Here is a 143,230-nt window from a genome sequence, read left to right as displayed (position 1 = left end):
AAATCAGAAATATTGACATACATATAAGTAGAGGGTGCACTTTACTGTCTGCACACACCCTTTCTGCAGTCTCATTGGTTTACATTTTGTTCTATGTAGCACAAAAAAAGTGGGACAATCGTACTCTGGGACACAATTTAATATATTAACGTTTGTGCGCATGAGCACAAAATCGTGTGATACCGGGTTGGCTAATCCTGAGTCTCTGCTATTCTTCAAACAATGGTAGCCAGGAATTTATTTGGGAAGAGCGGAGCAATATTGGTTGCTTTCATCGTTTTGCTTTGGGACGACGTTGGCAACTCAACAATTTATTTGCATAGCATTATAAGGAAATAAGCTATGACATGGGCTATTCAAAGTAGTTGGTCCCTTTCTGCACTGTTGAAACTGTTGAAATGTGCTTGTGATCTGCTTGCATCAAAACAACATCTGTCCTGGCGCCGTGTTTGGTGCTTTCTGAGGAATTGCACAGCCAGGAATCCATTTGTATACAAATTAGGCATCAATCCCTTTCAAGTGTTAGGACATGATACTTGTCTGAGGTTGTTCAATTGGACTTTGTATTTGAAATGATCATGCGTTTCTTCTTTGAAAGATGTAGCCTATGAGGAAGTGAAACATGGAAAATGTTCACTTTCAACTTTTGCATTCAACTTCCTCTTGCAGTTTGATGCACCAGTTGGATTTGTTTAACACACATCGGTGGCTCATGGTGTTTGGATGTAGAAAGACGGCCACTATTGTCAATAAAATGTGATTAATTCTCGTAATACAGGGCAAATAAAATAATTTTTCAATTGGTTCGGATCTCAGATCTCTGGCGAGGTCATCTCCATATTATTTATTTTGAAAGGTCCCAGTGGTTGTTTATCTTTTTTTTCCAAGTTATCAAGGATTTAGTGTTAATGAGTTTAACCAATTACCACCATCTTTTTTTGTAAACCAATGAGTTATGTAACAGATGCTAATTCCTAAGTATGCTGTTTTTTTCCATAGAAATCTATGGGCTCTATATTGCATCAAGGATTTCTTGTGAAATGCTACACTCCTTCTTAATAACAATGGAGCCAGTTCTCCAGCATAGGAATGTAAGCATTTAGTCAACGCCATTGGAGATTACATTCCCAGAGTGTTTTTTCTCCTGGGCCACAAAGCTAAATAGAATTTGTTGACATGCCAAAACAGAGACTCAAAAATGCCAAAGGCAATTTGCATATTAGTTGTAAAGATCATTGAATAAACAAGCTAGTAGTGGTGCGTTCGAGAAGCATCGTACATGACCTGCACAAGTTGCTCTTGTGACGTTATTACCTGGCTTTTAGCACGTGTCGCACGTTAAATGTCGCAGGAAAGCTGGGAGATTTCCCACTTTGCAACTGGTGCGGGTGGTGTATGATGCATATCAAACGCACCATAACTAGTTTCACTGGGGTGAGATGACACGTTAACAGTACAGAGGACTTTTGGTTTGCGCCCGTTGATAACACCTGTAATGGAAATTTTTATAAGAAATGTTCATACGACAATTTTTCCCCTTAGTTATATCTATATTAACCCCATTCCTGTTTATACTATTATCACCCTTGATGGGAACTGAATAAGCATGAATGTCTCAGACGCAGCAATTCCCCCAAGCTACTTCCTGAGATGGCCCAAAGGAGAAGTGGCATGGCTATCGCAATCCCTATGTGCCCTCAAGGACGTTTCCCAACACTGGAGTGTGCCTACTGTTCGGGGAACACTACAGTGCTTCAACCTTTATATGCTTGTGATGTTGCCTGGCCTCTCTGCTGAGACACCTTTTTTCTTATACTTGTTGAGCTATTATTACAGTTTAAAGAAATTCCACAACAAACTTGGTGTTAGGGGAGCGATAGCTGCTGGACCCAAGAGCAGAACACGGAGATAGAACAGGAGTTGGAGTGACGGTGAACAGGTTTATTGAGAAAAACCAGGAGTGAGGCAGGAGGTAGGTTGGAGAGTGAGGCGTATCAGGCTGGAGGGAGTGAAGACTGCAGGCTGGAGGTGACGATCCAAAAACAATAGGCAAGAGAAAACAAAGGTGAGGCACGAGAACTCAACAAGAGAAAACACTAGAGAGAGTATACACTGGAGCCAGGAACGAGTAACTACCACAGTATCTCGAAGTACGATCTGGCGATGGCTGCAGGGAAACCAGGTGTATTTGAAGGGGAGTTGATGAGTTGATGCAGGCCAGGTGTGAGCAGTTGAGAGGCAGGCAAAGCACAGAGACAGAAAGGGGGTGTGGCCAACACAGGGGGAGAATACACAGCACCACAACAGTGGCCATGACAGGACCTCCCCCTCAACGGACGCCTCTTGGCGGCCTAGGCTTCTCAGGGTGAGCCTGATGAAAATCCCGAATGAGACAGGGGTCGGGGTTTCCAATCCGCGAGGTATTGAAAACCCCTACCTCGACGACGTATGTCCAGTAACCGCTGGACGGTGAAAGCCAGGTGGTCGTCAATCAAACGGGGAGGAGGGGGGGAGCGGCTGGGGGGCAGAGAGGGCTGGTGGAGACTGGTTTTACCAGAGATTCGTGAAACGTGGGGTGAACACGCATTGCCCGAGGCAGCTTGAGCTTCACGGCAGACGGATTGATGATGGCATCAATAGGGAAGGGACGCACAAAGTGATGGCTTCGTTTTTTAGAGCCAGTCAGAAGAGGGAGGTCCCTTGAGGAAAGGCACACCTGCTGACCCACTCGATAAGCGGGAGCGGGAGCTCTGCGACGGTCAGCGACACGCCGGTTTTGCTCAGCGGAGCGGCGCACGCAAACCTGCGGCAACGGCGGAGATGGTGCTGAATCGAGGGAACAGAGATGTCTTCCTCCTCAGCGGGGAACAAGGACGGCAGATAACCCAGGGAGCACTCGGAAGGGGACAGGCCAGTAGCTGCACTGGGCAATGAGTTGTGCGCATACTTAATCCATGAGAGATGTTCGCTCCAAGCAGAGGGGTTGCGCGCAACCACACAGCGCAGCGCAGTTCCCAGGTCCTGGTTCGCTCTCTCTGCCTGCCCATTTGTCTGTGGGTGGAAACCAGACGACAGGCTGACCGAGGCCCCAAACACCCGACAGAAAGCCTTCCAGACCTGTGAAATAAATTGGGGACCACGGACAGAGACGAGGTCGGCAGGAATCCCGTGGAGACGAACAACATGCTGTACAAGCAGCTGGGTGGTTTCAGAGGCAGTGGGGAGCTTGGGGAGGGCAATGAAGTGAGCAGCCTTGGAAAACCTGTCCACGACAGTGAGAATGACAGTGTGGCCATTAGAGGGGGGAAGACCGGTTACAAAATCAAGGCCAATGTGAGACCAGGGCCGACCAGGGATTGGGAGGGGACGTAGCAGGCCAGCAGGGGGTTGGTGGGAGGACTTGGCCCGAGCACACACCGTGCAGGCTTGGACAAACGACCGTGTGTCGGCGTCCCCTCCATTCAGGAGGGACAGGGTGCGATTCACGCCAGGGTGACAGGCAAAGCGAGACGTATGGCACCACAGCAGAACTGGGGAACGAGCAGAGCTAGGGACAAAAAGGCGATTTGGGGGACCGTTATCCGGATCGGGTTCAGAAGCTTGGGCCCTCCAGACAAGGGACTCAATCTCCCAGGTGACAGCCGCCACCTTGAGGCAGGAAGAAGAGAGGATGGTGTCCGGTGGAGCCGGCGAGATCTCAGAGAAAAACTGACGAGAGAGGGCATCTGGCTTGATGTTCCGGGATCCAGGACGGTAGGTGAGGAAGTAGTTGAACCGCCCAAAAAACAGGGACCACCGGGCCTGGCGGGAGTTAAGGCGTTTTGCTGTCTGTAAGTAGGACCGATTCTTGTGGTCGGTCCAAACCACAAACGGCTGTTCCAGCCCCTCCAGCCAGTGCCGCCACTCCTCCAACTCCAGCTTCAAAACAAGCAGCTCTCTGTTGCCAACGTAGTTGCCAACGTAGTTGCGCTTAGCAGGTGATAGCCTGCTGGTCCAGTCTGCCACCGCCCTGATCTTCTCTTGGCAGGTCCTTACCTGCCCGCTCTCAATGATGTAACCGAGGAAGGAAACAGAGGTTGCACTGAACTCGCATTTCTCAGCCTTTACATAGAGTTTATTCTCCAGCAGTTGCTGGAGAACTTGCCGCACATGCTGGACGTGTTCCTCCTTGTTGCGGGAAAAAATGAGGATGTCGTCTAAATAGATAAAGACAGAGTGGTTGAGGAAGTCCCGGAGGACGTCGTTGACCAGGTTCGGGAACACAGCGGGGGCAGTTGTTAGACTGAAGGGCATTACTAGGTACTCGAAGTGGCCAAGGGGGATGTTAAAGGCAGTCTTCCACTCATCCCCCTCACGGATACGAACCAGGTGGTATGCATTGCGTAGGTCGAGTTTAGAAAAGATAGTGGCGCCCTGCAGAGGCTCGAACGTGGAACTGATGAGGGGCAAAGCATACTTGTTTCTATTATTGAGACCACGGAAATCAATACAGAGGCGAAGAGACTTATCCTTCTTGGTAACAAAAAAAAAACCCTGCACCAACGGGAGAAGAGGATGGCCTAATGAGGCCAGAAGAGAGCGAATCCTGAATATACCCCTCCATGGCCTCCCTTTCAGGGCGGGACAAGTTGTACAGGCGACTGTTGGGCAAAGGGGCACCGGGGAGGAGCTCAATGGTGCAGTCATAGGGACGATGGGGAGGCAAGGAAAGTGCACAACATTTGCTGAACACCTCTCCAATGTCGTGATATTCAGGGGGTACTAAGGACAGGTCGGGGGTTTCCTTGGGTGAGGGGACACCCCCCTCTGCTGGGGACAGGGCAGATTGTAAACAGGTCGAATGACAAAATGTGCTCCAACTCACCACCTTGCCAGCAGACCAGTCGAACTGGGGATTGTGCCACTTGAGCCAGGGGTGACCAAGGACCAGGGGAGTCTGAGGGGACAGGATGACAAAAAACTGAAGAGTCTCATGGTGGTTTCCCGAAACAATTAATTCCAGGGGCTTCGTTCGGTGAGTAATGCGGGCAAGGTGTTGGCCGTCCAAGGCGTTTGCGTCTAAGGGAGAGGGGAGCTGTTCCAATGCAATGCCAACTTCGGAAGCAAACCCAGAATCAATAAAGCTCTCATCAGCTCCAGAATCCACCATGGTGGACACCGAAAGGGGGTGGCCGAGGGACAAGAGAGTGGCATCCAGCAGAGTGAGTGAACCGTTGGGGACTGGAAAGGACGAGGTGTGACTCAACAGGGCCCCAACGTTCACTGCTGAGCCTCGTCTTTTGGCAGCGACGGGCAGGCGGAGATGAGATGTCCGGGCAGTGCACAATATAGACAAACTCCGGTCCTTATCCGTTGGAGGCGCTGTGCCTGAGTAAGTCGGGTGCGCCCCAGCTGCATGGGCTCCTCTTCAGATACTGCTCGTGGCACAGGTTGGGGGAGGGCAGCTCTCGGTAGGTGTGGAAGTTCTCGGTAGGTGTGGAGAGGGGCCAGAGAATGCTGGAGACATGGGACAGTTAGCCCTTTCCCTATGCCGCTCACGGAGGCGGTTATCCAGCCGGATGGAGAGGGAGATTACTTCCTCAAGGCTGTCTGCCTCATTCCTAGTAGCCAGCTCATCCATTAAGGCAGGTAAGAAAAAGTCCTCGTAGTGACTGGTCGTTCCAGGCCGAGTGGACTGCTACAGTCCTAAACTCTACAGAAAATTCGGCTACACTGCGGGAGCCCTGTCGTAGGGACATAAGCCGCTTGGCGGCGTCCCCTCCCTCGACTGGGTGGTCAAAAACCCTCCTCATCTCAGTAACAAAGAAATCAAAGTTATCACATGCTGGGGATCTACTGTCCCACAATGCAGACGCCCACGTAGTGCATTACCCTTAAGTAAACCCAAAACAAAAAGCAATTCTTGACCTATCGGATGGGTAGGTAAGAGGTTGCTGATCAAAAACGCCCTACATGTACCCATGTCCCCAGCATAGCACTCCGGAGCAGGAATGAAAGGCTCTCGGGCCTGTGACGGCTGAGCCGGGGGAGTAGGAACAGGGGGTGGTACCGTTGCCGGCGGGGAAGCCGTAGTGTGGTAGACCAGTAAGTCCAGTTGGGCGCCAATCTGCGTGACCCGGGTAGAGAGGTCCCTAAAACCCTCCATCATTTCCCGGAGAGCTTGGCTGTGTTCCCCGACCAGGGCGCCTTGAGTGGAGAGAGCTTGGCAGAAGGAGTCCATGTCCGCTGGGTCCATTGCAGGCCAGATCGTTCTGTTAGGGGAGCGATAGCTGCTGGACCCAAGAGCAGAACACGGAGACAGGACAGGAGTTGGAGTGACGGTGAACAGGTTTATTGAGTAAAACCAGGAGTGAGGCAGGAGGTAGGTTGGAGAGTGAGGCGTATCAGGCTGGAGGGAGTGAAGACTGCAGGCTGGAGGTGACGATCCAAAAACTATAGGCAAGAGAAAACAAAGGTGAGGCACGAGAACTCAACAAGAGAAAACACTAGAGAGAGTATACACTGGAGCAGGAACGAGTAACTACCACAGGAAGGGGAGTTGACAAGTTGATGCAAGGCAGGTGTGAGCAGTTGAGTGGCAGGCAAATCACAGAGACAGACAGGGGGTGTGGCCAACACAGGGGGAGAATACACAGCACCACAACAGTGGCCATGACACTTGGCATCACAAACGCCAGTGTAACCCGCCTTAGCTCTAATTGTTGCTTTTTAAAACTAAGAGATACAGATATTTTATCAGTGCATTAATTAACTCGTGGACTAGTAAAACAGAAGTCTAGATCGCTCTAGGAGAAAGGGGTACTGGCAAATGCATTGAGTGACAGAGTAAGGAATTGACACGACAAACAGGTAAGTTTTAAGTGTGTTATATTGTTTTGAATAAAGAAATAAAATAAAAATAAAATGTTTACAGTGTCAACACACACATGAGATATCGACCACAGTTTTCAATAAATTCAGTCTCTGAATTTATCACAGTCTCTGTTTTGGGTAGCTCGCCACGACCACTGAGGTCCCTTCTACCTTACAGAACAGGAGGAAATCCTCAGCAGAAGAAGTAGTCTTTGTGTAGATCTCAAACCCAGGAATCCATACCAAAGAAAAAAAAACCCGGCCTATAAAGGCCAAAAGAAGGGGTTACTATATCATTAATGTAAATAAAATATAGGGGAGACCAGGTATGGTTGTAACACAGGGTGGGTTGTAACACGACCAATTCCACCAATCAGGGATAAGATACGAGCCATCGGACAGCTTCAGTCTCCTCCTCTGCCCATTTTGATCACTCGCTGAAATATTCAAATAGTTGGCGCCATTTTTCCAGGAGTTACGAGAGAAATCCAAATTTTGAGGTAAGAAAGTAATTTTTTATTTTATTTATTTTTGTTTTCTAGTACTTTTACCGTTGTAGATAAAGTTGTATGAGTCATATCAGGTCAAACTATAGTTTCTCTAGCAAAGAATGGTGTATCTCTCCCTTGCTAATGTCAAAGCACCATGCTAATACAGCTAGCTTAGTAATGGATGACAGGGTGGGGTAGGTTGTAACGCATGTTTTGAAAGTGTTACAACCATCCCCTTACATACAAAGTCAATTTTTTTTTGATTTTAATAATTCTACAGAATGCCTAGAACATGGGTGAGGAAGACTGATCGTGGAGTGGATGCCCAGATATTGAAAAGAGCAGCAGAGGAAGTTAACAATGGAACATCTGTCAGGGCAGTGGCAAAAAAGCATGGCATCTGCCATGTTACGCTTAATAGATATTGGAAGAAGTTTAAACTTCTTAAAGGTCAGGGATCCCAGGACCTTCCTCGGGTTGGATACAACAGTCCAAACAAAGTCTTCAGCAGGGAGCAGGAGGATCTATTGACAGAGTACATTAGCCAGGCAGCTGATATATACTTTGGGCTAACTCCACGCGAGGTAAGCATGATAGCTGAGAACAGTGTAGAATAGGCAATTTTTCAATGTTTGTGAATGATAAATAAATAACATAAAAGCAGGTAAAATAAAAAAATGAATAAATACCAACATATGAATTTAGACAATCAACAGAAATGTGTGTCCTAACTCAGACTTCCTTTTATGCTTTTGCATAGGTCAGAAAGTTTGCATATTAGTTAGCCGTGAGTTTTGATATAAATCATCCTGAAACCTGGGACAATAAGCTGATGGCGGGGCCTGACTGGTTCAACAGTTTTCTGAAACGACATCCCAGACTATCTATTCGGTGTCCACAGGCAACAAGCCTTTCAAGGGCCACCTCCTTCAACAAGACAAATGTTGAGCGCTTCTTCAGTCGCCTGTCGGAGGCAATAGAAAAGAACCGCTTCGATGGTTCTGACATCTGGAACATGGACGAGACAGGCGTCACAACTGTGCAACTGTTTTGCTCGTTGATTTTTGCAAAGGTCAGGGCATTGTTCTTCTGACCTTTCCACCACACTGCAGCCATAAGCTCCAGCCACTTGATCGCAGTGTCTTTGGTCCATTTAAGAAAATGGTGAATGCGGCCAGTGATGACTGGATGAGGATGAATCCAGGCAAACCAATGACAATTTACAACATTCCAGGGATCGTGAGGAACGCCCTACCCACGGCCGCAACGCAAAGGAACATTCAGGCAGGCTTCCAGTGCACAGGCATATGGCCTTACCATCCGAACATCTTTCAGGACAGTGACTTTGCGCCCTCCCAGGTCACCGATCGTCCTGACCCAGCTGAGGCTCTCCTGCCGCCAGGCTCCTCACCTGCCCACCTGCCGCCAGGCTCCTCACCTGCCCACCTGCCGCCAGGCTCCTCACCTGCCCACCTGCCGCCAGGCTCCTCACCTGCCGCCAGGCTCCTCACCTGCCCACCTGCCGCCAGGCTCCTCACCTGCTCACCTGCCGCCAGGCTCCTCACCTGCTCACCTGCCGCCAGGCTCCTCACCTGCTCACCTGCCGCCAGGCTCTGCTCCTCCTCCAGAGATGCCGAGCACCTCTGGGTCCATCTTAGGACCGTTCAGTCCAATAATAATTCAGCCATTTCCGAAAGCATGCCCAAGAAAAGTAACAGGCAAGGGTAGGAGGAAGAGGCGCTCCGAAATCTTGACTGATACACCAGTTAAGCTGGCGTTGGAAGAGGAGGACCGGCGAAAAGGAAAAAACATCAAAATTAAACTCTTTGGGGGTGATAAAGGAAAGAAGAGGAAGGTCAACAAAACTGCCAAGAAAATGGTGAAAGCTCAGAACTCCTCGTCAGAGGAGGAAGAAGATTTTTGTGTGGTCTGCATGGAAATCTTTCGAAATTCCAAATCCAAAGAGGTGTGGGTAAAGTGTGTCCTATGCAGCTTTTGGGCCCACCAGGCATGCACTCCAGGTCTGCCCCATTTTATTTGTCACCATTGTGATTCAGATTAAGGATTTATTTAATTTGTTTGTTAGAGAACATGTTGCCCTGTTCTAAAAAAAAACAACTGTTCAGCTCTCGCTCTCAAGAGACACAAATACACACACACAACGTATAAACGTTATGCTTTTTATATTTTGTTCATAACATTAACATAGCCTACGCTACGATTATATTTTTTCTGTACACACACACACACACACACACACACACACACACACACACACACACACACACACACACAATGCATATGTCACTCTTCACTTCCAATACAGTTTAAGAATATTTTGTTTGGTGAATCTATTTTCAAACCCTGTTGTTTATGGTTATAATTAAATCGGCATATCAAATGGAGTAACATTGTTTTTTTGCATTTTGTCTACCTGTTACAACTTACCCCAGTAGGTGTTACAACCTACCCCGGTAGTGGGGTAGGTTATAACAGAGGTATACATTGTATTTGTCATAATCTCACAAATTCCGTGATATAGTTGAGGAGATTTAAATGGTTGCCACTTGTAGTAGACAAATGTGGGTACATTGCCTAAAAGCTTCAGAACTGTAGCTTTTAAAAAAATGGTAGATTTAGGTGCTGAAGAAAAAAGTGTTACAACCATACCCGGTCTCCCCTACTTCTAAATGTAAATAAATGCATATAAACACATATTTATACATGTATATTATAACATTGTTTCTTAATAATTGTTTTAACCACTTTTTACTGTGCTTTTTAAATGAACTGAACACAATATAAACATCAACATGAGCCAAAATGGCGGAATATTTCTTTACATTCATCCCCTCTCTTTTCCTGTTTTTTTCTCTACCGCCGCTCACTCTCAGAGAAAATACAGAGCGGGGAATAATGTACATAAACACCGTAATATAAAACGATTTTTTTAAACACTATACACATGAATTTAATGCCTCACTAATCCATATTAACATTAGCAGATGCACATTTCAGCTCCGTTCATCGGACTTTTATCAATTAAGTTCAGGCTACTCACCAGAGGCTCAACTTCACATACACACACACACTCCGGGTACAAGGAAGAATACACGGCTCGTCTGTCCAGATTCCGCTTTTTTAAGAGACAGGGACATGGGAGTTTAGTAATGTATAACCTCAAAAATATAATTTAGCGAAGTACATGTGGCTAATGGTCGGAGCTAGCGCCGTAGCGGCTAATAAGCACTCACGTTCTCCTCCGTCTCCGTCACAAACACACGGTCCGCTTCCAACCACGGCAAAAGAAAAAGACTTCGCTCTCTGCGCCGACGATATAAAGTTAATTCAGACTTTGGAATATCTGTCTTTCTTTCACAAAAAACGGTAATATCTGCAGCCGAAGCTTAGCATGCAGCCACCTCGACGACGGTCCGGCAGAGAGGGAGAAAAAAAAAACAACACGCCTGCACGTACACCCTGACGGCGTCTGATTGGTTACTCCGCTTCACATCGCGCGAACTCCTCATGTCACCTGAATCTTTTACACTTCCAGAAAGGCACATTCGCCACACTTGAAATAAACAAAACATTATTTTTAAAACAGATGTAAATAAACTTGCGTATATTAATCTTTTAAATCTATTTATTGACATATTTATGATTTTATCATAAATCCTATTTATTCATTTTATGTAAGATTATTTTAAATCAAACTATTTATTTATTTCTGTCACATTTATTTATTTATCATTTATTAATTTATTGATCTAATCAATTAACTGATAGCTGGACTAGGATAAGGGCCTAGTAACCTGGGTTACACCAGGATCCATCTAAAATGAACGGTGAGTTAATTCTGAATGTGTTTTGACATTAACGGTATTAAATAATATGGTTAAGAAAATTCTACTCTATTTCTATTTCTATTCTTGGACGTCTAAATCTTAGGTACGAGTCGTGCAATCAATTTTTACAAACCAAGTGCAATGTCAGAGCACTTCACTTTTGACACCGAAGAAAATCTAGCTAGGAATACGGTCCTGATTAATTTAATTAAAAATAAATAATTTAATAGATAATCATCATCATAATCATAGAATAATCATGGACAATAACGAATCAAAAAAAGAGAAGACGATGGAGCTGTCTCCAAACATGATAAATATGACAACAAATGATGGAGAAAGAAGTTTAGGACAAATGGAATGTGTCTGGGATTTTGGATTCCCGAACATTTTTATTTAAGCACAATTAGCTAAACTGAAGTAAAGGTTGCATAAGACTTAACAAAAAAAGAGATAGAGAATCTTTGAGAGGAAGGGTAACTGCCGATTCTGTTCTCTCCGTGGTAACGCTTTATATTAAGGTCCCTCTAACAAGCCATAGTTAATAAGACCCTTATTATATGCTTATTAAAATTAATTGGTGTTAAGACTATCTATGTAATCTATGTATTAAGTGTTAATAATAACACATTAAACATTTTTATTTTGAGATTATAAGACTTTCATAAGCACTTATAAGAAACTTGTTAACCATTTAGCTTAATAACATTAATAATAGTCTTATGAGTTTTTAATAGTTACCCATTTATTGAGTCAGCAACGGTGAGGATAAGGGAGGTTCACACCAAACACACTCTCACAAATAATTACAAAAATAATTGTAGAAATAGAAAACGTGCTTAAACCACTGACAGGCACATATGCAAAGTTTGACATTATTGCATGGCGTAAAATGCCTTCGTTTTCTCTGATCATTGACAAACAGTATGCAGAATTTTTTGTTGACTCCGGGGCCACTGAGTCACTAATAATGTCTGTCATGCTACCAACCAAGGCTAAAATGAGTGGTCGCAGCACTGTCGTAATTTCTGCGTCGGGTAACATTATCAAATAATGTTAAACGTCACCATTGGCATGTGAGGATGATGACAGTGGATCTCTTAAACACAGTTTCCTGTATTCACTTCACTGCCAGGTCAATTGACGATTGAATGTGTAAATTGTGCATCTGTCTGGTATGAACTCCAGATTAACTAATCATCCAAAGGTACTCTGATTGCCAAAAACACCATACTATGGTGAAACAAGGCCCTGGGACACCATTGTATATTAATCAATGGAACCTTGTCCCAACCGCCCTGCCCCCCCATTAACAAAACTCTAGTTGAACGTGTTTAGGCACTAACTACATGCTAGAAACAGATGCACAGCACACTACAGCACTTCAACCTTTCTATGCTTGTAGTGTTGCATGGCCTCTCTGCAGGGACTACTTTTTTCTGATACTATCTTTACCCTTTTTTATAATAAACTCTTTATGTTTCATGACGTTGTCATTACAGATTAAAGAAATTCCTCCGCACACCCCTTGGAAAATGCTTCCTCAAATGGCTCTGCGGAGCGCGTAGTCCAGACATTCGAGCCAATGATGAAGAAGGCAGGTGACAGGAACCTCAACACTAAGGTGTCAAGAGTGCTGTTTAGCTATTGCATTACACCACAGTCCACCACAGGGTTGTCACCTGCTGAAAGGTTGCAAGGCATGAGGTTATGATCAACACTGGACCAAATTCATCCAGACCGCCGAACATGGGTGGAACGAAAACAAAGCATCCAAAAGAAAGATCATGACAAGAAAGTTTCAGAGAGGAGTTTCCAGGACGGAGACGCAGTGATCAGAAAAAAATCCAGTCATGGACCTAGGTGGATTCCCCGGGTCATAACCAAAATCACAGGTCCTGTGTCCTATAAGGTCTTGCTAGGAGATAGCAGCTTTGGAAATGTCGTTGGGGAGTTGCTGTGCCGGGGGATTTTTAAGGAGGCCCACCACTCTGGATGCTGTTGAATTTCCGAGAGCAGAAACAACGTAGTAGTACTTTGATCGAAATCTTAGAATCAGATCATTCCATTTCAGTCTCAAATACTACACAGCAAAGGTTCTTTGGAGTTGAATGAGCCTTACACAAAATATATCTTTTTAACCAAACGTCCGCCTGTCCACAATCTTTCTGCTAATGGTTAAGTCCATTAACATTTGACACTTGCTGAGGTATTAAGCTTGGCGACTAATTTGATATTGGTTCTGAAGTGCAGGAATAAGGAGCTGTAGGGGTTAAGGATCCCTGTTCCAGCATATCTATCTCAGCCAGCAAGCCAGAACTCTTTGTCCTACTCACACACGCGCACAAACACACTCACACAATCACACGCACGCGCTGGCATGCACGCACACACAGACTCACACACAGTCGCGCAGTTATGTGATAGGATTTGTTTGAGCAAATAAATCAACAATAACAGAGTAATACTCTTACTCCCAAAAATACTCTGATACCCGTTACCCTTTCCAAAGAAAAACAATTTAATAGTTGCAAGAGGTCATTAGAGGTCGAGTCATGGATGCGGTTGTTCTTGCTTGCTCTGGGCCTACCTGAAAACAGTCTCGCTATTGAATCTTCATGGAGGCCTAAACATGACATAAATTCCTATTGCAACACTCTCTAATCTATATTTTAATTTATTTTGAGATGCTAACAATTAAAGTTGCAATGTGTAAGATTGAGCCTCTCTCAGTTTGTAGGCGGGAGATTTCGAATTGATAAAATTCAATAACTGTGTTGTGTCTCCTCTAACTGGTTGTGTAACTGGGACAGGAATAGTTCCTGTCCCAGTTACACAACCAGTTTCATCTTGCTGGGTGGGTGGGTGAGTTGGAGGGCTTTTGGGAGTGTCGATAGTAAGATTCTTGTCGACAAAGTGAGGTACAGGCTGGCCAGCATTTTTTTTGTAATTGTAAGATCTGATGTTATTGATACGATTCTTAAAATCAATATCAATCAGCATCTAAACTTCCCTTTCCCGGGCCAAATTGATCAGCTCTGACGGGGGAATCCCAAGGCGTTCCGAGGCCAGTGTTGAGATATAATCTCTCCACCTAGTCCTGGCTCTTCCCCGAGGTCCCCTCCAAGTGGGCATCCCTACGAGATGCCCAAACCACCTCAACTGACTCCTTTCAAAGCAGAGGTGCAGCGGCTCTACTCTGAGTTCCTCACGGATGGCTGAGCTTCTCACCCTATCCCTAAGGGAGACGCCAGCCACCCTCCTGAGAAAACCCATCTCGGCCCGCTTGTATCCGCAATCTCGTCCTTTGGGTCATCACCCATCCTTCATGACCTTAGATGAGGATAGGAACGAAGATCAACCGCTAGATCGAGAGCTTTGCCGCTAGGCAAAGCTCTCTTTTCGTCAGTGCGGTAAAGTGAACGCAATACAGCCCGCGCTGCTTAGATTCTCCGGGGGATCTCACGCTCCATCGTACCCTCACTCACTAACAAGACCCCGAGGTACTTGAATTCCTTTATTTGGGCTAAGGACTCATTTCCTACCCGGAGTAGGCAATCCACTGGTTTCCTGCTGAGTCATGGCCTCAGATTTAGCGGTGCTGATCCTCATCCCAGCAGCTTCACACTCGGCTGCGAGCCGATCCAGTTAGTGCTGAAGGTCACAGGCCGATGATGCCATCAGGACCACATCATCTGCAAAAGGCAGTGATCTTTTGACCACCGAACTGCAACCCCTTCCCACCACGACTATGCCTCGATATCCTGTCCATGGAAATCTGTCACGCCGCGTCCTGCTACGCGGTCCAACACCCCCATCTAGTGGCCACTTGACGCCACTGTACCTCATTCTTCCGTCACACCTGTCTTCAATCATCAATCTCCACTTACTACTTCAGCCGGGGATCTACATCCAGCCAGCGCCAGTTTGTCGTTTACAACTACCCAGTTTGTATCGGTCCTACCAGCATTCTCTAGACCCAGTTCGGTGGTCCTGTTCTCTTGCTAACCCTCTCCCCTCTTCCCTAGTTCTCCTTCCGTCACTCTGTCTACCTGTCGCCGAAACCCTGCCTGCCTATCGTCGAGTCCTTGCCTGTCTGACTGCCTGCCTGACGCTGAACCCCCGCCTGCCTGACTACCCGCCTGTCGCCAAGTCCTTGCCTGCCTGACTGACTCCCTGTTGCCGAACCCTCGCCTGCCTGACTACCGCTTGCTTCACCCCAGATTGTCATCTACCCCGTGTCCCAATAAAACCTGTTTCCTTTTACCCCGTCTCTGCCTCCCTGTGTCCAGTGCTTGGGTCCCCTCGCCCCACTCCGTATCAGTACAAACTGGCCTAACATGGACCCAGCTGACACAGAGGCTTTCCGGCAGATGATCTCCCGCCAGGGGACTCTCCTGGGTCAACAGGACCAGATCCTGTAGGAGATCACCTCCAACCTCCGTGAGTTGTCCATAACGGTACATTCCCAGCACCCCGTCACCCCGGAACTACCGGTCCCAGTCCCAGGTCTATCGGCTTCTTCCTGGGAGCCGTTCATTCCAGCTCCTGAACGGTACGAAGGGGACCTGGGTCTGTTGGTCCTTTCTTCTTCAGTGCTCTCTGGTGTTCGAGCTGCAGCCCCAGACCTACCCTACCGACAAGTCATGGTTTGCTTACCTGATCGACTCCTTGCTTAGTGAGGCTCTCGCATGGGCAGCGGCCGTGTGGGAACGTGGTTCCGCGGTCTGCTTTGATTACTCCGCCTTCACCGAGGAAATGCGGAAGGTCTTCGAACACCCGGTCCGGGGCAGAGAGGCCTCTGAACGTCTTCTGCGTCTTCGCCAGGGATCCCGTAGCGTGGCCTCCTTCGCGGTTGAGTTCCGCACCCTTGCGGCTGAGAGCAGCTGGAACGAGGAGGCTCTGCAGGGGTTTTTTCTGAGCGTGCTCAGCGGTGACATCAAGGACCAGTTGACCTCCCGGGAGGAATCCGTGGACCTGGATCAGCTGATCTCTCTCGCCATAAGGGTGGACAATCGCTTACGTGAACGCCGCAGAGAGAGGGGTCCACGCCCTCTTTCGAGCTTCCTGCAACACCTCGGCCCCCCACTTCGTTTTCCGCTCCACCCCGCCGCGAGCGGGGACTCTCTCCCGAGCCCATGCAGATCAGACGCACATATCTCTCCTCCGAGGAGAGAGAATGCCGTATGCGCTCCAGTGCCTGCCTCTACTGTGGTCTATCAGGCCATCCCCGGTCAGGATGTCCCTCTCTCTCGGGAAAAGAACAGGCTTGCCAGTAACCCGAGGGATCCTGGTGAGCCGCTCCTGTAATCCCTCGGTCTCCCGTCCCCTCCTTGAGGCGGTCCTTCTGTGGCAGGATCAGACCCTCCCGCTCTCTATCCTCCTGGACTCCGGAGAACTTCATTGATCGGGAGTTGGTTCATCGATTGAAGATCGATACCGTTCATGTTGACCTCCCAATCGAGACCCAGGCGCTAGACGGGAGACTCACGCGGGTGGAGAGCCGTACTGTTCCGGTCCACCTGCTCGTTTCGGGGAATCTTCACGAGTCCATCTCTCTTCTGGTGATTACCAGCCCCTTCTCCCCGGTCGTTCTGGGTTATCCCTGGTTGAAGACACCCAACCCCCAGATCGATTGGGGAACAGGTCGAGTCATGTCCTGGAGTACACACTGTCTGTCCCAGTGTTTGCGGTCCGCCCAGTCTCCTTGGGCGCCAGAGCTCGAATCTGCTGCCGCACCTCCTAACCTGTCCTCCGTTCTGGAGGAGAACCACGACCTTGGGCTGGTGTTCAGCAAATCCCACGCCTTGTCCTTGCCCCCCCACCATCCTTATGACTGCGCCATTGACCTCCTTTCCGGGGCCCCCCCTCCCTGGTAGCCGCCAGTTCAATCTCTCTCGTCTCGTCTCTCGAGGAGTACATCGGGGAATCCCTCACTGCTGGAATCATCCGCCCATCCTCTTCTCCTGTAGGAGCGGGATTTTTCTTTGTCAGGAAGAAGGATGGCTCACTTCGTCCCTGTATTGACTACGGCGGTCTGAACGATATCACGGTAAAAAACAAGTATCCCTTGCCCCTCATTAGTTCCGCCTTCGTTCCCCTCCACGGAGCCGTGGTTTTCACCAAGTTAGACCTGCGCAACGCATATCACTTGGTCCGCATCCGGAAGGGAGACGAGTGGAAGACCACGTTCAACACCCCATTTGGCAAATTTGAGTACTTGGTTATGCCCTTCGGACTCACCAACGCCCCCGCTGTCTTCCAGTCCCTGGTCAACGATGTCCTCCGGGACATGTTGAACCGCTCTGTTTTCGTGTACAAGTCTCGGCACCTCTCACGGCCCTGACCTCCACCAAGAGTTCCTTCTCATGGACGCCGGAGGCTGAGACCACCTTTCTGGGCCTCAAGAAGCACTTCGTATCCGCGCCCATCCTCGTTCAACCTGATCCCTCTCTCCAGTTCTTGGTGGAGGCCGACGCTTCTGACACTGGAGTGGGCGTGGTCCTCTCCCAGCGCTCCCCGTCCGACCACAAGCTGACTGTCCCCGCCGGAGAGAAATTATGATGTCGGCAACCGCGAGCTCTTGGCCGTCAAGCTCGCCTTGGAGGAGTGGAGACATTGGCTGGAGGGCGCCAGTTAAACTCTCAAGTGTGGCGTTCTGCGCGGCTCTAGGGGCCACACCCAGCCTTTCCTCCGGGTTCCCCAGTCCAATGGACAATCGGAGCGGGCCAACCAGGAGATGGAGGCAGCGCTCCACTGTATCTCCCATGCCAGTCCCTCCTCCTGGAGCTCTCAGCTTCCCTGGGTCGAGTATGCCCACAACATGCTAGTCAACGCATCCTCCAGCTTATCCCCGTTCATGGCCTCGCTGGGCTACCAACCACCCCTGTTCCCCGAATTGGAGGACCAGATCTCAGTCCCGTCGGTCCAGGTCCACATGCGCAGGTGCCAGCGCACTTGGAAGCGCACACGCGCTGCGCTTCTCCACGCATCCTCCCGCTCCCAATTGCAGGCCAATAAGCGTTGTCTACCTGCCCCCCAGTACGCTCTGTATCAAAATCACAAACAGGATTGGTGACAAAGAGCAGCCCTGGTGGAGGCCAACACCCACTGGGAACGAAACTGACTTGCTGCCAAGAACACGGACACAGCTCTCTCTTTGGGAGGACAGAGATTGGATGGCCCTGAGGAGTGACCCCCTCAGCCCATACTCCCCCAGCACCTGCCAGTTTCTCCCGGAGGACCCGGTCCTACGCCTTCTCCAGATCCACAAAGCACATGTAGTCCAGATGGGCATACTTCCAGGCCCCCTCCAGGATCCTTGCGAGAGTGAAGAGCTGGTCCGTAGTTCCACGTCTGTGGCAGAAACCGCATTGTACCTCTTCAATATGAGGTTTGACGATCGGCCGAACCCTCCTTCCCTGCACCTTGGAGTAGACTTTACCAGTGAGGCTGAGTACTGTGTTACCCCGGTAATTAGCACACACTTTCTGGTCCCCCTTTTTGAACAGGGGAACCACCACCCCGGTTTGCCACTCCTTTGCAATGTTGAATAGTCGTGTCAACCAAGAGAGCCCCTCAACACCCAGAGCTTTCAGCATTACTGGCTGGATCTCATCAATCCCCAGGGGTTTTTGCCACTGCGGAAATGTTTGACTACCTCAGTGACTTCCACCAGGGAAATTGACGATGAACCCCCATCAGCCTCAAGCTCTGCCTTCATCATAGAGGGTGTGTTAGTCAGATTCAGGAGTTTCTCAAAGTGTTCCTTCCAGCGTTTGACTACCTCCTCGGTTGAGGTCAACAGAGTCCCCTCCTTACTGTACACGGCTTGGATGTTCCCCGTTTCCTCCTCCTGAAGCGCCGGATGGTCTTCCAGAAACACTTTGGTGCCGACTAAAACTCTTTCTCCATGGCCTATCCGAACCTCTCCCACACCCACTGCTTAGCCGACACGGCAGCACCTGCAGCCCTTCAAGCCTGTCTGTCGGTACCCTACAACTGCCTCAGGAGTCCTCCGGGATAACATATGCCGGAAGGCCTCCTTCTTCAGTTGGACGGCTTCCGACCACCGGTGTACACCACGGTGTCCGAGGGTTACCGCCCCTTGAGGAACTTAAGACCTTGAGGCCACAGTTCACCGCCACAGCTTCAGCAATGGAGGTTTTGAACACTTATCCACCTTTAGAGAGGGGCTTGTGCATCCGTTGAATGGAGCCATCCAATTGGAAGCCTCTGAGCCATTGAGTCTTAACTCGGGCCAAGGTCTGTGTGTCATCATAGACCTCCATGCACCCCATTTGTCACTTATACGTGAAAGATAGACTTCCATTCATCTCTATTGTTTTTGTGGTTACAAGCCACCATGGATCTTAATATGGAGAGACAGACAGAGAAGAGAGAGGCTGTGTTTCATTTGGGAACACGGTAGGATGACCACGGGTGTGGGAGTACCAGACATCCAAGTGTCCAGCAGACTTATGACTCCCCTAGAGCCTCTGACAAAGGTGGACCCCACTAGATTGCGTTTCGTCAGCGCTAACGTCAATGCTAGCTTCACCACTGCCTGAACGTCGTAAAAAGTAGTCCAATTCAGCGGGTAAAAACACCCATTCTGGCAACACTGCCTGCACGTCCTCCACTCTAACCTCAGCGTAAATCAATGAGACCAACTGAAAAATAAGCCGATATGGAACTTAAACTGTGATTCGAAAAAAAGTATAAAAGTAATCGAAATTCAGTTTCAGATTATTGAAGACACAAGTGTGTTGATTTGTTAAAAGGTTTGAACGAAGGTTAACTTTGAAAATCGACCAAGTTACGATGTCTGAAGTAGTTGAAGTGTCGGAGAAGGACTTCCGGTTTAGGCGCCTGCTAAGCCCTCCACTCCAGAGAAAACCGCCGCTGTTTCGAACATGACCTCCTCTGACTTTAAGGCTGAACTCCTCGCTGCTGACGAATAATTTCGCTCAGATAAAGTCCAAACTACAGAGTGTGAAGGTGGAGCTAAATGCTAACATGGCGGCCATCCAGTCGGAGGTGGATGTGCTAAAGGTAACTGTGACGGACATGGAGGGCTCGCTGTCGACATGCACTGACGATGTGCTTTCACTTCAAAGTAAAGTGGTCAAACTTTCGGCCCAACTTGTTACTTTGGACAGCAAATGTGAAGATCTGGAGGCGAGATCTCGCCGTAACAACATCAGGATAATAGGTCTACCCGAGGAGATCGGCGCGGTTGACGCGACTACAGTTTCCGCCCTGCTGAAAGACGCCCTCGCCTTAGGTAAAGAGCCGGTGGTGGACCGGGCGCATCGATCCCTACAGCCCAAGCCAAAACCCGGTGAGCGCCCTCGTCCCATAATAGCACGTCTACACTATTATGCAGACTGTGCCGACATCCTACAACGTGCTAGAACCCAACGGCAGATCAAGGTGAAGGATTTAACTATCTCCATTTTCCCGGACTTCACTGCACGCACAGCCAAAGCCTGTGCAGCCTTCACTGACATTCGGCGCCAGCTCAGGGACATTCCCGACATAAGATTTGGGCTGCTACACCCAGCGCGTCTCCGCATCACCAGAGGGGATGTCACAAGGGAATTTACATCACCGAAGGATGCCGCTGCCTTTGTGGAAGCACTCAAGTAAACATGGGTCTGCTACAGCATAGTTATTAAAACATAAGTAGGTGCCATTACAGTTATGCCATTATTATTACAATCGTAATTATTGTTATTGAAGATTCTTTTCTATATAATAATAATAACTATATTATTATTATCATTATTATTTATTTTTAAATATATATATTATTGAAGCTGAAACGGTTCTTGATCTACAGCATGTTCTACAAAATAACTGAGTAATATACCATTACTGTAGACATGTTAAGTAAATTTTGTCATTAATCAAATTGGCAAATAGTTGGCACCATAACTACTGTTGTTCTAATAAGCAGTATTAGTACAAATACTAAGTCACTACACCTAGGCGCTTGCAGATTTCTGATGGTTCGGATGGTTCTGAGCCTTGTGTTGTTTATTATGCACGCCCTGTCTTTTGCTTTTTTTTTATCTTCCCATTGTTTCCGGGAGCTCCAGTTAAGTTGGAGCGAGGGTAAGATGACTGTTTGGTCCAAAGCCTGGAGTTTTTTTGTTTGGATTATGACTCCTTGTGGAGTTAGCACTGGTATCCTATCGATTGGGGACGGGATAGTGGTAGGTGCACTGGGGGGAGGGTGTGGGTTCTGGGGCGAGTTCGATAAGTTAGCCCTGTGTGTGTGTGGTTTTTTTTGTTTGTTTTTTGTCTTGTTTTTTTTTCTCTCTTCCTTTCTTTCCCCTTTCCTACCTTTCCCTCTCCTTCCCCCCTTGCCCCTGAAGTGTGGGACGGGAACCTGGTTGCCTCTTATTTTCATCCACTTTCCACATGGCTAATGTTTCGGGCCCAAATGTGAGCTTCATCAGTTGGAATATTAAAGGCCTAGGAAGTGCTGTCAAGCGATGTAGAGTGCTCTCCCATCTGAAGCGGCTGAAACCTGACTTTGTGTTCTTGCAGGAAACCCACATGAGGAAGAAAGATCAAGTCAGACTGAAATGTCCCTGGGTTGCTGAGGTGTTCCATTCTAGTTTAAACTCAAAGGCCAGAGGGGTGGCTATCTTGATAGGTAAATCGGTCTCATTTACTCTGACTAATATCATTTCGGACAGTGATGGCAGATATCTGATAGTTTTAGGTAACCCTAACCCTCTATTTCGAGTGCCTGTCCTGTTAGTCAATGTTTACGCACCAAATTTTGATTATCCTGGTTTTATGAACAAGCTGTTTGAAAATCTGCCCTCTCTGAGTGACTTGATTTTTGGAGGGGACTTGAACTGTGCTATTGATCCTCAACTAGTCCGTTCCAAACCCGGCTCATCCCAATCACTAATGGCTAAGGCTCTTTGCAGTTTCGTGTCTAGCAATGGCTATGTAGACCCCTGGAGATTTCGGAATCTGAGCAGTAGGCAATACTCTTTTTATTCGCATGTGCACCAGACCTTCTCTCGAATAGATTATTTCTTTGTAGACGCTAAACTTATGCCAAAGGTGACAAATGCCTCGTATCACCCAATCATTGTTTCAGATCATTCACCGGTGTCCATAGACGTTCAGATTTCCTCCGGACCTCGCTATCCCACCCAGTGGCGATTCAATACCTCACTTCTATAGTATGACAAATTTCATAAATTCATTGCAAGCGCAATAGATGATTATATTGCTCTTCACCAATCTGATTCAGAACCTATCTCCAATGCACTACTATCGGAGTCCTTAAAATCATATTTGCGAGGTTGGATAATTTCATACTCTGCACACATAAGGGAATTAAGGATGTTAAATATTCATAAGCTCTCATCTGATTTAGAATCAGTAGACCGGCAACTCGCAACCTCCCCTTCTGACGATCTTTCAAGGAGGCGCGTGGTCTTACAAACTGAACTAGATCTCATCACAACTACCGAGGCTGAGCGCCTGTTGCTTCATTCTCTTTCCAGATACTACGAACATGGCGACAGGTCTGGTAGGTTACTAGCTCACCAATTGCGCCGCCAAGCTGCCTCGCGTTTAATACCTCGCATTAAAGACGGATCGGGAGCGTTGCAGGAGGACCCAGTTGTTATTAACTCTGTTTTTCATCTTTTTATGAGTCCTTGTACGAGTCTGAATTCTCATCAGATCCGACTGATATGCACAGGTTTTTAGACGAACTTCAGTTTCCTTCCATAAACCCAGAAATGGTTGGTCAATTAGACTCTGCTCTGACCATTCAAGAATTAAACTCAGCCTTACAAAGTATGCAAAATAATAAAGCCCCGGGACCTGATGGGTTTCCGGTCTAATTTTTCAAAGCTTTTCAGGCCAAACTTACTCCATTACTCCACTATGTCTATCTTGAATCTCTGTCACATGGCTTACGCCCTCCTACATTGAGACAGGCCTCTATTAGTGTTCTTTTAAAAAGGACAAAGATGCGGATTTATGTACCTCCTATAGGCCAATTTCTTTAATGAACGTCGATACAAAGGTTCTTGCTAAGGCCTTGGCCCGCAGACTCGAAAAGGTCCTTCCGACAATCATTTGTAAGGAACAGACAGGTTTTAAAAAGGGGCGCCATCTCTATTATAATGTTCGCACTTTGTTAAACACAATTTACTCTAAGGAAACAAGGGCCACTCCTGAAGTAGTGATTGCGATTGACGCAGAGAAGGCGTTCGATCGTGTTGAATGGAACTATCGGATTCGGTGAAAGCTTTATATCATGGTTACGCCTTCTCTATACGCTTCCCTGTGCTAGTATTACCACTAATAACGCCCATTCCGGCTACTTTTTTCTAAATAGAGGTTGCAGACAGGGCTGTCCTCTATCCCCTCTCCTGTTTGCACTTGCAATAGAGCCCTTGTCTATAAGTTTGAAGACCTCTCTTACTTTTAATGGCATCACCAGGTCTCACACAGAGTTGAAATTATCATTATACGCCGACGACCTGTTACTATATGTCACAGATCCAGTAAGAGCCTGCCCTTCTATTGTTTCTTTTCTGCATGGATTCGGCCGGTTTTCAGGGTATAAAGTTAATGTCGCCAAGAGTGAATGTTATCCAGTCAATAAACCAGCTATGCAGCTCTCCCAGTCAGACATTCCTTTCAAATTGAGTCCTTCGGGATTTAGGTACCTTGGGGTTAGCATAGCCAGGTCCTTCAAATCTCTTTACTCTGAAAAATTTTCTCCCCATTTAGCCCAGATTAAGACAGACTTTCAAAGATGGGGTTCCCTCCCTCTCTCCTTGATTGGGAGAATAAATACTGTCAAGATGAGTGTCCTCCCAAAATTTCTATTTCTTTTTCAATGCTTGCCTATATTTTTGCCCAAAAGTTTTTTTAAAACGGTAGATTCGATCATTATATTATATTCGATCATTATACATATGGCGGTCTCTCTTTGCCAAATTTTCAATTCTACTACTGGGCCGTGAACATAACTAGAATTATACTCTGGTCTAAGTCAACTGATGTACCTTGGTACCAGTTGGAAGCACGGTCATGCTCCCCAGTCTCTCTCTATGCTTTATTGACCGGCCCGGTGGCAACCAACCCCTCCGGCCTTACCTGCAACCCGGTGGTTAACAACACGCTCAAGATATGGTTTCAGTTTAGGAAACAGTTTGAATTTACCGCCCCCACAGCTTTAACCCCATTGTTAAAAAACCCTGTGTTTAAACCCACATTTACTGATCCCACTTTCTCCTTATGGCATGATAAGGGATTGAAATGTTTTGGGGATCTTTATAGGGGAGGAATTTTTTGTTCTTTCGCGGACCTAGCTACTGAATTCAACCTTCCACCCTTCCATCTCTTTAGATATTTCCAGGTGAGGAACTGTGCAAAATCCTTATTTACAAACTTCCCCCACCTCCCGCCCAAGCAGCCATGGGGTGAACTTTTAATATTTAATCCCTTGCAAAGGTCTTTGATGACGAACATTTACCTACCAAAACAAAGGAGACTTGGGAGCGTGAGTTGGGGTTGATCTTTGAGGAGGACTGGTGGGAGTCTGCGCTAAGGGTCATTCACAAAACCTCTATTTGTGCCTGCCTGACCTTGATACAGTTTAAAGTTGTATTTAGATGCCATTATTCGAAGACAAAGTTGGCGCAGATTTTCTCAGATATGGTAGATGTCTGTGATAGATGCGGAGACTCGTCCTGCAATCTCATGCATATGTTTTTCTCTTGCCCAGCTCTGTCGAACTTATGGCAAATTTACTTCAACACCATGTCTAAATTACTCTCAAGAACAATTCCCATTTCACCACACATAGGCATTTTCGTTCTTCCGGAAGACTATACTCTATATTCTACTAAAGAATTGGAAATAATAGCTTTTACCTCACTAATTGCTAGACGCCACCTCCTTCTGAATTGGAAATCTACAATGGCTCCCTCCAGTACACAATGGATTAAAGAGGCTATGTCCATTTTGAAAGTCGAGAAAATTAGATATTCAAGAAGGGGGAATGTGAGCAAATTCTTCAACAAGTGGCAACCGTTTATGGACTTCTTTGCAACGATGTAACGCCCCCCCCTCACTCACACTCCCTCTTATTAGTTATTTTTTTGTTGTTTTTTCGTTTTTTTTCTCTCTTTTATTATTATTTATGTATTTCATTTGTTATGTCAGGTCGATTGTTATATATAGACTATACTAAAGTATCAAACACTGTATAGTCTATTTGGTTGTAAAACTGTTAAAGCTGTATGCAAACATGTTTGATGCTGATGCCAACATACCATGTAAGTGCCTTTGCTACTTTTGTATACACTTTAATAAAAAGAAATATGAAACAGAAGTGTCAGAGAAGGCTCCGCCGTCCGCCCATTGCCATACATTGTCAAAAAAAAAGCTGAACATTTTAAAAGCTTAAAAAGTTGAAAGAGTTGAAAAACGCATAGATAGCCATCTTGTCGTTAAATAGCTGGACGTTTTGATAGTTGAACGGAAGGGAATTAAGACAACTTAATAAGACATGTAGATAAAACATAGGTAACAACCACACTAATTAGTAGGCTGGCGAGGGAGTGTGTGTGTGTATGTTCGTGAACGTCCTTGTGTGGATGGAGACGGAGGTTGCAATGTAGAATGATATCAGAGAGAGAGAGAGAGAGAGAGAGAGAGAGAGAGAGAGAGAGAGAGAGAGAGAGAGAGAGAGAGAGAGAGAGGGTGAAGGACACAGTATGAAGGAGAGTGATTGGGAAGCTGAAAGAGGGTATAATATCCTGTTATCCTGTCACTGAAGACATATACTGATAGATAGTTGAGTTTAAAGATGTGAAATAGCAGAGTGAAGATGATTTCAATATAACTTGACATGCACATATAATTGTATGTTTTATTTTGACAATGTAAATATGTTTTGAATTATGTTTCACCTTAGATGTCCTTGTTTGACACTTTTATTGAACCAAAGAAATATATAGAAAGGGAAATAATAGTTAATCACAGACCATTGGTATTTCGTACTGGATTTACTAATCCTATTTTAGAAGATCTATTCCTTCTGATCCCTATAATGAAACATAAAAAGGATTAAGGAAGGCATAATTACTTAGGGTGGCAACAAGTGTCTTAGCTTTGGAACATTTACATTTATTATTTTTTGTCGTTGGATAGGTCATGGTCGTCATAATGCTGACAAACTTGTGGACCTCATTCTCAAACCCTTAATGCCTCCTGCCCCGACGTTTCCCGTACCTCTATAAATTCATGGACAATCTTAATCTTTCTTTTCCAATATTGCAATGTGATGGACAGATTGATAGTTTTTATGGACAGTTTGTTTAAACAAGACTATGACTATAGTGATAACTCAGAGTTGAAGATTGTGCTGGTATGTGTGTTTTGGCTCTGATGGCGTGCAGCCACGTATGTGGTACAAAGGGGAAGATGTTTCCTGACAAATATGACACAGCTATGTTTGACGGGAAGCTGTGACATTAAGCTATAAATAACACTCTTACTCTCATTTTTGGTGGAAAGTTAGCTGTTCCGCAGGTGATTGTACCATCACAACACATGAGTTTAAGGGACACAATGAGGTACAGTGGGGCAAAAAAGTTAGTCAGTCACCAATTGTGCAAGTTCTCCCACTTAAAAAGACGAGAGAGGCCTGTAATTTTCATCATAGGTAAACCTCAGCTATGAGAGACAAAATGAAAAAAAAAAAATCCAGAAAATCACATTGTCTGATTTTTTAAGAATTTATTTGCAAATTATGGTGGAAAATAAGTATTTGGTCACCTACAAACCAGCAAGATTTCTGGCTGGCACAGACCTGTAACTTCTTCTTTAAGAGGCTCCTCTATCCTCCACTTGTTACCTGTATTAATGGCACCTGTTTGAACTCCTTATCAGTATAAAAGACACCTGTCCACAACCTCAAACAGTCACACTCCAAACTCCACTATGACCAAGACCAAAGAGCTGTCAAAGGACACCAGAAACACAATTGTAGACCTGCACCAGGCTGGGAAGTCTGAATCTGCAATAGGCAAGCAGCTTGGTGTGAAGAAATCAACTGTGGGAGCAATTATTAGGAAATGGAATACATACAAGACCACTGATAATCTCCCTCGATCTGGGGCTCCATGCAAGATCTCACCCTGTGGGGTCAAAATGATCACAAGAACGATGAACAAAAATCCCAGAACCACACGGGGGGACCTAGTGAATGACCTCCAGAGAGCTGGGACCAAAGTAACAAAGGCTACCATCACTAACACACTACGCCGCCAGGGACTCAAATCCTGCAGTGCCAGACGTGTCCCCCTGCTAAAGCCAGTGCATGTCCGGGCCCGTTTGAAGTTTGCTAGAGAGCATTTGGATGATCCAGAACAGGATTGGGAGAATGTCATATGGTCAGATGAAACCAAAATAGAACTTTTTGGTAAAAACTCAACTCGTCGTGTTTGGAGGAGAAAGAATGCTGAGTTGCATCCAAAGAACACCATGCCTACAGTGAAGCATGGGGGTGGAAACATCATGCTTTGGGGTTCTTTTTCTGCCAAGGGACCAGGACGTCTGATCCGTATGACGGAAAGAATGAATGGGGCCATGTATCGTGAGATTTTGAGTGAAAACCTCCTTACATCAGCAAGGGCACTGAAGATGAAACGTGGCTGGGTCTTTCAGCATGACAATGACCCCAAACACACCGCCCGGGCAACGAAGGAGTGGCTTCGTAAGAAGCATTTCAAGGTCCTGGAGTGGCCTAGCCAGTCTCCAGATCTCAACCCCATAGAAAATCTTTGGAGGGAGTTGAAAGTCCGTGTGGCCCAAAAACATCACTGCTCTAGAGGAGATCTGCATGGAGGAATGGGCCAAAATACCAGCAGCAGTGTGTGAAAACCTTGTAAAGACTTACAGAAAACGTTTGACCTCTGTCATTGCCAACAAAGGGCATGTAACAAAGTATTGAGATGACCTTTTGTTATTGACCAAATACTTATTTTCAACCAAAATTTGCAAATAAATTCTTTAAAAATCAGACAGTGATTTTCTAGATTTTTTTTTTTCATTTTGTCTCCCATAGCTGAGGTATACCTATGATGAAAATTACAGGCCTCTCTCATCTTTTTAAGTGGGAGAACTTGCACAATTGGAGGCTGACTAAATACTTTTTTGCCCCACTGTATTTCATCCGGGTATGGAGCAGATATAAACAAATGGCCCAGCCCTAGGGTCCCCACCATGACTGTGGTGGTCGTGGTGTACTTTGTTGTACACTCACCAAGGGTTCTGAACACTGGCGCCCCACAAGGGTGTGTCTTGTCACCTCTAATATTTTCTCTTTACACTAACAATTGTACATCAAATTCTGCATCTGTCAAAATGCTAAAGTTTGCAGATAACACCACTGTCATAGGCCTCATATCTTATGGGGAGGAATCTACCTACCGGAGTGAGGTTGAACAGCTGATGCAGTGGTGTGAGGACAATAACCTAATCCTAAATACAACCAAAACCAAAGAACTCGTAGTTGACTATAGGAAAAAGGCAGGCCAGCACCTTCCCATCTCTATTAATGACCAAGTTGTGGAGTGGGTCTCCTCCTTCCGTTTCTTAGGCACCACTATCCACCAGTCCCTATCATGGAACCCGAACATCAGTCTTATTATTTCCAAAGCCCATCAGAGATTATACTTCCTCCGTCAGCTGAGGAAATTTGGGGTTAGTCAGGCAGGCATGACCCATTTTTATCGTGCAGCCGTTGAAAGTGTGCTCACCTTCTCCATCCTGGTCTGGTATGGTAGTGCTACCAGCCAGGACAAACAACAGCTTGAGAGGGTAGTACGCAGGGCCTCTAAAATCATTGGCTGTAGTCTGCCTACCATAGACACCAGAATTTCCAGGAAAGCTAGAAAGATCATCTCTGACCCCTCTCATCCAGCACACCACTTATTCACACTCTTACCATCAGGGAAGAGGTACAGAAGCATCACAAGTAAAACATCGCGCTTTAGGGTGTGGTAACCGCTCCTCGATGTCTCTGGGTTCAAGGTACTTATCACGCTTCGTAGTCGGGGTTAAGCCACACTCGGCATTTATTACAAGGATCTGCAACAAAAGGGAACACATGCACTCTACATAGGGTCTCCGTGAGCCTCTATTCGGTTGTGGTCTCAAGCGCTCCCCCCGTGCCACTTGTTTTCCTTCTCCCGTTCTGGTGCTCCTTTTAAGATGGCTCCTGGTCCTTTTCCTCCCTCCGGCCAGGTGTCCCCTATCTCGCTGATTGGGGGGAGAGAAGTGATGCTCTCTGTCGCCGGTTAGTGGCTGGTGGCGGTATATGCCGTCCACCACTGATCCTCGGACCCGCCCGGGCCGAGGTTTAAGGGGCGGGATGCCACAAGGGATGGTACCTATCTACAAGCTATACGCAGCTTGAGCAAGCACTAAGCACTTTACGGTCTTTATGGTCGACCTCACTTTGCAGTTTTTGCACTACTGTTCAGTACTTGCTGCAAGTCTCTGCGAACCATGCATTGTGTGTTTTTTTTTATGTGTGTTAAGTGTTGTACTTGTTATTTATGTGCCATTTTTGTCTTGTTATGTTGTGTTGTAATTGTTGCTGTGTGATACATGTGAGCATACCAAAACACATTCCTATCAACTGTATTTTCTATATTGTTGAAATGGCTATAATAAACTTGATTGATACTTGATTGATACTCCGCACTGTACTTTGTACTTTGTAGAAAATATTATATTTTCAACAAAGTATATATTTTAATAGTTTCTACTCTTCACAATCGCCAATCCAGCTTCACACCAATCTTTTTGGATGAAAGCTGTGACCATTGTTACCAAACATAGAAGCAATACATACACACGTGGACAAAATTGTTGGTACCCCTCTGTTAATGAAAAAAAAAAAACACAATGGTCACTGAAATAACTTGAAACTGACAAAAGTAATAATAAATAAAAATTTACTGAAAATTAACCAATGAAAATCAGACATTGCTTTTGAATTGTGGTTCAACAGAATCCTTTTAAAAAACAAACTAATGAAACAGGCCTGGACAAAAATGTTGGTACCCCTAGAAAAGATTGAAAATAATTTGACCATAGGGAAATGTTAAACTAAGGTGTGTCCTCTAATTAGCATCACAGGTGTCTTCAAACTTGTAATCAGTCAGTCTGCCTATTTAAAGGGTGAAAAGTAGTCACTGTTTGGTGACATGGTGTGTACCACACTGAACATGGACCACAGGAAGAGAAGGAGAGAGTTGTCTCAGGAGATTAGAAAGAAAATTATAGACAAGCATGTAAAAGGTAAAGGCTATAAGACCATCTCCAAGCAGCTTGATGTTCCTGTGACTACAGTTGCACATATTATTCAAAAGTTGAAGGTCCATGGGACTGTAGCCAACCTCCCTGGACGTGGCCGCAGGAGGAAAATTGATGACAAAATGAAGACGGATAATAAGAATGGTAACCAAAGAGCCCAGAACAACCTCCAAAGAAATTAAACGTGAACTTCAAGGTACATCAGTGTCAGATCGCACCATCCGTCGTTGTTTGAGCCAAAGTGGACTTCATGGGAGACGACCAAGGAGGACACCACTGTTGAAAGCAAATCATAAAGCGAGACTAGAATTTGCCAAAATGCATATTGACAAGCCACAAAGCTTCTGGGAGAATGTCCTATGGACAGATGAGACAAAACTGGAGCTTTTTGGCAAGGCACATCAGATCTATGTTCACAGACGCAAAAATGAAGCATACCAAGAAAAGAACACTGTCCCTACTGTGAAACATGGAGGAGGCTCAGTTATGTTCTGGGGCTGCTTTGCTGCATCTGGCACAGGGTGTCTTGAATCTGTGCAGGGTACAATGAAATCTCAAGACAATCAAGGCATTCTGGAGAGAAATGTGCTGCCTAGTGTCAGAAAGCTTGGTCTCAGTCGCAGGTCATGGGTCCTCCAACAAGATAATGACCCAAAACACACAGCTAAAAACACCCAAGAATGGCTAAGAGCAAGACATTGGTCTATTTTGAAGTGGCCTTCTATGAGCCCTGATCTAAATCCTATTGAACATCTGTGGAAGGAGCTGAAACAGGCCATCTGGAGAAGGCCCCCTTCAAACCTGAGACAACTGGAGCAGTTTGCTAATGAAGAGTGGGCCAAAATACCTGTTGAGAGGTTCAAAAGTCTCATTGACAGTTACAAAAATCGTTTGATTGCAGTGATTGCCTCAAAAGGTTGTGCAACAAAATATTAAGTTAAGGGTACCATCATTTTTGTCCAGGCCTGTTTAATTAGTTTGTTTTTTTAAATGATTCTGTTGAACCACAATTCAAAAGCAATGTCTCATTTTCATTGGTTAATTTTCAGTACATTTTTATTTATTATTACTTTTGTCAGTTTCAAGTTATTTCAGTGACCATTGTGGGTTTTTCTTTCATTAACAGAGGGGTACCAACAATTTTGTCCACGTGTGTAAATGTATTTCTGTACAGCACACTCACTGACTTCTGTTCAACCAGTTTACTGTGCTTTAGTTAGACCTCAAGTTTTATTACATGTTGCTTTGTACTTTTGTCTTTCACTATCACACATCCTTTGTTTGAATGATATCTAATGAGGTTCTCTTAAGAGCAAGAGCACATGTGTGACAAACATTAGGCATGTTATCTGAAAATTAAATCAAATTTCAGTTCATATCAGTTTAACAAACATTAAAACAGCCACTACACCATCTGGTGTTTCCATTTGTTTCTACAACAATCTGGAGCAAAACATTAAGATTTTAGTGTGTGTTTAGAATTCACAAGTCACTGGCCGCATAGGAACGTGAACTTTGAATAGCCATACATCCTGCATGTTTCATGGTGTCATCGCCATTAATAATATTGTGAATCTACCAAATGGCAAAACTCTTCAGAGCAGAGGCGTGAAACAGGTTTGGATTTTGATTAGAATGAGGCAAAATAGTTTCCCTCCTCATCATTTGGTAACCTAGTATAAACACAACTTAATTTATATTCATACTCAATAACTACTTTATTAAAAAATAACATTTAAAACACAATGATACAACACTGTATACAGTAATGTGTGTGTGTGGGTACGAAGTGTCTCCCCCAGGTGGACTTAAAAAAAGATTGCTGGTCGGCTCGGAAGTTTTGCAGCTCAATCGTGCTGCAGTCAGGAAACAGAGGGGCATTAAAAACCGGACATTGTATTTAAAAAGCTATTCGGTACTCCTCTCAGAAACTACTTGGTTGAAATGTTACTTTAAAATGTTTTGACATGCATTGTTTATTTAATATGCATTCTGAAATTTACAAGAACATACCTTTAGTTTATTTTTGCTGTAGTTGAAATTGAAACTAGCAAATAAACTAGTTATTCAGATTCATTCATTCAAATGTGTGGAGAAATCAGCTATTCCGGTCAAATGTGTTTCACAAATTTCCCCCGACCTGACATGAATGCAGCATTAGACCTGAGAGAAGTGAATTCCGTTGTTGAAAGTCGAGTGACGAGTAGACCAGGTACTAGACTTCCTCAAAACCCACCGAATCATTTGGATTGGCCATAAGAAAAATTATGTTTTGAAAGAAAGGTTGTAGAAACATTGGTGAATACATAATCAGCACAGACTGAGCCTCTAGAAAAACGACCCCACACAGGTAACACTGGATGGTCTGGTTTGAGTAAAATTCCTTCATTTTGGAGAAATGCTATTATATAGTGCAGGTTATAAAAACTAGTGGTATTTGACAAGATACAAATATCTTACAAAACGGTATAGATTTTCCATGAATGAGGTGGTAAATATAAAGTGATAATGAGATATTGGGAGCGCTGCAACAATGCAAAATAAAATACAAAGTTTAAAGTTACTAGGGGCTCATGGTTAGCATTGACATGAGTCTCCCATCACAACCAAAACTAAACAGAAAACTGTTCAATTACACATTCAAGACTCTCTCTTCCAAACAGACCATTGACATTGTAACCAGGTCTGAGAAAGAACAACTAAATGTTGTTTTTATTTAACCCAATGAATCCAGTCTTACAAACCAACCAACGATGACATCAAAAGCAAACCAGACCAATACAATAACTTGTCAACGAATGGATCATCAAGACGTTTGATTAGTAGTCAATTCTGTCACTTTGACTTCGGCAACCTTAAGGATGCAACCAAAAAAATAGTCTGGGGAAATGGATGAACAAATTATTGAATTAATTTCAGGTTCAAGGCATGTGTGGAAGACTTTATCATGCTAATCATATTACTAATGAAAGACTAAATAATTCAGAAGCCTAGCTAATTACTCAGAATCGAGACTTAGAAGAGTTTATATGTGTGAGAAGTTAAAATGAAAGAGACGTCTTAAACAGACTAATACACATCCTACAGCAGGGACTATGGCATAGATACCACCGTTAGGTCAAAAAAACAAAACAAGAAAACACTAATGTTTGTACGTTTCTAGTTCTTCGAAAGTATGAAAAACGTCTCATCCGGCAGCAACTTCAGCTTTTTCTCTTAAAAAGTGTTCAGTTTCAATGTGATTCACAAATTTCAGTTGGTTCCGAGAAAAACCACCATCACCCTGAAAGGGCTCTCATTGTCCTGAGAAGTAGGTCCCCTCACGGCTGTGGGTCTGCAGGTGCCGCTTGATTTTGTCAGAGCGGCTGAAGCACTTGCCGCACACAGGACAGCTGTAGGGCTTCTCCCCCGTGTGGATCCTCATGTGCACCTTGAGGTGGGCCATCTGGGTGAAGCCCTTCCCGCAGATCTGGCAGCGGAAGGGCTTCTCCCCCGTGTGGCTACGCTGGTGCTCCTGCAGACGGCCAGACGAGCTGCAGCACTTGCCGCACACGCCGCAGCGGTACGGCTTCTCCCGCGTGTGCACCTGCACGTGGACGTGCAGGTGACCCACATGGCTGAACGCCTCGCCGCACACCTTGCAGCTGAAGGACGACAGGTGGCCCTGGAGCGGGGACTTCTGGAGGGAACAGTCGGCGTTGGCGCTCGCGCCGCCTTGGTTGCGCGTGTGGGAGCCCTGACCCCGGCTCCCCGCGGCGCCTCCCTTGGAGCCCGCCATCTGTCCGCCGTTCTCCGCCCCTTGGATCTCTATGTTGTTCTCATTCGAGCAGTTGGGGTTGACCGGGGCCAGGGGCTGGGGAGCGCCGCTGGAGGAGCTGGCTCCTCGGTGGCCTCCTCCTCCGCCACCAGCACCGCCAGCAACGCCCTCTGCCTTCACGTGTCGCGACGAGGCCCTCGGCGCTGGCTCCCTCTCACGGTTCTCCACCCCTTGGCTCTGGGGGATGCTGGATGTGTGAGGGCCCTCCTGGGGGTACTCGTTGCAGACGCGAGGCGGTGTGAACATGGACTCCGGGGTGCTGCACGACCCGTGTGGGCGGAGCTGTTGTTCGTCTCCCTGGTTGGACCGGAGGTCTCTCTTCTCCTTGATCTGGAGGGGAAGGCGTTCCTCATGCCCCATGCTGGGACTCCACTCCCGCCTCGGGTGCTCACCCTCCTCCTCATCCAACAGGGCCATAGACGGACGGTCTGGGTGCATAACAGCACAGGGGAGTTTGTTAGTTATCATAGGAGTCATCATTTAGACACGTCATATTTCTCTCTAAACAAGACTCAAATTTGGGTTAATAAGAATGCGTTCCGTAAAATTTTACGAATGTAAGTTGTTGTAAAACAGCAAAGCTGAACACAAGCGCTGATTCACATGCTGAACATGGCCTGCATGGGGCAAATAACAGCACAATATATATTTAACATAATAATCACGATATCGTTGCTAACGGTCGCTAGCTAACGAACAAAGGTTGCTACCTAACTAGCTAAGACGTTAGCGGAGGCTCCACAACAGCTGAAGTTAATTGCTAAAGTGAGCCATCTGTACGTGGAGGCGTGCTAGGAAATGCTAAACGTGAAAGCAGCTCTCCAAAGCTAAACATTGGCACAACGGTTCACACATTGAATTTGAGCGCCACGTTTCCAATTTAAGCATGGTTTTCATACAGCACGCATGTTACGCTAGCTCTGGGCAGTGAGCTAGCAGCTAACAGTAGAAGCTAACCTGGCGTTAGCTCTGGGCAGTAAGCTAACGGCTAAGCTAACCTGGCCATATCTCGATCCCTGCGTCCCGCAGCCGCCGCCTCAGATGGTCATTCTCCCGCTCTCTCAGCGCGATCTCCTCTTGATACTCCAGGATGGTGTCCTCGACAGATTTGTAGATCTCCTGCGCGGCGAGCATGAGCCGCTCAGTCAAAAACACGTTTAAAAACTGTAATTTGGTCATTTTCAAAGGTTGCAAGGTTCACTTTGTATCATCCAAAATGGACCAAAAAGATGCTTTACGGAGTCACGTGACGCGGAGTGCCTGCTGCTTACCGTAATGATGGGAAACGAAAGGAAATGGCCCTTAAAAAATAGGACTACCGTAATTATGGTAAAGGTAAAATCCCTTAGAAAATAGGACTACCGTAATTATAGTAGAAAAAAGGGCCCTTAGAAAATAGGACTGCCGTAATTATGGTAAAGGAGATGTCCCTTAGAAAAATAGGACCGGTGGGAGATTTAAGTTTTCACCAGCAATGGAACAAAAATAAGCTAGAGTGTATGCAATATATTTGCTGTTTAATTTTTTTTTTTTTGCTGTTTTTTACAAATGACGAATTCCGGAAGAATACCAGGAATCGGAACCAATAACTTTCCATTAAAATAATTGTCAATAAAAAATGGTCACAGGTAACATTACTGTGTGACAATATATATATATATATATATATACAGGGTGCGATTTGCCGGTGGGGATGGTGGGGATTATCCCCCCCTCTGGTTTACACGTCCTACCCTCTGCTGAATTATTTTTATCCTCGGTGGGCATAAAAATTATCCCCCCCACCCAAAGTATTTTCACCATTACATCGTAATAATTAACAACCAAAATACACAGGGTCCGTCTTCATTTTGAAACATTTTAAAATGTTTCTCAAAATTATCCCCCCCTCTGGTTTTTTCACAAATCGCACCCTGCATATATATATATTATATCTACATAGACTATATTGGCTGATTTAAAAGACAGAAAATAAAACTACAGAACAAATCAGAACGATGGAAAATAAGAAAAAATGTTGTCTTAGCATCATTGAGCGTCTGCAATTCCGGGCTGTATGAATACTAACTCTGAACACTTGTACTAATGTAAAATGGGTGATATCATGCTTTTTCCCTTTGCTTTAGACTGTGAAATGATGTATGTATACATGTTTTATGTCTGCTGAAATTGACAAATCTAAGTCCAAGCAAGGGGAAGTATTCGCTCCCTCCGAGAACGCCCCTCAATGCCTGAAACAGCTGTTAGGTTCAAACTTTACTTCTTTAATAGTGTGACGACAAGTGCCAGCTACCCGCAATGTTTACAACTTCTCTGGGTTGGGAATTTGCTGAAGCACGCGCAAAACGTTCGATCAATCGCAAAAGACTGGGCTACTCGTGAGGGGGGCCTTAAAGCGACATGATACAAATCAGAACCTTTCTGAAATTGTTTTTGAGGAATGAACAGTGTAAGAATAATAAGGAGTATTTCTAAAATACAGGCATGTAACCCTATTCTAGTAGTACCCCCAAATGAAATTATTAAGACTAAAGAAGCATGATATGGGATCTTTAAGTTAATGAACTTTGTACAATTCAAACGTTGAAGCATCCAGAGCATCGTTTTCCCTTAGGGACCGGGACTCCCCCGGTCCAATAGGGGGCGCCCCACAGACGGTGTTGCCCACTGACTGAATGAAAGAGAGAACGGAAGCGGATATGAGGACCGATATGGCGTAGACCTCATTCTACCACGTGCAGAGGTACAGTCAACATGAAGCGTCCCAGTGAGTACAGATAACAGACAATTGTTGTAGATCGGGGTTGTTTACGGCACATTTAACGTTTAGAAATGAATGCAGCCTAAGTCATCAGTTGTTATTTGGTAAACGTGTGGTTTTAACTTGTATTCAGTAACTGCACATGGTGTAGAGGCGTCCATGTGTCGGTCGGTACATTACTGACACCAGGCATACTGTTCTGTTTAATCTAGAGCTGAAGAAGGCGAGTAAGAGGGTCTCCTGTTCCCAACGATACAAGATCCAGAAGAAGGTGAGACACTAATAGAATAGCTGCGTAAAGATGATTGTGTCAGGTTTAAATAGCGTGCTTGTAGTTTGGTGTCGTGTGAGTACAGGCCCACGGTCCGGTTGTGAATGTTCATCCCCCCCCCCCCCCCCTCATAACCCTTCTTATTGTGGCGGTGCGGATACACATTGTATGCGCATTTAGAGACAGACAGGTGTACTTTAACATCAATTTTAAGAATATGTGTTGAATGCACATTGTCAAATGTAGACTATATTAATCTAACCCTATGAAACCAATACGTTTTACTTTGGTTATAAGTTGATTATTATTATTTTTTTTAAACTCAACATTTGATTCATCTTCAAGGTCCGAGAACACAACAGAAAACTCAAAAAAGAGGCGGGCAAGAAAGGAGTGGGGAAAAGAGCGAAGAAGGATCTTGGAGTCCCCAATATTGCACCTTTCAAAGAGGAGGTTCTCAGAGAAGCAGAACAGAGGAAGCTGAAGGTAATGTCTCAATCATCATTAATGATAAAATCGAAATATATTTAATAATCTAAATGTGTCAGATGTTGGCTTTTTGACGGTCACATCACACAAGTTGTATTTCTCAGACCGTCAAGTTACAATAGAACATTGGATAAAGTTTACGACCAACTCACTCGCGTTTTGATGATGGATACGTTGTTGCTTTTACAGATTGAAGAAGAAAAACAGAAAAGGAAGCAAGAAAAAATAGACGAGCGAGCCAAGAGGAAAAAGGAGAGGGATGCGCCGCGTTCAGAAAGCGAGAATCCAAAGGCCAAGAAGGCTCGAGTGGTAAGGGACCAGGTATTGATCAGTAAACTAGCGGAGGACTGAGAAGGTTACGCAGCCTGTGCCGTGCTGTAATAACTGGTTTATACCTCCAAGAGAAACTAACGGAACGCAACACGGTGGCTCTGGACACAAAACAGTGCTGCTTGATGCTTCTGTTTTACATTGAGTTTTGGGAGCTCTATTCGTCAACTTGCATCTTAAAATTGTAGTCACCAGAAAATAGTGAATCTTGACTTCACTGGTAGGAGCACATGTCACCCAATGATGTCTGTTCAAAGTGTGCCAGGTTGCCACTCTGATGCTGAAAAGAAAGGGCTTTCATTTAGATATTGACCCTATTTTTCTTCAGAGAAATAATTCAAGTTTTTCCTCATGAAAGGATATATTGTCCCCTCATATGAGGGGGGGAGCCCTAACTGATCATGTCCCCATCAAGCTTTGGTTGACCTGTTAAAAAATAAAACTACACTAACTCAAAGCCTTTGAAAAATATATTGAGCTAATTCTACCCTTTTAATTCTTAGGACACAGATGAAAAGGAAGTGTCCAAAAAGAATGCCATCAACAAATATACAAAGCAGTTTCTTTGTAGTGAAATAAACACGGTAAGTCTGACCTGCTTGTTTTTCCACTCGCTGTGATAAGGCAAAATCAAGAATACTGCAGATATAATTAGCAGAGGGGGTAACGATACACGTATTTGTACCGAACCGTCACGGTACAGGCACTTCTGGATGGGTACTAGGGATGTGCATTTCTGGCAAAAATGCTATTCGTTATTCGCTGAGAAGTATTTGAATAATATTCGAAAATCGGTATATCAAGAACCCCCCACACACGCACCTCGTATACACGCACCCAGAATGACATTGGGGGAGGCTTTTATGATTTGTATGAATTAAATCTTTTTATTTCAACAACTGCGCCGTCAACTTTCAACATCAAAATTATTTCAACGGGGGCTTAGGCAGATAGACCTACATGCGCCGAAAACAGATCGCTATTTATTTTACTGAACACAACCTGCATGACCGTGAACTAGACACGTCTTTAGCATATGGAAACTATGGCCCAAAAAAAAACAATATGTCCTTAATGTGCAAAGTAAACAATGTACCAAGTAAATAGGATGCAAAGTCAAACCAGAGAAGTGATTCCGCGAATGATTTTGCACAGCCCTTGCTGTCTCCGTTGCATCCAGATAGTTAACAAAAATATTGGATGCGCACGTAAGCTACGGAGAGGGCCTCCGACACGCTCTCCGGCTGAACAGAGGGCTCCGTGTCCACGTATAGCACGTACACACCCATGCACACATTTGAAAAGGCACCATCCACGTGTTACTATCACTGTTGCTTTGAAAAGAAACTCGCTGTGCAAACCCAGCTCTACTGTGAACCATACCGTCCCATGACTTTTGTGTACCGTTACACCCCTAATAGTAAGAAAACGTGTTTTTTTTTTACATTGACTTATCATTTTCTGCCTTGAAGTCTGGGATTGATTAACTTTCTTTGAAAGGCTACTGGTTAAGATTATTATTGTTTTTTTCCCCATTTCAGGTAATTGATCAATCTGATGTCATATTAGAAGTGTTGGATGCCAGAGATCCACTGGGCTACCGGTGTCCACAGCTGGAGGAAGCGGTTCTGACGAGGCCGGGCAACAAGAAGCTGCTGCTTGTCCTGACCAAAATAGGTTAATATGTAGAAACGTGGCACAATCTTCAGATGCATTAAAAACTGAGGGCCTTTTCGTTCTAACTTGGGTAAAAAACAATTTCTATCAAGATTTGGTGCCTCAGGAAAATGTTGAGAAGTGGATCCAGTGTCTTGAGCAGGAGTTTCCAGTTGTGGCGTTCAAGGCATCTACACAGCTCGTGGACAAAACCGTGGTAAGGAATTTCATACCTGAAGTCGAAGATGACAAGGCTGTCTTCATAACACCCTAACTACCAAAACGAGCTATATTTGAAGGAGGACTGAGAAGGTTACGCAGCTTGTGCTGTAATAACTGGTTTATACCTCCAAGAGAAACTAACGGAACGCAACATGGGGGCTCTGGACTTCCACAGTGCTGCTTGATGCTTCGGTTTGACATTGGGTTTTGGAATTCCTAGTACTCCACTTGCATCTTAAAATTGTATCCACAAGAAAATCAAGAATTTTGAACCATTTGTTAAAGACACTGGGAGGTCAGATTGTTTAAATGAACATGCCACTCTGAATTGCTTTTGTCAAACCCTTCCTTTATCATAAAGCTGAAGAAAAGGCTTTATTTTTTTATATTGACCTTCTTTTTCAGCAAGAGAAGAAGCGGAGATTTCCTGATTCGCTTCTGGACAAATCCCGAGCCTCACTGTCTTTCGGTAACGCTTGTCTCCTCGGCCTGCTGGAGAGCTTCCAGGCCACCTCCAAACCCGAAGGGACACTCAAAGTAGGCGTCGTCGGTGAGTGTCATGGCTCTTTCTTTTGAAACCCATGTGGCAGGTTATTCCCGAATATAACTAAATGGTTGGGTGCATGTTCAGCTGTGATACTCACTTTAAATGCTTTTCACCAGGCTTCCCTAACGTTGGAAAGAGCAGTCTCATCAACACGATGAAGGGGCTCCGGGCATGTAACGCTGGGGTCAAGAGGGGCATCACAAAGTGAGTGGATCTTATCTTTGGTATGTGTCTGTAAGATGGGGTATTTAACGAGACTAACTTTCCACATGTGGAAGATTTCTATAGTATAGCCTTAAACCAGCACTTGACGGTGCCCCATGCAATATATGTAGGCCTTATAAATAATCGGGATTCCAGCAAGGAAATGAGGAAACAAATGCAAGTCTCGATTTCCCCTGAAGACTACTAATCCAACTCTGATCCTGCTGACATCCCACATCAATGTGACCAAGTCAACCTCGGAATAGAATCAACGTTTTGTAAATCCAACCCAATGACCTAAGTACTCTATATTACATGTCTAGATCTCACTCCACTCGTTACATCCCACCAGGTCTATGCAGGATGTGTTTATACAGAAGAATCTAAAGTTGTACGACAGCCCGGGCATCGTGGCGTCTCCGTCCAACCCACCTGCCTCCTTGGCCCTGCGGAGCCTTCAGGTGGAGGAGGGAGAGGAGAAGGCTCTGGAGGCGGTGAGGACGCTGCTGAAGCAGTGCGACAAGGTCCAGGTAAGCAGGTCAGCAGAAGGAGAGAATTGGGCACATTAAAAGTCGATTTGCATATTGACCTTATCTTTTTTTTTTTCAGGTAATGCTCCAGTACAACATACCGGACTACAGAAACTCTTTGGAATTTATAACGTTATTGGCAAAGAAACGTGGCTATCTGATGAAGGGTGGAGTTGCTAACATGGAGCAATCGGCGACCACTTTCCTGGATGATTGGACAGGGTGAGGGCTTGTGTTTTATTAGCAAGTCTAAATGAGTGCGAGGAAATGAGGACAATAACGCAATGTCTTGACTAAATTATGAAGACTTCTAATCCAACTCTGATCCTCAATGACATTTGTTCATGTGATGAGGAAAAAAGGAAGCACACCTTTTTTAACATTGAATCATTGTTCCAATACTCCACAGGGCCAAGCTGAGTTATCACAGTAAGGTAGAGAGCCTCAGCATGCCTCCCTACCTCTCTGACACCGTGGTTACCGAGAACAAGAAGGGCTTGAATCTCCTCAAACTCCAAACAGGAAACGAGGCAACTCTTCAAGGTATGTGTCCAACAGATAATTTGAACTGTTGAAATGATAAATTCAGGGTTATTAAGCCTATAAGGTCTTTTTAGAACTGCCTTCAAGCGTATGTTTTATTGTACATTTAGGCTGGAGTCATTGCCTCTTTTAAAACCAACTAAAGGAGCTCAAAGAGGTGTTCATGGGGTTCATTCTTTATGAAAGAAATTTAAACCACATGTTATTCGTATTGATGACCTTTTCTCACCATCAGGTGTTAAATATCCCAACAAGGCCAGCAGCATAAGCCTGATTTCTAAAGGCCCCACAGCCGGTCTGTTGAATCCCACAAACATCGTTCAGAAGCCTGTGCCAATACCGAGGGAAGAAGGGAAAGAGGTAACTTTTATCGCACTGCATCCAGTCATTGTTCTGTTTAAAACAGTCTATAAAATCTTAAAACAATCTATAATAACGGTGTTTATATGTTAGACTCGAGTAGCCACATACTTGATGTCTGTAATGGGGCTGCAACAGACCATATTGACCCTCACAATTTAGATGTATGCCTCTTTTTAATGTCTGGATCCCAAAAAGGAAATGAGGACACTAACGCAAGTCTGACTATAATGAAGACTTCTAATCCAACTCTGATCCTGCTGGCCAGACACCCTGTGTCAAAGTCATCTGAATCCACCGTGGTTCATGAAACCTAAGTCCTTCTACTCTTTACAGCTGGAGGAGCCCAACAGAGAATCTGGACCAGGGGAAGATACCAAGGATGTAAAGAAAATAACTGATAACAAAAGTAAGTAAATATCCTACAAAACTGTAAATTACTATCCTACAATACAGTCAATTAAATGGACGATTCCTTAAATTATAATTTTGTGGCATTTATTTTACAGATAAAAGCAACAAAGTCCAATTCCAGTCAGTTCCAGTTGATATCAGCCCCAACAACGACACCTATGACTTTAACACAGATTTCAAATGATCACCAGCATTGTTTTCCTCTGAACCCAAGATCGCCCACCTCTTCACTTGCATACTAGGTTATTTCAGGTCACTGAAATACAAGAATCAAACGGATACTGGCCATGGAGTATGTCCTTTGATGTTAAATGTTTTTGAGTTGATTTATAAACTTCCTTCAGATTGTGTATATAGCCTACATTTAATAAACACTTAATGGATCTCATGTCTACAAAAAGCCCGAAGCTCCTCCATCTTTCGGATGTGTAGGTGGGAGAAAGGATCTATGAAAAAAAATATCTAGAAATTGTCACTTTATTGAAGCAAGTAAACAAAATAATGGGTACAACAGCTTTTGATAAATGCTATAAGACCAGAAATAATAGCAATTGTAAACAAGTTCTGTGCACGTTTCCTGTTTCGGCTGGTCTTGTTAGTGGTTTGCCATTTAAAATCCATGAAATGACCACCTGTTTTTTTTTTTTTTTCAAAGAAAAGTTCATAAAGGCAGTAAAAAGTTCAAGATACAATTTTCCATTTTGTCAGTACAGCCAAATACAAAAGGTCTCACTGTTATATGTAACGTACCAAAAGATAAGTGGCATGAGGCTGTATGAAAACAAATGTCAGTTGATACAAGATATTGTGGATAAATACAAGATGGGTAACAAAGCTGCAAGGACACCCACTACTGCAATTCCTTAGTGAAATTGATCCCAATAGATTTAATGGCAATCTGATCATTTGGCTTCTTAAAAATATAGTGGCATTACTGCTGGATAAGGACTGGTTGCTGATTGGTCAGTTATTACATCAACACTCATCCCTTGGTGTCATTCTACAAAAGCATAGGATTGATATAGCATGATAAAAATATATATCACCTTGGCTTCACGTATATACAAATATTTTGAGACCCATTAAGAGAACAAGGAGATAAACATTGTCCACTATGAAGTGCTCAAAACAACAGCACTCATTTAAAAACTTGGTGCTGAGTGAAGAAAGGGAATGAATCTGTAACGGGCCTTGTGTAGAAGTCGGACATACGGGCAATACCTCAGGTCTATGACACTAAATGATTGGCTAACTGTAACCATGTGACCGCAGGTTTGTGATGTAGTGTGCTGGCGGTTTCTAGTATGTCCAGTAACACTGATCCAGATATATGAACATTCTGGATGAGTTGACCATTTACGGTCGTTATGGGCGTCCACATGTGGCAACTCTCAATTGGTTGATTATGATTCATCAATGCATGTCTATGGTTTTTCTAAATGAGGTCCTTGGCATGTATGAGGGGCAACTAACCCACTAATTAACGTTATTCCTGAGATTTCCTCAGCCATGGTCACTTTGCTAGAGCAAATCATTCATCATGCGTAGCCCTAGGCGTTACTCTCCCGAGTGTCTGCGAAGAGGACTGAACTTCCCTGTGGGGTCCGGGATGTACCACCTCTCCCAGACGTCAGAGTAGGCTGACTTCACCCCCCAGGGTTTGTAATGTCCGTTCCAGTGGAGGAGCTTTGCTGCCTTCACAAACTGGGCTGAGTATCGCTGGCCACCCCCTGTGGAGCCTTAAATATGCAGTATATTAAATACACGCTATAGAGCAGCACAGTCTTATAGTGTATAAATATAAGGTGTACTTTAACTAGGATTGCATGTAAAAGAAGTGGGGTGGAGTGTAATCTTTTATCACAATATGGGCCTGTGGCAGAGAGCCTCTCATCTTTAATGAAAGGCTCTCTAGACTAGTGATGGACAGCAACATTTGTCTAGGTCAATCTGAATGTTCTGAAAATAAAGTACAGTTTGATTCAATAGAAAAGCCAGTGCAGTTGAACACAGATTGTTTCTCGTCAGTGGCTGAAGTACTTACCAAGGTGCCTGACGTGCCACATGGGGTCGATGGCGGAGTGATGTTTATAGAACACGATAAGAAGTGGAGGGGTGGTGATGCTGTCTGCCAATGTGTTGCTGTAAAGATCCTGCCTGGAAAATCAATTGGCATTTGATTCATTCATTAGATTGACTCCTGGGAATACTTCAGAATTCAACCTTAAGCAATTACGGTTGCACAATTGCGCAGTAATGCAAAGCTTGCCACACAAAGCAGAAGTTTTGCGTTGCATTTTTGTGTGCATAGCCAAATAAAATAAAAATGTGTTGCAATGACACAATCAGTGCAAGTTTCACACATTTTTTTCCCAAACCACTTGAAGAAGAGGTAAATGCAATCCCCATCGAGGTATTTGATGGACAACCCTACCCAAAGCGTCACTATAAGCACGCTTCAACAATCTGCAAATGAAAAATGACCCCAAAACGAACGCCATCTTGTCCCAACCAAGCCAGACAGGAGCACCTGCTAGACTCACTGTGCATTGAGCTCCATCCAGTGCTCCAGCTGGCTGGAGATGTTCTGGTTCCTCCACTCGGTGAGGTTCGCTATGATGACCCCGGGGTTGAAGGAGCACGTCTTGGCCCTCATCGCCAGCTTCTTGATGGCTTCCTTCTTGAAGTCCAGGAAGCCGATGTAGTAATTCTGATGGACACACTCAGTTCAGTGAGGGGTGGGTTAAAGAGTGCCGGAGCGGTTTACCAGCCGTCTGGCGTGTCCTCACCAACCTGGTTCCCAGCCCCGTGTACGATGCCCTTGATGGAGGCTGAATCACAGTCATCTGAAAAGGCCGCTGCGTGTCCCTGTTTCAAGCTGGTTTCATAAAGGTCTTTAATATCTCCTAAAGACAAAGATCATATGTAAGATGCAGTTATTATGAAGTAGAGCAACAGCTCTTGAACAGGATTTCTATTTTGGACTAATGATATTTCTGGAAATTGATAACTGTAGCGGATTTTAGCGGATAATTTGTGACATAAGAAACGGCAGTTCTAATATGAACCCTTGAGTACGAAAGCAAGATAACAGGAGAATTAAGGCATAAATAAGGAATCATTCACTGTCTTTTACCTTGCACAATGACATCATCGTCTAGATAGATGGCTTTCTCAGCTTCAGGTAAGTAGAAGGACAGATAAAACCTAGCAAACGTTAACTGGGACAACATAAAATTTGTTTTAAAAGAAAAAGTGGATTCAATCAGTTCCCATTGTCTTTAGTAAGAGTGAATGTGTTACCGGTTTCACGGTTTCCAGTCTCTTGGGATCTTTTGATATCTTGCCATTTAGGACATCAGGTTTGAAAACAGTTATCTTGTACTTGACCTTGTTGAGCCTGGTCCTACTCAACCACTCCCTGAAGACAGATACAAAGGATTAATGCCAAGCCAAAGATGCAAGCTATTTATGCCAATTTAAGTCGTTTTTAGAAAAACAATCGTTCGGTTGACCTAGATAGTTTAGTCATGACAGTAGGCCTACTGCACGTTTGTGTTTTGTCTCACTGTAGATGATCCACTGTGTCGTTGAGGGCCACTATGTGGAACACCACGTTGGCTTTGGTGTTCTGATAGATGCTGTTTATTGCCGCCACCACAGCACCCAGTCTCTCCTCAGAGGCAGTGATGACAACAGGGATCTCATCCCCTGTCCTTATTGAGTCTGCTCTGACACTAGGGGACACGTCCGATTCAAAGGGAAGGATCACCCCAGAAACTGAATCTAGAAAATATGGAATGGTAACAGAGTTGAATTTGATCATCGTCATGGACATGAGAGTACCGCATAGAAAACACAAAACAACTTAGAAGACAGAATCAGCACATTGAACACACAAGTTCTAATTGGCACACATAAAACATACCTGGAGTTTTTTTCTTTAAAAAGTCATTAAGATTTAAGAGATTTCGTTGAATTACAATCAAGAAGGCGACTACCAGCAGCACCAGAATCACCACATTCACTGAAAGACAAAACCACTTGTTACCTGAAGAAAACACAGCCGTAAATTATGTTACATTGTGTTGGGGAGTAAAGACATTTTGAATGAACCCATGTGTTTAATCTGACATAATCCTTACTAAGAAATTAAAATTGCTCCAATACATTGATTTTAAACGTGGAAACAAAAACTAAAAGTAAAAAAAGCACTATTCGGACTTAACTTACCTCTCCTCAATGTCATGATGTAAACTGTTCATTACCCCTTAATCGTGATCAGTAGGATGAAACACTAGTGCAGTTATATTATATTATATTATATTTCACCAAACAGTGGATCGCCTGTTGTGAAGCTTAGTCTGGTATCTGCATCGCGCACAGAATTTAGCCAATAAAAGATGGCTAAATTAAATTAAAACTGGCCCAACTAAATGTATGATGGGTATGGTTTACATGCTCCCGTTTTACTAAATATAAACAGACGCACAAAGCAAACACTGCCAATTGCCAACTCAACCTCAGGCTTATTCCAAAACTGCAGTAATAGATGGCTATATCCGTGCCTGCTATACATATTATTGAATACAGCTGTTGTATGTAATACGAACATGATTTAATTCTAAATAAGGTAGATGCTGTATATTTAAATATTTTAATATTGCTTAGAATCGGGTCAAAATGTATATATTTTTTGTGTTAAGTTGTGCTAATGTTAGGCAGCCTATCGGACGACCCGAGGACCCGGACCAGCCATCCCAGACCTCTAGCTAAACGGAGGGGCTTCAGCCCATGAAGCTATGCTTCAGCCCTGGTTTTTGTCATGGTTTGTACACATCCTCAGCCAATCCGAATAGTTAAACGATCTGCGAACCTGCGCAGTTCGGTTTTTTCGTCGGTCCTGCACAAAGTTATACGTAGCGTTTGGACACCGGAAGTAAAATCTATTTTTGCGAGAACTGTTGTTATAATTCATCGCTATGTTTTCAAAATTCAACTCCATTCCAACACATATGGTACGTTTTGAAGTGCTACTGAAGGTTATGTCTGCTCAAATATCTAGATCCATATTATTTTTGCTCTAAAGAGTATAGTACTTGCCATGCTTTTTTGTATCTCATTTTTGTTGAGCCAAAGCAGACTCTACTATTATATATATACTATTTAGATGATCAAATGCATTCATTATGAATACATTCATAAAGCATAGCTAAGTACACTTTACTAATGTTGAATACATTCCTATCTTTCTTTGGTTGCTTGTTCTGCAACGTGCAAACATCATTCTGCTCCATGTGCAGATAGTTATACATCTATATATCTATAAACCATATATATCTGACCATATTTTAATGTTTCTGGGATGTATGGCACTTTTGTATGATTCCCATGTTCATACAAATCTAGCAACGAGCCAAAACTATTTTACAAGGCTATATCAATGTATTTGTGAGCTACGATTACTGCTGTGCTTGTTTCATGTCGAAAAATATGTTTTAACTTCCAGGACTATAAAGGCCAGAAGTTGGCTGAGCAGATCTTCCAGGGAATAGTACTTGTATCTGCGGTAAGAAACCTATATTAACACCTGCATTCATGATGTGTGCATGCATTGAATGATTAATCCTTATGCTTATGTGTTGTCCTCCAGGTGATCGGGTTTATCTATGGTCTCGTTATTGAACAGTTTGGCTGGACAGTTTATATAGTACTGGCTGGTTTTGCTATATCTTGTGTGGTAAGTTATTTTCCTTTGTCTATTTAAATGTAGTCTCTTCAACCCCAAACTTATTTGAAGATGCAACATTTCGAGCCACATATTACAAAGTATTTTACAATACTTAATCCAACCAATAATTTAAATGAAGAAGAACCTCATTCTACATATAAAATGTACCTCTGTTATCCTTTCAGCTGACCCTGCCTCCATGGCCGATGTACAGGAGGAGCCCTCTGGCCTGGCAGCCGGCGCTACCAGAGAGCCCCGTGGAAACCGCTCTGAAACCAGAAACCCTCAAGAAGAAGAAACACAAATAATACCTCCCCACCTGGTGATCCCCGATACATTGGTTTGGTGTGATTTTGTAAGGGATGATATTTTGATTCACATTTGAAGGTGGACTTTGTTACAATGCTAGTCACTTGTTGATGAACTGTCTGTCAAAATTAATAAATACATAAGTGAAAATATTTGAGTAAAGTATCCCTATTCAATTATATTGTTTTTAATAATATACAGATCTTAAAGGAGCTCTAGATATGATTTGAATAGCTATAATTGTCGTTTAATTTGGTCAAAATGCCATATCTACCACCAGCTTTAGTATTAGTGAGTGAAATGAGCTGAGGCAAATTTCTGACAGAGCAGAGCTCTTCCCTGACTTGCTCAGGGAGTCAATCTTGGCTCATCCTCATCTTCCAAACCGCTTATCTATTCCCGGGCCACATTGACCAGCTCTGACAGTCCATCACATTCACACATACAGCATCATCATAGCTCCACCACAGGTGGAAGAAAAGAGTTCTCAATTGACAACAGAAAAGCTCAGAATAACCCTCTAGTGGGCACCCCACATTTCTTGGCTAACTGTCTCTGATGGCTATCAGATCAGTGATTGCTGGCAGGTGAGTTTTGTCTATCCATCCAACCAACACCTTGTGCTTGTTTAGTCGTTTTGGCCCACTACTGCTTGGATGATGGAGAAATGCATATAAAAGGGAATACCCCAAGGTGTTATTGCTGCAAAGTTTTCAGCATGTAAATGTGTTAAGTTGCATTCTTAATATGAAAAAGGTAACAAATTCCTAAAGTTTATTTGAGACTCTTATAGACTTGTAGATAATCACAGAAAACCTACATAACTTGAAAAGCAGCACAACCGTGATCTATGCCCTTCATTAAAAGGTAAAGCATTCAGATAATAGCTTGCATTCCAGCCTTAATTATAAAATTCTAAACTTTATAGTAACACATACTGCTGAAGTTGACACTACCAAAAAAAACTAAAGATTCATAATCGTTGCATAGTTATAATACTAAACATATCTCAGAGGTTGTGCAAAAAATGGGACACAATTAAAAAAATATTAGATAACAGTAACACATCTTGAACATAGGAACAACTACACAACATCATCTTAGGTTAGACATGGATAGATTTTGTTTTTCATCCCTTGAAGGAAATGTCTTCAAAGAACTTCAGCTGCCTCACCATCACAGCATAGGCCAGGTACTTCTCTTCTCCCATTTGTTCACGAAGGCACACCTGTGAGAAAATTGTTCAAATATTTTTTATACAATGTGAATTGTCATCGGGGTATATAAAATAATTGAGAGGACTACATTCTCTATTATGTTTTTAAACTACACGCAAAAGTCAACCAATTGAACCCCATCAGAACACCCCGTTATTTAATACAAAGGCAAACTTCAAGGGATTTAAATTAAAACATGAATTTAGGGATGCTACTTATATGCAATGCTTTGTATAGGTGTAGGTGGTCCTGAAGGTTTGTCGGCGGCGTGTCATATGAGCTGCTTGGTTCCAGTCCCTACTTGTCGTTTGTGGTCATCCTCCTCCTCCATGAGCTCCAGGACTTTGTCCAGCAGCTTGACCCCCAGGCCTTTCACAACATCCGTCCTCAGGTACTCGATGGCCCTCCGAATCTTTGCCGGCCCTGAGGTGGTGCCTACAACAGGTACATGTTAACTTTACTTTGAGGTTCAAGCCCCAATGCACCTGCTCATTTAACCAAAAAACAAGCAGTTAGTTATAGTTGACATGTCTCAAAAAAACGGATCCCTATAATAATATCACAAAATGAGATAACCTTTTTTACTTTACTTCTAGTTAGAAGGCATCTGCAAAAGGCACCTATTCTTGCACTTAGAGATAGCTCTCTTCTTCTGTACAATTGAAATCGCCGGACTTCTCTATCTCTACTCTTGCAGACATGTCCACTCCACGATAGTGTATTGCAAATACACTTGGCCTCTCCTGTCAGCCACAACCAATCCATGACTCATGACGTTTCTGTCGACTCACCTGTGTTTTGTTAATATCAGACCTGGAATCCTTTCTTGTTCCCGCCCAGGATGTGAGCATTTCCCTTCATGTAATCATGTAAGCCCATTGTCTCTATGAAGACTATTTTGAATTGCTGCCTGTGTGCCTTCCCATTACCATGCTCCATTAAATACTTTGCTGTCTACAACACAACACATGTGAGGGCATGAGAATAATGAAAGCATCCAGCTTACCCAATGGTAAATCATTGAGTGGAAAGTCGGTTTGCTCCCAAGCCTTCCCGTGAAGCACCAGCGTGTCCCTGTACTTCCTGTTGAGTTTAAACTCTGGCAAGGCAGTGCTTTCGCACATGATGTCGTTAACACGTTCTCGGCCATCCATTCGTAATGTCTGGGTCATCATCTGAACCAGATCATGCATGTCGGTAGATTCAGTCTTCCTGCTTAGAAGGAATGAAGGAGGAAAAATATTGTAAATGACTGATTCAAAAAATCCTAGCTGAGTGGTGGTTCCAACCTTTTAGGGCCTGTGAGCCAAAATGAACCCATATTAACCCACATTAAGGGCCCCAACTCCTTAGAGTTACCGACCAACATTTGCCTGCAATATCAATGTAACATAGAGTTTAGATTCTCTGCCCGAGCCCGAGCCCGAGCCCAACCCAACCCAACCCGGCCCGGATATTTCTCACCACTATCCTCGGGCCGGGTCGGGCCGCCATATACATTGATGGAGCTGATTTAGAGAGAGTCTCTTGCTCCAAGTTCCTCGATGTGTTAATCAAAGATGACCTCACCTGGTCCAGGCAGACTCAGCGGTGAAAAATGCTCAGAAGCACCTATGTTTCCTGAGGAGACTCAATACGTTTGGCATGTCTGGAAAAACTCTCACAAACTTTTACAGGTGCACCATTGAGAGCATCCTCTCTGGCACATAACTGCCTGGTAAAGCAGCTGCTCTGCTGCTGATCGCAAGGTCCTCCAGAGGGTGGGGAAGACAACAAAACACATCATCGGTGGCCAGCTTCCTTCCGTGCAAAGCATCAACCGAAAAACGCTGCCTCAGAAAAGCACAGAACTTATCAAAGACCACCCAGGCTATGGACTATTCACACTGCTGCCGTCTGGTAGAAGCTACCGAAGCATACAGGCACGGGGTACCAGACTCACGCAACAGTTTTTACCCCCCGGCGATCAGGCTTCTTAACCAGCAACCTTAAACACAACAATGAAAACAACACAGATCAAGCAGTCTTGATCTGACAAGGGCTGTAGATCTAATTGGTGCCCTTAAAGACACATTGAAAAGCTACAGAAGTGAAGCTTACTTTAGTGAGCTATGGAAAGAAATCAAAGAACTTTAAGAGCACTGCAAAATCAGCACCGAGAGTATAAGTAAGAGACAGCCTAAAGCCAGTTCTGGATTTGTTGACTATCTAATAATGAGCTCTGTCGGACAGAGGTACAGTGACCAACAGAGTAATGAGGGCTTCAATATAGCTTTCTTTTACCAGGTACTCGACTGTCTCACAGCTGAGCTGCATCGGCGTTTTTCAAAGAACTGTGAGATAATGCAAGGGGTCCAGTCTCTTGACCCAAACAGTTCAACATTCTTGAAAGAGGAGCCTCTGTTTGCATTTGAACAGACATTTGAGTCAGATTTAGAAGACCTCAAACTTGAGGTTCACCAGGGCAGACGGCTTCTCCAGAGGAGAGACAAAAGTGGAGTAGACAGGCCATCTATTCTACTTGATTTTGTTGTGTTTCTCGAACCTTATAAAGATGTCTTCCACAAGTTATTCAGACTTTGTAAAATTTCAGTTGTTATTCCAGTCAGTACTGCGTCCTTTGAGAGAAGTTTCTCTGCTTTTGAAACTGATTAAAAACCACCTCAGGACAACATGGCTGATGATAGGTTAAGTCACCTTGGCATACTTAGTATTGAATCAAGGAGGGCACATACCGTCAACATGAATGATTTTGTAAAACATTTTGCCAGTTCTCACAAGAACAGAAGACTTCTAAAGCTTTCCGGAGATAGTTAAGCACTTTGCTGTACATATCTTGGTGCCTATGGTCATGTTCAATGTATACCTAGATGGTGGTCATGTTTGAAACCTACCTGTTATGTAAAATTGAAAAGATTTTTGTAATTGATTATGTTTTATGATTATCTGGTTTGTATAGGCCTTTTGCGTGCACATTTTTGCAAATTTTAGTATGCAACATTTCATAGATTTGATGTCAAATAAACTGCAACGTATTTCATCCACTAATCTCCTGTATGCTTGTGCTTTACTTGGTGATCCAAAATCAGAATGTTAATGTAGAGAGGGGGACCCATGTCTTGCTGATAACTGCTTTTGTGATCACGATAGTGAGTGAGTGAGTGAGTGAGTAAGAGAGAGAGACATCTGGGTTATGAAAAAATAATAATAATAAAAAGAAAATAATAGTATTATAATACATTTGATGTGTAAATCACTTTTCGTTTGTACAATCTCAGAGCGCATACAACGTGAGTGCATTAACATTTAAAACAACAATACACAAAACAACAAGAAGACTACCGGAAGGACTGTGAAGGGGTGAGTTTCAAAGCTGATTGGTTTGGTTGCTCAATGGCCGACAGGGCCGGGGGTTGAGTGGCCTATTGTTTTCTTTTTTTTAAGTGGCCCACTATGAAAAGTAATTGAGGACCCCTGCTCCACAGCTTTTAAGTCAGCCAGTTGCCAACCTCCCATTTGGCATACCAGGTGACCCCAAGTGAAGTCTTGACCAAATCCAGAATATTAGCCTGAGATGAAAGCTATGAGATAAAAAACACTGAGGCAAGACACTGCAGTCATTCCCACTGCGTTAACCGCCCTTACCCTTCTCTGCCATCGCCCTCCGAGCGCTCTGTGGAGCTTGTGGACGAGCTGCAGTCCTCCTCCTCTGACCGCTGGTCATGTAGACGCTCGTTCTGGAGGCAAACACAACTGGTTACTTATTAAGGACTAAGAAAGCCTTGTTATCCGATATCATGTCAATCAAAGTCTTCATCCACACATGGAAAGCTCTGTGGACGTCTACCTGACTGAGCGGGTCGCCAGAATCGGAGACCGATCTGCAGGCACGGCCATCCTGCTGCCTGCTCTGATAGGTTGTGACGTCGTACGACGCCCGTCTCACAGAATGGACAACTGCGGAAGACAGACATCGGCGTGAGCGGAAAAATGTACACCTCTGGATAAGTTATTGGATGGGGTTCATTGTTCTAACTATCCATAGCAAAAGATTAGGACGATCAATGCATTTTTGGAAACTAGTTGAATCAATTATTGATTCTTAACCTCACATTGCTTAGGTTTGATTTTCACTTCTCCAGGTTATATTTCCAACGGGGTTTTCCACCATTGACCTCCTGCCAAACGCCCTCCTGCTTTCTACCAGGCCGCCACGCTCTACTGGACCGGCTGTTTTAGGCTTTCTTTCTATTCTTCCACATGGATTAAAGGTGATTCACCTGGCTGGATGGCCTGTTCCTGGGACTGCCTCAGCCTTCTTCTCTCTCTAGCCGACAGAGGGCGCGCCTAAACAAAAACAAAACAGTTATAATAGCCAACACCCAGCGGCCCCAGACCGGGTTCGGCTTAAGGCCCTTCTTACCTGTGGAGGTGCCAGTAGTCCACCACTGGAGGGACTAGTGGATGACGATGACGAGGTGGCCGTGGTGGTCTTCTTCTTCTCTGTGTTCACCCTGCTTCTCTTCCTCCGGTCCGCAGCTGGGGTCTGGGCCGGAGGGGGGGGCAGCGGCCTGGCAGAGAGCGACCTGGACTAATGATGGAGGTATTATAGGTTAATATGCTAATATATATGGCCATGAAATATACTGCCAAAAAGTATTTGAAGCTATTGAAGATTATGATGCTTAATGGTGTTTGATGATTTGATCAATACCTTTAATATAATGCCACCTAATCTAAGAATGCATGATTATGCATCCGTAGATGCTGTCTTCTGTGGCATTTGACAGAATCTGAGACGTTTTCATTTGAAATGCATTGCATTGACGGTGCAAGAGCTTATTGCTTGACACGCGTCCATGCTGGTGGATAGCTTTGGAGGACTTTTCAGCGCTCACTTGTAGGAAACTTCTTATTCGATTAAAACAGTTTGAAAGACATTTTTCCTTTTTTAGTTCAAAGCTCATATCCAGGCAAAGTGTACCAGGGCAGATATGTTGTGAAACCCCGGGCTGAGGCCTCGTACCTTGAGCTGATCCACGAGCGTGCGCCCGTCCTCCTTCTGTCCGTGCTGCTGGGACATGGAGGGCTCCCCGGAGGAGTGAGGGCCCGTGAGTACCGGAGCACAGCGTCCGCCCCACCCAGATACTGGATGTGAGGGTGGGCTTGTGTCTTCATGTTGTTCCTAAAGAAACACAAATACCTGGATTGTTTGTTTTCCTTACATTGGTAAAGACTACCTGTGTATGGAACTTGACTTTATCAATCTTAACCTCAATCTCAATATACAAATATTGGGATTAAGATTCCTTAATCCTTAACACTCACCATAGCTGCAGTGGCTGGAAATGGCTCCAGTAGCTTTTCCGTTGATTCTAGGATCTCCTAAAGAGGCAGAGGTGGCGTTTAGGTGAGTCTCAGTTCTGAATAACCACGGTCAAACAAACCGCCAACACTCACTTGGCCGTTGGAGGGGTTCTCCGCAGCTCCCTTCTCATCGTCTGCAGAGCTGTGGACCCCCGCACTGCTCAGAGTCGCGCCGAGACACAGCTGGGGGTTCCCAAGCGCCGACTCTTTCAGCAGCTCCATGGTGTCGTCCTTGTCATCTGCACCCGAGGGTGACGGCTTATCGCTTTGGGCTTCCGCCGCGAGCGAGCGGCCGGGCGACCCCCTGCCCCTTCCCTCCTCCTCCTCCTCCCCTCCTCCTCCTCCTCCCCCCCAGCACCCGTCCCCCGCCACGTCGTGGGGGGAGAGGCGCCGGGTGGGAGGCCGCCGGGACGGCTCCGGTTTCCTCTTGTGCTTGCGGTCCCTGGGGGCATCGCCGGGGGCGGGCACTGCCGAAGGGGGCCGCCGGTCTGGGCTCTCCGCTGGCCCCTCCCCTCCGCCGGGCTGCTGCTGCTGCTGCTGGACTGGTTCAATATCAATAGCGATGCTGCTGACGGTCGCCAGGCGGCTGGAGAAGGAGCCGGCTCTGGGGGCGGGGTCAGGTGAAGGGGAGCGGGCTGTGGGAGCGGTGCCACGGCCGTTCTGATCGCCGTCTCTCTGGGGAGAGCAGGGCCTTCGTTGTTGTTACTTGAAAAGACAAACTTACATCAAGCTGAAGGGCTTCAAACACCCGGCGCAATCTACATCAGATTCCTGAAATGGACTTTTAGGAACGGAATAAAAATACGAAGTGAAAATAGAGTGAATTATATCATGATTCTAATTATGAATCTAATGTTATTATTATGTATGCATACACAAACTCTCCACCGGCGGGATACGCAGCACACACATCTTCTATGGAGCCATCTATTTTTCCGGAGTATTTCGTAGTATTCTGGAGTATACCGGAATACACGGGAGTATCCTGCTCACCCTTGGGGGCCGGGTGAGGGGCGGGCCGGGGGGACTCTTCGGGGGTCTCTTTGGCTGAGGGGAGACACCAGACCCCGCTCTGCAGCACACAGCGTCCCCGGCCCCGTCCACAGCCTTCCTTCTGGACTTGGCGGTTTTCCTAGAGGGACACAAAGAACACAAACCGGTCAATGAGGGACCCCCACGGCCATTATTGTGATACAGCAGAAAAAGAAAGAGCCATAGAGAAAATAAAAATGTTGTACAAATTAGAAGAAAGTGAATAAGAATGAAAACTACAGGACAGAAATAAAGAATGAAAGAAAGTTACATTGTTTACAGAGAAACTGTGGATTACAAACATGCATTACAGTAAGTGAGGAACTATAATAATAATAATAATAATAATAAAGAGAGAGAGATACATGGCTGATAGATTCTTGGTAACATCAGGAGAGATAAAAGTAAGGATGAATCCCGTTTTGAGAGATCAACCTACTCCTTGGTGGCCTCCAGGAACATGGCGATCTGCCGCTTGATGTAGGGCTCTCTGAGGATGAGCTTCACATCGGGACGCTCCTCCGGCCTCTTGCACAGCATGCTCCTAATCAGCTCGCCCAGTAGGGGGTCGTACTGCCCCGGCATCTGAGGCAGCTGGCGGGACATCCAGGGGAAACCATTAACAATGAATAGTCAAACCATGACATGCTGCATTACATTATTAACTCTGCAATATTCATTAACGTCAAAGCCCATGGGGGGAGAGAGGAGGGAGAAAAGGGAAGAAATAAGGGAACATATATTGGTCAACATTTCTAAACTATTTGATCACTGTTTCTGGGCATTGTCAATCAGATTAAACTAAAGCTGAACATACTATAGGTAACACGTTACTTACCTTCCCTTGTACAATGCGGTAAACCAGCGAGTTCATATCCTTGGCATTGAAGGCGTGCTTCAGTGTCGACATTTCATACACACAGCATCCCAACGCCCATACATCTGACTGGAGATATAAACATCATATTGCATGAGAGACAATCATACAGATTTGGAAACAAACCTAAAAACTCATACACAATATGTCTAATCCCCATTGATCAAACAATATCTTAATAATACAATAACACTTAATGTGTGTATCCATTAAAGAAGACATTTATGTACCCAGTTAAGAGGCGCCCTCAGCCTGTATACCTTGTGATTATAGGGTTTATTAGAGAAGAGCTCAGGGCTCATGTAGTACGGCGTTCCTATCAGGGTGCTGGCCATGTCGTTCTGGTTCTCCAGGACCCTGGCGATGCCCAGGTCTCCCACCTTGATGATGTTGGTCTTGGTCAGGAAGATGTTCTGGGTCTTAAGGTCCCGGTGAAGGATGTGCTCATCATGCAGATACTGTTCAATCAGATAGTATGCTTATAAACATATTGAGAGGAAACACATCTTACCTGACTTTTTAGTTTTTTTATAAAGTACTATTAAAGCAGGGGTAGTAGTTATGTCGCAGGGTTGAACAGGAGTGATTTAGAGTTTGTTTTCTTGTTTATGCAATAACCCACTTCACTGTTGTGCATATGTAGTACACTACAACCTGAAGGCTTTTAGGATATAGCCTACCTGGAGCGCCATGGCAATCTGGACAAACCACTCCACCACCTGCTTCTCGGGTAGGAGTTCACCCTTCTGCTGCTTGAGCCTGTGGTACAGGTCCCCGCCCTCGCAGAAGCCCATGACGATATAGAGCTGGCAGTCCTCGCCCTCCCAGGACTCCCGGTACGTCACGATGTTGGGGTGATGCAGACGGGACAGCAGCTTGGCCTCCTGCTCCGCTGCACGTCTCTCCCGCTTGGTGGATTTGGTCAGGTTCAACTTCTTGATGACGTACTGGGGTGCGGATAGGGGGGAGGGAGCAGCCAATGAACAAGAGGAAGTGAATCATGTTGACTCAGGTTGGATCTGCACATTTTCAGGCCCCCTGTATCACCACTATGCGGGATGTGAATTCAACGTTAAAAGACATTTTCGAAATTATTTCTACAGTGTCGTCACATCATTATGATTGATGGGGCTGATACTGTATGATTGATGGTGCTGATACTGTATGATTGATGGGTCTGATACTGTATGATTGAGGGTGCTGATACTGTATGATTGATGGGTCTGATACTGTATGATTGAGGGTGCTGATACTGTATGATTGATGGGTCTGATACTGTATGATTGACGGTGCTGATACTGTATGATTGATGGGTCTGATACTGTATGATTGACGGTGCTGATACTGTATGATTGATGGTGCTGATACTGTATGATTGACGGTGCTGATACTGTATGATTGATGGGTCTGATACTGTATGATTGATGGTGCTGATACTGTATGATTGATGGGTCTGATACTGTATGATTGATGGGTCTGATACTGTATGATTGATGGTGCTGATACTGTATGATTGATGGTGCTGATACTGTATGATTGATGGGTCTGATACTGTATGATTGATGGGTCTGATACTGTATGATTGATGGGTCTGATACTGTATGATTGATGGTGCTGATACTGTATGATTGATGGGTCTGATACTGTATGATTGATGATGACGTAATTTGGAGCTCAAGCTCATTCTAAACCAAGATGGTTTGTTCTGTCTAGACACCGTTCTGCCATGTAAGCCCAAATGCAATTTATGTATTTATTTATATTAATTTATATAATTTCAGTTTTTGACCAGTCTGGAAGATGTCAGCATACACAGCGTGTTGTTAATGATATTCTACAATGTGCAGATGCTAGATGAGCAATGATCCTCGAGATATATATAGGGATATAACTTTGGTTCTTACCTGTTTCCGATCTGCTCTGTGTTTCACCAAGTTCACTTCTCCATAGCTCCCTTTCCCCACAACTCTGATGAACACATAGTTATTCATCACTCCTCGCAAACTGGAAGGAAAACGACCTTAAAGTTGATTCACAGTCTAAATAAATGCAATGGTTCTCCTAAGTATGTATAAGTACAATTGATAAAGCGCGTATGCATCATTGCGAATAGGATTTATTCAATCATCTGTCTGCCAGCAAGTCTTCAAAACACAGGAAGTGGTCAGTCTCTCGTTTTCCGTCACTAGGCAACTGGTTCTGCATGGCCACGTTGGCTGGAGGGGCTTCAAGACACAAATACAAGTCTTTACTGGTATTGCGCCCTCTAGGGTCCACACGTAGAACCGTTCCCAGGGGTCGAGGAAAGTCCATACAGACAGGATCAAAAAAACTCGTTCTGGTACAACCTCTTTATCAATTCAATTCAAATTCAACTAAAAAAAACTAAATTGGCATGGGTAACAAAAATATACATTGCCAAAGTATAAAACGCTAATTACAAAATACATATCAGATATTACACTATTAAATACTCAATATAAAAAAAGTAAAATGTGGGATCTTATAAAAATTCCGGTATCTCCTATCAACAAATAAATTAAAGATACCCTCTAAATACCTTTTTTTTCTTTTAAATTCTGTAGCACTTTGAGATTTTCGAATGTAAAGTGCTCTACAAATAACATGTATTATTATTATTATTATTGTTATTATTATTATTATTATTATTATTATTATTATTATTATTATAAATGCACAGTATGGACATTATGGTGGACTTCTGCAATAGTGCATTCATTTTGGAAAATTTATTCCAGTGTGATGAGTCTGTTTATGGGGAGTTTAAGGTCCTTCTCTGATCACAACAGGTGACGAAGGCGTTATCATCTCGCAACGGATCACCGCGGCAGGAGAGAGGGAGGGACTTTAGATCCATGGGTTTTGGGGCGAAAGAGAGGGAGGGACTTTAGATATATGGGTTCAGGGGCGAGAGAGAGGGAGGGACTTACGATAGTGATACTCGTTTCCGTTAACTGTTTCGTAATTGCTTTGTCAAAACTATATATTTATTATCCTTGTCCTGTTGTTTGAACTCTTGTCATGTTCCTATGCTTCTCGCTTTGGAGACGGTTAACTGGCGTAGGCTACGCCGCTCTAAGAAGTACGAGACAGGAGATTGCGTTGTGGGGTAACGCACAATTCCGCCATAGAATATGTAATATTTGCAATATATTACAGCGTTTACATCAATTATCATTCAATCTTTTTTTATGAAGATATTCATGCATGGCAAATTAGACATGATGACCCTTATTAATATTACAAAGTAATAATTAGTAATATTCGTTTTCTTCCCTTCCTTTTTTCTGCTCTGATTGTGGAGTAGGCCCTATTATGCTAAATACATGCTCTTGAATTTGACTAACTTATTTGAATTAACCTAGCTTTGTGACAATGAAAAATCGAATCATCAAGTCTCGGCACCATTGATTTCAATGTCTGTATAGAAAGAAAAAATGGATACACTGTAGACCGAATTAATTGAATCACACATAGGAACCGGGGGGGACGGAGGGGACGTGTCCCCTCCAATGTCGGAGACAGGCGCATTTGTCCCACCTAAGAATTATACCGGATCCGTCAGGTTTCCGATATGTGTCCCCCCCAATGTTAAACTCATTCCTACGCCCCTGCGTGAGGGTAAAAACAGCAGTCTGCCCCATGTATGCGCTGACAAATGTACCTGTCCTCCACAAGATGGTGTGGTTAGTCCCGTTTGGCAGTCCACCATGACATTGAGTGTGCACAGGGTAAAGCACTCAACATTAGCCAAGCTAATATTTGCAGATGGTTAGACACCAAATAAATGAATAATTGAGACATTACATAAAGGCCTAGGTAGATGGCTACCCTTCAGTGCAACATTGATGTTGGCAATGAATATAGAAATCAGAGGCACATGCAATTCGGGTTCAGGAAAAATCATTCAACTGAAATGGCAACCTGCTATCTCATTGAAAAAATCTAAGCAAATATTGACAGTGGGAGTGCTGTAGGTGTGGTATTTTTGGACCTGAGCAAAGCATTTGATATGGTTAATCATAGCGTTCTGCCCTCAAAAGTATCCTACCTCACTGAAGAAAACAACGTACCAGAGTTGGGGATAGTACCTCATCTTTCATTGGCTGCTCTGTTGGTGTAACGCAGGGCTTAATTTTAGGACCTCTGTTATTTAGCTTATATGTAAATGATCTGCCACTTGTATGTCCAGAAGTTGACACCCAAATGTACGCAGATGACACGGTCATCCTCGCACATGGAAAGAACAGATGTGAAGTGGCAGCCAAATTAACAGAAGCAATGGCCAAAATTTCTGATTGGCTCTCAGAGTCCTGCCTGACACTCAACATCAGTAAAACAGCATGCATGTACTTTTATAATAGAGAAAATGGAAATCAGCCTGATATCGTTGTTATTGGAGAAAGGATCCAGACTGTTGCAAAATGTAAACATTTAGGAATTACTGTTGACTCAGAGCTCTCCTTTAAGAAACATGTGAAGCAGGTGTGTAATACAGTCAAATTCAATTTAAAGAATTGTAGGTACGTTAGGAACCAGCTCCCTCTGGCTGCAGCAAAACTTTACATGCACTCCACAATCTTTTCACACATCTCATACTGTTTTACAAGCTGGTCACAAACTGGGAAAACAACACTTGCTCCACTGCAAACACTTTACAAGCAAACACTCAAAGCATTGGACAAAAAGCCATTCAGATATCACCACTGTGAAATAATTCAAAGACATAATCTCATGACCTTTGAAAGTTTTGTGTTTCTTGCTGATGTATGTTTAGTTGACAAAATAATGAACGATTTGGCCGCTCCTCTGTTGAATGAGTTTGTGTCACTGCACTCAGACAATGTAAGAACTAGAACCTCCAACAGAGGGGACTGTGTAGTACAGCACGGATCCACTGAGTTTGGCACATCCGTATTTTCAGTTAGAGACTCAAAGTCTTGGAACTCAGTACCAAGCGAGATAAGAGAGTGGAACACCTTTGCTGGTTTTAAATGTAAGATGAAGTCATGGCTGAAATCAACCCAAGCATGTACCCATCATGCATAGACTGTTGTCTTAATGTTGTGATGTCCTGTTGTCGTGGTGTGCTAATGTTGTGCTGTTGTTGTTGTTGTGGTGTCCTAATATTGTGATTTTATTTTCTGTATTGTGTTGTTGTGTTTTACTTTTGTAAAATTGTGTGCTATTGTTTTTATACTTCAGTGTTAGTCTGTAGTCCCTGGGCAGGACACTGCCCAGGGACTACAGACTAACACATGAAAATGAGCTTATAGCTAACTCTGGTACTGCTAATGAGCTGTGCATTGTCCCTGCTAAATAAACAGATGCATAAATAAATGAAGTTTACAGTTAATCATTTGGTGGAATGTTAGTATGTTTTGATTTTGTTCCTAAAAATAGGTGGAACAGTTAAACAACCTTTTCGTTTCTATACTATGGACAACAAAATCAACAGAAAGACCAGTCAATTTTTAAATAAAAAGTCAGTAGGCCAATTCTTTTTATGAATTTCAATGCGTAAAGAAAATATGGTTAAGGTTTCACCTTAAACTGTGAGTATCCATCCATGCATGTACATATCCAGAGATGTACTTATGTAGTCCAGCCTAATATAATCATTATTATTATTTTAGCAGTTGTAGTATTATAAGGCCTATAATCAAAATGGGAAAACAAATGTCAGGTAAGAGTAAAACATCTAGGTTAAATTAGGGACATTACAACTTTCTCATCAAACAAAATAATTAAAATTATTTATCTCAGAAACCACATTGCCAGCAGAAGCCTCTTGTTTACCTGTGCGCCGCCCGAACGCCGGCGGTGATGATTGGTCACTTTGAGTGTATGTGTGTCGCCGTGTGACGTCACGGGGAGTGCTGCTCCTGCTGCTGCTCGAGCGGTTGTCCGGTACTACAGTTCCTCCGCGAGCGCTCGGAGTTGAACAGACACTCTTCCTCGAGACTCGACCTTTGAGACCGACACGCTGCAGGTAGGTGCTCTTTACATGGCTGACACTCGAAATGTAGGAGGTTTTGGTTCAAATTGTGTAATTTGTATTCGTAAGGAGAATCCATTATTTGTATATAAGCGTAATCAAGGAAGACACCGAAGGGGTTTCAACAATTATTCTGAATAAACAGTGCCCAGCGGACGGTGGAATCAGAGCGTGCAGCTCTAACTCTTTCACATCTCATTGGACTATTGAGCCTGAATGCAACTTGGGAAAAAATGTAGTTTTGATGACCCGATTGACATAATGGATGCTATTAAACAGACTAGAACTGAAACCCTCCTCTTTATCTACTCTATCTTCAGCTCAGCTTTCTTCTCTTCACCGCCCCCCCCCCCCCCCCCCCCATGTTCATGTGTTCATGTGCCCCCGCCATAAACATTGGGCCATAAACGATCCTTTACTATTAACTGTAAACTCTCATTAATGGCCGCAGCTTACAAGGAGAAGTCCGCTTATGAATTAATAAGCTTGCTTTGAAAGGAGATTTGTCCTGTGTCACTTACACTCTCAAGTCCTACGAGAAGGCTGTGCGGAATCACACTGGTTATAGTCGTGGGGTAATTTAGGCACCCAGCCAGTCACTCAGCCAGTCAGTCAGCCTGTCAACCAGCCAGTCAGTCAGCCAGCCAGACAGTCAGTAACACAGTCAGTCAGTCAGCAAACCAGCCAGCCAAGCAGAGAGACGGCAGATGTTTTGATGTTGACTGTGATATTGAGGGGAGTTATAGCACACAGCTGCCAAATGGTTAAGGGTAAGTAGAGGGAACCTGTTGGTTGGTTTTCTCATAGTTATACTTATAGTTAACGTGGTTGTATTACATATGTAATTGCTTTTTATATTCTTCGTAGTAGTATTTTTATTGTTGTATTATTTTAATTTCTGAATGTTCGATGATTATAATATTTATGGTACTAAGGGTTAATGGGTGAAATGATTTTAAAGGTTAATCGATTATCCAACATGAGTTAGAACAGAGGGATTTGGGTGTACACTTTAAAAGGCAATGGCAACTCATTTCATTTGGCTATATCAATGGCTTCATCTAAGCTAGGCTTTCAAAAGTGTTATTATCTTGGATAACATCACATTTGTTATGATGATGACGCTTTATATTCCGGATAATAAGATGACGTTCCCAGCCTCATTCGGTCTCAAGAGATGTCAACAGAGAGAACCGGTTCAAAGTATGGAAAGTAACAAAGTATGTCAAATTACAATCAGACTTCCATGAGAGGAGGGGGCTTGAGTCTTGTGGTTTATCTGTAATCTTTGTGTACACTATGACAGCAGAATTGATCAGAACTTGGCAGGATTCAGAGCCACGCGACTGCGTAGGAGTTAGGATGACTGGGGTTGGGAGGGTCCAGAGAGCATGGCTCACAACGATGTTCATTTGCAAATGTGCACCACAGCCGATCCGCTAATGGGCTGCTAGGGTAATTTAAAATGAGGATTTGTATTCACACAAATAAATCAAATGTCAATGTGAAATGTATATTACATGAAATCCTTTTGATATTTTGATAGATCCTTTTCTTTTCTTAAAGTCAAATGAAACAGTTGAGAGAACAACAACTAAATGAATAAGAGGATCTCTATCTGCTGGCGGCTCTCTCCTTGTTTGTCTATTCTCTATCTCTTTCCTTCCGCTTTTCAATATGCACGCCCTCTAATGCTTCATATTGTGTATGGTAAACAACCTTTTATTGAAGTCAATCATTATTTTCCTTGTGTCGCAGAACATTTTCGGGGCTCAGAAATAGTACTAGCCTACTGCCAAGAATATTAACTAACCAACAACTGATGTTTCCTTTAGTAAAACAGGTTTACGTTATCAAAACTCTGTACAATATCCAGTTTTGTTTGCTTTTGTTGTTTCTATCTTCTTGCTAGAAGCGTTATCCATGAAACGTCACCCTGCCTAGTGCTCAACACACTCAACTGGTCATAAGGCCACATTTGACTTTACAGCACGTGTGTGTGTGTGTGTGTGTGTGTGTGTGTGTGTGTGTGTGTGTGTGTGTGTGTGTGTGTGTGTGTGTGTGTGTGTGTGTCTGTGTCTGTGTGTGCTCTGTCCTTCGTGCCTTCACAGGAATGGGAAACCAGTGAGTACCGTGAACTATACCTCGGAGTAGGGGAATGCTGCATGTTATGTAGAGCCTGTAGAGAATGTGGTAATGTTTTGCTTTCTTGCTATGGTCCCCCCCCAAGCGTTCCCGTCCCGGTTGACTCTTGGTTATCTGATGGCTTCACTTTGTTTGTCTCCCCCCTTCCACTGGCCCCAGCTCATCTCCTGAAATTAGCAACAAGGTTTATTTTGGGCTTCATTGTTCGCCCTATACCGCATGGCCGCCTTTTGCCCTATCTCCTGCTGTTTGAAGACCTACCTGCTGTTGGCTCTCCCTGCCTTCATTCCTATCCGTTGTCTACACTTCTCTGCTTTGACTTTTGGGAGTGGAGAGCTGCTTGTCTAGCTTTGAACTTCAACTTGCACTGGGTTTGCACATTGTGCAGTGCCAGTTGAAATGGAATATCAATACGAGGAATCCAAAGCGTACAGTGTTGAAGTAGATTTACATTATTATCTAAATTAAGTCACTTCATTCCCCTGCTGTTATGAATGCATGAATGATAGTCTATTAGCACCTATTCATGTGTTGATCACTCATCATGAGGACCACGCACGTGCATGAATATTGAAGTTTCTCCTCATGTCTTCATCTAAGTTGAGAGGAAACTGCAATCTTCAGTCACTAAGTCACATACCGCTCACAATATTGTTTATTGTTATTAGGGCGGATTATCTTATACCTTTGCATTTTGTTTGACTTAATGATATAACACAAACAATTTGAACTTGAAAAGGATTTGTTAGGTTTACCAGACATAAATAAGCAATCCGCTTTGAATCACAGCCTTTCCACTTGACTCACACTCTTACAGGTCTCAAACATGACTAGTGAGTCGATCTGTCGTTCAGTCTATTAACAGTACAACATGGCCATTAGAGAGGTGGAGAAATGGATCCGTTACGTCCAGAGAACGACAACAGTGGGATTGAGAAAGCACTAAGGGTTAATGTTACAGGACTGTGTGTGTTTGTATGTGTTTGTGTGTTTGCGTGTGTGCCCGCTACAGATGAACAGTTTCCTCTATGACTGGTATTTCAGTCGTTTGACACATTTGACTAAGCTTCCTCCTACCACTTCCCTCCACCATCTCTTTGCATGCGGCGTTGCCAGGCCTCATTTAGTCGTTGTTTTCCCTACATTCTCTTTGTTAGCATACTAAACCGTCAATGGGGGGATGACATTTCAACCTGGGGAATGTCATGCAGTACATGAGAAGCTTTGAGCTGGGGGGAAGCTTGTGATACTTCCTGTTCATTCTCCCCTCACGCGTTGTTTTAGATTAGCCACAAGATACCATCTGAAAACAAGCATTTTGTCATGAGTCCGCCCCAAGTTGTGGTGATAACTATCTAACCGGGAAGAAAAATGACCTCCAAAAACATCTAGTTATATATAAATTCCAAAAGCCTTAAGGCGTAAATAATTATGTGGTTCATAAAAAATCCCCTTGCCAATTAGATTGCTGATGCATTAATTCCCTTTGTGCAGTCTAATGGTGGCTTTGTATGTTAACATAATTACTACAGCCAACTGTCAGAACTGACTTCCTGAATTCTACTTATTTGCCTCCTACTTTAAACTGTGTGTGTGTGTGTGTGTGTGTGTGTGTGTGTGTGTGTGTGTGTGTGTGTGTGTGTGTGTGTGTGTGTGTGTGTGTGTGTGTGTGTGTGTGTGTGTGTGTGTGTGTGTGTGTCAGGGTGTGGAAAAAATAATTTAAGATGACAGCATCTGTCACAGTAGTTGACATTGCAAAGAAAACCTGTTACTAAGTAAACCACAGCGAAGCGGTTTACTAATGGTTAAGATATGTTTGATTTCTGTGGCAAACTGAAAGACAAACAGTGAAGAACAAATGAACAGAGCAAGCATTCTCCACCCAAGCGGTTTTCAACCCAACCTTTTGATTTCCATGGAGATCTCTGCTGCCGACCGCCGCGGCGATGGTCCAACCCGGAACAATGTGTTACATCATCCACAGATAGACAGACTGGGAAGTTGCTAGGCAGGCAGCAGGAGTAGGGGAGTGAGGAGGACTGATATGAGCCAGGCTATTTTAGTCCGGAAGGATTGTGTCGGCCACGGTTTACAGGCTTGTACCATCATGGCTGAAATCTCCCCTGCTCTCTCCCGCACCGCACTGTGGGACACCCCAATTCATGCTAAGTCACATCAAGGAAATGCATTCTTCATTGGAGAATGGTCAGCCATAGTCAATGAGAGCAACAATATGAGCTGAGGCTTTCCACACACTATGGCTGCAATATTCCTGAAACTATGGTTCATATTTCGTCATATTTGTTCAGATTTGATTAGGGGTTTAGATCTTTTTTGTTTTTCACCCAGTGATACAGTGAAACAGTTAGAGAGAAAAACTAGTTTTAACACAAGCGCCTTTGCTTTCTGCAAATGTTCCAGTTATTTTAAGGACGTGTTGTTTGTGATCATGCTTGATAAACAAATTACAAATAAAAGCTTAGTTAAACCACTGATTAACTGAAAAAATTATAATTGCTTTTTGCATGGCGGAGCAGTTTAGCTAGAAGAACAGGACCTGCTAGATTCTTATGCCACCTGATATCCTTTTTAATTAGGATGTGCTTTTACATGTGTGCTTTTACATGCTTGTTCTGATTAACTGGTTTAGTAACATTTCAGGTATGATTAATAAATATATTCCCACACTTTTCTTTGTTTTTTTTGCTTTATTTCCTTGCAACCCTCATTCTCATTGCAGAAGACAATTGAAAATACTATGTGTTACGTTATTTATTCATTAAAATGTGTATAAAATGGTAAATGTATATTTAAAATGTATACTCTAACAAAAACATAAAAACAAGGCTATAACTCATTCGTAACTAGCTCTTGGCTGCTTGACCCTTCAGCATCGTGGTAAACACTGTCCTCTCCCTTCCCCCCTCCTCCTCGGCTCTGTCTCCTGCTCTCCTCCGCCCCAGTATTGCAGCCGAGCGCCACAGTAAGAAGATGCCACTGGGTGATGAGTGCCATGACTGGAAAAAGAAGACCACGGACGTGAAGGAGAACTACGACTTCAAAGACGTGCTGGGGACGTAAGTGGACCACATTGAGCAGGGGCTTCACCAGCCTCCTTCTGCTGCAGCTCTGGAGAAGCTCTGTGGGTGTACAACGTGTGTTTACACCATTTATTATGGGAACAGTGTACTTGATTAGCACACCATCCTTTGTTGAACGTGTTCACTTCCTTCAACGACTTCTGCCACTATAGTCAGTCATACTTCGTCCTAGGTACACGGTGAATCACCTCAGAAGAATGGTCCTTATTAAGCTTTAACAGCCTCCTGGAACAAGGCCACGTTACATTGAATGAAAGAGACTTAAGCATGCTTTACTGTGGACAAAGGCTTGATAGAGAGGAGGAGGATTGGCCTTCCAAATTATTTTGAGAAGAATTCCTTTCCACCAGGAAGTGATGATGCCTCAATAGTACACAAGAGATATACCTTTCAGTGATTGCAGTGCTATACTAGGTAAAAGGCCCTATAGAATTGTTATATCGGTCAATGTGTTGAAATTTGGCAGTTCAAAACTTTTGGGTTTTCTGTGGTCATCATTTACAAGAGGGGAATTTCAATTCATGTACTCTATATAAGCCTCCCTCACATATATCTGGCCAATATGATGAGAGAAACGTGAATGTGTTTGTGTGTGTGTGTTAGTTCCAAACCTCTCAAGACAGAAACTGTGCATGAGGGTGTGGGGTTTTATTTTACGTTGGGAATATCTGATCTTTGGCTCAACAACAATGGAGTCCCCTGTGGCTCACTAGGTCCTTCCTTAGTACGGAATTCTGGGACCGCTGACCATGAGAGATGTGGGATTTGATCTCTGACCCCAAAACAATTGAACAGTTCTATGGTGTCCTTCTCCCAGGCAAGGTCTTTACAGAGAGGAGAGGTTATGTCATAGAGCACTGCAGATGGCCTTTCAGTGGGACAGCATAGAGCTGCTGCTATTGAGGCTTTTGATCATTCATTCCTAGATTCTGAACATTAAAAGGTTAATAAGGCATAGTCGTGTCTATTTATTTGCCATTCCTTTGTGCTGTTATCCAAAGCCACCTATTCTGTTAAATAATTTGAGTAAGGGTTTAGCCATCTTGGTCTAGTATGCTTCTAGTTAGACTCAGACAATTTTGACCAACTAAACAAATATTTACGTGGTGCAAACATTATTGGGCAATTTTCACTGGCAGTTCTCCCTGGGTTTTCTTTGTTTGTGAGTGTTTGTGTGTGTGTGTGTGTGTGTGTGTGTGTGTGTGTGTGTGTGTGTGTGTGTGTGTGTGTGTGTGTGTGTGTGTGTGTGTGTGTGTGTGTGTGTGTCACACACACACACACACACACACACACACACACGAAATGGCCTGCAGTCATCAACTTTAACCCTATCTATTCACCTCATTAAATAAGCTTAACTTGGTTATGTTGTAAACTACTCTCTTCTTTGATTGCCCCTCTAATAGGGATTACTTTATAATCATATAGATATAAATTACAGTATGTATACTTTATTCTATATTCCAAAGGATTTGATTTCAAATGATTTATGCTCACGATGTAATGCAGTATATGTAGGGGTGCCATCATTGGTCAATTTCTGAGTAAGATCGTCTTGGTCTCACGACTCACAAGGCTAGTGGTTTAATAGTAAATAGTTAATGTCACCATTGTGATGCCTCCATTTTTGGTAACGTTTCTGGTTAAAATCGATCTATTACTGTTTCCATGCATACCTTTGTAAAGTTTCTGGTTACCTTTGTAACATTTCTGGTTAAAATCGATCTATTACTGTTTCCATGTATACCTTTGTTTTATTACGATCAGCATGAGAAGCTCACCGTATTCTATACAGAACACTCACGTTAGCGTGTGTTATGACATCTAAAAGCGCATTTTGCACAACACCACTCTGCACAACGTCTTGTGTATTGAATAGGCAGTATATGTAACAGTAAACGGGAGGACACTGAATTCAATGCTATTTTTTCACAACAATCCCATGGTGCAAGGTGTCCTCCTCAGTGTATACCCAGTTTGTGTCCTGGATGCTTTGTTGACAGCTACCCTGCATCTTTTCTCTGAGGCTTATCCTTATGAGGAGTATTGACCTGTCATCATATGTCAATACAGGATGTGTATCCAAGGAGGCGTCTTATTCTAAAGTACACATAAATCCTTGTTGAATCAGGAATTAGGAAGTGTTTATTCAAACGGTCTCCGATGATAAAGTGACGATCATGTGGGAATGTGCTCAAAGGGACAGGACAGGGAATGTGGTGACACCTGATCAATTCATCATCAGATTAGCTGAAGTTGGAGTCCTAATCTTCAGTGTGCAATTTCCCCAATGCACGTGTGTGTGTGTGTGTGTGTGTGTGTGTGTGTGTGTGTGTGTGTGTGTCTATTTGAACCTATACATCTTTTGCCGTATCACCCCTTTAGATTGCCTTACAATCTTTCTACCTGCCTTTGTCTCCACCCCCCCTCCACCCTTCAGCCTGTGTGGTGGTGGTGGTGGAGGAGGTGTTTCAGCCTGTGTGGTGTGGTGGTGGTGGAGGAGGTGTTTCAGCCTGTGTGGTGTGGTGGTGGTGGAGGAGGTGTTTCAGCCTGTGTGGTGTGGTGGTGGTGGTGGAGGTTAGGTTGGTAGGTGAGGTTGTTTGTGCAGAGATCGACGGCTCACCATTCATCTGTGTGCCATGCTCATTTGCCATCGCCCCAATGGTTGTCCTGGAAACAACAGGAGACACTTTCCATAATGGACTCAAACAGTCACTATGGAAACAAAGTTTTTTGATTTGCCAATAATAATCCAGCGCCTGTTGCGGCTGCATATGTGGGCATGTGTACATTTGTGTGTGTGTGGGGGGGAGGGATTAAGCCTTCTTTCCTTCTTCTGTGCAGGGAAATAAACCAAACATGCACACACACACACACACACACACACACACGCACACGCACACGCACACGCACACACACACACACAGTCTTATACAGGTCACACATTCTAAACATCAGAATAGAATAGAGAGGGTTCTGGTCTGTGAAATGGTCTGGATGTGGGCAGGTTTGATTGGTTGAGTATTCATTGCTGAACATTTAATTATATTCCTATACATCTCAAACTTCCTCCCCTGACTGAGAGCGTGGATTGTGTTTTCTCTCTCTCTCTCTCTCTCTCTCTCTCTCTCTCTCTCTCTCTCTCTCTCTCTCTCTCTCTCTCTCTCTCTCTCTCTCTCTCTCTCTCTCTCTCTCTCTCTCTCTCTCTTCCCCCCCCCCCCCCCCCGAGATAAACAATTATATTGCATGCTGACCTATTCCTACCGGGAGTCTGGTTTGCTCTGCTAGACCCTAATGTGTCCCGAGGCTATTTGATATGCAACTCGAATAACTTCTTTGATTGGACTACATCCAGGAGGCAGGAGCGAATCAGGGCTGCCCATTGATCCTGTTCATGGCTGGAATCAATTGGCCACATAAAGGGTTATATAGCTGGACATCTCTTGTAAATGTAATGCAAAAACACCTAAGCCCTTGGTTTAAATGTAACGTCTCTAAAGGAGAAAGAAAAATACCCAATTAGGTTTGGTTTCGGTTTCAGTTCATATTGAGATCTCCAAAAGGTGCATCTTAATCTTGTGTTAACCCCAGCCAAGCACATTCCTTTTAGCAAAGCACATTGCTTATCACACCCAATTATAGTTATCTCGCTGTAATTGACTGCATAAATCAAAATCAAATCAGGACCTCAACTTTGATATCCGGAAATGTTCTCCCGTGCTCAGTTGATCACTCTTTCTAATTGAACCGCCAAACTCTCTAAAGGTCCCTGCCGTCGGGGTGTTTGAACGGCACGAAGTGCCACACTTTAGGAAGGGGCTCATGGTCAAACACACTTTGCGCTGGTTAAACACGGATCCTTGTTAACAGCATGTCCATGTGAGCTGTCTGGGTTGCTCTTGGATGTTACTAGGACCAGGCTAGTTAGTTGAGCAATAGGGAAGGTGTTGAAAGGCGGACACTGTGGGTAGTGGTTGTTTTTCCCTAATCCCCTGCAATCAATGGGTGTGATGGATTGTCCCACGTGGTGCATGGTCATCCCGTGTGACCTAGTGCCTCCATCCCTCGCAGGTCCCATAGCTCACTATTGGGCTCCTGGATTGATTTGAGAGGAGCACAATGTGGGCACTGCTGGGGGGGGTTGTGTTTGGGTAACAAGGAGAGATATATGTTTATAGAATGGGGCACGGGGGTGATCGCATGAAAATAATAAAGCCTCTTAGCGGGAACAGGACAGGACTTTAAAAAATGGAAAGTACAAAATAATTAGAAGGCAGACAAACTGAAGAGTCCACACATCCATAATTCATGTACAGAAACACACAGATGTAAGGAAACAGAGACATGAATGACATAACAAGATCACAATCATCATAGGTATTAACTCAGATGACAGGACTTTAACCAGTTAGGTAATCCGCTAAACCGGTGGTTGGGCCATCACCACAGGAGTTGGCAGAAGGGAAGTGGGATCTTCATCTATTGTGTGGTGTGACGGTTATTGATGGGTTCTCACTCTGCATGCGCTCTCTCTATGTTCCCTCTGGACATCTCTCTATATCTGTTTTCTTGATCTCTCTCTCTCTCTGTTCTCTGTAGGTCTCTCTATCTCTCTATGTTCTCTGTCAGTCTCTCCATCTCTCTCTCTCTATCTCTGTTCTCTGTAGGTCTCTCTATCTCCTTCTATTTCTCTGGTCTCTGTAGGTCTCTCTCTCTGTTCTCTGTAGGTATCTCTATCTCTCTGTTCTCTATAGGTCTCTCTCGGTTCACTGTAGCTCTCTCTCTCTCTCTCTCTCTCTCTCTCTCTCTCTCTCTCTCTCTCTCTCTCTCTCTCTCTCTCTCTCTCTCTCTCTCTCTCTCTCTCTCTGCCAGTGCTCTTATCTCTCTCACACACACACACACACATATATGAGATCAGCCCCTCTAGATGTCAGAGGCCTTTTCTCCCTGCAGGCCCGGTTCTGTTCCTTTTGGACACCAGATCCTCTTAAACCCTCAGTTGTGTTTGAACCCAGAGTTGTCTTCATGGCCCCACAGCTTCATGGTTATTAATGGCTTCTTCAAAATAGTCCACTAACTTGCATTGCTTTCTCATGCAGAATGTGTGTGTTAATCACTAACCATAAACGTAGTTCCAGTATCTGACGGTTCTCATCCGAGAACGAGGTGTGATCTGTCTGCTTCAGCTCGGTTTCAGAGGTTGTTTCACATGTTTGAAGTAACATATATAGAGGGTTATTTTTAACCCTAACCCTTATTATATAATTATATACTATAATTTTTATATTTTGTCTTTTCAATTGGCCTAGTATTAAAAGAGCAACGTTTTCATTGAAGAACTGGACTTAACAAGCAAATAATGTAAATGTGTGCGTATTTTTCATTGTTTACGTCGACTGCCTACTTGGCTTTGCAGATTTGAATGGTTTCTATCTCACATGAGCAGTGGCCCCATCAGCACCAGATCAGGTTGACTCATTAAGTGCAGGAGAGGGTGGAGCCAGTCTGGTTGTTTGGAGCTCCAGGGTGTCCCTGGTAGAGTTCTGCTCTCATGGCCCACCCTCCCTCTCTCTGAGGGCCCTCCACTGGTGAGTGAGTGAGTGTTGGTGTGTGTATGTGTTTGTGTGTTTGTGTTTCCATAGCTGTGCGTGTGAGTGTGTGTGCGTGTTTTGTGTCCATAGATGTGTATGTGTGTGTGTGTGTGTATCGTGTGAGTGGGCACATTGACAACTTGAAGCGATAAGAGATGCATATGAAATTCAATATGAAAGAATATATTAGGAAATGTGAATGTGTCTACATTTACTCTCTCAGACCTGCAGAGTATAGTACACGTAGTACAAATAGATACATGAAAATATAAATATAGTGTACTGAGTATAGTCCAAAGGTGGGAGACGAGCCACAGGTGTCACATGTGGATGTGCATACTAAGATCGGATGACAAACATTTGCATAGGATACTTTTTATTTTGTCAATGATAAACATTGACACGGGATACTCTATAATATAATGTAATCTTTTCGAAGACATGAAAATATAGAATAGCTGTGGCAAAGGTAAATAGAAACTAGCGCATTGACGAAATTCTATCCCAGAACATATGATTTAGGATCATCAAACCACATGTTTTCACATCAATTAACCTCAAGGGTTTGATGGCCTTATCAGGTTAATAATAGCAATGGTAACATCTCGAAATCTGTAGAAGTTGAGGCCTGATTACTCCAGCTGTTTAAGTTGTTGAGCCAACACATGGGACAGGATTTTAACCAATGGTCCTTTACGTTTTTTGGCCGTTTATGAAATGTCATTGACTCTTCGTCAATCTTTCACCACAGAAGAATTACGAGGTCCACCAGTACAATGTTTTGGTGTTGTGATGTGAGAAGCAGGTGAGTCAACATCCTGTAGCCAATGCTGCTATTCAGAGTGTGTTGATTGAAGCCTACGCAGCATAGTGAGATGTTGTGTCCAAAGGTTTGGTCTGAGATGATGAATTACCCAAGTTGGTGCTAGTGTGACATTTTCCTGAATTGCTCTCAGAGGATTGATAAAACGAGGAATGCAAAACCCTAAGCCAGAGGTTTGTATATGTTCTGAACAGCGCCGGTGTTGTTGTAATACTTGTGCGTAACCATGACGGCGCAGCACTATGGTGCTGTAGGTTTGGGTTGTTTAGTCTGAAGAAGGAAGTTGGGGAGCAGCTGGCTCTCCCAGCAGGAACCAGTACACAGAGCTGTTCCAGTCCATCTATTATTCACCTCTCACTCTCTCCCTGCCACCACGCTGTCTTGTGTACATGGACGTAGAGGATGTATAAAGTCCATTTGCCCCCCTGTAACCTTGGAGGGATTAGCCCCACAGTTAAAGATTCTGAGGACGAGATTCCATCAAGTTCTGAAGAATACCAATCTTCTTCAATCTTTTTTCTCAGAAACACTTTCTTTCTGTTTACTTCTCTATAAATAGAGAGGAAAGTCACGTCGAACATATTTAGAACCACAAGTTTTACTATCCATGCAAAAAAGTTATTCCTCACCACCGAATGAATACAGTTACTCAGAGCAGTCCATGTGTGGATCACAGATATTATGTTTTTTAATGCCTCTTGGTGTTCTAGAGCTGGTTGGTTTTAAAGGTATAAGTTATGCCTTTAGGGGCCTCTCATCAATCTTTTTTTGGTTGAGTTCTGTAGCAGAAACAGGGCCACATACAGGCCTGGAATATGTACTACAGCGTTTCTACAGCTAGATGCGTCTTTGCAATGAGTCCGTCCTTACGGAGAAATTCCTGCCACGCTGCTAAGGTCAACAGGGGCGGGATATCGTTATCACAGGCGTGGACATGGCACTCCCATCAGACTGTGTATCTGATGGGTGTTTTTTGGTATTTCCGGCATCCCTCAAACTGAGTGGTGGTTGTATTAATGAATTCGACCAGCCGTCTTCTCTGCAGGGAAAAGCCAACAACAGCCCTTCCTCCCTGGCGTGATCCTGTTTTTATTCAGAGTGTGGGGAGAGGAGGGTCTTTAGACAGAGGGTTTGTTGTTGCTTGTGGGTTGGAGAGAGAGAGAGAGCGAGAGCCAAGCAACGTGTTGGGTGAAGATCTACAATGAAATACGACTTTACCAATTTTAAAAAGAAAGGAATTATTCCATGTATGGGAAACAATATTGACCGCAGATGGCTTTTTTCTCTCTAAATATATATATATTTTATAAAAGTAAAGCTTATGTGAAACACTCTTAGTGTTTGACATCATTCAGTGGTGCGGAATAACTTTTTTGCATGGATAGTAAAACTTGTAGTTCTAAAATCAAACTGACTGTTACCGTGAATAACATTACGTATTTCCAGGGGCTGAACATTGCTGTAAACATTAGGGGTAATGTTTGTATCCCACTCAAAATAGAATAGGTCTGGTCATTTTTTGGGTGGAAATGTTTCTACTTTTCACTATAAGCTACTGGTCATCTCACAAATCGTAGATGAGCATATTCAATTTTACCGATCATGTTGCGATCTGTAAGCATGTAACTGGCGAAGAGAAACTTAGCCAAACACGAAAAAGTGTCTGTATAGGTTTCAATTCAGCATTGTGTATAGCCTCTGTAGAAAGACACTTATTAAAATCCCCTTCTGAAAAATTCATCCATCCACAAATGAGTTCTCAATGGAATATCTCTGCAATGAAACAGGACGCCAGGCCTAACTCCGCCCCTTTCGGTTCTTGGTCCCGCCTCCCCCAAGAGGTTCTGCTATCACAGAGGACTGCTGGATCAGATAAACTAATGAACTCCATTAATAGGAGTCATAGGAATTATTCATATTCAGTCATATTTACATTCATATTGATCTCTTCTGTTCATTCATTCAATTTAAGTGTTGCCTGGTGTATGTTTCCTCTGCTTAATTTGGCGTTCTCTGTGTCCCCAACATGGACAGTAGAGCAGAAAGGCATTAGCGCCGGGCTGCCTCATTAAGGGGAGAGTGGGTTGAGAGAGGCCCCCCTGGATCTCTAAGTACAGTACAACATGTTAATATGACAAGCCTGTAATTCCCTCTCAGCCGTGGATAAGCCCAAAGAGGAACAGCGAGTAAGACAGCAAGCACACCCTGCCTTCTATATGTTCATGTCATCTCTCTCGCTCTCTCTCTCTCTCTCTCACTCACTTTATCTCCCATCTCTCACTTTCTCTTAAATGCTCTTATGCTCTCTCCCCCCTACTAAAAATACACACTCTCAAACTTTATCTCTCCTTCTGTCTCTCTCCCAACTGATTATTCATTTCAATGTTTGTTTTTTCCATTGAGATCTCCTCTGTCTTCTGACAGTTCAGAGGGAATGTGTGTTTATCTGTGAAGAAGCACAAGAACGACAGATTTGAGGTTATTCTTAGAACTGGAAGACGTCAGACAGTGAATAAGAATCTGGATGCAAATTCAGGCTGAGCCCTTTTTGTAGCGCTGATAACAGAACAGCTTATCCGGGAGTTTAACTTTTCGGTCTTTCTCTTCTATTTTTTAATGAATTTGACTGTATTGGTGCAGGCGCCAGCAGAGCACTGACACACACACCCTGTCCTGACCTAATTCTAACAGAAGCCTGCGTCTCAGCCCTGCACAGATCAGCACCGTTTTACTGGAGCACACGCATATGATGATACGTGTACACTGATGCAAACACACACTCTCATACGTTCAGTTTACACTCACTCACTCACTCACAAACAAGGAAAACCCAGGGAGAACTGCCAGTGGAAATTGCCCAATAATGTTTGCACCACGTAAATATTTGTTTAGTTGTTTAGTTAGTCAAAATTGTCTGCAGTCTAACTGGAAGCATACTAGACCAAGATGGCTGAACCCTTACTCAAATTATTTTACACACATACACACACACACCTTCTGTTAGTCTAACTTTTGTAACTTCCATCTGTTATAATTCCCTCTAGCAATGTCCGTGCTAAACATCACCTAGATGGCTTTTTTTGGGTCCCTCCAAAAAACATTTTGCAGGGTGGGTGATGTTGGAATCGGTTTGTTGCCTCGGTTGAGTATAATGATACACAGCGGTAGATTGGTGGTGATTCGTGGTGGTGATAGGTGGTTTAACATTGACTGCTAAATGTACCTCAGGTGTTCAGCCCGCACCCAGCCCCACAGTCCAATCAGTCTGACTCGGGCCAGGTGAGGGTGCTTAAACCAGCCATCATCTACATACACTCCACATTCCCTATCCTAACTTCATCCCATTGTATGCAAAGCATAACACCTTACTTATACTTCTTTGTGCCACATCCTTCAACACCCGACAACAATGTTACCCTTGAGGACTTTCAAACATCAGTTTTATCTGAAATCGTAGAAATCTCAGAGGCGTTCCAATGTTTAGACGGTTGGCAGGGCCTCGTCATTGGAAGTTGGGCCTCACTGGTGGCCCAAAGCTTTTCTGTTCACTCTTCTGAGGCGCCTGGCCAAAGGACTGAGGCCTGGCCAAATCAAATGTGTTGCTTAGGTATCTGATATTTTTAGTTTTATTAAACTGACTGTCAAAAACCTTATTTTAGTCCAGAAGGAATGCTTCCAAAGCAATGTGACGTAATGTGTGTGTTTAACCATGATATTGTGATCTTGAACACCCTCTGACAGGAACAATGTACAAGATGTACTGCTTTGATTCTGCTCCTCTCTCTTTTTTTATAGGCCTTCAGAGTTCTCCACATTTGTTTTCCTCTGGCAGGCAGTTGAGAACAGTCTTGTCCAGATGGAATTCATTTAGACTTGAACTACATTCAAGTCATGAACTACTGTGGCACTAAGTGGCATAGCAATCCTTTCATCATGTCAAGATGGGAGATGGGAAATGTGAAGCGAGTAGAGACACCAGAGATGAAATATCACATGAGAACGTCTTGAACACCAGCAGACTTGTTTGCGAGGGAGAACCCAGGTTCAAACCGTAACAATTTTCTCGTTTCACTTTGGCATAGGTACTAAATTAGGACAACAATTACAATGGCCTGTCACTCACTACTTTCTGCAAGTGTTTCTTCCAAACACCTGCAGAAAGTACAGTGCAAGCATATTCTGAGGTTGGGGAGATGTGCATGGTTAGCTGTTCCTAATATTAGACCAACAGAATGACAAATGAACCTGCGTTATGCACAGACTCAGGAGTTGAAACACATTGAATAGCTTGCAAAGAGGGACACTTTGTCCAAATAGATCCAGATTAAGAACCATTCGTTCTATTATGGCCCACAACCTCAAATTTGTAAAATTTTATTAGTCATAATTAATAATAAGATGCATAATTATAAATAAAAATGCTTTTATACTAGTGAAATCAAAGAGACTCACGTCATGGAGCTTAATAAGATAAACTGTTGAGGATCACATGCACATACCTTGAGTTAAAATGACTGGAGAGACATTTTAACGTTTCTGTGTTGCCTTTTTGATTTCATGTCAGCTCGTGTTTCTTTTGGTTAGGCAGGTTTTGGTTTTAATAACCCACAGAAAAATGTTTGTTTCCATCTTTGTGGCCAGGGACACAGTGGGACTCCTGATTAGGCCAGATGGCTGTCTCCTAAGTCTCCCACACCTCTCAAAGTGAACACCATATTGTCATTGGTCATACCTTCTTGACCACATTTCCCAGCTGGGATTAGGGAAAAAGTTATCATGAATCCAAGGATTTTGTATTTTTATGGAACATGGCAGGAAGCTATGGGACGCAAATGTTCGAAAACGTTCCCATTATAAGACGGGATGTAGTGATCTAACTTTTATTTTAACCCTTTCACCCTGTCAGCTAGTTGCGTGCATGCACCAGCCCTTTAAATACCCTTCCTACTGCAGATCACTTGATCTTACCTCCTCCTCTGTTATTGATAACAGGTGGCAAAGCGAAGTCCCCACACCCTTTCTATAAATAGTCTAAAATATAGGCTTTGTTTTGTCTCCTTTGGAGTGTCATTAGTATAAAGGTTTGAGTATGTCTGAATTGAGATGTACATATATTTGATCACTTGCTGCTCATAGCAAATAAAAGGCTTTAAGCAGAAGTTTAATCCGTAACTGTCATCCTTTGTTTACAACTCTTTACCGTTAAAGCTCTTTGACTGATCATGATATTAAGCAGAAGCAGCCTGGTCCTGGCCGGGGATCCCGGTGTAAACGGCATGTTGTTGATGGAGTTGTGAGCGAGCATGTGTCTCCCGGCGTGTGTCGTGTGGTGCTGCATTCCTTTGTTTCTGAATCCCTTTGATAGCTGCGGCGAGTCACCGTGGGGTGGCACATGAAAGGGTAGCTTGTGGCGACAGAAACCAAGCAACGTGCGTGTGACTTTTTTTAAATATCTAAGTGTGAGCGGGGTTGGCTCCAATGAAGGGGCCGTTCCACACGTGGAGGGCTTCGTTAGGAAAGAAGGTAGACGTGTGACATGTGCACCATGAAACCATAGGGGGTTTGGTGATCAGCTCAACACATTTGTATACCATTGATATAAGATAATATAATAGTATTTATGTAGCTTGTGTTGATGACAAGATGACTTCAGATGATTTCAGATGATTTCTGGCATTGATGAGAGAGCGGTCACTGGAAAGGCAATGTGTGAGCCCTTCCGGTTTGCAATGAAGTTGACGATAAGACAAGAGGAGGCCTAAGAGACACAGTACGATATTAGCCGGCTCTCTCGGTGGAGAATATGGGAGGGCTGGTGACGAGTGTAAACAAACAAACTGTTGACCAAAGAATCCCTGGCAACTCTGCTGTTTGGACATGGATTAAGCCCTCTCTAATTCAGATCGCTTCCACCATACCGCCATGTCCGTCAGCACAACCCAGGTCGGGTCAATATTGACATTGTTTAAGTCTCACTTAATCACTTAAGCATCTTTGCCCGTCTACACGGGAGATGGTGTGCATTGTGTTGGTAGATCTATGAGGGGAGGGCCCTGCTGTTCGGACACCGGCGGTAAGCGTGTCTTTATTGAAGACTTAGCGGCTGATAGGCGGTGCTTCAGGACACTGAGTGGGCTCCTCCTGGAGGGGTATCCCCTGGTGCCAATAGAGCCGATATCCCACTCTGTAAACACTGATGTCGATTTGGCAGTCCATGCACAATGTACGTTTCCACAGAATTTCCTCAGCCGTCTATACTTTCCACTATCAAGTATTCATAATACAACCATCAGCCGTTTTCATTAGCCCCTTGTGGACACGTTGTTATTCCTGCTTGTTGTTGAGTTGTATTTTATGAACACTTTTTGTTAGAGCCAGAATACACACGATTGATTCAATGTCTTCATTGGCTGATACCACTCATGAGTTGAGATGGTAGCTGTCACTGCTTCCTGGGACACCAGAGGAGTTTGCATGCATTTGTCTTATCAACACTGGTGACCAAAGATGTTATCGAGACTTCTGGGTTCTGCTGTCACATGGGTCTCTGGAAGTATTTGAACTCAAATCTGTCTATTCTCTCCACCCTCGTCACCTTCTGTCAGAACCTGTGTTACTGTGAGCAGGACTCTTTGCCTTGCTAAATGAGGGTAATAATGAATATAGCGGCCGATCTCCTGACTAGAATATGTCACTCTCAGAGTTTGTTGATGGAGATATTCTCCGTAGTCTTTGGTAGCCCTCACCACTAGTATTGGAGTTATGGATTGCCTTGGAGGAATAGTTGGTTAGCTTTAGGCTTTTCCAATTTCGCAGGAATGTCCGCCAAACCCAAACAAATATAATCATTAATTCACAGCATCATTGATTATATTATTATTATTATTGATGACTATTTATGAGAGATGGCCAATATTGAAAAATATGCTATTAATATAAGAATATTAAACACTAATGACATACACTCCTAGGTATTACACATGTTTGACCGGTATTGTTGACCAGTGTCTGATTAAGGGCATCGCTACCAGTGATGATCTGTTTGTAATCATGCTTTGTGATAGCCTTTAAAAACGTTAAGAATTGTCAATAGCCGCCCTGAGCTAAATGCTAAATTGTGGTTTTAGTGGAAATTTAGGTTATGGATTCCACAACAATGCATTGTTATTCTGCTATGGTTTATGTTAATATAATGAATATTGAAGCTCATTCAAATCTAAGCAAACTTTTGCACAAGTCACATGTTTAATGAAGGGTTTTCCAGTGCATCCATGCATGGTTTAGCAAGGAACTAGCCCCTACATCTCTGAGCTCCCGGCCTTTAAGTGGGGAGCGGGGGGAATGTCCACTATACACTACACAGGAATTTGAACTCCTTCACAGCTGGAATTCTTCCCAAAGTCAAAATGTCCCTTTTCTTTCCCACAATAACAACATTAGACCTTGGTTCCTGTTTGAAAGCAAACAAGCTGACATCCGTATATCTTTCTTATTAATGGTTGTATAATCCTTCCATTCACTTTCTCCTTCTGCTGGTTGTCGTCAGGGTAGCGTAGGCTACTGTACGATCTGTTCAGTTTAACTTTCGGTGACATGCTAAACTATGTTACAATTATTCCTCTCCTCTCCTCCCATGACCTTGTTTTGTTCTGCTTCTTTCCGTACTTTCTGGGAAACGACACCCAGACACGATCCGCTTTTCTCTTGGTAAAGAAACAATACTCCAATCATTAGTCGAGCAGTGCTAACTATAATACAGCAAGGTTCTGTAAAGTCAGTGAGTATCCAGTCTCATGTGTACATGCAGACAGATAAACAGGCAGTTAGATTGCAAAATATGTGGGGGAACCACAGCAGTCAAACAACATTGTTTGCCAAACTTCCCCTCATAAACACCTCTGCCTTCCTGCATCTCCACTGAAGATTCTGATCACACTTTAAGCTTTTATGCAACAATTTCAATTTCTTTCTGTCTGACCATAATATGGTCCGAGGGGCCATATTAAAAATATATACAATATTATAGATTATTATTATATATATTTCGATATCTTATGTATGCAGCTTGTCTGAAACCATATTAACACAGGTCCTCCTCAGTGTGTTTTGTGATATAATCTGAAGTTCAAACCCTAAGGTTTGGCGGGACGTGCCTCCAGAGTGTGTGTGATGAAGGGTCCTTCAGGCTTTCGGGGCTGCCAGAACTGCTGGACCCGGGCCAACAACATGCTGGGGCTGGAGGAAATATGTGGTTTTCATTGGAGGTCATGGGAAAATGCTTAAAAAGCTCTGCTTAATGACAACACAGCTCAACCTAGGTTGGTCTGCCCATGATGGCTGCTGATGTCTAACTGTGAAGGGGAAGAGAAAAGCCACAGAGAATAAGCATGGCGATGCGTACATACGCCCGTGGATGAGATTCGCACAGTGTGGCCATCTGGCATATTTTTTGGCAAATGCTTAAAGTGCTGGGCTATGAATTTATTATGATCAAAATACATTCTCTTGTTGAGCCTTAGGGTGACCACCAGTGCCAATGCACACACCCACGTCACACAGTCCCATGAAATACAAAAAGTCGATCTCACCATGTGAATTATTTATACTCAACTATTATAACCAAGACTGTATAATGAAGACTTGTAGAAGTGGGCAATGTACTGAAAATTAAAGGAGGAAGTCATCCTACTAAACCAAGCTTTTGAATGTATGGAGCAATGTCACTGAACGACAAGAGATCCATGTTATTTAGCATCCGGTCCAAAGCCACTTAATCATGATTTATTGGATCTAGGGTTAGCTAGTCGAGACATCCATCATCAAAACAGTTAATCTAAAGCTTGGGTCAGGAGAGAGTTGGAGAGGGAAGAGGGTCATAAGAGTCATAAGAGGTTGAGAGCCGGGTGTAAACACAGATAGAGTAGAGCCCGGGTCTGACGGGGCGTGGCTGTGTTGTTTGTGTTTCAGGGGAGCTTTCTCCGAGGTGGTCCTGGCCGAGGAGAAGAGGACCCAGAAGCTGGTGGCCATCAAGTGCATCCCTAAGAAAGCCCTGGAGGGCAAGGAAAACAGCATCGAGAACGAGATTGCCGTCCTGCATAAGTGAGGGGCTTTCCATATACATCATGTTTACATTCACATTCACAGATAGCAGACTTTCATCCAAAGCCACTTCCAGGTTCCATGAAAGTGGGTCGCAGACTCAACACCTGGTGGTGAACTCTTGTCCGGCAAGCAAGGCTTTTTTAAATGAACTGCTGTAACAAACACCTATCAACGCACAGCGATTGACCTACAGTGATTAATGAACGGCTACTGGCGGATATGGGTTAACGCCACAAGTAATGGGGATTTATGGATACATGGCATAGTTTCTGAGACAAACCCAACTGACCTTGTTCCCCAGTAATTGTGGAGCGGTTTGAAAAGCCTTCTCCGTAGAAGTGGAGGAATTACAGAGCCAGTGCGGAAATGACTGAACTACGTTGGGTCCTAAAGCTATTTATAGATTCCTTGTTGCCTGGGTTACGTGAGGCTCACATTCATTGCCGATATGCAGCCATCCTTAGGTGAGGTCTGTGGAATGGGAAATGTGGGTGCGGGGGTGCGAGCAATCTTTTGGGTTGCAAAACTGTTGAACTGAAAGAAATGTGGCCTGAGGATTGTTATAACAGTGTATAGTCTCAAGAGGTTCGCTCGGAATCTCTGCGGGGACAACGTTCTGATCATCAATCATCATTGTTCATTCCTTCACTGTGTGAAGCAAGGACATGTCTATCTCCATGGGGGGGAAAAATTGAATATTATTAAATTACAGGATCAATTGAGCTAAGTTAGCTTACATCAGCTCATCATTTGGTCCGAATCCCCCCCCCCCCAGTTAAAGAGGTAGAGCCAGACCATGGAGCATGGAGCCGGACCATACACAAGGGTGCTGAAATGGTATCTGCATGCTGTTTGGGGGCAGCCATCAATACAGATATCATTGAAGGGCTGTATGGTTAAATCATCCTGCCAGACCTACGCGCCTCACAGCCGCCTAGAGAACCTGCCCATTGTCAGATGCAAGCAAGCAAGATGTTTACACACATTGCACACATGAATGCATACATTATTCATAACGTTGTGTGTGTGTGTGTGTGTGTGTGTGTGTGTGTGTGTGTGTGTGTGTGTGTGTGTGTGTGTGTGGAGTGTGTGTGTGTGCGTGCAAGCAAGTCTGCACAGCTTGCACAACGGTTTTTGAGCCCGCCCCTCACCTGACCGTTTCAATCAGTTAATCATTTAATCCAATCAGAGAAGTATCTCTTCAGATGAACAAAGACATTGATGAAGATGGATGAAGGTCCCCCTTCCGTCGTTACGCCACAGTGTTAATCCGTTTCCATGCTGGAAACTGGGTTCAGGCCGTAGAAGGTTGTTGGCTCCAGCCCGGTTTGTGTAGGCTTCCTATAAGGGGACTCCTCCGGGTTAAGGAGTGCCCATTGGAAACGGGGGGTGGTGGAAACGGACATCTATGAGCCTACCAGGTCAAATAAAGGGGCATGGATAAGTAAATATGTGATGAATGAGTCACTGTTATAATTTGATATGTGGAGAGAGTGACTCAATGCTCCAGTACAGTGGAGACCTTGCTTGCCGTTTAGAACCACACACACACACACACACACACACACACACACACACACACACACACACACACACACAAGGTGTCCAAGGTGTCTGGCCACACAGAAGGGCTGTGGGCGTCTCACAGTATAGCGGGAGAAATGCTATATTCTCTGATCAATGGTTCGATGTTTGTTCGATTTTCATTGCAAAGCGGTTGGCCGCTGCCTATTGTGTAGCTGCTGAGTGCAGAATGTTGTTCTCTGTCCTGTCGAGTACCTCAAAAATGTTTAGCACAATTATCTCAAAAATAATTTCTTATGTCTTACAGTGAGGCCTTTTATTTGATTCAGCCATGTTATTCAATGCGTGTGATAATCCATACTTAGGTACCAAATTGGATGTCAATATGCCAGGATCCAAATGTGTGTAGAAGGAATGCATTGAAACCTGCCTTCACACCACTCTGTGGTAGACATCCCTCCTGCAGCCACAAGGGGGCAGCATGGAGCTGCTGATCTTCTGCAGCCAAAGTCTGTGATCCAAGTGATGCATAGGCTACACTATTGGACTTTGTTGAATGCTGGTCGATATTTCTACAGTAATTGTGTGTTTGTGTGTGTCTGTGTCAGAGTCTTTCAGAATGTCTGGTGCAGCAGACAGTCTGTCCCACACTGTGAGATAACTGCATGTTGTAAGTTCTCTAACTTTGCGCTTCCAGATGACTCATCTGCTTCTCGCCGTCGCCACGCCAACAAGTATTTGGGCCCTGTTTTCTGCAAGGAGGCAGGGGCACTTTTACAGGCTGTGACTCTGGGGTGGGTTGTGCTCGGTCAGGTAGTGGGGAGGGTGGCTTAGCTTACTCTCAAACAACACATGCTAGTACATACTTGTGAGGAAGAATTACATTCCCTTTTTCTTATTGTTCCTATGGATTCTGCTGGGGTGCGTCTACCTCTAGGAAGCAGTGTGACGACACCACTCTCACAGTGAAACAATGCTGTAACTAATGTGAAACCTTCCTCCCTATATTAACCTCCCTCTTCGTCCTCCCACTCACAGACTCAAACATGCCAACATCGTATCTCTGGAAGACATCTTTGAGAGTAAATCCCACCTCTACCTGGTCATGCAGCTGTGAGTATGAACATTGGTCCATGGGCCAAGCGCACCTTACGGGCTTTTGTGATGTGTGTGTTTGAAGCTCCTTGTTTGTGGTGTGTCACTTCTAATTATTGCACTTCACACACACGCACACACACACACTTTACCATTCACACTCAATTACAACCATTAGGGAGTTCCCTCACACCATTTGCCTGTAAGCATTTCCAGAGAGAGAGAGAGAGAGAGAGAGAGAGAGAGAGAGAGAGAGAGAGAGAGAGAGAGAGAGAGATGATTGATCCAGTGAATTTACATTGGATCAAAGTACTCTCACATCCTGTTTACCGCATATTGTCACGGCCACAGCTAACTCTAAATAATATAGAATGTAATAATTTTATAAGAGCCTACTTAGCTGGATAAAATATGGTGTCTTGAAAGTGTAAGCCTCAAAAATGGCAATAAGAAGGTGGAACAATACGGTGTGCAATCATTTTTACATGACAAATTACATTGGTGTTCATCTTAACTACACAGCTAAAGCTAAGTCATGGGAAGCAAACCTATTCCCCTCTGTCATCTCTTCCCCCCTTTCTATTTTTAAACCTTTTTTAATTTCTCCTTTCATCATGTATTCCCTGATCTCATTAGGCCTACCTGTGTGTGTGTGTGTGTGTCTCATGATATTATTGTTCATAGTGTGTTCTGGTTCATGGTTCCATCTCCTTTAAATGGATGCTGTTAAACACGTTTAGCGGCCTCCGCCTAGTGGTCAATAAATATAATACAATGAAGTGACAACAATATGTTGAGTAGTGATATGAGGCTTATGATTTGAGAGCTAGTTACTATTGTCATTTAGCAGATGTTTCAATTACTAAGACTAAATAACATATTACAGTTAATTCAGATATGTGACCGGTGAAGAGGAGTAAGGCTTCTCTCTCAACAATATGCTGTTGAGACGTCACAACACTGGCGAGGTCCTCCGTCTCGCGTTCCAATGGATTCAGTCTCTAACTGAGAGGTCTCTGATGCAGGGTTTCTGGCGGGGAGCTGTTCGACCGCATCATAGAGAAGGGCTTCTACACTGAGAAGGACGCCAGCAAACTCATCCAACAGATCCTGGATGCTGTGAAATACCTGCACGACATGGGCATCGTCCACCGGGACCTCAAGGTGAGTCCTCAGCCATCAGATGACTGCATTATGGCTCAAGGTGAGCCCTAGAGTCATCAGCCCTCACAGGACTGCCTTATGGCTCAAGGTGAGCCCTGGAGTCCCCAGCCATTTTACTAAGCCAATGACAACGTAGGTAATGTTTACTTCCTACGTAGTAAACATTTGCACAGGAAAGCATTGAAAATGTTCATTCATACTCCACTTCTGATACAATGATTGGTTGATTAACTTTGCCGCTGAATCCCGTGTAGAAATAATTTTCTACACGGGATTCAATTTTCTACAACATGCTCCCGTCCCAATTACGATGTTAGCAGATGATAAGGTCAGATCAATCACCATTGGTTCATCATGTTTGAATTGTCGCTACAACATACACGGTTAATAGTACACATAATCAGGCCTTGATGACCTGGACATCGGACCACGGTGAAAGTAGATCCATGGGTGGAAAGCCTCCACTTCCACCGCGTGACGCTTCCAACGGTCCCTTATCAAGGAATGTTTGACCCCATCGAGACGACAGCAGCCACGCTGAGATGTGGTGTAGGGGTGGGGCTGAAGGCCTCTGGTTTGTGTTGTTGTTGTGGGGCTGAAGGCCTCTGGTTTGTGTTGTTGTTGTGGGGCTGAAGACCTCTGGTTTGTGTTGTCGTTGTGGGGCTGAAGGCCTCTGGTTTGTGTTGTCGTTGTGGGGCTGAAGGCCTCTGGTTTGTGTTGTTGTTGTGGGGCTGAAGGCCTCTGGTTTGTGTTGTTGTTGTGGGGCTGAAGGCCTCTGGTTTGTGTTGTTGTTGTGGGGCTGAAGGCCTCTGGTTTGTGTTGTCGTTGTGGGGCTGAAGGCCTCTGGTTTGTGTTGTTGTTGTGGGGCTGAAGGCCTCTGGTTTGTGTTGTCGTTGTGGGGCTGAAGGCCTCTGGTTTGTGTTGTCGTTGTGGGGCTGAAGGCCTCTGGTTTGTGTTGTCGTTGTAGGGCTGAAGGCCTCTGGTTTGTGTTGTCGTTGTGGGGCTGAAGGCCTCTGGTTTGTGTTGTCGTTGTGGGGCTGAAGGCCTCTGGTTTGTGTTGTCGTTGTGGGGCTGAAGACCTCTGGTTTGTGTTGTTGTGGGGCTGAAGGCCTCTGGTTTGTGTTGTCGTTGTGGGGCTGAAGACCTCTGGTTTGTGTTGTTGTGGGGCTGAAGGCCTCTGGTTTGTGTTGTCGTTGTGGGGCTGAAGGCCTCTGGTTTGTGTTGTCGTTGTAGGGCTGAAGGCCTCTGGTTTGTGTTGTCGTTGTGGGGCTGAAGGCCTCTGGTTTGTGTTGTCGTTGTGGGGCTGAAGGCCTCTGGTTTGTGTTGTTGTTGTGGGGCTGAAGGCCTCTGGTTTGTGTTGTTGTTGTGGGGCTGAAGGCCTCTGGTTTGTGTTGTTGTTGTGGGGCTGAAGGCCTCTGGTTTGTGTTGTTGTTGTTTGGCTGAAGGCCTCTGGTTTGTGTTGTTGTTGTGGGGCTGAAGGCCTCTGGTTTGTGTTGTTGTTGTGGGGCTGAGGGCCTCTGGTTTGTGTTGTTGTTGTGGGGCTGAAGGCCTCTGGTTTGTGTTGTTGTTGTGGGGCTGAAGGCCTCTGGTTTGTGTTGTTGTTGTGGGGCTGAGGGCCTCTGGTTTGTGTTGTTGTTGTGGGGCTGAAGGCCTCTGGTTTGTGTTGTTGTTGTGGGGCTGAAGGCCTCTGGTTTGTGTTGTTGTTGTGGGGCTGAAGGCCTCTGGTTTGTGTTGTTGTTGTGGGGCTGAAGGCCTCTGGTTTGTGTTGTCGTTGTGGGGCTGAAGGCCTCTGGTTTGTGTTGTTGTTGTGGGGCTGAAGGCCTCTGGTTTGTGTTGTCGTTGTGGGGCTGAAGGCCTCTGGTTTGTGTCGTTGTGGGGCTGAGGGCCTCTGGTTTGTGTTGTTGTTGTGGGGCTGAAGGCCTCTGGTTTGTGTTGTTGTTGTGGGGCTGAAGACCTCTGGTTTGTGTTGTTGTTGTGGGGCTGAAGGCCTCTGGTTTGTGTTGTTGTTGTGGGGCTGAAGGCCTCTGGTTTGTGTTGTTGTTGTGGGGCTGAAGGCTTCTGGTTTGTGTTGTTGTTGTGGGGCTGAGGGCCTCTGGTTTGTGTTGTTGTTGTGGGGCTGAAGGCCTCTGGTTTGTGTTGTTGTTGTGGGGCTGAAGGCCTCTGGTTTGTGTTGTTGTGGGACTGAAGACCTCTGGTTTGTGTTGTTGTTGTGGGGCTGAAGGCCTCTGGTGTGTGTCGTTGTGGGGCAGAAGGCCTCTGGTGTGTGTCGTTGTTGTGGGGCTGAAGGCCTCTTGTGTGTGTCATTGTGGGACTGAAGGCCTCTGGTTTGTGTTGTTGTGGGGCTTAAGACCTCTGGTTTGTGTTGTTGTTGTGGGGCTGAAGGCCTCTGGTTTGTGTTGTTGTTGTGGGGCTGAAGGCCTCTGGTTTGTGTTGTTGTTGTGGGGCTGAAGGCCTCTGGTTTGTGTTGTTGTTGTGGGGCTGAGGGCCTCTGGTTTGTGTTGTTGTTGTGGGACTGAAGGCCTCTGGTTTGTGTTGTAGGTGTGGGGCTGAAGGCCTCTGGTTTGTGTTGTTGTTGTGGGGCTGAAGGCCTCTGGTTTGTGTTGTTGTTGTGGGGCTGAAGACCTCTGGTTTGTGTTGTTGTTGTGGGGCTGAAGGCCTCTGGTTTGTGTTGTTGTTGTGGGGCTGAAGGCCTCTGGTTTGTGTTGTTGTTGTGGGGCTGAAGGCTTCTGGTTTGTGTTGTTGTTGTGGGGCTGAGGGCCTCTGGTTTGTGTTGTTGTTGTGGGGCTGAAGGCCTCTGGTTTGTGTTGTTGTTGTGGGGCTGAAGGCCTCTGGTTTGTGTTGTTGTGGGACTGAAGACCTCTGGTTTGTGTTGTTGTTGTGGGGCTGAAGGCCTCTGGTGTGTGTCGTTGTGGGGCTGAAGGCCTCTGGTGTGTGTCGTTGTTGTGGGGCTGAAGGCCTCTTGTGTGTGTCATTGTGGGACTGAAGGCCTCTGGTTTGTGTTGTTGTGGGGCTTAAGACCTCTGGTTTGTGTTGTTGTTGTGGGGCTGAAGGCCTCTGGTTTGTGTTGTTGTTGTGGGGCTGAAGGCCTCTGGTTTGTGTTGTTGTTGTGGGGCTGAAGGCCTCTGGTTTGTGTTGTTGTTGTGGGGCTGAGGGCCTCTGGTTTGTGTTGTTGTTGTGGGACTGAAGGCCTCTGGTTTGTGTTGTAGGTGTGGGGCTGAAGGCCTCTGGTTTGTGTTGTTGTTGTGGGGCTGAAGGCCTCTGGTTTGTGTTGTTGTTGTGGGGCTGAAGGCCTCTGGTTTGTGTTGTTGTTGTGGGGCTGAGGGCCTCTGGTTTGTGTTGTTGTTGTGGGGCTGAAGGCCTCTGGTTTGTGTTGTTGTTGTGGGGCTGAAGGCCTCTGGTTTGTGTTGTTGTTGTGGGGCTGAGGGCCTCTGGTTTGTGTTGTTGTTGTGGGGCTGAAGGCCTCTGGTTTGTGTTGTTGTTGTGGGGCTGAAGGCCTCTGGTTTGTGTTGTTGTTGTGGGGCTGAAGGCCTCTGGTTTGTGTTGTTGTTGTGGGGCTGAAGGCCTCTGGTTTGTGTTGTTGTTGTGGGGCTGAGGGCCTCTGGTTTGTGTTGTCGTTGTGGGGCTGAAGGCCTCTGGTTTGTGTTGTCCTTGTGGGGCTGAAGGCCTCTGGTTTGTGTTGTTGTTGTGGGGCTGAAGGCCTCTGGTTTGTGTTGTTGTTGTGGGGCTGAAGGCCTCTGGTTTGTGTTGTTGTTGTGGGGCTGAAGGCCTCTGGTTTGTGTTGTCGTTGTGGGGCTGAAGGCCTCTGGTTTGTGTTGTTGTTGTGGGGCTGAAGGCCTCTGGTTTGTGTTGTTGTTGTGGGGCTGAAGGCCTCTGGTTTGTGTCGTTGTGGGACTGAAGGCCTCTGGTTTGTGTTGTTGTTGTGGGGCTGAAGGCCTCTGGTTTGTGTTGTTGTTGTGGGGCTGAAGGCCTCTGGTTTGTGTTGTCGTTGTGGGGCTGAAGGCCTCTGGTTTGTGTTGTTGTTGTGGGACTGAAGGCCTCTGGTTTGTGTTGTCGTTGTGGGGCTGAAGGCCTCTGGTTTGTGTTGTCGTTGTGGGGCTGAAGGCCTCTGGTTTGTGTCGTTGTGGGACTGAAGGCCTCTGGTTTGTGTTGTTGTTGTGGGGCTGAAGACCTCTGGTTTGTGTTGTTGTTGTTTGGCTGAAGGCCTTTGGTTTGTGATGTTGATGTGGGGCTGAAGGCCTCTGGTTTGTGTTGTTGTTGTTGTGGGACTGAAGGCCTCTGGTTTGTGTTGTTGTTGTGGGGCTGAAGGCCTCTGGTTTGTGTTGTTGTTGTGGGGCTGAAGGCCTCTGGTTTGTGTTGTCGTTGTGGGGCTGAAGGCCTCTGGTTTGTGTTGTCGTTGTGGGGCTGAAGGCCTCTGGTTTGTGTTGTCGTTGTGGGACTGAAGGCCTCTGGTTTGTGTTGTCGTTGTGGGGCTGAAGGCCTCTGGTGTGTGTTGTCCTTGTGGGGCTGAAGGCCTCTGGTTTGTGTTGTCGTTGTGGGGCTGAAGGCCTCTGGTTTGTGTTGTCGTTGTGGGGCTGAAGGCCTCTGGTTTGTGTTGTTGTTGTGGGGCTGAAGGCCTCTGGTTTGTGTTGTCGTTGTGGGGCTGAAGGCCTCTGGTTTGTGTTGTCGTTGTGGGGCTGAAGGCCTCTGGTTTGTGTTGTCCTTGTGGGGCTGAAGGCCTCTGGTTTGTGTTGTCGTTGTGGGGCTGAAGGCCTCTGGTTTGTGTTGTAGTTGTGGGGCTGAGGGCCTCTGGTTTGTGTTGTTGTTGTGGGGCTGAAGGGCTCTGGTTTGTGTTGTAGTTGTGGGGCTGAGGGCCTCTGGTTTGTGTTGTTGTTGTGGGGATGAAGGCCTCTGGTTTGTGTTGTCGTTGTGGGGCTGAGGGCCTCTGGTGTGTGTTGTTGTGGGGCTGAGGGCCTCTGGTTTTTGTCGCTGTGGGGTTGAAGACCTCTGGTTTTGTTTCCATGGTTTCCAACAGCCGGAGAACCTGTTGTACTACAGCATGGACGAGGACTCCAAGATCATGATCAGTGACTTCGGCCTGTCCAAGATCGAGGCCTCTGGCAGCGTCATGTCCACGGCCTGCGGGACGCCGGGATACGTCGGTACGCAGCGCTCGCATTCTCCTGTTTGTGTGTGTTTCTTATGCTGCATATTTAACGTGTGAGTCAGCGCATTCTCCACTAACCCTTCATATTCCTCAGCTCCGGAAGTCCTGGCTCAGAAACCCTATAGTAAGGCAGTGGACTGCTGGTCCATCGGAGTCATCGCCTACATACTGTAAGTCAACGTCTCTGGGTCCCCCCCTGGTCCTCCTGTCAACAATGCTGCTGTCAGGGAGGCGGTGTTGGTTCTGGTCCTCCTCATAGCTGAACGAATAACCTCCTTTCCTCTGCTGTCCCAGGCTGTGTGGCTACCCTCCCTTCTACGATGAGAACGACTCTAAACTCTTTGAGCAGATCCTCAAGGCAGAGTATGAGTTTGACTCGCCGTACTGGGACGATATCTCAGAATCTGGTAGGGGGAGAATGTGATCACTACAGATTCATGTCATTCGGTCAGTGGGAGAAGCAATAGGCTATCATGGAGGCTACTAAACCCTACATGTTTATATATATATATATATATACATATATATATATGAACCTGATGAAGCAACAGCGAAACACGTCATTCACAAAATAAATCAGCTTATCAGCTTATAACAGTGTGCGGGGATTTTATACTTCTTTGACTTGATATACTATTGTTGACTGCACATCACCAGCACCCGAGAATCAAAAGGCTGTGCACAGGGACTTTGTTCTTTTTATATATATATATTTTTTTTTATTTATATGTGTAATTTTCAACAGTAACAGATTGCAATAAGAAAACACTGAATTGGACCAAAGTCTTGGTTTAGCTGCTTGGCTGTTACTAATCTTTACAGACACAAAGGCTGGACATAATGTTTTATTTTATTATGGGTGTGTGCTAAAGGCCAGCAGATACTCATGAATAATTGGTTTCCTGTTTCCTGTCTCGACAGCCAAAGACTTCATAGTTCACCTGATGGAGAAAGACCCGAAGACACGCTACACCTGTGAGCAGGCCCTGCAGCACCCATGGTAGAGCACACACACACACACACACACACACACACACACACACACACACACACACACACACACACACACACACACACACACACACACACACACACACACATGCACACACACATACACATAGTCCCAAACACGCACACATTGACCTTAACCCGGACCCAAACAGGTACACACACACCAAGTCATCACACCGAACCAAACACACACACACACACACACACACACACACACACACACACACACACACACACACACACACACACACACACACACACACACACACACACACACACACACACACACACACACAAAGACAGACCAAAACAATACATTGAGCACAGCTTCTTTCACATGAACACTAACACAAACCAGGCACCAGCCAAGGGACTTTGATATTTGTTCGAACTCTGTTGTGTCTGCTCTGTGTTGTGAAGGATTGCAGGCGACACGGCCCTGGACAAGAACATCCATGAGTCCGTCAGCGCGCAGATCAAAAAGAACTTTGCCAAGAGCAAGTGGAGGGTGAGGCGACATACAAGCCGTGCTACTCTCACTCCATGTGGAATGAATTCACTCTTTCATTTCAGCCATTCCTGATATCGTTTTGGGCCACAAGTCAAACAATAGAAGGGTCGTTTGGCTGCAGTGCAGGACTGGTCTCCAGGGTAGAAGGGGTCTTTGTAGCGGTGGTAACTAGACGACATTTGATTCACTTTAGGAAATAAGGAAATGGAAACACTTGGAGAACCAACAATACAATGCAAGGACCCGAGTGGGATTCCCATGATGCACACAATAACACAACATCACATTTCAACAGGGCTGGATCGTAGCTCAGTGTACAACATTCAAAAGTTAGAAAGTAAAAACACTCTTTCGCTCTACACACACATTACAAGTAACATATTTTTACTTCACTATCTAGACACAGGGCTCTCAAGTTTTGAACTGAGTTCAGAGTGAGATTTGGTCGGGGGGGGGGGGGTTATATATTTATATGTGACTGCATGTGTCCACAGACATGGTGACTAATGTATGATAGTAAGCATTATTGGCCCTTAACACTAATATTCAGAAACAACACTGCCTCAAAAGGATATTGGCTTTAGCAACACCAGTAGAGGCAAATACTTTTCCTTGAACTTTTAAACGTTGCAAATGTGCAAAAACATAATTATATATTTTATGTGGCATTCAGTCCAATGCTTAAAATATATCTGTGGCATTCAGTAGGCCAATGCTGTGGTAAAGTGTGTAAAGTATGACCAAGGGTTTCTTTCTGTTCAATAGATAGAACTTTATCAATCCCCTGTAGGAGAAATTTAATTAATTTAATGTTTGTCCCTATAAAACAATAATGGTAAAAAAATAAATACAAAACATGACAGTAACTAAGTAAGTCAAACCGTCCAATCTGAAGGCTCTACTTAACCACTCCCCCTACTCACTTCCACCAATGCAAAGCAAGCAGAGCTGAATAGGGGAGGGCACAGCCTAACTAGTTTGTGACCGAGCCAGAGGAACGCAACGCAAATTCAATGTGAACATGTATGAGGCTTTAATAAAATCCGCCCGGACACATTTTAAAAAAAACACGTCTCAAAAAGAGGGCATGTCTGGGAACCCTACGTACGGGGAACCCATTTGATTCCTACCTGTTCCACTGTTAAACAGCTGCGCGAGTTGGTGGGCGCTATCCTGGTCATTTCTCTGCGTGAGAAATACGAAGTGTGGCATGTGAGAGTGTGCGTGGGCTGAATTGCGTGTGTCTCACGCCGAATGCGTGAGACCTGAGAGCCCTGTGGACATTATTCTCCAGCCGCCCTCTTGCTCAAGAGTAAACTTAACAATGGAGTGTAAACCAAAGATGAGTGAGATCTCACCTGGAGCACCACACAGACCTCAAAGGCAGTGGCTGAACAGAAAATCCCTATTCCTCCTTCTATTAAGACTCATCCCTCATGCCGTTGTCTCTGTGGTTCCGCAGCAAGCCTTCAACGCCACGGCGGTGGTGCGCCACATGCGTCGGCTGCAGCTGGGGACCAGCCTGGAGGGACCCAACCCGCCCAGCATGCTGCTGCCAGAGGAGCTCACAGGTACAGGTCACACAGCCCAGCACCGGCTGCTAGCACCGCCTAGCTGCTAGCACCGCCTGCCTGCTAGCCCCGCCTGCTAGGGGTCTCCAGATTGAGACAAGGGATCAAAGGTCCAATCAGGGCTAATAAGGCCTTTTGTTTTATTTTGAGACATCAGTTTCAATCATGGCAGGGATTGAAACTCAACTGTCAACTGGCCGCTGCAGAAATATACTTCCCCTTCTGAAATAACATCCCCTTACGAAAGCAACCACTCGCACAAATATATTTCTCTGGAATAACTCTGTAATGAAACAGGGAACAAGGCCCAGACTTTCTGAGGTCTTCCCATAGAAAGTCTGTTCTATTTTAGAAAGACTGCTGGGTCCCAGATTAACATGATGTACACACTGGGTCAGGATCCAGAGTAGAACAGGCGGGAGAGGAACGTCCTTTCTGTATATAGATGCTTGTTTTGTTATATGTTGTATTAGTGCAAAGGTATGTCTGCATACAAACATCCATCATCATTCATTTTGAGTTGACTTTCTGCTATACTTTGGCCTGTGCTTACAATGGCTTTAAGACGATCTTGAAAAGTGTCTTGCCAATAAAAGTGAACATGCCTTAACTTAACTTAATATAATTGTATGTTCTCATAACTTATCTTACGTCCTCTCTCTTCCTCTCCCCTCCTCTCTCCTCTCCACTCCTCCTCTCCCCTCCCCTCTCCTCTCCTCTTCCCTTCCTCTCTCCTCTCTTCCTCTCCCCTCCTCTCTCCTCTCCTCCTCTCCCCTCTCCTCCTCTCCCCTCTCCTCTCCTCTCCCCTCTCCTCCTCTCCTCTCCTTTCCTCTCCCCTCCCCTCCCTCCTCCCCTCCCCTCCCCTCCCCTCTCCTCTCCTCTCCTCCTCTCCTCTCCCCTCTCCTCTCCTCTCCTCTCCTCCCTCCTCTCCTCTCCTCCCTCCTCCCCTCTCCTCTCCTCTCCTCTCCTCTCCTCTCCTCTCCTCTCCTCTCTCCTCTCCTCTCCCCTCCCCTCTCCTCCCTCCTCCCCTCTCCTCTCCTCTCCTCTCCTCTCCTCCCTCCTCTCTCCCCTCTCCTCCTCTCCTCTCCTCTCCCCTCTCCTCCCTCCTCCCCTCTCCTCTCCTCTCCCCTCTCCTCCCTCCTCCCCTCCCCTCTCCTCTCCTCCCTCCTCTCCCCTCTCCTCCCTCCTCTCCTCCCCTCTTCCCTCCTCTCCCCTCTCCTCTCCTCTCCTCCCTCCTCTCCCCTCTCCTCTCCTCTCCTCCCTCCTCCCCTCCCCTCCCCTCTCCTCTCCTCTCCTCTCCTCCTCTCCTCTCCTCCCTCCTCCCCTCCTCTCTCCTCTCCTCTCCCCTCCTTTCCCTTCTCCTCTCTCTCCTCCCTCCTCTCCCCTCTCCTCCCTCCTCCCTCCTCCTCTCCTCTCCTCTCCCAGATGCCCAATCGGAGGGCAGCTGCTGCCAGGGTTCGGATGGTGCTGATGAGTCTGAGTCTCTGCCCCCATCCTACCGCTGCCACACCACCAGCAGGGTCTGAGGGCCCACCCAGCCACCTGATCGACCCCAGTGACCCTCCTTTTTTTTACTCCTGGGCGACCCCCGAGGCCTCTGCTTCTGCCCCACCACCCGTCGTTGATGAAAATAATTGTTGCTGGTCGTCGGGGGGTTGATAGTGAGGTTGACAACGAGGATGATGATTGTGATGATGCTGACGACGTTTCTTCAGGAGTCGACTTTCACAGACTGGATGATAGCAAAGGATTAGAGGATGGCTGGTTCGAGGGGAAGAGGCAGCCATGCTCCCCCACCCCTGGTGTATCATGGGTTTTTGTGTTTTTCCGCAGTAGCAGGGCAGAGCTTGTTTGAGTCAGTTTTATTGATTCAGCGCGCCGCTTGTATTCCAGTTCATGTTTTATTTTTTCTTGACATAAATACATTTGTTTCATCCCCCTCCTTTCCTATTAAACCTTTGCATATGAGAGCATTAACACATTCTTATGAGCCCAGTAGTTAAGTTTCTATCACAGTCGTGCGTTCCATCTTAGTTGAGACATATAGATATAGATATATATTGCAGTATTCCATCCGAAAATGCGGCTTCAGCCGAAGAGAAAAATATTAGAATATTATGAACACACAATTTTTTTTTTTTAAGTGAGCAGGGATTGGCTGTGCTTTGTGAACATCCAAAGGGTGGTAGTCTCCCATGAGGAGCAGCATGGTGGTCAGCCACAGGGCTTCCCCTCCCTCCTTTATCTCTTTACTAACACACAGGGGTCTCTCGTTGTCTACCGTGCCTTTGGGATAAACAAGTTGTCCAGGTTTGTTTCACTGGTAGCTTCTAAACCATGCAGCTCTTCTTGCTGAATTTAGTCCTAGTTTTTTTTCATATATATATATGTATACATAAGATACTTTTCTTTGTAACGACTATGTGTAAGGGACGTTATCACCTACAAACATTGTTGCATGGAGACCAGTGTAAATGGCGGCCATTGTTGTGGTTTCATGAGGTTTAGGGTTGAACCTATGTTGCCCCATGTTTTCACGTCTTGTTACATTAGAAAGAAAACAACAGAATACCAGAGGCTTCATTGAAATATTCCACACTGAATTGAAGTCCCATGTTCTTAGAAATGTCCCTTTCATGACCTATTCACAACTCAAATCTCAGTGTTCACATACAGTGAGACACAACCATTCTGCAGTGCAAGGTAGCGTTTTACACTCGCATTTCTGTGGCCCCACATTTTTTTAATTGGTAAACTACAACTAAACTCCAACCGATCATTTCTTAACAACACTCACACCTGTTCTATAGTCAACCATGCCTCCTTCATCTAATGCCCAGAGAACACAGATATTTTTTTTAAAATGTATATCCCATCGTGTCACAATATTATTCCATTTCTGTCTCCTCAGTGTGTGTGAGTGAGTGCATGTGTTTTTAATGGTGTGAGAGTGTGTTTTGAGTGGTCTGTGTACGATGGTACGCTTGGTCTTATGTTAGGCATGCGCTGATGTCGCAAAGTTGTAGCGGTCGTTCACTCATACACTTAACATTTTATTATATTATCAACCACATGGATACAAAACAACCCAAACAAAAACATAATTATTCAGCAGTGCGTCTGCAAGCTTTTGAGAAGACTCCAAAGATGTCGTTTTTTTTATTGATTATTGCGAGATACACGTGTGAATCAAGATGGTGGACCGGTGTGTTGAGGCTTCCGAAGGCGTTTAGTTCCAGTGCTGTAATGCATGTTGTTGAAGTGCTGCTTACGACTGCTACGGTCTGCTCCTCTTCACGGAGAGGGACTGTACTAATTGCTTTGCAGCTGATTTGCAAATGTATTGAGGTGTTCAATACGTTTAAAGTGCAATCTTTGGTGTGTGTGTGTGTGGGCGTGGGTATGTGTGTGATTGTATGTGTGTGCAGTACAAAAACCTGTCCCTTTGGATATGTTTACATTGTTTATTTATTTTTAAATACAATGAATTGCTCTATTTCTTGGACAGATGAAACATTAATATTATACTAATCATATAAAAAATAAATACCTACATTTTGCGCAACTACCCAATCAAACCAGGACCTTACAACCTTGAAAGGGAAATGAGCATTTCTTTTTTCCACAGCCTGTTGACTCATGGCGGCCAGAGGGAGTTGGTGGTCAAAACGACCAAAGTCCTCATTTTATAGGAGAACATCATAATTATATTGTTCCTAGCGGTTGTTTTCTTTTGCACACAGCATATTTCTTATGCTGAGGGGACAGGGCAGCTCTGGATATGAAACATGTTCAGGAACTCATCTCTCCTCCACTTTGACCGTGTCTTGCTTTTCTCTTTGATGAGCCGCTTTGTCTGAAAAGTACCTTTAGCTGTCAAAAGGTGAAGTTGTACGAATGAAGATATTTGTACTGTGATGACATTGCTATTTTTGTGATGGCCGTCTATGGCTCCAGCTCAGACTGTATGGATCAATGACGTTGTGGATTATGGGATATTGATGATGGCCCAGTAGCGAGACTCACAAAAACGTTTGCTTGGAACCGATCTGTAAGTAAAGCATTGGTGGAGTGTATACATTAAATGTCATGTCTATGCACTATGTGTCCGACTGATCTATCCCTCGAGCTCCATCCCGATACTGCTTTTACCTTACTGGGGTGAAGATACACCTGGTAGGTCATGTGCTCGGTGTCAGCTGACAGTGTTCACATGACGATGACATTCCTCACATCCAGCTGCTGCCTAATCCTCGCCAGCTCAGCTTATGGTCTGATCTGGACATATTTGCTTGTCTGTCTTGCATGCTGGCTGCTGTAACGGCTGCCAGTCAAGTACATGCAGTCACCGCACACATCATATTTATAGAGCTGACCATTGTGGAACAGCTTGACGTAGAACAGCTTCGCCTTATAATAGTTATAATTGAGTTGTGTTTAGCAGAAGCTTCTTTTAATCTAAAGCGAGTGCAAGTGTAGTTGAACAATCAAAGAATCAATATACAACTAATACTAGAGCTACTGCAAACCTGAAGTGCCGCAAAACCCACATTTCCATCAGCAGCTGGGCATGCAGAAATGCAAGGGTTCTTGAAGTGCTACTGATGAGTGCGTTCGTGTTGAAAGACACAACAACAGTACTATTGTAATGTTACACAAAACACTCAACAATTTGTTGAATACAAGAGCGAAGGGTCTTCCCGAGAGTCTTCTTCACCTGCAGTCAAGTTTCAAATTAGTTTCAATTTTGTATCTAATTAGCAGTAGTCGTAATAGAACATCATCTAGAATAGACCAGGAAGGGATTTGTTAGTTGGCGGGCCTCTCTCCCTCCCTCTTCCTCCCTACTTCTCTCTCCCTCTCTCCCTCCCTCTTCCTCCCTACTTCTCTCTCCCTCTCTCCCTCCCTCTTCCTCCCTACTTCTCTCTCCCTCTCTCCCTCACTCTTCCTCCCTACTCCTCTCCCTCTCTCTCCCTCACTCTTCCTCCCTACTTCTCTCTCTCTCTCTCCCTCACTCTTCCTCCCTACTTCTCTCTCTCTCTCTCCCTCACTCTTCCTCCCTACTTCTCTCTCTCTCCCTCACTCTTCCTCCCTACTTCTCTCTCTCTCTCTCCCTCACTCTTCCTCCCTACTTCTTTCTCTCTCTCCCTCACTCTTCCTCCCTACATCTCTCTCCCTCTGTGGTCTACCTCACCAGGGGCGCAGTGGACAGGGTAGAAATGATGTGGTCGACCGAGGGCCACGGGAGCCATCCAGCACAACAGGGTGTGATTATAGGGTTCAGGGGAGGGAGGCGCTGAGACTCCACGGAGCAACGGGGATGTGGCGCCCTGGGCCAGGGTGGAAACCGTCAAGTGGGGCCCTGAGTCTCACAGCACCTAAAGAACCTCACGGCAACATGTGGCTCACCTTCATATCCCCACCACAAGGGAACGGAAATAAAAAGTATGCTTTAAGTATGTTTCCCTCTCAAAACGTGTGTTCACGTTTTAGTTTAGACCCCCAGGGTAACGTGTAAGATGGCGTTCCATCCCTGTGTGTTTGTGTGCTTCGGTACTGCTGAGGTGTAGCACGGTGAAGGAGTTGACAAACTCTTTGCGAGTTAAAAGCCACACAATGTTTTCTTGTGGGAGATGGCAAAGCAAGTTGATATCCTCACAATCAGCCACTGCATTTGACATGATGTAAAGATTGAACTGCCGCTGCCGGGCTTTAGCTTCCAGATAGGTCCACAAGTTTAGACTACAAAGGAAAGCCAAATAATGGCAATCTACACCTGAATCCATCTGCATCAGTAGGAAGAAGAGGAATCCAAGGTTACCTTGTCCACGTATCAGTCTGTTTCATTGGACCTGATTATGAAATACATTGCACATAGCACATAGGTAGCCCATGTCCCATTGTGTCTGTCACCATGAGCCTTACTCTGTGGATACTGTGGAATCCGTCTCCCTTCAGGTTCATGCTGTCCAATTAGACCTATCAATCAGAGCAGGGGAAACAGAGAGCTCTCTGTGTATTTTCACATGTCACACTTTTTCTGCACACATCTGTGTTTGAAAATGATTTATTAGTGGAAGGAAAAAATACTTGCGTCCAGCTGTCACTCAATGTCCAGAACAACCTGACTCAATAAAATACAAAGATTAATAGACTCCGAAACAAAATATAGGATCGTTAAAGGAATAAAAGACGTCAATTTTCATATAGCTCTTGAGAAAATAAAACCTCGGAGACAGACTCTGTCCAACCTCCTCCTCACTAAGATAAGATAAGAGGACTTTATTAATCCCCGAGGGCCGTTTCGGTTCTTGAAAATATCTGCAGCATATAAATGAGAGGCGTTGCTTAACTGACAGGGAACGCGTTAATCTGTCTTCCAGAAGTTCAGAGGTCTGGAGATCCAGGTCCATAACGGAGATGTGTTGTGTTCTATATTCACTGTATGTACTGTATTCACAGTATGTACTGTATTCACAGTATGTACTGTATTGTACTGTATCCACTGTATTTAATGTATTTATCTGTATTCACTCAAACAGATACAAAGACTGAACACATTGACACATTGATGAGGAAAAATCCTTTGTATGAGTAGCATATAAAAAAAGTTTAGGGAACAAAATACTGACTTATTATTGATGACAGAATAGATTAAATATACATGGATTCATTGGGGTGCTTATATTAATTATTAATTTAAGCGTAGTAGTATTTCTAACCCAGGACTGGATGTATACATACTGCTTTTATATATATAGTGCTTGTTTCTATTGATAAACCTCTTGGTATTTAATCTGCTTCCCGTGTAATGTGACAAGAGTTAAAATGCCGGCCCAGGAGCATCTCAATACTGGAGAAGTGGATTGAAACCAGCAGTCCTGGTGCTGTTACACCTCCTACGGCCTCAACATTATGTCAATAAAATGAGGTCATGCAAAGCAAAGAACCTTTCTGTGTGTGTGCGTGTGCGTGTGTGGGTCTTGTCACCATGGACGGCGCCCCTTCCCCCCGTCCACCCTGGTTTGGCTCATGAAATGGTTTAGTCCCACACTCGCTGGAGGAACACTGGATATTTCCAATGGGAACAACCTCGCTCACTGATGATTTTTGTCTGTTTTTCCCTTTTTTGGTTCCAAGAAAATAGCTGGCAAAGGATTATCTGGCATTCGGTAAAAAACAAACTCACTTTACATAGAGCGGGAAGCAATCTCGGTAATTTGAAAAGTATGTGTATTGTGCATTATGTGTGTAATTGTGTGTGTATGTACAGGTGTGCAAGTGTATGTCTCTGTTTATCTGGATCACAGTGGTGTGTGTGTGTGTGCGCGTCAGTATGTTTTCAAACTGCGGTCCTCTCACCATACGTCCGGCTCAACTGAGGCCACAGGCCCTACACCACCCTGGCCCCGGGCCCTCTCCGCCTGAGACCCTGTCCCCTGGAGGAGGAGGAGAGGTCCCCGGCCCCTCTCAGCCTGAGGCCCTGTCCCCTGGAGGAGGAGGAGAGGTCCCCGGCCCCTCTCAGCATGAGGCCCTGTCCCCTGGAGGAGGAGGAGAGGTCCCCGGCCCCTCTCAGCCTGAGGCCCTGTCCCCTGGAGGAGGAGGAGAGGTCCCCGGCCCCTCTCAGCCTGAGGACCTACCCCCTGGAACACTAAACATATCACATCATTCCATTCCAGACACACAGCTGTCCTTCAAAATGTACGCAACAAAAAAACACATCAATCAGATATTTGCATGCATATGTATGACTGTGTGGATGCGTTCTTGCGTGCACGTGTGTGTATGTGTGTCTGTGCATGCGTGCAGTGTGTGTGTTTGTGTGTGTGTGTGTGTGTGTGTGGGCGTGTGTGTGTGTGTGTGTGTGTGTGTGTGTGTGGGCATGTGTTGGAGCATTAAAATAAATGACAACATAACTTTGAATTGTCTTGAAACAACATTGTTGTACAGGGAGTTGGATGTTCCATTCTCACCTATGCTTCATTTAAAATGTCAGTACATGTTGTACATGTTGTATGCAGTACATGTATGTGTAAGGGGACCCCAAACCTCTGAACAATCACTGCACTGCACTGTAAACATCCTGCATGGAAAATATGGCACCGCTAAATACAGTCGGCTGCTGAGTGCAACCGACAGCGGGAAAAAACAACAAAATGCTGCAACTCTAATTGCAAACATATGCGATCACATTCTTGCTGTTTTTCTCTTGGACACAACAAAGTCACTGAGAGAAACAACCATTTGTTCAGACAGTCAGAAAGTCAGATTGTGGAAAACACAGTAGGAGCTCTCTCACAGTATCACACAGAGTTAGTTGGAGTGGCATTAGTAAAACAACAGAACTGAATATCCCCCAATGAAACACTATCCCGATAAGACAATCATTCGCACTTATGCGATTTAGATAATTTGAACCTAGACTTATGGTCTAGAGTCACTGCCAGTGATTGCGAGCGTCAGCATTGTTTTTTCTTTGAAATCCCAATTGCAAAAACACATTGCGTGTAGTTTAATCAGCAGCCGCCACGGTGAGCACAACAGCAGCTGGCCCTGTTCAGTGCTAATTACAAAGCAGCCACCACTTTATTAGACCATATAAAGCAGGACTCTTGACCCGCGCGCCCTGCCAGTGCCAATGTATTTCCCCCTTTGAGGTCCGAGACCCCAACATACGGGCTGAGAGCAGGGTATGGTATTATGATCAGATGGTTGGGGGGGGGGAGGACTCATCAGTCAAAATGATTGGAGCAGACACAGACTGATGGAAAAGTAATCAGACGTGGCACCACGGCACATCTGGTCCGGCACAGTGACACTTGAATACCTGTTTCGCCTCAGGAACGTGGTCAGAAATGTTTCATATTGAACTGGTTTGGTAGTTGGGAGTGGTGGTGGCCGTGGTGGAGGTGGCTGGACTGATTCGCTGTATATGCTGCCTTGTAAATCTCTCACACCTCATTCTCACACTTCTTACATAACGTGCTTCACTGGTTCTGTATGGCAAGCATCCAATGCGTCGATGCCCTAGGTATCAGGAAACTATTTACATAGTTCTGATAAGGAAATGAGGGATTGCAGACCAGCATATAATAATGCATATCTTACATTAAACCTAAAATATATATTTATTTTTTTCCAAGCAGCCTGCTTTACAACCGTGTTTTGAAGAGGTTCAGCCATGCCAAGTGCAGTCTCAGATGCATGTCTCCATTGTACTTCTACATTATAGGATGACTAATTAAAAACACAGAAAGCACTGCTCCCGGGCTTTGCTGAAAACGCTCTTTGCTCTAAACATGCCACTAATTGCCAACAGATCACATATCTGAAGCAATGTGGAAAAGCTGGTGCCTGACTCGTGGTACATTTGGCATTCTTCATTCCCATGACTTTCAGCCGCTAGGAACATTAACCTACAATCTGACAAATGACAGCACGGAGCTGCATGTGTGACATACGAGCCCAGAGGGATTGGTCAGGAGACACTCCGGACAACAAGCAGCCATGTTGACATCCCTGTGATCATCATATAGCATGGCATTGGTGACCAATGCAATGTTAAAGGAACATGGAGCACAGAGGATACCCATAAACCGTAGCTCCGACCAGCCCCGATCCCCTGGATGGGACCGTCACATCTGTTTAGCACATTTGTTAGGCGCAAAGGTTTACGTGAGCGAAGCATTGTGTGTATATCATCTTTGGCCCTCCTCCCCAAGATTTAGACAGATGGCTGCAGGCAAGTCTGATGAATACAACCTCAGAGGGAAGAATTAGTTGAAACACTTTCTATCAAGACTCAAGACTTTTTTTATGGACGTATAAACGTTGGTTGTAAAGAAGCTTTGCAGACGATAAGAGATGGTTGTAATGTGTATGTTTTCCAAGGCCATTCTTCGTTTGCTATGCACCTCATCCTTTGCCCTTACTCCCTCGTTTATGATACATGGTAACACATGGAAGAACTTAGGCTGTGTTTTCTCATGGAGGTTGCATTAAACCCTGTCTGAAAAGTTTATTTGACATTAAAAAATGTGCTGCGCACTGTTTCCAAAACTTAACAAGAGAAAAAGAAAAAATATAATAGTTTATTTTGAATTCACACCTGTTTAGTATACATTAATTAGTATTCTGTTAAACTTCGATTAAGAAGAATGTCAGCATCAATCAATCCTTATGTTATCACTCTGCCACACACCGCAAGAAGTTTACTGATGTTTAGTCTTTTGAGCTATAATGCTGAATCAGAAATCAGCTGCATTGGGACATGCAGTACACATCTATCGGAATCCTCTGGCACCTCAGATTCCTGTTATCTGAACACGTTTATCCTCAACCGATATGAACCATGGTGGCCGCCAGGCGCTCACTCGGCAGGAAGCTATAAGGCCCTACAGAGGTTGTGTCCCCTACTGTTTCTCAATGTCTACTTCCTAAAATGGCTCTCTGATGGAAAGAGTAATTAGGTGAAAGAAGTAAGATAGATTTTCTTAGTTGCTTTGATTCAATAGATTAAATTGATCTAATTTCGAAGCTGCCATTATGCTTATAGCATAGTGGCACCTTGGAAATCACCTTATAAATTCAATTTTTGTGTAATTTATATTAATTTATACAAACCAACACATTAGCCATCTCAAAAGCACACCAGATGTTATTTTCATTTATTATATTTGCATCCAAATAATAATAAAGAGATTAAATTGATCTAATTTCGAAGCTGCCATTATGCTTATAGCATAGTGGCACCTTGGAAATCACCTTATAAATTAAATGTTGGTGTAATTTATATTAATTTATACAAACTAACACATTAGCCATCTCAAAAGCACACCAGATGTTATTTTCGTTTATTATATTTGCATCCAAATAATAATAAAGAAATAATAAAGAAACAATTTTGACTAATCAAACAATGGACAGTATTGTACTTGAGTGCTCAGCACCATATTTTAATAACAAAAATCATTCAATCCAACTTTTAAAAAGAGAACACTTATTAACCTCAACAAGTGAGACACTTTCCTGGACCTTTCTACGCACTATGTACAGTAACTGGCACACCAAGGCCAGTGTGGATAGAAGGTCACTTATAACTCCAGAAAGGATTACATATGAACATATACTGATGAACACTGTTGTCCCCTCACATACTTTGAACAAATCATAACCACTGTCAATTAAATAGTAATGGGTTCAATTAATTATGGTTAAACTATAGAGAGCATGAGTACATTACTGGACCATAAAAGGACTCTGTTGTGATTGAACCTGGTCCCTGAGACATATCACCTCCCCCATGTACAGTCTCTCGTGATGCAGAGTGGCACATCCAGATAATGACCTTAATTAAACCCTGAATTGACTCTTCTGCCACACACAATGCCCGCCATTACCACAATGCATCACATTTTCAGAAAAAGAGGTGTGGATTTTGATCCCGCAAATCAAACATATAGTCATTTTGCATAAATGCTAACACAACATAACGTACATGTGTCCAGCACAGAAAAAAGAAAAAAAATATATTCCAATAAGGACATCCAAATCCTTCAACGAATCCATCAGCCTCGAGCGCCTTCTTTGAAATTCAACCACGGCTCAATCCTTTAAGAAATGTATTAGTAAGTATTTGTGTTTGTTTATAACGTGTATAATGGCATAAGATCAAATTTTGCTTTAGTTGATCCTACTATGAAACGATAGGAATATAAGCATCAGCAACAAAAGTATAAGAATATAAAAGTAGTGCGCTGGAGGACCAACTAAGTGATTCATTGCCCATATCAGAGGCTCACATAGTCAAAACCAATGGCAGGACCTTATTCATCTTACTGAATGCACGGACATTGCTCAGCCTTATATCACATACCAAACTCAGTCCTAAACGCCCCTGCTTGGTGTCGAAGATGCTCTATGAAAGACACAGCCGGGGTTGATAAAAAAAACAGCGATAACAACGAGTGTGTGCGGTACTTTAGTCCCTTAAGGTCTTGGTGAGGCCCTTCTTGAGCCGGGGGGTCCCCTGGACCTGGCGGGTGTCCTGGTCTGGGTGGGCCTCAGGGTCCGCCTGGTAGAGCTGCTTGAGGCTGTGGGTCTGCTGTTCCTTGGCGGTGGTCTCTTGCCTGGCCTGCCGCAGCAGTCGTTTGAGGGTCTTCACCTTCTCCCTCAGGTGTCCGTTGGCCTTCTCCAGGGTCCTCACCTTCACCGAGAGGGTCCTCACCTCCTCCTCCTCCTCAAACAGGGCCTTCTGCACTGCCGAGCAGAGCAGCTGCCCAGAAGAAAGAGGCATTACTTATGATTGGCCAAAGATTTGTGCAGATGGTTCAGTATGAGGTCACATTGGGCCAATGTAAATATTGAATTGAAGGCCGTGTTGCGGGAATTGTGCAAATTCCAACGAATTTGCACAATTTGCTTGTTGGTAATAAACATTTAAAGGGGTTATCCATTGTATTTGATGTTGCTGGGTATCACAAAACAGAATGTAATACAAAAAGATAAGTACTATTTTAGCGGTTTGTAATTGAATCAATGCATTGCATTACGTCACGTTGGGGAGATGACAGACCGAAGCCCGCCTTGAGGCCCTTGAGATAGAGACGAGTAAAGAGAAACTAGTAAGAGAGTGTACAGCAGATTATACAGATAAATAGATAAATACAAAGACATATAGATAGCTTAGATAGACAGACAGACATATAGATAGCCTAGATAGATAGATAGACAGACAGACAGACAGACAAATAGACAGATAGATAGAGAGGCAGACAGCCAGATAGCTAGATAGCTAAATAGATAGAAATATATAAAAAATGTTAAACTTTGTATTCAATTATATAGTCCATTTATTTAATGCTCTCAACAGCATAAGCATACAGAGATTAACACAGCGACGGGAAAACACGGCATACGCAAAGTACATCCATGGAATCAGCCGTTCAAAGCCAGTCTGCATGAACCGTATGACAACTGGATGGCAATGGAAGGAATACACCGCAGGGGGGAACATGAGAGCCCCAGCTCGTCGCATACTAGTAGCCTGGGTGCTTAAAGCGTGGAACAAGCTGGATACGGAGCAGGTGAAAAACTCCTTCAAAGTGTGTGCGTGCGTGCTTGCATGCGTGCGTGCCTGCGTGCCACTCTCTTCAAACCTGCCCGAAAGTTCAATGTTGTCATGGCTGTTACATCTTTCTGACCAACCGCAGTACAAGGCCCACCTGGGCTGTACCACTTGGGGAGGGGCCGCTCAGTTACTCCCCTCTGCACATATCGACTTGGTTGCGACGTTGACAGTTTGTGAGTGTTGCGTCTGTTGAGTGAGTGAGAGGTTGCGGGCGCACAGCTCAGGCTGCCGGACCGCGCAGCAAGGAACTTTTACAGAAGCAATATTGTTTCCCGAAGTAAGCAGCCCGGCAGCCCCGAAACGTTAATGGCCCGCCGGGAATTCTCCGGACTCTCCCGATTACCACTCCTCCACTGTATGCACTGGTGTTCACAGACTAGCTCCAGCGCTCCTTGATAAATGATAAACTCACCAGGACACTTCACCAACTCTCCACTCACGCTCCTCTGACCATGCATTTAATTGGCTTTGACGGCCATCAGTTCTCTGCAATTCATCATTCGCCCTCTCACGTCTGACACGTTCGAAATGATACGACTGCGGGCCATCATACATGTTATTTGTGGTTCTTGCCACCTCTTCCTCGTTCCAGTTAGATGCCATAGTTCTAGTACTAGGCTGAGGCTACCTTCCACCACGTCTCCCCAACATAACGTCACCGGCAAATTGCGTTTAAAAAGCTTACTACCAAAAACGACAAAAACTGGACTTTAACACCATTTTTGGAGATATTTTGAGGTATCTTAAGTGCTTTATTTACCCTCGAAATCGACAGTGGTGGCCAACCTGCAACCCAGCCTTTAACTTTGGCGTATAATTAGGTTATATGAAGTGAATGCTGGTACAATCTGTTGACCCTTTTGATTTTCATTAATCATACAAAAGCTTGTTCATTAATCATCAGCAAGGATGACATATACTGGCATACACCAGATCACTATAAATACACTGACGGAGTGTTATTTTGGGCTGAGGACCAACCATAACAGCCCAAACCTAACCCTATTTCCCATGCTAGGAACAACTGAATCCGAGATGATCCTTTTTCTCACTTTTCGACTTTTTTCAAATATTGATTTCCTAGTTTAAAATAGTGCAGCATGTATTGGTGCACATGAAAGAAAGAAGACATTTCTTCTATTCTGCATTCCTTGCAAGAGTCTACAACATGTTGGTGCCCTGCTCTCCTCTGTAGAAAAGGCGAGGTGGTTCTCAACGCATGGCCGTCTCTCAGACGGGTATAGATTTCCTTTTCCGATCCCAGCACTTCCACATGGGCCAGATAGAATCACGGCAGAACAATGTAAAATATGTGCTGCCGGCTGCCTTCCCATATTACTGATTAGTGTAGTATCAGTTTTTTTTTTTTTTCTACCACGCTTTATCATACTTGCTATTACTTATGCCACACAGACCTCTGAAACTGAGCAATCTCTGACCTATACGGCACTATAAGGCACAATAAAGAATATAAAGTCTTACCTCTGTGGAAGTGATCACACATCACCCCTGAGGCAAGCTATTTCCCAAAGGAGAATTCCTGTTTGTTAGCACAAATCCCGCTACAGAAAGCTGGGTGTTCTTTGGTCACAGGTTTGAATTTCATTCAAGGAGTCAATCTACAGATGGTTTCAATCCCTGTCTACCCTGATGTATTTTTCCGTCTAAGCTCCTGTGTAGACAAATACTTGGATAATTGGCCTTGGGAAAACGCAGAGACGAAGCTTGAGAGGCTGTGAGGAAATACAGCATTGACCTGCCTTAAAAGGCTGCACCATACTTCATAAAGCTTTCCGTTTTATTCTGTGGTTACTGCAAAACTGGAAAGCAGGAATCTAAATGAAGCAAACCATTACCAATACTTTTGTTGGAATGGAAGGCTTACCTGGTATTAATGTTCTTAAACTAAACTTAACTTCAACAACTCATCATGAAGGCAAGGATAGAATTGTAGGACTAGGATTTACCAGTGGATGTTGTACCAGACAACCCTTATTATTTTCCATTCCTATTCATGTCTATAATCCATAATCAATCCCAAATGTCCCAAAGAAATCAAGGACATTTTGGAAAACCTGTGCATCCTTTGCAGTATGGTGAACCAATTTCTGGTTCATAAGGGACTTCATAAGGGGAGGCAGATGTTTCTCTGCACTACAACTGTTCACCAGAGCTCTCTTAATCTGTACAGCATGCCAGCCATTACAAAACGCTGAGCATGGGAAGATCCAAATATGTTCACTGCATGCATCATAATTATTGACAGTTGTTATAAGATGGCTGATAAGATGCTGCTGTATTGTTGCCATAAATTTGTGTTTAATTGTTTGTTGCTGTTGGGATTTCTTTTTTACTGAGCCAAAAGAAAAAAAGAAAAGAGTTTGTAAGGAACAAGCTTTAAAGGCATCTTTCTATTCAGCAGAGCTGGTGGTTGATTCTCACCACAGCACAGGCAGATTTCACCAACTTCATTCTCCAAGCATTAGATGCTGCATGAGGCGATCACGCAAAGGTTGATGTCAAGTCTATTATCCGTTCTTTGGTAGAGGAAGTAAAAACAAATGTGTTTTTCTTTAGTTCAGGAGAACCCTAAGCATGAACCAGCTGTCTGGGTCAGCTCTCGGCTCTGAGTGTAATTAGAGTCCAAGGCAAAGGGGGGGGGGGTCGTTAATGGAAAACTGAACCACATTTGAATTATCTTTTCCAAGAGAGATCCTGATTTATTTTGGATTGTTTTCTATTCCGAATAATCAGCGACACAGAAAGAAGGCAGAGCAGGGAAGACGGAGCGATGTCAATGCTGAGTTGCGCCGATATAGTGCTACTAAATCCTCTGAATGTCAAACTCAATACTCTAGCGTTTCAGATGACCATTGTGCTTCTCACCCGGCTGTCCTCCTGCGCCTCCCACTCAGGGCTGTAGGTGTGGACCTGCGTCCCCGCCGTGCAGTTGGAGAACTGGAAGAGGCTGGAGAACATGTGGTGGCTCTCGGCCGTGTCGGGGAAGATGGGGTCCTGGAAGTTGACCCCATGGGGGAGGATACTGTAGTTCTCATCCATCCTGGGTGGGGAATCGGCAGGTAGTTATGGAGAGGGTTGGATTGCAAGTGATTGCATAGATGCGTACATAAAATGCATGCACAGAGTAACAGACACATGTGAGACACATGCAGTACGTCAATAAGAACTGAGTAGTAGTAACAGTAAGTTTGGTTGGAAGCAGGAACACCATTCCATGCATGAACCATGCAGGCCCCTTCGGTCTCGTTCGACAATGTGTTGAAATGTGTGTATTTCTTCAAAAATGACCTCTCCATATATGTGCGACAGTGCACAACGTATCTGGAATTTCAGTGTGTGGATTCAAATGATGCCTTTTTTAATATTATTTTCCTTAAAAATATGATTCAGTCAAGAGTAAAGATAAAAAGAGTGACATTTTTGTTTGTTGGGGGCATTTATCTAGGTGAAGGTTAACACAACAAGTTTAAGCAATCTATGTGAGAAATGCAACCAATGCAAAGCAAGTAGTGAGATAATACTCCTTACCAAACATTTAAAACAAACCGTATAGCCAATTTAAGTGTTTATTTAGAAGCTTCATATCCATTGGATGAGGGTAAGGCAGAGACCTTCACGTGAACAGGCCCTGCATGGTACATATCTTCTCCTCCACTATGGAGGGAGTAGGAAAGGAAGCAGCATGGCTCCCATCCATCTGGATCCCATCTAGGGTCCCTTGTGGGACATCAATAGCTTGACTAACCCTGTCCAGTCCATCATCACTCTGGGACTCTCAAGCCTGGGTGTGTGTATGAGTGCGTGCGTGTAAACATGTGTGTGTTTATGTGTGTGTGCATTTGAATTTGTGTGTAGTACGTGTGGGTAAATGAGTGCAGGGTGCACTTGTGTTTGTGCACACACAGGCTGAGTGTTTTTTATACTTGATTTACTATACTTGAGGTATACAAACACACCTTCCTATGTTTTCCATGTTTGTATAATCCCTAATTGCTTTGTTTTGGCTTGTGGGGCTTCTCATAATACAAATCAAATTTCTAGACCTCGCAACTCTGATAAGCTATGACTGCATTGTGTTGAAAGTTGTGCGTCCCGAAGTGGTGCAGTGTGATCTTTATTGGTTATAACAAGTCTCATGAACTCCTCCAACAGCATCTCACACACAAGACTACATGAACCCAACAATCATGGTATACTCCCAACACAAATGTAGCACACAATCTCCCATTATCCAACAGAGAAAATGGTAACCCTTTTATAAAATACAGAAACCACTTGTGGCATTTTAAAAATATCTCCATGCCACATTCATAAACACTTAGGTATTTTTACCTCCTTTAAATTAAAGCTGATGTTTTTCTTTCTATCTGGCCTGACCTCCTGACACTGGTCTTAATCTCAAGGGAGTAAATTACAGACTAGGAAGCAACAGACAGACTGAGTACACGTCTCCTTCCCGGTCCACTGGGAGACCCCAACATGCATTTTTCTCCATGCTTCAGTCTGACCAACACTGGCTCAGGGCTTTTTATCAGTGATTGATTGGGGAGGGTTATTTTGGTCTGGGAAGATGTTTTTGGGGATATTCTATCTCAGGAAATGGAACTCACTGGAGATTACGAGCCAATGAATAAACTCTTGCTTTTTGATCCAAGACCTTACTCTCAGTGTTGCAAATGAAAACAATAAAACACTAAAACAGTGTAGGAACACAAAAGTGTAGGATTTATTATTTATTTTTCATACTTATCGCTGTTTTTTCTTTTGACTCAGTTGGACTTTGTCTTGCTGACTGAAAACAAACAGGCAAAAAAGATTGCACGTTTGCATGGACTCGTTGATTTAAGTTGACCCTGCCGCCGAGATTCATCCCGTTGCTTGCTGTTGAGTTTGCACTGTCTGCCCTAAGTGACCGTAGTACACTTGTAACAACAGTGAAGATAAATCTTACAGAGAAGCTGGCGTTCCAAGGATGCATACAGGCTTACTTTGTAAACGTTAGGGGTCAAACCCACAAGACTTTTGTCTGGGAGTTAAACTCCTTGGAACCCTACACCACCGCCTTTCAAAGTGAGGTCATCACACCATACCTAGCATGGTACGTTTTTTACTCATAAAACCATGACCGAAAACCTCATTCACATTCACAACATCATTCACACTGTGAATTGTGAATACGTGTCTGTCTGAGAATTCACTGCATCCTCCAAATGTTCCTGGCCATTTTTCAGGTCCCATTATAGAATTGAAAGAGGACCTCCATGGTGAAGGTGGGCCTCTGAATGTCTTTGCAACCCTGAGCCTTTATTGAAGGGTTACCCAGCCGACCGGCTGAGATATGAGTTCTATGGGTTCTGGTGAGTTTGTAGCAGAGGACTCAGGACGCTGACGCATGTAAGAGGAGGACGAGGCCATCATGTCAAAAGCCATTATCAGGCTAACACTGGAGTTCAGACTCCTTCAGCTCCACATCCAATCTGCCTTGCTCTGTAATCCTGCAGGCTGGGACGCAGCCCGGGCGATGTCCTATGGAAAGAGCTTGGTCCTGTGCCACACAAGAACAAATGCATATTGAAACAAAAATATGCTTTTGTGTTTGTGTATAACAACGATCCCTTGCCTCCCGGGCACCAAAGCGACCAAAGATTCAACGATACAGATGTGCTGAGGAGTTCACAAATTCTATTTTAGTGGATAGGCTATAGTGTGAGAGAAGGTCACAGTTTATAAGATCCCTTTCATCCCTCATCACTGCTATTGCGATCATCAAAAAGCTTTCTCTTCTCCAAATGGGGTTCATGTTATTTGGGGTTAGGCCTATACAATTCTACCACAGGACACACACACACACAGGCGCGCGCACACACACACACACACACACACACACACACACACACACACACACACACACACACACACACGCATTGAAAAACATGGCCAAATAAATTCCCTACACAAATATACAACATTCACGGCAGCCAGATTTTTAGTGACATGAAGTTGCAGGGCAAACAATCGGACTATCAGCATGATGAAAATATATCGACCAAGGTGTTTCAGCAGTAGACATATCAGCATGATGAAAATCAATCGACAAGGTGTTTCAGCAGTAGAAATTTAGTTTGACGAAAAGTTTGGGTCAGCAATACTCTGACTCACTCTGAATTGTACCCAGCATTGCACATTCCACATGAAGGCCTGTTCATTAACCAATAGGATGAGGTTGAAACCCTTACGTTGAGCAGATTCATGCATGTATTTTATCATCCTGGGTGGTGGGGGTAGCCTCAAGAAACACATGCATATTACAATATACAAGTATATTTCAACATTTCAATATTCAAAATGTGGCGACCGAACGCAGGGCAAAGCTTGTCGGGTTTGTTTTACCTTAGGAAGAAATAATAGGAGTTGTTCTCTGTGACGCTGTAGGTGAAGCATTGGAAGTAGCCCAGCCCGGTGACGTTGAGCCGGGACCCGGCGGGGATCTCCAGCATGCTACCCCAGGCCTGGTCGCAGAGCAGCTCCACCTCGGCGGTGTAGAACAGATCCGGGTCGTGCCTCCAGGGCAGAGAGTTGTACACGCTGTACGACTCCTGATGCAGCGCGAGCACCTTGGCGAACACGATGACCTCCGCGAGTTCAGCGCGGCACGCCTCGGTCTGGGGTCTCCAGTCCCCGGGCAGCTGACACCCAAGGCCCACCTCCACATGCACCACTGCTAAGATAAACGTTACAATTATCCACATCTTTAGTGATCATTTAACTTTAACACACTAAGGAAAGTCTGCTACACGGTTGGGGATGCTGTGTTAAGGTTCTGCAACTGTCCGGCGACCCGCGGGGTTTCTATCCAAAAGCGCTGATTAAATAGAAGAAAAAAATGGAAATAAATGTGAAGAGAAACACAACGGGATGTAACACGGGTCCCTTTGTCTTCCTCCAGTCCACTTTAACACAAAAAAAAGGGTCTGATTACACTAACCAGCATCTAATCAGCCCCTCGCGTACCCGACACATCTTTCATATTTTGTGATTCTAGTGCAGCAGCCCGAGTTAAAGTCTCCCCAAACACCGCTGTGCTATCAGGGAGCATTTAGATGATGTCTGAAATGAGTCACTCTGATCCCTTTAGAAAGTAAAATACATGATACGGATTTGGATTAGCAATTAAAAATTAGGGCATTTGACGCCCCCTCGTGGCAATAAAATATATTCACACACACACACACACACACACACACACACACACACACACACACACACACACACACACACGCAGACAGACAGACAGACAGACAGACAGACAGACAGACAGACAGACAGGCAGGCACACCATCAACTCAGGGCCCATCGCAGCAAGGGCCATCCTGCAGGTCCCTGAGCAGATGAGGGAAAGAGTAAAGGTGCCGGTACCCCTGTTTGAAAGGGTAGAATGCAGAGGTGAGTGTTTGTTAGCCAGTAGGCCTATGTGCTAGTAGTTATCTGTATTGATATAGATCATTTAAGTCTCAAGACTAGACTTTGATGACCAGATTAGGAAGTTCCCCAAGGATACCTTATAGTACAGTGAATCGCAGTTTTTAATATTTTGTTATATTGATGTCAAGTTTACTTCACAAGCAATGTGCTTTGCAATTAGGGACAAATCAAATAGTAGTGCTGTCAAGGACAAGCAGGATCACTTGGTAAGCCCAACATGTTCCCATAATTCAGCTGTGCTATCAGGTAGCATGAAATGAGTTAGAAGTCACTCATCTTTCAAACCTTAAAGGTCCCTTGGCATGCTACTTTATGGATGCTTATATATAGGTGTTGGTTGGCCCTTAATACAGTATTTGTAGATGTTCAAGAAATTCAGCCTTGGTGCAGATTTACATCCACTACGAGCCAGTCCCACAATGAGCTTTCCACAAACATGTCGTTTTTTTGAGGCGGGTCAAGGTGGAGGGTAGGGGTGTGGCCCTGAGCAGCTTGCGGCCACGGTACCATGCTCTCGTGTTTACAGAGGATGTGTCGCAATGGCGTGGTGCACACAGCCTTTCCGGGTGCTCCGGTGGGAGTCATGGAGCTCTACATCTAAATAGTATCATATTATATATAGATATCTATATCATATAATATATATTATCACGGGCAAAAGCTGTGTGCGACCCCAGACGATATTATGAATCAAACGGAAGAGGCAGTCAAACGACTGCGTCGGGTTCTCCGACGTCTCTGGTTCTTCCACTTTCACATCAATCTGAAGTAGACTGAACCACAACATGGAGGAGAAAGGGGTTGTTGCCCGCGATTGTCTCCCGCCGAGGCACCCACTGCCTCGGCGCGGGCAGCGTGGCTCCGGCGGGAGACAATCGCGGGCAACAATCCCTTTCTCCACCATGTCGCGGTTCAAGTACTTCAGGGAGTCAAAGCCATAGTTCTTTTCCCTCAATTCCTTCTCAACCATGGCTGAGATAACCCCCACTACGAGTCTCATTGTGGAATTGCCAGAGACGTCAGAGAACCAGACGTGTTATGCGCAATAACACCAACAGCAGAACGATTATCCAAATAACAAAGAAGTGTACAACAGTCGTAGCTCATTGTCTCATTGGCGGGCCAAATTCTCTAGGCGGGCAAAGCAGAGAAGGGGAGGCAACCTGGCCCTTTATGACGACATATGGGGCCAAATTTGAAATTGGAGCACCTGAGCTTTCATTTTTCAAAGGCGGAGAAGGATACCTAGTGCTCGTTTTACACCTAACGCCATTTCTAGCTACTGGGGTACCATAGGCAGGCTAGGGGACCCTAGAAAACACCCTAGAAACCCTAACCCTAGAAAACATCATTAAGTGACATTTTCATGCCATTAAACACCTGTTTGGATCAACCATTAAAAATACCTTTGGCGCCCCCAAGCGGCACCATGACATTCTTGCATGCGTGGTTTATTTGACAATGAATGCAATGCACCTGCACTGACTGTATCATACAGTCAGTGCAGGTGCACTGCATTCACTGTATACAATAATACAGTAAAATTATGTGTTAACATGACTATATTGTTTCTATATTGTCATAATGCCTGCAGAGGTGAGCAGGTGGTTTTCAGTGGGCCTTGAGGAGCTGCTGTCCAGACTGACTGCAGCTGAAGAGAGAGAGCGGCAGATTGCACTCATGGAACTGACCGTGGGTGAATTTAGTGGTATTTGTAAATTACAGAAGAAGGGTGAGTTTTCTATTCAATAGATAATTAACTAAAACATTCAATAAATAAATCTGAGTATGTGCAGATGCCTCTAACACTGTTAAGCTATAATTGTTTTGAAGATGTTATACTAACCTACAGCAATTATCTTGAGACTTGATGAAAAGAAGGACAATGGTGAAGAAAACCTAAAGGGTTTAAGAGGCAGTGATCAATGTGACCGCACAATGAGGTGCTTAAAGGAGAAATCCGGTGTAAAATGGATCTGGGATGTGTTTAATATGATAACTAGTTTGGATGTTGGGAGCAAAAAAGCGCATGTAGACGCATTCTTAAGTTGGCTGTTTTTAGCCGATTCAACCAAAACGCTAAAAACTTGGAACGATGGGGGCATGTGTTAAGATATAAACTAAATCGCTATTTTAAACCACTAAAAAGTATAGAAGTAGCCAGACACTTCTTTTGTAGTATAATAAGGGTCTTAAGATATAAAACGAGGCATTGATAACTTTGTAAGTGTACAGATTGTTTATTAAGAAGGACATTTTATACACACAGTAGTTCACCCTTCGACGCCATCTTGTCTTTAAGACTCGATAGGTTGATTGACAGACACAGAGATTGTGACATCCATGTACAACACGCAAGCTCTGTGTTCGCCAATCGACTTATCAGCGTCGCCGTCATCCCATTGACTTCCAGTGTAAAAAAAATTATCCCAGGCAACAAGTAACATAGTATATGAGTTCCAGAAAACATGTTTTTGTAGCTGTTTGTTGGAAATAGCTTTTAGGAAAAATCTTGACTACCGCTATTTCCCTCCCGGAGCTCTATATCTATATAATATAATATAATATAATATAATATAATATGATATAATATAATAATAATAATAATAATAATAATAATAATAATAATAATAATAATAATAATAATAATAATAACAATAATAATAATAACAATATTATTATATAATATATAGGTATTTATGTAATATTATATCTAATATCATGGCCAAAAGCTATGTCCCCTTGGATGATATTATGAATCATAAAAACTGCGTCTTACGTCTTGTTGTGGTACTTCCACAACAAGTGAACACTCATGGTGGGGGACGTTATCTCGGCCATGGTTGAGGAGTATTGGGGGAAAGGAACTTTGGCCTTGACTCTCTGAAGTCCATGAACCGTGACATGGAGGAGAAAGGGATTGTATTCCCGGAGCTGAGCTGCCAGACTGCCGCTGAGCTCCCCCTGCTGGAGCAGCCGGACTGCCGCCGAAGCTTCGGCAGCGGGCGCTACAATCCGGGACTACAATCCCTTTCTCCTCCACGTCTCCTCCTCAGTCGTGTTTTCATAATATGTTCCCTTTAATCTTATCTTAAAAAGTATAAAATATTTAAAAAAAATCAGAAAAGAAGCGCTTAGGTTTGTAGAGAATAAGAAAGAAAGAAAGAAAGAAAGAAAGAAAGACAGAAAGAAAGAAAGAAAGAAAGAAAGAAAGAAAGAAAGAAAGAAAGAAAGAAAGAAAGAAAGAAAGAAAGAAAGAAAGAATAAAACTTAAGAAGAACAATAGTTGAGCGCTGCATACATCACTCACCTAATAAAACTTAAAAAAAACAATAGTTGAATGCTGTATACAGCACTCACCTAATAACTTATAAAGCTTAGGCCACTGAATCATTGTGGCGAAGTCACGCCCCTTCCGGTAGAGCCCATGGGACCTATGAGATCGAAAAATATGAATGGGTTTCAATGGAGAGAAAGTAATAATCTTATTGTCCCAGTCTTTATATGCCCCGTATTACACATATGTTGTTTGTGGATTTAAATGATAATTTTTCATTTCAAGAGTTTGACCGTTTATTGTGCGATTGTACAGTTAAAGGCTGTAGCGAAAACACAATGAGAAAGACTACATGTCTCGTATATGTCGTTACGCTCCCTGCGACTGGCGTGGAAAAGACCTAACATTATCAAACTTCTTCATGAAAATGTTTAGTTTTCTTTGCATGAAAAATTATCATTTAAATCCAAAAACAACATATGTGTAATCCAGGGCATATAAAGACTGGGACCAGATATGGTCCCAGTCTTTATATACCCTGGATTACACATATGTTGTAAGTCCCATGGCCTCTACCTGAAGAAGCCTGAATTTGCCACTCTATAGTCTCTTCGATTTAGATTCGCTAAAGGTATCGCCAGATGGCGCTGTTTGCAAAGAGTTTAAGTTCTATATAGCCATATCTTCGAGTTGGGACTGTAGCTAAATCATATTGTAATGATGTCGCCGGTGAATGTGTAATATCCTCTATCCTCTGAAAGAATGGACCGACAGCTGTGTAACCTTTAGGTTTGCTTTTACTGAACACTAGTCAGTACAATGAGTATGACATTCAACTGTCTACTACCTCACTAAACTACCCAGTGCTTCACCTTGCATTAGGGGTCTCAAACTCAACTTACCTGGGGGCCGCCGGAGGTAGAGTCTGGGTCAGGCTTGGCTGCATCAAGTATTCCACAGTAAAAAGGAGCACAACTGACCCAATCGAAGTTAATGATCGGGCTATAATTGGATCACGTTGGCTATGTAATCACTGACAACAGGGGACATTTCATAGTGGTTGGTGGAAACCGGGACATTCTAGCGTCCTTTGGCTTTTGTCGCGACTCAGGACACACAACTCAAAATTGGGACTGTCCCGGCAAAACCGGGACATCTGTGATAGGGTGTGTGATAGGGTGTGTGTTTGACAACAACGCGCGGGCTGCACTAACACTAAACTTTGATGTCAAGTAGGGGGCCACAAAATATCATCCCGCGGGCCCCAATTGGCCCCCGGGCCGCGAGTTTGAGACCCCTGCCTTACATGGTACTTAAATACCTATGCTGCCACCTAGGGGACAGAACGGAGATAGAATTCCCCAACTGCTACAGTGACGTGGGAAGGTCCAGTCATTAGTACTGTACGATTATTGATTAGTACAAACCTGGCAACTGTAACCTCCTTTTTTCGTAGGATAAATCGGGGAATCTCATAAAAATTCATGATATTCATGAGATTGATTTGCAGATGAAGGCGCTACGTGACTGGGTTGGCGGGTGATCCACCCTTCCCAAGAAATAATTAAATAAATAGGACCACCAACCAACCCTAACCACCAACCGAGCCGACCAGAGGCTACCTCGGTCGGCCTGGGCACCAGGGAGGCCTGGGTGTGCTGTCCTGGAGCCCGACAACCCTCCCCAGAAATTATTGAACCACTCGGAACTTGAGCAGGGGCGTACCAACATGGGGACCAGGGGGGGCCATGTCCCCCCCTGGTCAGATGTTGGCCCCCCCGCTGGCCTCCCAGAGTATGACTGTTTCCTGAACGGAAATGGTCTAAAACGAAATATATGGATTATTAGTTTGATCTAACTTTGACTTATTATTCTTATTCAAAGTGTTATATTTTTACGTTATGAATGAATATTGCACTTAAAGTACCCCCCATTCACGTAGGACCTTCATCGGCCAATCAGATGGCAGCTCCTCTATTTAGGAGATTCCCAGACTTATCCTAAAAAAATATATATCGCTTACTGTAAGGCTGTACGTTGCCTATGCCAAAATAAACACTAACAACCAATTCACGGAAACACACACCCAGCAGAACCCGGAACACCTTCAACGCGCATCCCCAAATCTTTCTGTTCTCCCAAGCCCCTCCCCCAGCTGTCCTGGTGATTCGCCACCCACTGATTGACAGGTAGAACATTCCAATACATGCACATGGAACAACTGGGATAACGGACAACGATATACATTAGCAAACGCACAACACACAAACTCTTAAAGAGTCCAAGGGTCTCTACAATACGATTTAAGTGACAATATTACCCATTGATTTTCTGCAAATCTTTTTACTTTGTTAATTTTTTTTATCTGATATTCTTTATGAATACATCATATACATCTAGTTTTGTATGGATAAAGCCTATATCATATGACTGGAAGGCTGCTTCAGCCTCTTCCTGAGTGGTTGATTCCCGTTTACTGTTTGCCAGACCTCCTCTGGGTGAAAGCTGTGGGACAGGAGTGCCGATCTTGGCTCCGGGCCCCCTCATCAGTCATGGATTTGCGTCATCTCCATTGAAACCTGAGTGAATGGCCCAGGGCTCTCTGTGATGGTGTGGTAGCCAAGCAATGCTGTGATAATGAACGCATTTCAAAGGTAGAAAAGGTTCTGAAGACACAGGCGAGAAGGGCAAGATAGAGTGTGTGTGAGGTTGTGTGCGAGTATACGTCCATGTGTGTACATGTGTGTTTGAGCGTACATCTTAACATGATTCAGTAACAAAAGGTTTTCTCCAGAGTTTTCAGCTTTTATTGCTAGATGCTCAATAAACTCACCTGCGAAACTGGCCAGTGCATGCTGATATGCACACAGTCTTAGCTCTGGTCAGGACAGCCAAAGCTTTTGTTCTTTTATTAATGGGGGCTGCATTGAGTTGCGTTCCAGTTCAGTTCAAAGCAGGTCCCACAGGCAGACCAGTAAACAAGCAACAACGCTCCAAGGGTTGCATAACTGGGGGAAGCGTTGACTTCTACAAGAACAAATTCTCTCCTCCTTAATGTCCTGTTCTGCCATACTGAGCCTGCTTAATTGTAGTGCTGTGTCAGTGACTCGACAAAGACAGAAAAGATAGATGACATTATAACTAGATTAAGAGTAATTCACCTCAATCGTCATCAGTCAATCGACAGCTGCTTAGTGGTTGGGTGGGTGTCTAGTCAGAAAATAAGAGGATATTGGTATTCAAACAATAGCAAATCTTTAACCTTAATCCCCTGAGGTGATTTGGAAATGTATAATTTCCTTTAAGGATTAAGGATATTTTGCCATAACAACCCTCAAACTGATCCGTCTAAATGCTCAAGCATTGTCCGGTCATCTCCAATTAATACTAATAGAGTAATAAACTATTTGTGTGACTATTTCCTGCACTTTCAGTCAACACAGCAGTCAACCGCAAAACAAACAAGAAGTGCTACATCACTGGAGTCCAGCCCTCATGTAAAAGGGCAGCATGTGACCTCTGGCTGTTTGCTTTTTTTCTGTGGGACCAATGGGATGCATTGTCCGCTTGGCCCGTGAGAGTAGAGACTAGGGAACCCACACACTGCTGCCAGAACAAGCTCTAGTCCAGACAGTAGGAGACTTGTTCGGAGCTCACTCTCTCTGAGGGGGAGAGGGTAATTATCGGCTCCTTTGACGCAATGTCGCAACGCCCTTCTGACCTTTTTGAATGCCTTCATGGAGATATTTACATCAAAAACACTGTTCTATAATTAGTGAACTGTTGCCCTGTTCCCTCCAAACACTGTTTGTAGCTTCGTTGATGATGCATATTGTTGAGTTGATATGTCCTCAGCTCATAATAATAATGTATAATGGATCATTCTGGCAATATCTCTGGATTGTTTGGGGGATCCATCTGTGTCTCTAAATGGTCCTAGATGTGATTTGTTATGAATATATATATATATGGGTTTGTTTAGGTAGTCTGTACGGTCATTAGTTTGGCGCTCTTGCGAAATAGATTTAGATCTCAGTGACACATTTTTGTTTAGGGGGAAAAAGGTGACACATCCAGAAGGCTTCCTTCTCCCGTTTCAAGTTTCAGCCTTTGGCTGACATGTGAGAATCACATTGGATAAATGCCATACTGACCAAAGAGCTGCACCCAAAAAGAATGTTAGGCTAGGATTATGGCTCAGGCCAGCGGGACCGTAAGATAAAGGCTACATGATTATCAGTAGGTGTGCCGGGTGACTGTTTGACTGTATAGGTCACACAGAGTATAGGACACACACTCACACACGCTATAACTATCTCCCTCCGAAAAAGGGCACTTCTCACATTGGCAACATTACCTAATTGCTATAGGAAGCATCCAGCCCTAAGGGGGTTTTATGTTACAAATGGCAAATCGTCCAAATTATCTGTTTATTATTTGTGTCCTCATTTAACTCCATTTATTTGGCCTGCTATGAATGCAGATTACACCAAGACAACGTTCTCCAGTCTCGTCCCAGGTCGTCCTTCAGCGGTATCAACGTCCGGAAAAGTTAGAACGCATCAACGGTACTCCTCTATGTCATTTATCACATTGCATCATGAATCATTGGGGTTTTATGAGTTCAAATGGGCTAATAAAACTACCAGCAACATCAGCGAATTGGAAATTAAAATGACCAAAAATGTAGTGATTAGCTCCCCTCAGGCTTGCTAGCCCAAACAGAGCGGCCCTGGTAGGTTTATGAGTGCCCTGGTTTCAAACTAATGCTACAATTCCCAGATTGTGAACGTGTGCCACTTGCCATAATGATGTACATGATCTCAAGTGTAATAGTTGAATGCATTATGTGATCAGTGTGCTGCCTCTCATGCCCTGAGCCATTGGGGTCTTGACCTCTCCCTGACCCTTCAGCCGCGCTTCTTGGAGCCCTTCTCCCCCTCTCCTGACCCAGACCCCCGGGCTGCGGTCCAATCAGAGAGCTGCTGACAGTCGCCAGTCTATCATTAGGGATTAGTTCATCGGAACTGGAGTGAGCACAATTCAAGCGCTGTGGAGAAAGTGACTCCTCATTTCTACATTCTAGGAGCTCAAATGTTACCGAGCAACATTTGTTGTCCGAGCAGGCAGCCTGTTTAGAGGGTAAAGTTTGTTTGTAAAAGTCCAAATGTCGAGGGATTGTTTACCTTTAAAGACTCTGAGACATTGTAAAGCTGTGTGCCTTGTCTGAGGATCAGAAAATATGTGTATGGAGTTAAGTGTTGATAACTGAAGTCCACCATAGTTTATTTAACCTGTTGCGAGGTAGTTAGAACGAGGTAGTTGCCTGTTAGAACACACAAACACACACTCACACACAGAAGGCAAATCGCTTCCCATGGCGGTCATTCCCCTCTGCTGTTAATCAGTTCTCTGGTGTCTAAGGTTACACCTGCACTCACACAATCAGACACATCCGCTGGCAGGCTACCCCTTTCTGCTCGTGCGACATACAGTGACATTAGTGAGTTGAGCAGCCTAGGAGACCACACACAGGGTCGAGATTAATTATATATAGCAGGGTATTGGCCCCGTTATGGTGTGATTCAATCCTGCCACGCGAACATGCAGTTCCAGTGGCCTTAAGATCGCATGCAGGACTTGTGACGTGATGCAGTCCTGCTCATTTACACTGTGCATTGTGTCAAATAGTCGCCGTCATATACGTAGTATTTGGCTCACTGACCGCATATTATCTATGTATGTATTTAGAAATCTATTGAAATGTTTAATGGATGCATTGGGTTAGGTTCACTCTGTTTGTAATTATATTCCATTGTATTCTGCCCACTTTAAAATCACCTAATGCGTTCATGTTTACTCTTGTTTCCTCTTTCTGCCCTTTCCGCAACACTGGCCAGCCGGCGCTACCTTCTGATTAGCAATGTACAATAACTTAACTTAACAATAGACAAGCACAACGAATGAATATAAATCAGTAAGACATCCCCAAAACCAGGCCACTGAAAAAAATTCTCTGCAATGTGCTAATCCTCATGATACGCACTCCAGTTTCCCATTGTCACAAAGTATGTTGCATTAACGGAGCTTCCAATATTAGCAGTGACAAGTGAACCAACACATCTCTTCTCTTCATCTCACACTTCTGATGCAAGTTCGGTGTGTGTTTGTGTGTTTGTTTTAATCCTATCACCATGCAGTACAACTTTTTGTTATGACCTTGACCTGTGCCAGGACCTTCAGACCTCCCTAGAGCTGGGTGAAGGCGTGGGACAGAGAAGGACGGGAGGACATGTTGTTCTGCTGGAGAGGAAAGGTCACAGCCCACTGTCTGGACCACTTGGCCTGGTCTGGGCTCAGCGCCAACATCAACACCGCCTTGACCTTTTTAATAATTCATGTTGTTGATCTTAATCGAACCGGTGGGAGCAGTGGGTCTACCATTCACGTCGATGGCTCTAGCTTGTTCCTTTTCATTTGAGGATGTACTTTGAGAAGAATCCTATTGCTGCACAGCTCACACCACACATGCGGATCGCAATTGTTTGATGAGCGTTGGAAAGTGGCAGATGGTTGATGCTTAAGGGATGCGGCATTTGTCATTGAGAGGGCATCGGTCACAGGGCTTTGACGTGCCACGGTCAGTCGACCTGCTTAGGTTTCTAGATTAATGGCAGCAGAATTCGGTTATTTTGCCAACTACATTCCTCCAACCATATCTCTGTCAGTCTGTCGGGTCTCCCTTGAGCTCACTCTCTGTCTTTGTTTCTTGCCCTCTCGTCTCCCTCTCTGTCTCTGGCATTCAGCCCTGCGTTGGGCGTCTCATTAGGAACCCCTTTGTTCAGGGATTACTCTGGTTATATTTAACCTCACTTCTGCCTTTCCTTGATTGCAGAGGCAGTTGCTGGTGCGAGTGCTGCTGCACGTAATCCCATGGAAATCTTTTGGATACATTTGATGTGATCTCATCCCTGCATGACAAGGTTACTGCCACTTTAACAAGATGTTGCTTTTGCATTGCACTGCATCGAATCTGAACAATGTAGAACAATGTGCAATGCAGAATCGCACCTCAGTTTATCAGCATTCCGATTGCTTACCACATGTTAACATACATTGTCATTTGGGTCACAATGGTCAAGCCCTTGTTGATGCTTGTGGGATCTTGTTTTTGTTTGGCTTCTGGCCAACTATGCTAGGATACATTCTCTCTCTCTCTTCGCCTATCTCTGTTTCTCTCCCCCATGTGTTGTCGTTGAACACCTGCCTCGGTTCGATCATCTACTCCATAGGTGCTCTTCGATAACGGTGTGACATACTTTCTCCCAGCCCAAACATTCTGTCTGGAGATTGCCCAAAAAACACCAAGCTAGAAATGTACCACCGATCTGGTCCCTATGTGTTTGTTTGCGTGCATGTGTGAGCGTGTGGTGTAGTGAGGATGCGTGCGGTAACCTCACACCCTGCCTACTGAGCCCAGGCCACACAGCGTGCTGCCAGCCTTTCCTCGTGGCTCTTGACCTCTGGCTAGAGGGCAGAGGGCGTCCACGGAGAAGTGCTCTTTACCAACAGCTCTCCTGTGAGGAAAGGGCCTGTATGATGGGGTTAGTGTGAGTGAGAGGGTTGGTGTGAGTGAGAGGGTTAGTGTAGGGGTAGATTTATTTGAGGTAGAGGAGACAGCGACCGAAGAAGATTCAGTATAAACGACCTTGACCTGTGTCATTGTCAAAATGTTTTCAATGTAGACACATATTTAGAGATTTGTTGTATTATTAACTGCCTGTCTTTATCTTTACAGATATCTGGCTCCTATACAAAAATGTGTGCTGGACCATTTTGACACCACAGTTTGTAATTGGGTTTGTGTTTGTTGTTTTCAATACTTCTTTATAGCATAAGACTGTATCAGTTATGTTTCTCAGCAAAATGTCCGCAAATGCTATAGCTATGAATTAATTTAAGTTTGGCTCCCATTGCCGGCTTATGAGGCTTATTTTCCAAGGCCTTTTTCTATTTCATGTTTTGTATGACTTATAAAAGCCACACTTAATTAGCAACCTCAGTTAACATTTAAAAGGTGAATTATGTACTGCACAAATATCAAAGAAACGATCGAATGTCGTCTTCACAGGGCTGACACAAAGGCTGTGCGAGGATTGTGGTTGAGGACCAGCCGACCCAAAGACCCGTAGGTGTAACGGGTCGGGAGAGGACCCAAATGCAGCGCATGCAGGCAGGCAGACAGTCGGTAATGGCCTTTATTTAACATGTTCTTTATGGACAGTTTTGAAGATATGGGGTAAGCTTGCTTCGTGCGTGGACACGCAGTGACCTGGGAGGTTACGCCACGGGAGCCGGCAGGTGACAGCACAACAGACAGGTGACAGCACAACAGACAGGTGACAGCACAACAGACAGGTGACAGTACAACAGGCAGGTGTGCATGGCAAAGACATTTTCGGGATCCTGCTGTTGCTCAGTACAGAACATGGAGAGGCCGCTGGTAGAAGCTCTTGATGAGCATGACTTATGACTTATGTGTTGTTATAGCTTATATAGTTGTATAAACCTCACTGGGGGGTATAGATTCATGTGCAGATTGGCTGGGTCTTTGAACACGATTATTGTGTCTGATGTTTCTCAGAGTGACACAAGGTACTCATCTTGCTTCTGGAAACATTGGACCCGAAGCTTGTATGCGTTTTAAATGTGTTTGTATTATAATTGTCGATACCTCATTTGTATCCTTCTTAAATGTTTTGTATTGTTTAATACATAATAATTGATATATAAATATATATAATAATGAATGAAAAGTTGATTAATTGATTGATTATAGCGAACATATCCTGAATACCAAAGACATTATCTGAGCCTAAACATAGACACAGATAATGCAGGGCAAGCCGCTGTGTTTATTTCAGGCTTCAGACTTTCCATATCATACAATAGCGGTTGGGATATTTAAGGACAGAAAGGTATGCTTGTTCACATCTAGTGTCGGTCAACATGGATGTCCCAGCATCATTCTCAGCCTTGCTTTGGGAATGCTGGGGAAATCTGTCTGCATTCATCTTGGCGTCTCCTTGAGGACAGTAGAACTCTTCCTGGTACAAAGGGAAAGTGAAGTGGCTCAGGAGGTAGAGCGGGTCGGCCTGTAATCTGAAGGTTGCTGGTTCAATGGAGTGTCGAGGTGTTCCTGAGCAAGACGCCTCATCCTAACTGCTCCCGATCAGCTAGCTGTCGCCCTGCGTGGTTATCACAGCCGTCGGTATGTGTATGAATGCTTCGAGTGACCACTGGTTAGAAAAGCGCTATATAATTGCATCCCATTTACATATACCTCTTCAAGGTCTAAGTCTTGATTTGAAAGCCTCATTGTTGTCGTTGTGCGACTTCATATGTCCTTTTGTTGCATGAAGCGCGGCTCTGAAACCCTCTTCCTGGACTGCTCGCATATTTCATGACCGTCATGTCATTGCGGCTATAAATTCCACTTGACCCCGCTCTGGGATGAGGCTAGGCCCTGAACCCCTGAACCTTTGCTTGAAGTGTTCTTACTTATTGCGTTCTGTTTAATGGATTACAGTTAGGTTTTTGTACATGCCCTCCATAAGAGATTTTGGTCTCAGAATTGTATCTGGTTTTTTTTTGGTTAGTTTTATGTTGCTGACTTGTGCTTTTTACATACTTTGTTTTAGGAACTCAACGGCCGGACAAATAATGAGTTGTGAGTAAATAATAAGTTACATTTTATCCCGTAACATCCAACGTGTACTATATGAGTCGTTTCAGAGTTTGATGTAAAGTGTGATCCACTGCTGCAGGGATAGACAGGCATGTTTATAGCCCTTGAGGTTATGGAAGGATCAAATGTTGGTCATCTAAAAACCAGCCCCTGAGCGCTGGGAAGCTCATACTGCCATGCCCAGTTATTGAAGAGGAAGAAGCAGAAGAAGAAGAAGAAGAAGAAATTGAAAAAAATCACTCTTGGTGGCCATTCCTTCCGAGACTGTTTAATATCTGTTACCAAACTCAACTGGTCTGGGGCCTGGAAATACTTCCTCATTCCCATCTGACCCTGGCATACCCAGTTGCTCACCCGCTTTTGATGCTGGTATAATTCAACCGAGCTAAGTGTGAGCCCCCCCTTCCCTTTCCAATAAGCTAGAATGCTTATTGGAAAGGGAAGGGGGGGGGGGGGGCACCACAGGGCTGGGGTGAGGGTGAGTTGTACAATGATTGACAGCTAGCAAAGATAACTGATCCAACTCTGGTGTCCTCCTGTTAGCCCGTTTAGAGCTCTAGCCCTTCTATCTCGGGGGGATCTCTCCTTAAAATGAACCCCCTTTCTCGGCTGGATTTCGAACACTATGATATTTAAAAAATGTGTTTTGGGCTGAGAGATCTTGGAAAGAGGTTGTTGGGTTATCCCAAAGGCAACTATGAATAATTATATTTTGCATACCACCCATGCTTACAACAACATTGTGTATGAGCATTATAATGAGCTTGTATATGAAATGTCCGGGAAATAATCCAGTAATATAGTAATAATCTCAGACTCAATCAAAATCATCAATCAAAACCATCAGTCTTCCTGCAACATACAGTATTCACATAAAGCACTTACAGAAGCACTTACAAACAGCTTGAGGTTTAGAGAGGACATGATCAGATGACTATTTATGTGGCTACATTGAAAGAGCTGTTTGTTTAAGCAAACTTTAGTAGTACTCAGAGGGGGAGAGCACTGAGAGGGGGAGAGCACAGAGAGAGAGAGAGAGAGAGAGAGAGAGAGAGAGAGAGAGAGAGAGAGAGAGAGAGAGAGAGAGATTGAGAGAGAGAGAGAGAGAGAGAGAGAGAGAGAGAGAGAGAGAGAGAGAGAGAGAGAGAGAGAGAGAGAGAGAGAGAGGGCCCTATTTTAGCGGTCTGAAACGCAATATAATAAAATATATAATATATAAAATAATTATCGACTTGTGTTCCTAATATGCATGTGTCCCCCCGTTAATATACATTGCCATGGACTTTATTATGCGTTACGTTTGGTTAGTTAGTGTTTAGTTAGTGTTTAAACAGATGGACGCACACACGCGCGCCCGCATTCATTCATTCTATTTAACACTCACTCGCGGCAAAACAATGTTTTCTAACGATCAAATACTCATCGATCCTAAAAGTTATGGGCATGTACACGATGTCTGTGTCAAGAAAATATGTGTTTGCTGTATGGTGTTTGCAGATGCATTTATTTAAAAGTACAAGTTATTATCGCTGTATCAGCTGTTCTTTCCCAAATAATTTACCAAGAATGTGTGGCTAGGTAGATGAGTGAAGCAAAGTGTATGCGCGAGGTGCACAAGCAACATTATGCATGCGCCCTTAAAATAGCATCTGAACAACGCGCCACTGACTTTAAACCAGGAATTTCCTGGTTTGTGGCGCAAGTGGTTTCTGAAAATGCAAAATAGCACCAGGGAACGTTTGCGCCAGAACACGCCTCCTCCTTTCGCCGAACCGCCCCTTGGGGCGCAAGATCATTCCCTATTGATTGATCTCTGTGATTGGTCGATATTTTTCACCAAAATGCTCAGTAATAATCATTAACTAACAATTTACTTCCAATTAATTAACAGTTCATTTATTAACTTTTATGTTAATGTTATTTAGTAGGGCTAATAATGTATCAATTAATCCCTTTGTTAGATAAGATACAAACTTTATTTCATCCCATACGTGGGAAGTTAACTTGTTACAGCAGCCCATGGAATATAAAATATGCCATAAAATAAAGTTTCTAAAGTATCCAACAATACATACATACATAAGATAATACAAAATAAAATACAAATAAAAAGATCACACAGTGATTAAAATGTCATGCCATAAGGGCATTAGTGCCCAGTAGCCCAGGAGCAGGCCAAGAGGTGCCTCACTACAGAATAGACGACTTTGGCCCTTCTTGTACAAGGCATCTGTGTTATGTGACCGGTCCAGTTTATTTTTTAGGTGAACACCCAGGTATTTGTAGACTGATACCACCTCAATGTCGCCTCCCTGGATGTTCACTGGTGCAATTGGTGGTGCCTTACGGCTGAAGTCAATCACCGTCTCCTTTGTCATACTGGTGTTCATCTGAAGATGTTGTTTTCCACACCATTCAACAAAGCTGGTGATGACCCCCCTGTACTCCAGCTCATTCCCCTTTGTAACACAACCAACAATGGCTGTGTCATCAGAGAACTTCTGGAGATGACAACTTTCCGTAATGTATCTGAAGTCCGAAGTGTACAGGGTGAACAGAAAGGGGGAGAGCACAGTGCCTTGTGGGGTCCCCGTGCTGCAGAGTACCACATCTGACTCACAGCCACGCAGCCTCACGTACTGTGGTCTGTTGGTGAGGTAGTCCATGATCCAGGAAGCAAGATGACAGTAGTTAACGTGAACATTATTCCCTAAGTTACCATTATCCCCATTATAAACATGACCACCATGCTTATTACTGCATTAACTCATGTAAATGAATGTTTCATTAGTGTACCCTTATTGTAAAGTGAAACTGCCTTGTTGATCCTAAGATTCAAATATTATTAAAGAATAAATCTTTAACAATTCTGAGATATCTGATGGTCTGAAATGTTTAGATATTTGAATGGATGGTCAGCCATTTCTTGTTGTGTGATTGGTTGAACAGAATATATAGTTGTGCAACCTGCTCATTAACTACATCACACTGCAAAAAGCAAAGCAAATAACTTCAACGACTCATTCAGCAGTGTTTTCCTGAGGAAGAGGTCAGCTTTTATCTGCATGTTGATACACAACACAGAGGCAATATGTCTCTCAGAAATTGGATGGGCACATGCATGGGTCCTTGGCTGTCTAGTAGTATCCATCAGACAGCCTGAACAGCCAGCCACAATCTATTTTGGGGTGCCTTGGATATGTGGGGACCTCTGAGGCTTATCTGGTGTTATGTGATGGGAGACAATTGGCCCAGGGGATGACCCTGCAAATCACCACAAAGGTGACATAATCGCCCTGTTGAACACACCATAACATGGATTATGGTGGATTATTTTAGTGTGTGTGTGTGTGTGTGTGCGTGCGTGTGTGTGTGCTTGCATGTAATTTGTTTGTTGTAAAACTGATTTCCATCTTGCATCATGCATGTCAATATTTGTGGTTTGTTATGTTGATGCTCTTGCCATGTGTTTACCAGAAGGAGACTCCTGGTGAACCCTGTCAGACTATTTATCTCTGGCTGTAAATCCTTTAAGACCATTAACAGAACATCGCTACTAAACAACAGTTCTCAGAACATGAAGATAAACACTTAGTGAACCCGTAAGATATCTGAATTCTTACACAAGCCACAAAATGTTGTTCTGTTGGTTTGTGTGTGTGTGTGTGTGTGTGTGTGTGTGTGTGTGTGTGTGTGTGTGTGTGTGGCAGGGTGCGAAAAACACACACATAAACACAAACACACACACCCAGGACCCACACAAGGTACCCTTGGCATACCTTGAGATTTCAGGGAGCTTTTCTCGACCAACCTGTTAAATTTGATTACATGCATACAAGGCCAGGTATGAGTGTGTTTAGCCATCACAAGACGTTTCAAGATCTGACTTGCCCTGTTACTTATTGGCATCACAAGTGGGAGAGTCCATCCATTGGTAGGATGGATGGGCTGGTAGGCTTATCTATCCATCATGCATCTAAGTGGATGCTCCCACTTGTGATGTCGTCAAGTCACAGGATTTTGAAATGGCTAATCACACTTGGTGGTGGTAAAATAGGAGCTCTTTCAACAACCCTACATTTTTACTACAGTTCATAAATGTACAAAAATGTTGCACAATCCGCAACCCGAACCTGTACCCTACCTCACTGTAATGTCAACAATCTTTGATTTTCCCAATAGTCACTATGTCAAATTAGACAATAAGTGCATGCCCACTAGACGTTTGACCACGACCCATCCCGTCCCACGTGACCTAGCGTCAATTTCACCTGGGAGCAGTCAATATTTAAGGAATCAACATCTGTACACGTTGTTGATGTTGTCAGACAATGCAGTAACGGTAAATAAATTCAAGCATGCTTGATTTTCCTTCGGGGCATTGCTATGCATTGGGTATGATGTTCTGACGTTCAAAGGTTGTCTGTGATGCCACCATCTTGTTGGAATCTAGCTGAATTTGTGTGGCGATCCCGGCATTAGAGAGGGGACAGGATAAGCCACAAATAGATGTATCTGGCTTTCTCCTTATGACGCCTTTCCACTCCCCCTCCACACCACAGGGAGGTTAATGAGTTTAGAGGAAGCCTTTGGGTTTTATTTAGGCCTGTGGGTTTTGAATAAACACACATGCACTGTGCCTGTGTTGTGCACTGCTCGTCTATGACCTTCCCTCATCCCTCTCTATCTGTTCTGTCTGGCTGTCTGTGTTTTCTCACGGTCATGGGTCATGGTTCACATTCCCACAGATCTCCACAGGCAGCAGGTTCAAAGGCCTGGCTGGTGAGCTTTGGGTTTATTGTGTGGTGGTTCGCTACATTTGAAGTTACCTTTAATTTCCCTGAAGTGAAAAGTTCAACATAAAAATAGTTGTTCCACGTGGACAAGCTGACCCACCCTGTTTTTGTAATTTATTTACTGGTTAATTTCCCAAGTAACTCTGTACTCTAAGTGCATTTTTTGTAATACCAGTGGTCCCAAATGACAGGCAGTGGCAGGCAAGTATCCCAAATTTCCCAAGAAACATAAATGGTAGATATTGGTAGGCTACCAGGGAAAAAAATATGATAAAAATATGTTTCCTTTAAAATTTATATCAAGACACTGGCATGACCGAGCTGATTTGGATTTGGGATCCGTTGATCATGTAAGTAAGTGTTAATCAACAGATTCTTATCTTCTGCAGATCAGATGTTTTCAAGTTAACCTGTTCTGTCACATACTCTGCTGTAGTAACTATTCCCCCTCTTTTCACATTTAAAGTTCTTTACTTCCTCCAACCCTCTTCTTCTCTCCACCAGTCTTCCTTCTGGCTTTGGTCACAGTGGTCTATTTCTCAATGCCGTACCTGTGTGTCCTGTCCTGTTTTCAAGCAAAGCACGGTCTAAGTCCTCTCTGTCCTCTCTGTTTCGGATTATAAAGATTAGTGCCTATTCTGTTCTCCCCTCGACCGCGTTGCTTCCAGTTGAACTGTAAACACACAAGCACGCATGCGTGCATGGAATCACACACGCAATTACAGACAGACAAACACTTATACATATAGCGCACACAGACACACACACACTCCACACGGTTCACACGGTACTTCCAAAGAAAGTGTGATTGTTCTTTTAAAAATGTATCTGGCTCTTTTCAAAATGTCCCCAGCTTGATTGGGGCATGGGTTGGTGGGGTAGCACTTGGAGTGACTGTGGACACCCAGGCTGTATCTCCAAGCCTACACCACTATTGTCAGCCCCCAGACGGCTCGTAGGGGAGGATTCTCATGAGGCAGCACTAGGGCCGGTCCGACCGGATTAATCCAATGTAATTTTCCTGCCAGGATAATCTGGGTCGGAAAAATGGAGCGATTAAAGTTTCCACTTCGGCAAGAGCAATCAACCTCTTACTGCTCCACCACCCTCTATCCAACTCATCATCCTCTATATAGACTGTCCTCCAGTCATACAAACTGACCCGGGCTGCTTGGCCACTTCACAATTTATAATTCCATCTTTATTTCTATGAGCCTCATATTTTCCTCCTACTGCCAAGGGCTCGCCGATGAGTGTACTTTATAATTCCCATATTTAACATGTTTCTGGCATGGCCAATGCCTTTGTTAGCTGAAGCTGGGATCTTGGTGTTTCTCAGTGGGTCAAGGTGTTGGAGTGGATATGGATATGCCAAGAGGCTGGGAATAAGCTATCATTTTCTCCACCTTGCAGAGTCAGCTAAAAATTCTACGTTATGTTGCCTCCAAATATTACCAAATCCCCTGTTTCAACTCGAATTCGAAGACTTTGAAATTGAAAAAGATTGTTTTGGGATAAAAGTTCTAGGAAGGAGAATCCTTGTTTTACCCCCATGGTTACAGCTAACGGCATCAACTAGTACCGTTATTGGTGTTCTAATCATCAATATATTAAGTTCACCACACACCGTGTTCAAGACACTCTCCCTGGGAGAAAGCCAACATTAGCCCTATACATCACCGCAGCTGTGTTACAAGCCTACTCTCTAGATGTTTGGTAATTGGACGTTCAACATGTGTCAGCTTGACACGTTTCGGCCGTTGCAGGTTTGAGCGTGACACAGTTGGAAGCTCAGTTGAAACCGACAAACCTGCATGGACCCCCTTTGGGAATTGGTCATCTTTGGTCAATACACCCGGATAATCCAAAACGCGTCAGTGCTTCCTTGTAGATTTGTGTCTGGCTGAGAACAAAGTAGGACAAGTCATCAAAGTGTGAGCTGTTAAGGTCACACTTTGTACTTTATCACTCTTGCCACACAGGTACACCTGACCACTGTCCCACACCAATCCTCTCTTTAAATCGTTTAAAAAACGATATTTATTGAATATAATGTTTTTTTTATTGAGTCTGAGGCCAAGTGGATGAGATCCAGCCAGAAATGCTGACAGCTCTGGGTGTTGAGGAGCTGTCATGGTTGACATGCATATTGGCAGTCTGGTACAGTGCCAAAGGAGTGGCAAACAGGGGTGGTGGTTCCCCTGTTCAAAAAGGGGACCAGAGAGTGTGTGCCAATTACCGGGGTATCACACTACTCACCCTCCCTGGTATAATCTACTCCAAGGTGCAGGGAAGGAGGGTTCGGCCGATTGCCAAACCTCAGATTGAAGAGGAACAATGCGGTTTTCGCCCCGGACGCGGAACTACGGACCAGCTCTTCACTCTCGCAAGGATCTTGGAGGGGAGTATGCCCATCTGGTCTACATGGTGTGAACGCACCTGGTGCGTTCACACCAAAGGGGTGACACGACTCCGAAGGGGTGACACGACTCCATACAAAGTCAACATAGAGACGCGAATCGGGATAATTTTTCGCTAGAGAAAACCTGCGACAAGTTTTGATTTATGCGCGACACTTTTGCCCTGCACAGGCGGGCGCGTTCACGAAGACTTGCAGCGCGACAAATTCACTCGAGTTGAAATATTTCAACTTTGCCGCGACATTATATACAGTGGGGCAAAAAAGTATTTAGTCAGCCACCAATTGTGCAAGTTCTCCCACTTAAAAAGACGAGAGAGGCCTGTAATTTTCATCATAGGTAAACCTCAGCTATGAGAGACAAAATGAAAAAAAAAATCAAGAAAATCACATTGTCTGATTTTTTAAGAATTTATTTGCAAATTATGGTGGAAAATAAGTATTTGGTCACCTACAAACCAGCAAGATTTCTAGCTGTCACAGACCTGTAACTTCTTCTTTAAGAAGCTACTCTGTCCTCCACTTGTTACCTGTATTAATGGCACCTGTTTGAACTCCTTATCAGTATAAAAGACACCTGTCCACAACCTCAAACAGTCACACTCCAAACTTCACTATGACCAAGACCAAAGAGCTGTCAAAGGACACCAGAAACACAATTGTAGACCTGCACCAGGCTGGGAAGTCTGAATCTGCAATAGGTAAGCAGCTTGGTGTGAAGAAATCAACTGTGGGAGCAATTATTAGGAAATGGAATACATACAAGACCACTGATAATCTCCCTCGATCTGGGGCTCCACGCAAGAGCTCACCCTGTGGGGTCAAAATGATCACAAGAACGGTGAACAAAAATCCCAGAACCACACGGGGGGACCTAGTGAATGACCTCCAGAGAGCTGGGACCAAAGTAACAAAGGCTACCATCACTAACACACTACGCCGCCAGGGACTCAAATCCTGCAGTGCCAGACGTGTCCCCCTGCTAAAGCCAGTGCATGTCCGGGCCCGTTTGAAGTTTGCTAGAGAGCATTTGGATGATCCAGAACAGGATTGGGAGAATGTCATATGGTCAGATGAAACCAAAATAGAACTTTTGGGTAAAAACTCAACTCGTCGTGTTTGGAGCAGAAAGAATGCTGAGTTGCATCCAAAGAACACCATACCTACAGTGAAGCATGGGGGTGGAAACATCATGCTTTGGGGCTGTTTTTCTGCCAAGGGACCAGGCCGTCTCATCCGTATGACGGAAAGAATGAATGGGGCCATGTATCGTGAGATTTTGAGTGAAAACCTCCTTCCATCAGCAAGGGCACTGAAGATGAAACGTGGCTGGGTCTTTCAGCATGACAATGACCCCAAACACACCGCCCGGGCAACGAAGGACTGGCTTTGTAAGAAGCATTTCAAGGTCCTGGAGTGGCCTAGCCAGTCTCCAGATCTCAACCCCATAGAAAATCTTTGGAGGGAGTTGAAAGTCCATGTGGCCCAAAAACATCACTGCTCTAGAGGGAATCTGCATGGAGGAATGGGCCAAAATACCAGCAGCAGTGTGTGAAAACCTTGTAAAGACTTACAGAAAACGTTTGACCTCTGTCATTGCCAACAAAGGGCATGTAACAAAGTATTGAGATGACCTTTTGTTATTGACCAAATACTTATTTTCCACCATAATTTGCAAATAAATTCTTTTAAAAATCAGACAATGTGATTTTCTATATATTTTTTTTTCATTTTGTCTCTCATAGCTGAGGTATACCTATGATGAAAATTACAGGCCTCTCATCTTTTTAAGTGGGAGAACTTGCACAATTGGAGGCTGACTAAATACTTTTTTGCCCCACTGTACATGACATGATATATATATATATATATATATATATATCATTTTTTTATGTCTTTGTTGTCTGCATTAACTTGGTAGCTACGTGGTAACATATTTTTTAAAACATGTTACTTGTCACGCCTTACCGCTGTATATGAAACTGTATGTGTAGTTATTTACTTCCTCTTTCAGATGTGCAGGACAGGAATCCCGATGACATTTCCAGAGTATGCAGCTGCCATTTTACAGAAGGACTTGAGAGGGGTCCAATATGGTATCACGGGCGGGGGAAGAGTCTGCCAGCGGAGGACAGACCGTCCATGGAGGAGAGTCGGCTGTAGAGGCCAGTCCGCCCATGGAGCAGAGTCTGCTGTTTTAGGAGAGTGTGCTGTTGACAGGGTGCGACTGCCGACACCCAAATGTCAACGTTTCAGGTACTCGGCATCAACCCTCGATGAGAAAGTCCTTTAAATGGAAACTTGACTCCCAGAACAGAAGCATTTTCAACACCTTCATTGTCTAAACGAGGAGATTCACTGAGTCCATAGTTTATCATGCTGGCTGGAAGGTAGAATCCCTGCCACTTGATGACCAAATCTTTATCACTCTGATGAAGCTCCGTGATAACTATACCAACCTGCATCTTGCTCAGCTCTTCCAGTGTAGCTCTACTTGTGTGGCAAATTTAGTGCTTACATTCATCCATGTACTCCATGAGTTGTGGTTCAAGGATATCATGACCAATCTGCCAAGTCGGAAGAAAACCCTGTCAAGCTTACACTCGTCATTCCAGATTAATCGGAACTGCAGGATGATCATAGATTTCAAGAAAGTTTAAATTGTTACTCCTGCCTCCATGGACCTTCAGAAGGACACCTTCTCCAAATACGAAGGCATGCAATCACTTCAAATCTTGTTAGGTGTGGCGCCAAATGCTGTCTTTATGTACTGCAGCAAATTCTATCCTGGATCGGTCTCTGACAAGGCTGAGAGTGGAATCCAGGAGGTCTTCAAGTCAGGTGATCTCATACTTGTTGATTAAGGGTTTCTAATGCCATTGTGTCTAATGTAAGGAGTCAGTGTCAACATCTTGCGAAGGAACACTGATGTGGTGGTGCAGCTCTGCTGTACTTTAGTGAATCTCCAGAATCCATTGATAACAGAAGTTACGGTTGATTTGGAAAGTAACTTTCAGATTGCAGTTCCACAGTGGAATACATTTTATTTGAATTGGTGTTGGAATCTCTTTGAGCAGACTGTAACTAAGCTACATAACAAATTTTATGACTTTTTATACCCTAATGAAACGATCACTATCGTATTCCTTTGATGTTTCGGACCATTAGCTTCACTGTTACCAGGTACTGACAGGTGAGAACGCTGATCCATTGCCTCCCAAAAAATGTATAGAAAAATATTTAAATAACAAATATAATCGTTAGAACAGCTAAAAAATAAAATAACAAATGGAAAAATCTAGAAATCCTCAAGGATGTACAAAGGTGAAGTGATTTCAGAAATTATGAACTATTATTAACTATTTACAAAGAATGTTTTGTCCATTGACAGTCCTACACAAGCTTTGGAAGCATGTGGTCCTTGTAGAAGGACTCCAAGAACCCCAACTTAGGCTGCCAAAAGTCATCATGGGAGATGGGGATGATCACACAATGCTGGGTGTCCAGATGGCGAAATAGCAGGTGGTCTTCCCAGAGATGTGAAGCTGCCCCTGTACTTGGTGCCAGTACTGATGATCCTCCTGATGAAGGCAGAAGGTCTTCTGCTGCCCGGCTTCCTCAACCGTATCGCCCTGCGAAAGGATTGGGACTTCTCCTCAATGATGTCCGTCTCTACCACCAGACCATCGGGGGAGGCACCAAGGATCCCTTAGGCAGCAAGCCACAAACCAGACCCTCTGACCTTCATGCCTGTGGCTTCTTCAGATGCCCTGATCCCTTCCTGCTCATTAGATATACCCCACTGTACACCCACTGTGGGTGTCTGGATGGCCATTAGCTGCTCTATTAACATCTTCATAGCTGCAAGGACGACATCAATGGAGAGGTGTAGCAGAGTTCCTGTAGGGTTTCAGGCTCAGGAGTAAGCAGCCAGCAAATCCCAGTAACACAGCCCTGGATTGACTGAGCAGCCACTTACGGTCATCTGGGGTTACTGCACGAGTCAGAGGCTTGTACTCCCGCGCTGCAAAAAGAACCTCCACTGCATTGACCTCTGAAGGCACATTGGGCTTTTTCCTCTGACACTCCACATCTGTGAAGCTGATGTTGTAACCCTAGGCCAGATCATCAAAGCAGCAGAGTGGCCGCACTTGTACTCCCCACAGGGACACTCGCAGGAGGTCGAATTGATGACTCCAGAGTCACCAGTGCAAACCTGTAGAAATCAATCCCACTCACAGCCAACAGTTCAACACAATGAATATCACTGGAGGTGATTGGACTACCAAAATAAAACAATACTCAATTCTTAATCAATAAACTTTAAATACCTTAAGTTGCCTTCTGATTTACAGGGTAACATAACCAAAGTCATCATATTTGTGTATGTAGTGTGAACATGGATATTGGGAAGGGGCATACTTTTCTTCCTAATTACTTCTGTCATTGTTTATGTTTATACTATTATAATAGTACACTTTCATAGTTTTCACATTATTTATAATGTGAAAACTTTTAGAGTTTTCACATTATTTATAATGTGAAAATTATAACTTTTACATTATAAATAGCAATAGAAATGATGTATAGTTATTCTTCACTCACTTTCGAAACACCGAAATTAGCTAACATTGGCTATCTTCTCTTAAACCTTTTCATCCTTTTCACCATTTACTGCTCATTTTAACCACAGCTAACTAAACTTAGTTGCAGTTCTCAAACTTTCCATAAGCCTTTGTTGTTATCAGCATTAAGTTGGTAGCTAGATATGTAATGCACTTTTTTTTAAAAAATATAATTGTACTTTTTAATTATCGTAGGCCTACAACTCCTTCTACCAGCTACTAGCCAGCCTGCAAAACTCACCACAGCCCTGTACATCTTCTCTTTCATACTGGCCCTCACAAACCCTACACGCAAGTACATGACCTGACTTAGGCCCCGTCCACACGGGCGAAAACGATATTTCCCCCTCCGTTCCTTGCCAGCGTTTCAGGAATTTCTCCGTAAAGACGGACTCATTGCAAGCACGCATTTAGCTGTAGAAACACTGTAGTACATATTCAAGGCCTCTATGTGGCGCTGGTTCTCCACCAAAAAAAGAAGAAGTCGAGGCGGAGAATGCGTATCAAGTCTGCGCGCTGTATACAAACGTAGAGTCGAGGAGGAGATTGTCCTCGACTCTATGTTGTTAAACCTTCTAGATTGAGCGGAAAATACTTTTTAATTTACAGTTAGAAGGGGAGAGCCGGGTCGATTGAAACACGGGACGATTGAAACAGCGATTTCCTCGAAAACCACGCAAGTCTTTCACGTCAAATTTCGTCACTAAGTTCAGCACGCAAAACTGACCAACCCCGGGATATTTTGTGTAATGACGTCATACCGTTCAAATGTTATCCCCGCGAACCTTTTTTTTGAGTGCGGCAAGTAAAATCTTCTGTGCGGTAGTTTTTTTTGTAATAAACAGTTGTGTTTTTTTGTTATTAGGCATACTAATATGGCAATACAACAGGTGAATTAGTACTTAAACCTGTCCTAAAGTGTGCAATGTTAGAGTTTTGAAGTTAAGAGGCAAAAAAGGTTTAAGTGCCAGTAGTTGCTGTCGGGACAATTGAAACACTTGTTTAAAACGTCCCGCACGTCACCAGTTTGTTTACAATAAATAACAGGATGTTCAACTATGTATCCCTAAACGTGACTTAGGACAGGGAAATAAGTAAATTAAATGGAAATGTAGTCGTCCAACTGGAATAAAAAGAAGAAAGTTGAGCTTTAATCGAAATGTGCATCTTGACAAGCACAGTACAAAAAAAAGGTTGACCTATTTTTATTATGGGAAATTATGTGAAATTTTAGCAATGACGAGTACACTAGTATTTTGTTTGGTATGTTGCATAAAAACAAGAGTAAGGTCAGTAGTTTCTGTTTAAAATATGCTGTTTCATTCGTCCCGCATATGTGTTTCAAACGTCCCAATAGGCGGGGCGTTTGAAACAAATGTCAACTTACGTTCAAAGTAAAAAAAACAGCGCGATCATCCAACATTGTGTGGCGACCACGGGTGTGGGCGCCATGTTCCGGAGCCGCGGGGGATTCTGGGAGTTGGGGTTGGGGTTGTCAGTTGACAAAAGGGGTTTTGTTGATTTGTTCTGTTGTTGGGGTTAAGTGGGGTTAACGGGTTTGGGGTCTTTATTAATTGTGTGTTGTTCCATTGTTGTGTGATCGGGACCATTAGTGAGAGTGTTGTGTGTGTTACATCCCACTTCTGACACCAATGTAGCGCCGGTCAGGGAGAGACGGA

General features: G+C 44.3%; 7 protein-coding genes across 8 annotated transcripts; 3 read left to right on the top strand and 4 right to left on the bottom strand.

The window, feature by feature from the left end:
* Positions 1-31,722: 31,722 nt before the first annotated feature.
* LOC307078887 (uncharacterized protein) lies at positions 31,723-35,605 on the bottom strand. Its single transcript, XM_079740898.1, has 2 exons — positions 35,393-35,605; positions 31,723-34,822 (listed from the first exon to the last, which is right to left on the bottom strand). The coding sequence occupies exons 1-2, from the start codon at positions 35,571-35,573 to the stop codon at positions 33,873-33,875; spliced, it is 1,131 nt and encodes a 376-aa protein (XP_079597024.1). The 5' UTR covers positions 35,574-35,605; the 3' UTR covers positions 31,723-33,872.
* Positions 35,606-37,105: 1,500 nt separating this feature from the next.
* Positions 37,106-44,246, top strand: gnl3 (G protein nucleolar 3). The gene is made up of 15 exons (XM_079741074.1): positions 37,106-37,161; positions 37,368-37,426; positions 37,772-37,912; positions 38,105-38,224; positions 38,749-38,829; positions 39,787-39,922; positions 40,015-40,118; positions 40,529-40,673; positions 40,787-40,874; positions 41,227-41,404; positions 41,484-41,626; positions 41,814-41,947; positions 42,183-42,307; positions 42,644-42,716; positions 42,817-44,246. Exons 1-15 carry the CDS (start codon positions 37,149-37,151, stop codon positions 42,903-42,905), a joined length of 1,629 nt encoding a protein of 542 aa, XP_079597200.1. The 5' UTR covers positions 37,106-37,148; the 3' UTR covers positions 42,906-44,246.
* Positions 44,247-44,273: 27 nt separating this feature from the next.
* Positions 44,274-47,216, bottom strand: glt8d1 (glycosyltransferase 8 domain containing 1). The gene is made up of 9 exons (XM_079741075.1): positions 46,955-47,216; positions 46,650-46,748; positions 46,291-46,507; positions 46,025-46,142; positions 45,858-45,942; positions 45,515-45,627; positions 45,265-45,431; positions 44,766-44,878; positions 44,274-44,460 (listed from the first exon to the last, which is right to left on the bottom strand). The coding sequence occupies exons 1-9, from the start codon at positions 46,968-46,970 to the stop codon at positions 44,279-44,281; spliced, it is 1,110 nt and encodes a 369-aa protein (XP_079597201.1). The 5' UTR covers positions 46,971-47,216; the 3' UTR covers positions 44,274-44,278.
* Positions 47,217-47,615: 399 nt separating this feature from the next.
* spcs1 (signal peptidase complex subunit 1) lies at positions 47,616-48,913 on the top strand. The gene is made up of 4 exons (XM_079742052.1): positions 47,616-47,739; positions 48,231-48,290; positions 48,375-48,461; positions 48,638-48,913. Exons 1-4 carry the CDS (start codon positions 47,704-47,706, stop codon positions 48,758-48,760), a joined length of 306 nt encoding a protein of 101 aa, XP_079598178.1. The 5' UTR covers positions 47,616-47,703; the 3' UTR covers positions 48,761-48,913.
* Positions 48,914-49,782: 869 nt separating this feature from the next.
* Positions 49,783-59,313, bottom strand: nek4 (NIMA-related kinase 4). The gene is made up of 17 exons (XM_079741188.1): positions 59,159-59,313; positions 57,935-58,201; positions 57,515-57,712; positions 57,216-57,323; positions 56,817-56,971; positions 56,339-56,477; positions 55,704-56,020; positions 55,439-55,610; positions 55,307-55,363; positions 55,005-55,163; positions 54,402-54,569; positions 54,259-54,325; positions 53,826-53,935; positions 53,624-53,715; positions 50,985-51,190; positions 50,280-50,413; positions 49,783-49,989 (listed from the first exon to the last, which is right to left on the bottom strand). Exons 1-17 carry the CDS (start codon positions 59,243-59,245, stop codon positions 49,891-49,893), a joined length of 2,535 nt encoding a protein of 844 aa, XP_079597314.1. The 5' UTR covers positions 59,246-59,313; the 3' UTR covers positions 49,783-49,890.
* A 3,866-nt stretch (positions 59,314-63,179) lies between these two features.
* On the top strand, positions 63,180-100,140 carry camk1b (calcium/calmodulin-dependent protein kinase Ib). Of its 2 annotated transcripts, XM_079741136.1 has the most exons (13): positions 63,192-63,267; positions 65,385-65,397; positions 68,382-68,495; positions 83,901-84,032; positions 86,598-86,672; positions 87,680-87,818; positions 92,830-92,956; positions 93,056-93,131; positions 93,256-93,368; positions 93,883-93,961; positions 94,393-94,480; positions 95,946-96,054; positions 97,480-100,140. In XM_079741136.1, exons 2-13 carry the CDS (start codon positions 65,387-65,389, stop codon positions 97,578-97,580), a joined length of 1,164 nt encoding a protein of 387 aa, XP_079597262.1. In that variant the 5' UTR covers positions 63,192-63,267; positions 65,385-65,386; the 3' UTR covers positions 97,581-100,140. The 2 variants fall into 2 exon arrangements, with proteins under 2 accessions (XP_079597263.1, XP_079597262.1); XM_079741137.1 differs by lacking the exon at positions 65,385-65,397 and having other exon boundaries at positions 63,180-63,267.
* Positions 100,141-106,972: 6,832 nt separating this feature from the next.
* Positions 106,973-116,288, bottom strand: ccdc3b (coiled-coil domain containing 3b). Its single transcript, XM_079741138.1, has 3 exons — positions 115,595-116,288; positions 112,070-112,244; positions 106,973-108,328 (listed from the first exon to the last, which is right to left on the bottom strand). Exons 1-3 carry the CDS (start codon positions 115,951-115,953, stop codon positions 108,035-108,037), a joined length of 828 nt encoding a protein of 275 aa, XP_079597264.1. The 5' UTR covers positions 115,954-116,288; the 3' UTR covers positions 106,973-108,034.
* Between the last annotated feature and the right edge of the window lie 26,942 nt (positions 116,289-143,230).

Source organism: Pollachius pollachius (assembly GCF_949987615.1).
Source record: "Pollachius pollachius genome assembly, chromosome: 8".
Classification (NCBI taxonomy): Eukaryota; Metazoa; Chordata; class Actinopteri; order Gadiformes; family Gadidae; genus Pollachius; species Pollachius pollachius.
This window is presented reverse-complemented; position numbering and strand designations above follow the sequence as displayed.

What these genes read in the sequence shown, in the direction of transcription:
- LOC307078887 (XM_079740898.1), bottom strand. Translation starts at nt 35,573, where the DNA reads ATGACCAAATTACAGTTTTTAAACGTGTTTTTGACTGAGCGGCTCATG. An exon ending in AGGGATCGAGATATGGCCAG is followed by an intron (nt 34,823 to 35,392) that starts GTTAGCTTAGCC and finishes TTATGCACCCAG; the next exon opens with ACCGTCCGTCTATGGCCCTG.
- gnl3 (XM_079741074.1), top strand. An exon ending in CAGAACAGAGGAAGCTGAAG is followed by an intron (nt 37,913 to 38,104) that starts GTAATGTCTCAA and finishes TTGCTTTTACAG; the next exon opens with ATTGAAGAAGAAAAACAGAA. An exon ending in CGAGGGAAGAAGGGAAAGAG is followed by an intron (nt 42,308 to 42,643) that starts GTAACTTTTATC and finishes TACTCTTTACAG; the next exon opens with CTGGAGGAGCCCAACAGAGA.
- glt8d1 (XM_079741075.1), bottom strand. An exon ending in CGATGATGTCATTGTGCAAG is followed by an intron (nt 45,628 to 45,857) that starts GTAAAAGACAGT and finishes CTTTGTCTTTAG; the next exon opens with GAGATATTAAAGACCTTTAT. An exon ending in TACACGGGGCTGGGAACCAG is followed by an intron (nt 45,432 to 45,514) that starts GTTGGTGAGGAC and finishes TGTGTCCATCAG; the next exon opens with AATTACTACATCGGCTTCCT.
- spcs1 (XM_079742052.1), top strand. Translation starts at nt 47,704, where the DNA reads ATGTTTTCAAAATTCAACTCCATTCCAACACATATG. An exon ending in ACTCCATTCCAACACATATG is followed by an intron (nt 47,740 to 48,230) that starts GTACGTTTTGAA and finishes TTTAACTTCCAG; the next exon opens with GACTATAAAGGCCAGAAGTT. An exon ending in GAATAGTACTTGTATCTGCG is followed by an intron (nt 48,291 to 48,374) that starts GTAAGAAACCTA and finishes GTTGTCCTCCAG; the next exon opens with GTGATCGGGTTTATCTATGG.
- nek4 (XM_079741188.1), bottom strand. Translation starts at nt 59,245, where the DNA reads ATGAATAACTATGTGTTCATCAGAGTTGTGGGGAAAGGGAGCTATGGA. An exon ending in CCCTCACCCGGCCCCCAAGG is followed by an intron (nt 56,021 to 56,338) that starts GTGAGCAGGATA and finishes TGCTCTCCCCAG; the next exon opens with AGAGACGGCGATCAGAACGG. An exon ending in GGAACAGGCCATCCAGCCAG is followed by an intron (nt 53,936 to 54,258) that starts GTGAATCACCTT and finishes TGTCTTCCGCAG; the next exon opens with TTGTCCATTCTGTGAGACGG.
- camk1b (XM_079741136.1), top strand. An exon ending in GGACGATATCTCAGAATCTG is followed by an intron (nt 93,369 to 93,882) that starts GTAGGGGGAGAA and finishes CTGTCTCGACAG; the next exon opens with CCAAAGACTTCATAGTTCAC. An exon ending in CAGGCCCTGCAGCACCCATG is followed by an intron (nt 93,962 to 94,392) that starts GTAGAGCACACA and finishes TGTGTTGTGAAG; the next exon opens with GATTGCAGGCGACACGGCCC.
- ccdc3b (XM_079741138.1), bottom strand. Translation starts at nt 115,953, where the DNA reads ATGTGGATAATTGTAACGTTTATCTTAGCAGTGGTGCATGTGGAGGTG. An exon ending in TCCTATTATTTCTTCCTAAG is followed by an intron (nt 112,245 to 115,594) that starts GTAAAACAAACC and finishes TTCCCCACCCAG; the next exon opens with GATGGATGAGAACTACAGTA. An exon ending in AGGCGCAGGAGGACAGCCGG is followed by an intron (nt 108,329 to 112,069) that starts GTGAGAAGCACA and finishes TCTTCTGGGCAG; the next exon opens with CTGCTCTGCTCGGCAGTGCA.